The sequence below is a fragment of the Ranitomeya variabilis genome, chromosome 3 (assembly GCF_051348905.1).
Source record: "Ranitomeya variabilis isolate aRanVar5 chromosome 3, aRanVar5.hap1, whole genome shotgun sequence".
In the NCBI taxonomy this organism is placed as follows: Eukaryota; Metazoa; Chordata; class Amphibia; order Anura; family Dendrobatidae; genus Ranitomeya; species Ranitomeya variabilis.
In genome coordinates, this window is record NC_135234.1 from 648,030,562 (window position 1) to 648,174,740 (window position 144,179).

The 144,179-nt window shown below is 43.7% G+C and overlaps 1 long non-coding RNA gene across 3 annotated transcripts; it reads right to left on the reverse strand.

Moving 5' to 3' along the window:
- Window positions 1–7,149: 7,149 nt before the first annotated feature.
- Window positions 7,150–66,203, reverse strand: LOC143818454 (uncharacterized). 3 transcript variants are annotated; one of them, XR_013224554.1, is made up of 4 exons: window positions 66,018–66,203; window positions 14,258–14,346; window positions 10,511–10,572; window positions 7,150–7,912 (listed from the first exon to the last, which is right to left on the reverse strand). It is a non-coding gene; the product is annotated as an uncharacterized LOC143818454 (long non-coding RNA). The 3 variants fall into 3 exon arrangements; XR_013224555.1 differs by lacking the exon at window positions 66,018–66,203 and adding an exon at window positions 20,752–20,787; XR_013224556.1 differs by having other exon boundaries at window positions 7,754–7,912; window positions 10,476–10,572; window positions 66,018–66,143.
- Window positions 66,204–144,179: the final 77,976 nt, after the last annotated feature.

Below are 144,179 nucleotides of genomic sequence, written 5' to 3' on the forward strand. Positions count from 1 at the left end.
GCAGCATATATCAGCTGTCATGTTCCCTTAAATAATAACATCAAACATTCTGACATACAGATATAACAAACATGTGTGAACAGTAAAATGCATTATCATTCTATCATATTTATTGGAGATTTTTTTTGCATGTACTGGTAAAGTATATTTAATTTTTACACATTGGCAGCCTTCCAGCTTACTTCATTCAATATGTGTTCCATTACTGACAGCCCCCGGTATCTAAGCTCTGTTCTTTGGAAGGGTTCTGGTAAGAAGGGCCTTGCTTTCTCACATACAGTAGCATAGGTGTTGGTGAAACCCTAAATGAGTGAAAACTATAAAGCTATTCGGCCCTATAAAGACGTTTACTACTTGGCCTTAGGCAGATTACGCTTATTGTCAGGATAGACGGAAGGGTGGCGGTTGGGAAAAGAACAGGGCACCGAAATCCTATGTGTCAGATACTTATTCTCCCCCAAAGTTTGTAAAGTTTGTTATGGGAGACAAGCTGCCCTTAGAAAAATTATTTTGCCAATTAGACCACTAAGACCATTAAGGCTGCCGTCACACTAGCAGTATTTGGTCAGTGTTTTACATCAGTATTTGTAAGCCAAAACCAGGAGTGGAACAAATAGAGGAAAAGTATAATAGAAACATATGCACCACTTCTGCATTTATCACCCACTCCTGGTTTTGGCTTCCAAATACTGATGTAAAATACTGACCTAATACTGCTAGTGTGACAGCAGCCTAAAATTGGCAAATGTGTGTGACCAACTAGAAATTAGGAATTAGGTTAATAAACAGTGATGGACATGACAAATGGATGACCTCAGTAATTATGAGGGTGACTAATTATAGACAACAGATAAAATCCAACTACACAAGGTGTAATGTTTATGAGAAACGAGACGAGAACATAAGATCAGTGAGGCCTTCATCATCATAGTGATCATCAATCATCATCATTATCATAAAATACAAGAGACATGGTAAATCAAATTCATCTCCTGCCATGTCATAGATATACACTCACTGGCCACTTTATTAGGTACACCTGTCCAACTTCTTGTTAACACTTAATTTCTAATCAGCCAATCACATGGCGGCAACTCAGTGCATTTAGGCATGTAGACATGGTCAAGACAATCTCCTGCAGTTCAAACCGAGCATCAGTATGGGGAAGAAAGGTGATTTGAGTGCCTTTGAACGTGGCATGGTTGTTGGTGCCAGAAGGGCTGGTCTGAGTATTTCAGAAACTGCTGATCTACTGGGATTTTCACGCACAACCATCTCTAGGGTTTACTGAGAATGGTCCGAAAAAGAAAAAAAATCCAGTGAGCGGCAGTTCTGTGGGCGGAAATGCCTTGTTGATGCCAGAGGTCAGAGGAGAATGGGCAGACTGGTTCGAGCTGATAGAAAGGCAACAGTGACTCAAATCGCCACCCGTTACAACCAAGGTAGGCCTAAGAGCATCTCTGAACGCACAGTGCGTCGAACTTTGAGGCAGATGGGCTACAGCAGCAGAAGACCACACCGGGTACCACTCCTTTCAGCTAAGAACAGGAAACTGAGGCTACAATTTGTACAAGCTCATCGAAATTGGACAGTAGAAGATTGGAAAAACGTTGCTTGGTCTGATGAGTCTCGATTTCTGCTGCGACATTCGGATGGTAGGGTCAGAATTTGGCGTAAACAACATGAAAGCATGGATCCATCCTGCCTTGTATGGAGCATCTTTGGGATGTGCAGCCGACAAATCTGCGGCAACTGTGTGATGCCATCATGTCAATATGGACCAAAATCTCTGAGGAATGCTTCCAGCACCTTGTTGAATCTATGCCACGAAGAATTGAGGCAGTTCTGAAGGCAAAAGGGGTCCAACCCGTTACTAGCATGGTGTACCTAATAAAGTGGCCGGTGAGTGTATATTGTATTAGTGAAGCAGAGGTTGCACCGTGTACTATAGCACAGGCAGGCCCAAAATTTCACATTGGCCCATATGATAATCAATTTAATTTAAAGACCCTTAATGAATATTTTGCATTATTATATTTGCGAATTTACAACATTCTAGGAAAACAGAAGGTAGGATCTTAAGTCCAAAGTTACTAATACAGTTAGTGGTGCAGATGACACTTCTCCTGCTCTTCCTGTGCTATTCCCAGGATCTACTACAAAGCTCAGCTGTAATTCTACTAATTATACCACAACACTTGAAGCTCTTCTTACTGAGAATACTACAGTTAGAAGCTCTTAAAGCTCCTGGGTCCCAAAGCAAAATGTTTAATAATGCCCTTCACTATGTTCTATTTAAAGAATAATTTTCACCAATTGTTTCATGCTGAACACATGATGTATTTTTTTTATTTTGCCTCTCCCTTAGGCCGGAGACATACTGGTGCGAGATACGGCCGAGTCTCGCTGGTTAAAAGCAAGCTGTGGCACCTGTACTCCGGAGCGGAGCGTGCAGCTCCATATATTGCTATGCAGCTGCACGCTCCGCTCCGGAGTGCCGGTGCCACAGCTTGCTTTTAACCAGCGAGACTCGGCCGTATCTCGCACCAGTGTGTCTCCGGCCTTATAGAGATATTACCAATCAAAGTATTTAGCATCAAATTAATTAATTTGCATTATGTCCAAATGGGGGCTAACAGAGTTATTGCATCTCAGAAAGGAGCAACCTGTACTAAGATATGGTGGTAGAGTATTATTCTTTTCCCTTTGTGTTGCTGCCTGCTTATGATTGGTCAAAATCATACACAGGGAAGAAATACACACCCATAGTGAAAACTCTGCGATAATGCCTACTTGGACTGGATGAAAATTAACTCGTGATTAGCTGCCAAATACTTTGATTGGTAATATTTCTGCAAAGGAGAGGCGAAATAAAAAAACAACAAAAACACAGTGTGTCCAGTTGAACATGAGAAATTTGATGAGGGGTCCTCTTTAATACTGATGTATTATCTTATCGCAGAATTCCAATAAAACTTTCCAAACTAATCAACCAACTATACAACAAATTAACACTATAACACTAATATTAAAAGCTAGAGCACGACTCAAATTGCATTTAAAAGACAAATCACATAGAGGTGGGAGAAGCAGACAAGGTGGTTACCAGGGCTCTGAGTTCCTGGTAATGTGTTTTACTCTATCGTCTCCTTGGTTTTGTTATTTGAAGATGTTACCTCTTTTATTGACTGATATTTTTAGAATATGTTTTCAAGTTGGTACTGTACATTTTGTCCCCTCAGATCAGGTAGCTTCCATTTCTTGTTATCCATGTATGTTTCATTTTGTCATTTAATGTTTATATGGTTTTACAGACAACAGGCCTAATTAATCAAAGCTTTTACATCAGTATTCTGGAGTAATAAGCTTTAGAAATGTCACATAATGTTGGTGAAACTGGCAGCTATGATAAAATTATGTGACTTTTGGCATTGTCATGCCATTTTTACCCAGCTCTGACAAACTGGGTGGAGATGGGGAGGGGTAGGGCTGGGGCTAGTCAAATTCATGATAAATGGCAGTATTTGCAACTCCACAAACCTTACTCCAGTGGGAACTAGAGTGGGATTTGAGGCAAGGCACATACAGAGGTTCACGCCACTTGTTCTGCGCTATTGATTAATGAAAAGGTGTATGTCTCTTTATGAATCATGAGCGTCTGAATCCAGCTCATCTCCTCATCAAGACCGGCATGAACAGCAGTAGTTTTGGAATATCTTTTACGTACAGTTTGGGTCCGTAACAATCTTTAATATTGGTGTTATGGTGTCTTGTAAAGTAGCCAAGGTTGGGGTCCCAGAAGCCATTCCAACCTTGACATTCTCCTAAGCTATGCCCCGGTCATAGCTGAAATTCTTACTGACTATACAACAGCAAGCAGACTTAGATGACTACATCACTAAATCGCAATCAACTCTCTTCTATGTCTATTGCTAATTAAAAGAAACCATGTCCAACAACATTTTGATAATTCTTGTCTACTTTCCTTCAACAGAAAACTTTCAATTTCCTTCTTCAATTACTGTGACTTGCTGTGACTTATTATGTATACCCCTCCTTACATGTAAAGCGCCATGGAATAAATGGCGCTATAACAATAAATAATAATAATAATAATAACTTGCAGCTGTAATTGCTGCAAAAGGAGGCTCTACAAAGTACTGACTTTAGGAGGGTGAATATTTATGCACACTAAAGTTTTCAGTTATTTTGTCCTATTTGTTGTTTGCTTCTCAATAAAAAGAAAAACAAATATTCACTGTTGTAGACATGTTCTTTACATGAACTGATGAAAACCCTAAAAAAAAGTGAACTTCCAGGTTATGAGGTAGCAAAACATGAAAAATGCCAAAGGGCTCAATACTTTCGCAAGCCACTGTAATTAAAATACAGTATCACAAATTTCTGTATTAAATTATTTTTGTGAGTTTTCTCTGATTAAATATGTTATAAGCTACTGGAGTTGTACCCACAGAAGCTTTAATAGCCTGTTACTCATTATTTGGTTAATATTGGTCTGTTGCTCTCAATTCAATGTAGCTTTATAGCATGGTCAAAGTCTGACAACAGTAGGGTCATAAGTTTTCCTTGTCTCCCGTAGGTGCCATGCTGTGCAATTGGACATGAATTTTCTGGATTACAATCCATATTTCCAAATCACCAACTTCTGTGTTTTAGGCAGCCCCAACTCTAAGGCTTCTTTCACACTTCTGTCGGTATGGGGCCGTCACGAAGCGTCGGCGAGACGTACCGACAGAACTGTTTGCTTTCACATTTCCGTCTGTGTTGCCGAGCAAGAAAGATCGTGAGAGCGATATTTCCTGCTGGGCATGCGCAGTGTGAAACACTGGATGCGACGTGCGGAAAAACGTTCCCTTGAACGTTTTTCCGAGATGACGGTCCACCAAAACCCGACACATCCAGTGGACGACACATGCAACATATGGCCATATGTCGCAATTAGTGTTGAGCATTCCGATACCGCAAGTATAGGGTATCGGCCGATACTTGCGGTATCGGAATTCCGATACCGAGTTCCGATACTTTTGTGGTATCGGGAATCGGTATCGGAACCATATTCATGTGTAAAATAAAGAATTAAAATAAAAAATATGGATATACTCACCTCTCCGGTGGCCCCTGGATCTTACCGCTGTAACCGGGAGCCTCCGTTCCTAAGAATGAGCACGTGAAGGGCCTTCGATGACGTCGCGGCTTCTAATTGGTCACGTGACCGCTCATGTGACCGCTCACGCGACCAATCAGAAGCCGCGACGTCAGCCGCGACGTCATCGAAGGTCCTTCACGGGCTCATTCTTGGGAACGGAGGCTCCCGGTTACAGCGGTAAGGTCCAGGGGCCGCCGGAGAGGTGAGTATATCCATATATATCCATATACTCACCTCTCCAAAACGACGCATTGCGACATTGGCCAAATGACGGAAGTGTGAAAGTAGCCTAAGAAGCATCATTGTCAGAAGCTTCCTGTCCTCTCCAACAGCTACAAGAACCTTTCCCTGCAACCAGAATAAATGTAAAACCTGTCATTTATAATGACCACGGACAAGATAAAGATCCCCCCAACTCACTTCAGGACTACAAGATCCCAGGTACGTTCAGCTGCATCACATCTAATGTAGTGTACTTAATTATTTGTAGTAAATGTCCAACTGGGGGTCGGTATGTAGGGGAGACAGGGCAAAACTTAGAACAAGGATAAATTCTCATCATCATGCAATAAGAAAAAAAAAGAATAGAACTATTTGCTCCTCAGACCTTGTGGGCGCATCACAACACAGAACCAGACCCCAAACGGAAGACAATAAAACTTTCACACTCTTTATCTATGAACTGTTCCAATATTTACAGCCACCACCTATACTGATAGATGTGCTTCAGATACTTGTCTTATCTATTGCATTAGCTCTCTGCTGTGTTGTGTATAAATGTGATTCTTCAGATTTTGTATTAGTCCAAGCCTGATGAAGAGACCTGAGTAGTCTCGAAAGCTTGCAATTTGTTACCATCTTTTCAGTTAGCCATTAAAAAGGTATCAACCACTGAGGACTCTCAAATCTAAATATTTTTCTATCTATTGGCTAACACGTACAAAGATATATAGCTTTCCTGGCTACTAGTGAGTAATGGACAGATCTTGAAGGAGATAAGAAATGCTGTTAGTTAATTGGCCATAAGTGGGAAGTGTGCAGTAACTAGGAGTTAAAGATTAACGTTCAGAAGAGTGCTATAGAAGATGTTTACCATCCAAAGACCTGAGTGCAGAGACAGGAAAGGAAGTCACAGCGACACACCTTGACCCATGTGACTATCATACTAAGAAAGATTCTTCACGCTTATTGAGTACCCGCTGTAGCATAAATGGAGCTGATGGAGGTGTGATTCCTGTAGGCAGCCAGCAAGGAGTGGGCTACAGGGCAACATGTCAAACTGGTCCTGGAGAACTAAGAATAATCTTACTCTGACCAGGAGGGATCACAGGGTACTGCCCCACAGTGGAGGACATAGACAATGGGAGAAGTAAGATTATGTCACTACCATGAAACTCTGAACAGCATAACTGGCCTGATTTTCTCTAGCCTGATTCTGCTAGATTCTGTGGTGATATAGCTTCTGGTGAAGGTAGAAGGAAAACTGCAGTTGCCACAGGAGAGTTGCACAGTTCTAGTGATCAAGCAAAACAAGCAGCCTATATGAGCATAGATAAAAAATGGGTTTTGACACCAGTTCACTTTATTGGTTTTAGGCGTGCAAGAGCAGGGAAGCCATGTGACCACATGTATCAATGCAAGGGAAAAAGGAGGAAGATTGCAGCTCCAAAAAATTCCAAAATGTATTTCCAAAATTTAAAATATGAATCTACACAGGTGATTAAGGCAGTGCGTTTCAGACGTTTGCATTGCCTTAATCACCTGTGTGGATTCAGGTTTTAAATTTTGGAAATACATTTTTCCTCCTTCCTCCTTTTTCTCGTGCTTATATGAGCTCTCCACCTATTCACTAATCCAGAATACTACCATGTGTCCTCTAAGGAAAAGAGGTGTGCTTAGGTATTAGATTCTAGGTGCAACTTATACCCTTGCATTATCTATAGCTAGGTTTTTGAGATCAGTCATGATAATGGGTGAAAAAAGCAGATGCCAACAGATTACTATTGCTCTAATAAAATTTATTAGGGTCAAAACTAGTGCAGAAAAGCTGCATTTGATGCTCCTAAAAGAGATGTAGCCTTCATAAAGTATCACATTCCATAATTACCCGTATTCATAGACATTTACATAGACTGCTCTAGTTATGCTTCTTGGGTTTTTTTTATATAAAATCAGGAGCAGAAATCACCTGAATTCAACACAAATATAAAGAAAGATATAAGAAAGGATAGAGACATTATTTCCAGTAATTGAACAGTATGTATAGTATTAAATAGCATGGAAGCCGATATAGTTGTAGGCTGTTACAAGTCAGCAGTGCCATTGTGTACAATTGTGCCATGTTTTGGCATCCCGTATATTCCCAAATGGTTCTGCATATTTTAACAAGGAATAATCCAAAATAAAGCAATTTACTGAAAATTAACTATTGCTATACAGGGTCTAATGCAACCTATTTTGAAAAACATAAACAAACCCAAAAATTAAAATTTAATGCTTTTGCTCTTTTTCAGGCTGTGTGACTATTCGGTGAGAATAATGCTCGCTCTCTCTCTCTCTCTCTATATATATATATAAAAAATAATCACGTGAATAAATTGAAGTTGTTATTTCTGGAATGGCCAAATAACATAACGACCCCAGAATTAAGAGGATACAGTGATTTCTTGTAGAAACAAGTGCATTATTATTCTGTGTAGTTGTTTATCAGGGACCCATCATTTTCTTTAATGACGAAGTCTCATCCTAAAAAACAGAAACAAAATAATACAGTAAATATTACTCAGATGTATAAATGTAATGTACACACGTGGATTAATAACAGAAAAACCCACAATGGTCACAGAAATAACTTGAATCTGACAAAAGTACCGTAATAATAAATAAAAGATCTATCAAAATGAACAAATGAAAGTCAGACATTGCTTTTCAACCATGCTTCCACAGAATTAAAAAAAAAATAAAGCTCATGAAATAGGCCTGGACAGAAATGATGGTGCCCTTAACTTAATATTTTGTTGCACAACCTTTTGAGGCAATCACTGCAATCAAAATCATACTAATGACAGATTGACACTTGTAGAGAGGTGAGAATCATATAAAGGTTAAGAATAGTGTTATTCCTCATGCACACACATGATAGCTTATGTCACATAGGTGATAATTGTCCTTTGTGGGACAACCGCTTTCATTTTTAACAACTTCTGCATAGTATTCGAGTATTAGGAGATGGCGGACATACCATTGGTGCCGCCTATGCAGCCACATGTGGGCCCATGAGGAAAGAGGGCCACTACCACCTTCAGAGCAGCAAGGAGCTTCAATCATTGGAGAACTATTGGACTGTAAGGGGACCATATACTGTTCTTGCACAGGGGCCCTTTTTTGTCTGTGTTTGCCACTGATGTTAAATGAATATTAGAAATTTTGTGATTTTTCTTGCCTTTCTATTTTTTTTTTACATTATTTTCTCATTTATTTACACTGGTCTCCTATTACCTAAGCTTCAATATAACATGAATGCAGTGGCCAGACTTATCTTACTTACCATTTTACTATCACCCCTTGTCTCTGTCAAGGGCTTTATAGATTGCAATTCAGCTTCAGAATTCATGCTAAACGTCTCTGTACCTTCTGTAATTTCTCCTTAGGTGTCTAGCTGTGCTGTCCACTTGGCGAAGAACTCATAACTAATTATAACCACCTACCATTTCCATGTCCAAGATTTCTCCTGTGCTGCCCCTCTTCTTTGAAATGCTCACCACTATTCTATTAAACTAATGCATAATTATTTGAGAGAGAACTCCAGAAATCCACCTCTTCAAAGGGAGCCCACCATGACAACTATCATGTCAACTATACTACCGGTCCATCTCTTTCTGTTCTATTGCTGTGTACACTTCCTCCTTGTTTAATTTTAGATCACGGAGAACCACACTGGATGGATAGTCCACTCAACCAATTCTGTCTTTATAAATACGAAATATAATCAAAACTGGCGACAATCGAATTTGGGAAAATTTACAAAAAATGTTTTATGAAATTATTGGAACTTAGTAAGCTATAGGGGTCTTTCTAAATGCCAGAAACTCACTTCTCACCTGTCCGATCATCTCGCATGCATTCTCTTTGATCTATTTCATTCTGTCCCAGGGATTCTAACACCAAGTAGGCTTGTTTTTTCCACTGTGCACTATGCCACCAAGGTGCATGTTGTTACATCATGATGTCCATCGACCATGACCTAGTCAGCACCTTGGGGGACACAAGTTTTGATGTTGTTACCAGTACTGTGCATGAGAGGCCTACTTGGCACTAGAAGCCCTAGTGAAGGAGGCTGAAGAGGATGTGCAAGACAGGGTTAACAAAAAAAGCAAAGGTGCGGAAGAGTAGATGGCAGGTTGTGGGGTGACTGCACAGGAAATTAGTGAAATGAGTATTAATTTTTTTTCACCTTTTGTCGGCCCTTTATGGCTCATCAAAATGGCAGCCAATTTGCCTCTATTTCGTTGAATTCACATGGAGCAAATTGCAAAAGATCAGTATTCCGAATTCTTGTAATATTCGAGGAGATTCAATTCTACCTGAATAAGTTTGCTAGTCTGCATTGATCACATCATTATTTAAACTTGTTTGCTGATAATTACTGGTTGAATAGTGCAATAGATACAATCTACACGTAAAGACAATGACACAATAGGAACAAGCATAAGTTTGCCAACCGGACCCTCTCTCCTTATATTTTATTGTGAGATTGTATCTCACAGTAATTTCATGTCATTGTACCTTGTACATTTTGGTACTGTGCTGCACAAAATTATTATTATTATTATTATTATTATTATCTTTTAGCTTTATTGTAGTGACCAGTTATTTTTTAAAGTAAACGTATAACATTTTAAAGAAAGATTATAATGAAAATATAAGATACTGCTGTTAACACCTAAAGGTGAGCTGTGCTTCCTCATTGTAATTATTTGTTATGTGGAAGGAAATTTCTGTGTTCTTGAGCGTGATCTGAATATAATTTGGCCCCATAGTGAGATACAAGTCTTACTACTAGCCCTATGAAAACCACTGGTAGATTATTGCTGAACCTTGTGGTGAGATGAGAAAACTACGTGCAATGACAGCTTGTCTAATACCTTATTTTAGCTGGAGGTTTCAGAAGGATAAGTAAGGGAATTACTAGAGAGAATGACATGCTTTTAGGACATTGATGTGTGAGCCGCACATGCATCCGATCTGCTGAGTAATCTACCTCTACAATTCGTACAAGTACAGTCATTTAGATTTCAATCCATTCTACCTGTTTTCATTATAAAAACATTCTTAGGTCTTCACCTCACGTTCGAAGGTCTGGACCTCATTTATACCAAGGCTCAGGTTCTTCCTTCTTTACCCAACTAAAAAAACAGCAAGAACAGAAGATATAACACAAATGAAATTATTATTTTTCTCCCCAGCAATAGAACAGATAAAGGACATTAATGGACTGATCTTGCGAGATTTGGAACACTGATTGGGTTAAGATTGCCAGAGAAGTTTCTTTCACGGCAGTTCTTTGAAGCTGATAGAATCAAACCCAATAAGTATTACATAGCAGCTCATGCAGCAGATGGAGTCAGTGTGACCATGGTACAAAGTAGCAGAAATCCCCATCAATGCATAGGAAGTTCTGAGTGCTCACATTGACAAGTATCTGCATCCAATTCAGGACCGGACTAGGAATGAAAGTCCACCCTGTCTGTCATCTCACAGCAGTCCATGCATGTAATTAGTGAGTGCATACCCTCACAATATATTCATAAAGAAAACATATGAGCAGACACACAAACACATTATACACTTGTCCAATTGCAAATACTAAATATACACACACACTTGCACTTATCACATTAGGCTATGTTTACATGTTTGCTTCTTTTTTGTTTTTTGTTGTTGTTCTGCAACCAAAACATGATATCTTGGCAGTAACAAAGCTGCAGCCAAAACACAGATTTTGCTGCTTTTCTTGCTGTTTTGTGCTACATTTTTCAGGATCCCAAAGTGCAGCTTCGTTTCTACCTTGCAAGCATGAATAATACAAGGTCTTAGGTCACCAAAGCAAAACATATGTGAAACCATAAAAGATTTTTGGAAAAAAGAGCAATGTGCTCAAATTATTTAGTGGAAAAAGTTTTTTATGTCTGAAAAAAATAGTGGCTATTCTGAACAAAACAGCTGGATTCATATATGAAGCGCCATGGTAAACTAAGGCTACATGAGTTCATGAAAATTACACAATTGCAAATGTAAAAAGAGCAGGGGGAAGTTGCATTGATCGAGCATTGTCTACCTAACACATTGGTATGGCATTGAGTTGGTAGGGCATTGTTTCCTTTCATACATTGGTAGGGCATTGAGTTGGTAGGGCACTGCTTACTTTCACACATTGGTAGGGCACTGAATTGGAAGGGCGCTGTTTACTTAAACACATATGACTAATTTAATTAAACTTTACTAATACTAATATCCATGCTCATGTGAGAATACAAAAACATTATGGTATAAACTTGGGGGAATCACAAAAATAAATGGGTTTCACATCCTGCTGTACCTGCATTTTTTGTCACCAAAAACGCTGCAAAAACTGATGGTAGCATCTTTGCTGCAATTTTTTTCTGCTTTTTTGCATTTATTCATGACTTTCTATGGGTGAAAAAATGCTTCAAATATGCTGAAAGAAGTGTTGTGCTGCAGATTCCAAAAAGCTTCTCTGACCTCACAAGTGGATCTCAGTCAGGTAAGCTGCTATGACTTCACAATTGTATCTCAGTCAGGTAAGCTGCTGTGACCTCACAAGCGGATCTCAGGCAGATAAGCTGCTGTGACCTCACAAGTGGATCTCAGTCAGGTAAGCTGCTGTGGCCTCACAAGTAGATCTAAGTCAGGTAAGCTGCTGTGACCTTACAAGCAGATTTCAGTCAGGTAAGCTGCTGTGACCTTACAAGCAGATTTCAGTCAGGTAAGCTGCTGTGACCTTACAAGCAGATTTCAGTCAGGTAAGCTGCCATGACGTCAAAAGTGGATCTCGGTCAGGTAAGCTGCTGTGACTTCACAAGTGGATCTCGGTCAAGTAAGCTGCTGTGACCTCACAAGTGGATCTCAGTCAGATAAGATGCTGTGACCTCACAAGTGAATCTCAGGCAGATAAGCTGCTGTGACCTCACAAGTGGATCTCAGTCAGGTAAGCTGCTGTGACCTCACAAGTGGATCTCAGTCAGATAAGCTGCTGTGACCTCACAAGTGGATCTCAGTCAGGTAAGCTGCTGTGACCTCACAAGTGAATCCCAGTCAGGTAAGCTGCTGTGACCTCACAAAGGGATCTCAGGTAAGCTGCTGTGACCTAACATGTGGATCTCAGTCAGGTAAGCTGCTGGGACCTCAGAAGTGGATCTCAGTCAGATAAGATGCTGTGACCTCACAAGTGAATCTCAGGCAGATAAGCTGCTGTGACCTCACAAGTGGATCTCAGTCAGGTAAGCTGCTGTGACCTAACAAGTGGATCTCAGGCAAGATAAGCTGCTGTGACCTCACAAGCGGATCTCAGTCAGGTAAGTTGCTGTGTCCTCACAAGTGGATCTCAGTCAGGTAAGTTGCTGTGACCGCACAAGTGGATCTCAGGTAAGCTGCTGTGATCTTACAAGTGGATCTCAGTCTGCCAAATTGCTCTGATATAACAGAAAGTTGTCAGTCATGTAAGCTGATGTGATATCTCAACAGGATCTCAGACAAATCTGCTGGTGTAATATCACAAAGGGCTGCCAGTCATGTAAGCTTCTAGGACATTGCAATGGGTTTCCAATCATGTCAGCTGCTATGATATCACAGTTGGTGTTAAACTGTTTTCACTGGACAATCATCTTATCACTTATAAAGGTGCTAACTTACTGATCTGTGGGTGTCCGACCACTGGGACTAGCACTGATTGTCAGAATAGGACATTTGTATTCCTGATGGATAACTTTTATCTATGTTACAAAAGTTCCCTGTTATGACAATCGGTGCAGGTTCCATCAGTTGGTCACCGATCAATAAGTTATCATATGACCTGTGTTAGCCACTTTTACAAAACAAATTGCCCTCTGTCATGTAGACTTTGGTGGTATCACAAGAAGATCTCAGACCTTAAGCTCCTGTCTAATCACAAGTGGATGTCAGTCATATAAGTTATGTAGTGATGAGCGAGTGTACTCGTTGCTCGGGTGGTCTCCGAGTATTTATGACTGCTCGAAGATTAAGTTTTCATCGCCACAGCAGCATTATTTACAACTATTAGCCAGCTTGATTACATGTGGGGATTACCTAGCAACCAGGCAACCCCCACATGTACTCAGCCTGGCTAACAGCTGTAAATCATTCAGCTGCCGTGATGAAAACTAAATCTCCGAACACTAACAAACACTCGGAGGTCACCCAAGCGTGCTCGCTAAAACCCGACCAACGAGTACACTCGCTCATCACTAATAAGGTGGTGTGACATCACAAGGGGCTGTCAGTCATGTAAACTGCTGTGACATCAAAATTGGTTTTCAGTCATGTTAAAAGGGATTGTCAAGTGAAAGCAAGTTTTCACCTATCAACAGGAAAGGTGACAATTTGCTGATTGGTGGGTGTTCGACCACTAGGACTAGCACCGATTGGCAGAACAGGAAATGTGCATCCCTTAATGGATAACTTTCATCCCTGTTACAAATGGAGCAGCAGGTCAGATGCCATTCAATCTTTATAGTAAAAATGCCAAGCAAAATACTCAGCAGCCCAAGAATAAATGGGGCGGTAGTCAAAAAAGTGACCAGTTTTGCCAAACAGTGCAGGCCCCAGCGGTTGGATTCCACTGATCAAAAGTTATGACCTGAGCAATGGATAGGTGAGACTTTTTTATTTTCCCCGGATACCCCATTGAAGTCAAGAAAACTGCCATGACCACAGCATTTCAGTCTATCCAAATTATTTTATTTGAAATTACAAACTGCAGTGATTTCAATTCCCAAAGCTTACTTAATCAATGCAAAGTAATATCTAGTGGGTTTTTTGGCTTTACTGTACCTTATTTCTTGGTTGAAAAGGGCAGTCTTCATTAGGTAGATTGATGCATTAGTAATACCCAAAGCTGTGAATCCAAGCAAAGGCACCAACTGCAGAGAGCACAAGAAAGTAAAATTATTTTATCGTTTCAAACGATGTATCAAATACAATTTTTGGTTACATAAGATATAATATGAAGAGACATTATTATTTTTCCAAAATCAGAGTGTCTCATTATTTTATTAGTTGTATAGTACTGACATATTCTGTACTTTTGTATGGAGATTATCAATGCTGGGCTTCACAATCTAAATTCCCATATATCACACACACTTTTCACACATACTTGTACATACACCCCAATGCCAGTTTCAAAAGAAGCAATTCACCATTGAGTAATAATACAAGAACCAGAAATATTTGGGTATTACCCACCATTAGGCTCTATGGTATGTGGATAATAGGAAAGGTAATGTACACATAAGGGGTGGCACATGGGTTGGTGAGACATTAAAGGGAACTGGTCACCAGGTTAGGCCCATACGAGTTACGACCAACACCTTTCACGGCTTATATACAGCATTCTATATTGCTGTATATAAGGCCCCAATCCGACCTGGAAGAGAACAAAAATAACTTTTATTACACTCCCCTGCAGAGTGGTCCGGTCGGATGGGTGTCGCAGTCCGGCCCGAGGGGCGCTTCCCATCTTCTTGCGATGCCGCCCTCCTTCTTGGTTCAAGTGGATGACGCGTTCCTGCATCATCCACACAGTCTCCTCGGCACCACGCTCCAGCGCAGGCATACTTATCTGCCCTGGTGAGGGCAGAGCAAAGTACTGCAGTGCGCAGGAATCGGGAAAGGTCAGAGAGGCCCAGCGCCTGCGCACTGAAGGATGATAAAAATTATTTTTTTTCTCTTCCAGGTCAGGGACTTATATACAGCATTATAGAATGCTGTATATAAGCCCAGAAAGGCCTTGGCCATAACTCGTACCGGCCAAACCTGGTGACAGGTTCCCTTTAACATTAGGGACAATCCTGATTAGGTACACGTTGTCGTGGTGGGATGGTCTTTACACTTTTTTTTTCAAAATAGTGTGAACTACCGTAAGTACCCTATGTTATTTACATGTACTAATACTATTTATTTATTAACTGCAGGGTATTTGTTCTTTGGTTTTATACTAGATTTTGTATGTTAATGGCCACAGTGTGAATGTTCACTATACATTGCAATTATACCAACAGGTGTGCCAGCCCATTTTTTTCAGTTTTGCTTTAGTACCTTGTACTTTATACATATGATGCATAACCCCCCTTTTTGGGTTAGGCATCTTATCTATTTAGCTTCCCACAGCAGATGTAAAACAGTCAGTTCTGACAGTGTTGTAACATGGGCACAATTTAGTGTATATGTTGTAAAGAAGTGAGAAGTTGTCTGACTCCCCCTGAAGACTTTTAAATTGTAATGAACTTTTGATGTGCTGTTGATTGTGCAGTACAGTTATGGGAGTTAGTATTATTTTGCTGTTCTGAGCTATGGAGATTAAGCAACTGAGAAAGAAAGGGTTATCAGCTGACCAACCCAGATGGTAGGAGCAGTTGCAAATGAATGATGGAGCAGTTCCTTGCTGGGTTTAGCCCTTTGAAGTTAGTAATTAGGTAAAGAAGAAGGTGACACTGCTAGACCATAATTTGGTAGTGTGTGCTAAGGAGGAGATCTGGAAACACAGGTAGCCAGTCTTAAAAGTAGGGGCGTCGCTAGCGTCAAAGATCAGGGGCTCTAGCCCCAAATGTTATGAACAGAGCCCCAGATGTCCTGCGACTGCTGCGTTGAACTGTGTCGCGTGACCTGCTACTGTACATAAGTTCTACCTATTCATTCAGTAAATAACCCTTTATTTTTGTACCCCTGAGTTACTCCTCCTTTATGAGGTTACTGGGTCCTGATTTACTGTGTCATCCAGCAATAAGTGGTCAGAGAGTAGAATCAAGAAAAGAGACAACACACAAAGACAAACCTAGAGACCGGTTTAACTGGTGTTTAGGGTTGCAGAGCAACACCTCGACCCACGGAACCCTTACAATGTGGTGGCCACATTGCCTGCCCTTCCCATGTATCTTTAAAGGATTTTATAATAATTTAACCCTGCTACAGTAGAATCATAAGTCTGTACACTAAGATGGATCTGTACACTAAGATGGGTCTGTACTAGGGACCTGCAAATGCAAACTTACTCTATGGCATTTCAGTAATTCACAAAATAAGATCAGTGCAGTGTGTGGTTGACTATAACATAAAAGTAGACTGGATACTTCTAAATTACAGAGATAGGTCCAATGCTTTATTATTAAAGTAAAACTCCTTCTAAAAATGGAGTTTCCCACTGTACTTTCCATAGGGGACCTTTATTTTTTTACTGCACTGTTTGTCAAGCAGTGGCCAAATATGTTCAGGATAGTGCTAAGCTCAAAATGTTACCGCAATGACAGCCATCTTACAGATGTCGGGCATTGCTACTTACTATTTGGTGCAGTGAGCTGCCATGATGTGTCAACGCCACATTATGGTTCATAGTATGCCAAAATTCCAACATATTTAAGCATTTCTCCACAACTCTAAAGGGCAGAAAATTGTTTTCTGTGTGTAATATTTTCTTAAAAATTGCATTGTGAATGGATTGGTCAACACTCACCAATTCAAAATTGTGAATTGCATTTCTTTGAGAGTAGACATCCTGCTCAGAGTCAATCTTGAGACTAGTCTGGAGAAGTTAGCAATCTTAGTTATAGTGAATGGCACCAATATAAATGCTAGTGGTCATCAAAATGACCTGAATCATATAATCAGTAAAGATATAGCCGTTCTACGAATTTGGACTGAAAAGTCACACATATGGGGGAGGAGAGAGATCAAATTTTTTTCACATCACTTTGGGGTGCTGCCTATTTTTGATTCTTTGTATCTTGGGGAGTTGCATTTACACTGCATGATTATATGGAACGAGCGCTCCTACTCTTTTCCTGATAAACAGAGTAAACGGATTGCCAGTCACCCAATAAATGAGTTAATTTCAATGAGGTGAAATTATTTTGAACCTCTTCACGATGGGGCCAATTTCCTTTTTTCACATTTTTATTTTTAACTCTCCTTCTTCTCAGAGCCATAACTCTTTTATTTTTCTTTCCACATAGACATATGGAGGGTTTGTTTTTTAGCGGAACGTGTTGCATTTTTGAATGACACCATTTATTTCAGAGCATAGTGTACTGGAAAACGGAAAAAAAATTCTAAATGGTGAGAAACTGTGAAAAAAATGCAATTCGGACATTGCTTTTTGGGAATTGTTTTTACGGTGTACACTTTGTGGTAAAAATAACCTCGCAATATGATTCTGCTCATCAGTACAATTACAGCAATAACAAGCATGTTACTTTTTTTAAAAAATTTGAGTGGTTTCGTCTTCATTTTTTTTTATGGAGCTAGGTGATGGCTTATTTTTTTATGGAGAAAAACAATGTTTTTATTGATATTTTGGGATAGATTTGACATTTGCCACAGCATCGCTGCATATAGTCAAAATCATGGTCACAGCATCGCTGCATATAGTCAAAATCATGGTCACAGCATCGCTGCATATAGTCAAAATCATGGTCTCTTTTGAAGCTCGGCCACAGTCAGGGTTTCAAAAAAGGTCCACTCTGACTCTTCACCAGACCCCCTGTCGTCATTGCAACCATTTGGTGACCCAGGATCACGTCACGGGCGTGACAATGGGCCCCCCATGCAAGTGTCAGAGATTGACAACGGCATTTAATAGGTTACAATTGCAGTTGGAGCTCCACTTCACCCACGATTGTTAGAGGCAGGTCTTTGTGATAACATAAAGCCATGACCTGATGGGTATGGGGCGAGCTCATCTCTCCGAGCCCGCTCTATATACCTGCTCACGACTTGCGCAGTAAATGTACGGTGCATGTGGTGAAGAAGCTAAGTTCATTCTCAGCATTATATCATCCTGCATAAAGAGAACAAGTGCTGCTGAGACCAATGACGGCCTTCTGTTCACAAGATAGTCTCCCAACAATCGTTCTGTGCACATGGGCGGCACAGTTGGCCTGTCTAAGCACACTCTTAAATACTGCTGATCAGCATGCAATGTAAACGAGCACTCAGTTGTTTCCTGAGGTCTTCTTCACCCAATCACTGAAAACACAGTGCTGCTCTTTTTCTATATATACAGCATATGTGCGTCAGAATGAAGTTAACCTTGAGAAAACTTATTATATATGATATATTATTATATCAAAGAAACTTTCTTTTACAATTGAAAGAATGAAATTAATTTTCTTCCCACCATGTAATTGTGTTATTGAAGACTTTGACGTCACAGCTGTAAATAATTAAGTTACAGAACCATAGGTTTTATTATAAGCTCTCGGTGGATTCTGACTTTTTTATTACTTATTTTTAGCAGCAGCTTCTTTGCAACAGATTTGCAAGCAACTGTAAATAGTTGAGAGTTACAAAATGTTCATATGTCACATAACAAACTTACACCTATTGTGTTTTACTGCAGGGGGTTGTAATGGACTTCAATAAAAAGAAATATTTTATATAAACCATTCAAGTTACATTAATTTTTTGTCTTGCACAATAATACAATATATAGTGGCTTACGAAAGAATTCAGTCCCCTTCAAATTTTTCATATTTTGCTACTTCACAACCTGGAACTTGTAAAGAACATGCCTACAACTGCGAACATTTGGTTTTCTTTTTATTGTGAAGAAAATAGGACAAAATAACTAAAAACGTCAGTGTGCATAACTTTTCACCCTCTTAAAATCAGTACTTTGTAGAGTCTCCTTTTGCGGCAATTACAGCTGCAAGTCACTGGATAATTCTCGATGAGCTTCCCACATCTTGCAACAGGAATTTTTGTCCATTCCTCAAGGTAAAACTGCTCCAGCTCCTTCACGTTAGATGGTTTCCTCTGTTGAACAGCAATCTTTAAGTCTGGCCACAGATTCTCATTTGGATTATGATCTGAGCTTTGACTAGGCCACTCCAAAACATTTACACTTTTCCCCTTAAACCACTGTAGTGTTGCTTTAGCAGTATGCAGTATGGTCATTGTCTTGTTGGAAAGTGAACCTATGTCCCAGTCTAACTTCATTGACAGACTAAAACAGGTTTTTCTCAAGAATATTCTCATGTATTTCACACCATCTTCCCCTTGACTTTTCCCAGTGCCTGCTACCGAAAAACATCCCCACAGCATGATGCTGCCACCTCCATGTTTCACTGTGGGGACAGTGTTCTTCTGGTGATGAGCTGTATTGGTTTGGCACCAGACATGGCGTTTACGTTGGTGGCAAAAAAGTTCAATTTTGATGTCATCTGACCATACCACCTTCCTCCATACATTTGGGGAGTCTCCCAAATGTCTTTTGGCAACCTCAAAATGAGCCTTCCAGTTTTTGTGTGTAAGTAAAGGCTTTTTACTGCCCAATCTTCCATAAAGGCCATCTCTATAGAGTGTACGGCTTATTGTGTTTGTATGGACAGATACTCCAGCCTCTACTTGGGAACTCTGCACCTCCTTCAGGGTTACCTTTGGTCTCTTTGCTGCCTCTCTGATTAATGCCCTCCTTGCCTGGGCTGAGATTTTTGGTGAATGGCCCTCTCTTGTAAGATTTGTTGTGGTACCATGTTCTTTCCATTTAATGATAATGGATTTGATGGTGCTCGGTGGATCATCAGAGATTGAAAAAAAAGAAATAAGCAAAGAAAAAGATATGCACACTAGTGGGATCAACCAACTATAATATATTTTATTAAACACTTAATTACAAAGGGCAACAACAAAGACACATAATATAAAAACATTTAAAAGTCAAAAAAGACCAACCTAGGTCCCCCCAGGACAAGTTTAGATGTGAAAAACAGACCAGTATGAGAATATACAAAGATAATATAGGCAAAACATATACAAAAAAATATATATAATTAAGCTAGACAGCAAGTTAAGTACAAATAATCACCATCTTGTGCTGCCAGCTGACCTCAGCCAAATACTACCAGTCTGTATAAATAGCAATAAACCATCAAAGTTGACAGGAGCAGACCAAATATCAAAAATAGACGGCAATAATCCTATACTATATAATATGTCTGAAACCTGCCTCAATACTAATGCACTAAAAAATAGTATATAATATCAAAGTTACCCTAATCCCAACCCAAAAGGGATGTTATCAGAATAGCCAAAAAGGTGTAACAATCATCTCCATGAAAAATTCCCAAACAGTGGGCATACATGTAAATTGTGCAAATAGCAAAGCTAAAGTGCATTTGGAAGTTACCAAAAAGAGTCCATAGGGGGGGACCAAGGCCCCACGCGTATCGACGCTACTAGAGCATCTTCATCAGGGGTAGGTTGTGAGGGATATGTCCAAAGCGTGTCCCTTATATATACTGTACATAAATCATAAGTCAAATAAGAATCACCTGTAAGGAGGCTGTGGCGTGTGCGATCAGTCCACCATATGAAAAGCCGAGTGGACTTCCGGATATGCGCCAACATCACTACAGAATGCGCGGCTGCGCACACTGATACCAGACGGACCCGCAGCGAGTCAGTGCTCAAGCGTGGGGATTACCATGGAGATATGGACGCCTAGTGGTCTAGGATGCACCAACTGCGCATGCGTTTAAAGGAGCAATGCTAGTAAATCGGTTGCCTTTCATGTTACGACAATAAGAAGATATTCACTGCGCTCACATGCCCAGAGCACAGCATATCCAGGCGTAAGCAAGGCAGACGAAAATAAGGGATAGAGAAGACATGACATCCGAATATCATTTCGTAAACACAGAGCGCATGCGCTACTCAATAAATAATAAAGGCATTTATATTTTGATTGTCCCCACAAGGGTAAAAGGCAATTGATGCTGGCAAGGTCGTAAAACATCACACTTACGTGATATTTACATACAAACTGGATGATTATGCTAAGTATACCCGCAGCAAGTCTGCGCAAGCGCGGAGATTACCATGGAAATATGGGCGCCTCGCAATCTGAGATGCATCAAAAGCGCATGCACCAAATAAAGAATATTACTAATCGACCAGTTATCTTTTATGTTCTGATCGTAAGTAAAACATTCCCCATAAATACATATTCCGAGCACAGCGTATCCAGATATCAACAGGACAGCCGAGCTCTTGAGTCAATAGGAAATGGAATGAACATGGCGTCCGATAATATCCCATATGTACTAGGCACATAAGCTAGTCAATGAGCAAAATAGATGCTATTATTTGTACGACAAGAAGTGGCCTAGGTCATTGATATTGATATAAGTCCCAAAGTATCACGCTTTAGGTGGTGTTTAGAAACTGCATATAGAGGATGCGCATGTATCCACAATTCCCACCATGGTTCCCCGCCGCTTACAAGTGCTATAGATCGCCCTACCTATAGAGTCCATACATCACTTAATGCGCCTGTAAATACAGGCTTTTTTCCTTGGTATATACCCATAAACAAAAAACACGATCAAAAGCGTATGCACTAGCCAATAAGCACAAATATAGAAAAGAGCTAGTACTATTTGCATTATGAGGATGATCAAAGCCTTTGACCACAAATAAGAGGAACAACAGCCCAGGACCCATAAATGCAGATGTATTTCAGGCATATATTCATATGAATGTCCCCCTATATACCCAAGCAAATATACCTTAAAGGACACATATATTAGAGCTTAATCATAATGGTGAAAAATATACATCGAATGACTAAAGTGCATTACGTATTTTATTTAGAATAGAATGATCATGGATATAATATCCAGAAGAGACCCAAGTTAAAAATTCAGTTGTATGCAAGTCATGAATGACAATATCATTTAGAGCGCCAAATAATGCAATAAAGCCTGAATCAATAGATGATATAGAGGATAATAAAAAAGTGATGTACTAAAGATATCCAGATCCACTAAAAAGGGGGGGGCCCTAATAGGGATATAAAGGCCCATATCGTCATGGTAAACACATGTAAGATGTAGATGACCCCACACCATACAGGGAGAGTACGGGCAACGGCGAGCAATAGTCTCAAACAATCCAAAAGTAGAAGTGGAACGAGCCTCTTGGACCAAAGTTACAAAGAATATGGAATGCAAAAGCCGAACGCGTACATATCTATGGGGAAAGTTGTAGGCCCAAACTGAGGGAGTATATACTACGCAGGTCAAGCATATGCACATAAATAAGTGGGATTTGTCCATTAGTTATCAAACACATCCGCTCCCCAAGCCACCCCCTCTAACCAGCATTTAGCTAGAAAATGGAAAACACACAAATGAAACAGTCAAAATTCAGCTATTTCAAAAGAAGACTGGGTGCAGCTGGCAGCAAGGTACAAACAGGTGGACAAAGAATGCTTCATATTAGTTCATAGGTCCCCGGGGTCCTTATGTCGATCCAAACTGTCATTGTATGAGGTAGAGAATGGAGCCATCATATTTAGGATATTAGAATTTTTTTTTGCATAGATAAAGCAAACCTTACGTCTGTTTGTAGAAGCCTGTGAAAAGAAGCTCCTCATTGATACCCACCGGGGCCCGACTATTCAAATTATAGATCCACTTCAATTCTCTCCTCAGTAGATCTAAAGTAATATTGCCACCCCTAATATCCGGTTTAACCCCTTCTAAGCCCATAACCTTAATGCCCTCTATAGAGTCACTCTGATCATCAGAGATTGTCAACCGATGCTGATAAGCAATACACAGAATATAGCATACATATATCTGTGTCCACATACGGGGAAAATATCACAGAAAGAACATGAAAAATCCGTGCACCCATCAATATCAAAACCTATAAAGAAAATTATTGCACAAGAGAAGGATTCAAGTATCAATTATAAATCTTTATTGAATTATAAAATATAAAAAGAGAAAATCAAAAAAATCAAAAGAATGCTATGAAGGTGACGCTGCACCATAGCCGCAGGACAGAGGATATAGTAGAAAAGCTTAAATCATTACACCATAACAACCAGGAGCGTGAGTGCTTACATAACCCGAGATAATGAAGAGCTCGGCTGGGGCAAAATATCCAGATCAGCACAAACACATGAGATATGGAGAAATAACTCACAAAATTAAAGCATAAATACCTCCGACCTGCGGCGCCACCCCTACGCGCGTTTCGGCGTGCGTGCCTTCTCCCCCGGAAGAAGGCACGCACGCCGAAACGCGCGTAGGGGTGGCGCCGCAGGTCGGAGGTATTTATGCTTTAATTTTGTGAGTTATTTCTCCATATCTCATGTGTTTGTGCTGATCTGGATATTTTGCCCCAGCCGAGCTCTTCATTATCTCGGGTTATGTAAGCACTCACGCTCCTGGTTGTTATGGTGTAATGATTTAAGCTTTTCTACTATATCCTCTGTCCTGCGGCTATGGTGCAGCGTCACCTTCATAGCATTCTTTTGATTTTTTTGATTTTCTCTTTTTATATTTTATAATTCAATAAAGATTTATAATTGATACTTGAATCCTTCTCTTGTGCAATATTCATCAGAGATTGGTATCTTTTTTTATAACTCAACCCTGACTTGTACTTCTCAACAACTTTGTCACTGAATTGTTTGGAGATCTGTTTGGTCTTCATAGTGTTGCAGCCTCTGTGGCCTTTCAGAAAAGGTTTCTATATACTGACAGATCATGTGACATTGAGATTGCACACAGATGGACTTCCTTTCACTGCATGTGACTTATGAAGGTAATAGCTTGCACCAGAAATTTTTAGAGCTTCATACCAAAAATGTTGAATACATATGCACATGCCAATTTTCGATCCCATAAATTTAATTTCTGCTTATATTTTTCTTACTCCACTTCACCAACTTATACTATTTAGTGCTGGTACATCACACACAAAGCGGAATGCAAGAATATTTAAACACAGGTTGTAATGTAACAAAATATTTGAAAATCCAATGGCGGAGTGTTGAATAGGGTTGAGCGAAACGGGTCGGCCATTTTCAGAAGTCGCCGACTTTTGGCAAAGTCGGGTTTCATGAAACCCGACTCGACCCCTGTGTGGGGTCGGCCATGAGGTCGGCGATCTTCTGAATCTGGTATCGGAATTCCGATACCGAGTTTCGATATGTTTGCGATATCGGGAATCAGTATCGGAATCCATATTTAAGTGTAAAATAAAGAATCAAAATAAAAAATATTGATATACTCACCCTCGGACGCGCCCTGGTACTAACCGGCAGCCTTCCTTCCTAAGAATGAGTGCGTGAATGACCTGCGGTGACGTCGCAGCTTGTGATTGGTCGCGAGCGGTCACATGGGTGGTCACGCGACCAATCACAAGCCGCGACGTCATCTAAGGTCCTTCACGCGCTCATTCTTAGGAAGGAAGGCTGCCGGAAAGAAGCAGGGCGCGTCCGAGGGTGAGTATATACCTAATAGGAATATACTCACCCTCGGACGCACCCTGCTTCTTTCCGGCAGCCTTCCTTCCTAAGAATGAGCGCGTGAAGGACCTTAGATGACGTCGCGGCTTGTGATTGGTCGCGTGACCGCCCATGTGACCGCTTGCGACCAATCACAAGCCGCGACATCACCGCAGGTCATTCACGCGCTCATTCTTAGGAAGGAAGGCTGCCGGTTAGTACCAGGGCGCGTCCGAGGGTGAGTATATCAATATTTTTTATTTTGATTCTTTATTTTACACATTAATATGGATCCCAGGGCCTGAAGGAGAGTTTCTTCTCCTTCAGACCCTGGGAACCATAGTATCCCATTGCACTGCATTGGGTTTCGTGTTTCGGCCGACCCCGACCCTGACTTTTTTATAGGATCGGCCGATTTCACTCAACCCGACTTTTGAGAAAGTCGGGTTTCGTGAAACCCGACCCGATCCTATAAAAATAAAAGTCGCTCAACCCTAGTGTTGAATACTTTCGCAAGTCACTATATATTACAGTTGCATATGCATGTTCTCTGTTTAGTTTTCAATTTTTACAGTGTCATATCCCATCTAGTTAATACCTGAAATATAACAGCAATTATTACATAGATATTAACTGAGTGTGATATGTGGTCCATGGATGGAGGGAACACAAAACACAAGTTTATTTTCTCCTGCAAGTCACAGGTAGGAGCAAGCATCAGGAATGGGGTGGTGTATTTAGGCTATTTTCTTATGTGCTACTACTTGCTTATCTTTATGGCCTCTTTCCATTATAACACTAATTTATTGACATTTACTATAGACAACTCACACATGTAATCTGATTGAAAAATGCAGCAAAAATGCAGCTATTTGATGCATTTTATAGACAGTATTTTTACTGCAAAGAGTGAAGGTTTTGGCTGCTGAAAAAAAAGCTGCAAAAATGCCATATATGAACATACTCTGATTGGCAAATACTTCCAGTTACCAACAGAAGTGGTTGTCAGATGGAGAAATTCTGGATAGCTTAATGTAGCACTGCCGCTGCCCTGTTACCACACTACCACGCTCAATACAGCCTTCAGTTGTGGTCTATTACAGAACAGTAGAAACTAGGGAATGGCACCTTCAGGTAAATTAAACTTAGCGTCAAACAGATCTTTATAACTCTGGACATCAGCTGCATTTCGAGCTTTGCCCAAGGTTACGCTTTTCCTGAGCGTTTTACATTTACTTACTAGACTAACAGTAACAGATACATACCATGAAAGCAAATTTTTCCTTTATTTGCCATCGGGAACTTTATTTTTCTTTTTTTTCTACACTGATCAGTCACAATCAAAATTGTTAGCCCCAAGCAAGAATATTGTGTGAGGGGTTTTATTTTGATAATGTCATGAAGCTATTTGGAGAAGCCAGTGGCTACATAGAGGCATTGACACTGCCGAGTTGAAATAAATCATATTCCAGTAAGTGAAAAACCTAAACAGTGCGGTTTACTTAAAAGATCACTCTAAGAAAAGTGTTAATTATATCAAAAAGTCAAATAGAAGCTCAGATGACAAACTTGTGCCCAATTTCACTTTTAGGCCACTTTCACATGTTCAGTATTTAGTCAGTATTTTACATCAGTATTTGTAAGCCAAAACCAGGAGTGGAACAATCAGAGGAGAAGTATAATAGAAACACGTCACCACTTCATTATTTTTCACCCACTTCTGGTTATGAGGGAGCCAATGTTTAATTCATGCTGCCTGTGTATAGGTCAGCATTAGTGTTGAGCATTCCGATACCGCAAGTATCGGGTATCGGCCGATACTTGCGGGAATCGGAATTCCGATACCGAGATCCGATACTTTCGTGGTATCGGGAATCGGAATCGGAAGTTTCCAGTGTATGGTTCCCAGGGTCTGAAGGAGAGGAAACTCTCCTTCAGGCCCTGGGATCCATATAAATGTGTAAAATAAAGAATTAAAATAAAAAATATTGATATACTCACCTGTCCGGAGGCCCCTGGACTTTACCGCCGTAACCGGGAGCCTTCTTTGCTTAAAATGCGCACGTTTAATGGTTTCCGTGACGTCACGGCTTCTGATTGGTCGCGTGCCGCCCATGTGACCGCGACGCGACCAATCACAACAAGCCGTGACGTAATTTTCAGGTCCTGATGCCTAATTCTAGGCATTCAGGATTTGAAAATTACGTCACGGCTTGTGATTGGTCGCGTCGCGGTCACATGGGCGGCACGCGACCAATCAGAAGCCGTGACGTAATTTTAAAATGCGCGCGTTTACTGCCTCCCGTGACGTCACGGCTTGTGATTGGTCGCGTCGCCCATGTGACCGCGACGCGACCAATCACAAGCCGTGACGTAATTTTCAGGTCCTGATGCCTAATTCTAGGCATTCAGGACCTGAAAATTACGTCACGGCTTGTTGTGATTGGTCGCGTCGCGGTCACATGGGCGGCACGCGACCAATCAGAAGCCGTGACGTCACGGAAACCATTAAACGCGCGCATTTTAAGCAAAGAAGGCTCCCGGTTACGGCGGTAAAGTCCAGGCTGCGTCGGAGAGGTGAGTATATCAATATTTTTTATTTTAATTCTTTATTTTACACATTAATATGGTTCCCAGGGCCTGAAGGAGAGTTTCCTCTCCTTCAGACCCTGGGAACCATCAGGATACCTTCCGATACTTGAGTCCCATTGACTTGTATTGGTATCGGGTATCGGTATCGGATTAGATCCGATACTTTGCCGGTATCGGCCGATACTTTCCGATACCGATACTTTCAAGTATCGGATGGTATCGCTCAACACTAGTCAGCATGAATCATGAGATAGCTGCTCTTTAAGACCGCTGTTTGAACTTGTAGACACAGATGAAATGGTATATGAACACAAAAGAAGAGATATTTTTTTCTGTAGGTCCTATCCTTGGTTTTGACCTAGAAATAATGGTCCAAAATATTGACCAAAATACACAAGTGTTAATGAGGGCTTACAATGTTCCTATATAACTATGAATAAAGTCTATTGGCAGGCATGTTTTTGCTTGCTTCCTAATTCACACTTTAGTTTTTACCGTAGGTGTGCATGCAGCGCCCCAGAGTCCTGGTCGTTGCAGTACTGTGGCTCCGCCGCTAAGGGGGGCTATGGTACGTCTGATGGCACTGAAGGAGTTCATCTGACCAGGTATCACAGACACCAATACATTTCACAGTCTGGCCTCCAGGGGGAGCTAAGGGTACTATTCATTAGGCCACTCCTCACAGTCTGGTAAAACTGGGGGTTAGGCAGGAAGTTAGAGAGAACGCTGACTGGGTTGGAACCAGGCAACACCTTGTGGCAGAGGGTGTTGTAGGGGAAGATTCGGTAGGGTCCCTGTCAGGGGTGGGATCCTGACAGAGGCCTGGCAATCAGAGAGAAAGCTACGGGACCGCGCCTGCACTTCATAGCGGCGGTGCCCTAAGAAAGGACAAGAAGCGAGATTTATTGTGCTGAGTGAGAAACGAGATCAACGCAACATGGAGAAATACCAGTAGGAGTCGTGCAGTTAGACCGAGGCAACATCCTACTGAGGCGTAAATAACCGGTGGCCGGAACGCCGAGTGTTACGACCCCAATGGCGAGGGTCTCAGAGATATCAGCAAGTCTGCAAAGTACAAAAATCCAGCTCATAGGGCAGTGGTAACTGGGTTGACCATATATCTACTCCTAACGCCAACCCTAGAAGTAGCCGGGGAACATGCCTACGTTGGTCGCTAGATGTCTCGCGCCAGCTGGAGAGCTAACTACCCCTAGAAGAGGAAAACAAAGACCTCTCTTGCCTCCAGAGAAAGGACCCCAAAAGTAGGATACAAGCCCCCCACAAATAATAACGGTGAGGTAAGAGGAAATGACAAACACAGAGATGAACTAGGTTTAGCACAGAGAGGCCCACTTACTAATAGCAGAATATAGTAAGATAACTTATATGGTCAACAAAAACCCTATCAAAAATCCACGCTGGAGATTCAAGAACCCCCGAACCGTCTAACGGCCCGGGGGGAGAACACCAGCCGCCCTAGAGCTTCCAGCAAGGTCAGGATACAGATAATATACAAGCTGGACAAAAAATGCAAACAATAACGAATTGCAAAAAGCAAAAAAGCAGACTTAGCTTAATCAAGCAGGAACCAGGATCAGTAGACAAGAGCACTACAGATTAGCTCTGATATCAACGTTGCCACGCATTGAACTGAATGTCCAGGGAGCTTATATAGCAACACCCCTGACCTAACGACCCAGGTGAGCATAAAAGGAATGACTGACAAACCCAGAGTCAAATCACTAGTAGCCACTAGAGGGAGCCAAAGAGTAAATTCACAACAGTACCCCCCCCTTAGTGAGGGGTCACCGAACCCTCACCAAGACCACCAGGGCGATCAGGATGAGCGGCGAGAAAGGCACGAACTAAATCGGCCGCATGCACATCAGAGGCGACCACCCAGGAATTATCCTCCTGACCATAGCCCTTCCACTTGACCAGGTACTGAAGCCTCCGCCTGGAGAGACGAGAATCTAAGATCTTCTCCACCACGTACTCCAACTCGCCCTCAACCAACACCGGAGCAGGAGGCTCAGCAGAAGGAACCACAGGCACAACGTACCGCCGCAACAAGGACCTATGAAATACGTTGTGACTGGCAAACGACACCGGAAGATCCAGGCGAAAGGATACAGGATTAAGGATCTCCAATATCTTGTAAGGACCAATGAATCGAGGCTTAAATTTGGGAGAGGAGACCTTCATAGGAACAAATCGAGAAGACAGCCATACCAAATCCCCAACACGAAGTCGGGGACCCACACCGCGGCGGCGGTTGGCAAAACGCTGAGCCTTCTCCTGTGACAACTTCAAGTTGTCCACCACATGATTCCAGATCCGCTGCAACCTATCCACCACAGAATCCACCCCAGGACAGTCAGAAGGCTCCACATGTCCCGAGGAAAAACGAGGGTGGAAACCAGAGTTGCAGAAAAATGGCGAAACCAAGGTGGCAGAACTAGCCCGATTATTAAGGGCAAATTCAGCCAACGGCAAGAAGGTCACCCAATCATCCTGATCAGAAGAGACAAAACACCTCAAATACGCCTCCAGAGTCTGATTAGTTCGTTCCGTTTGTCCGTTAGTCTGTGGATGAAAAGCGGACGAAAACGACAAATCTATGCCCATCCTACCACAAAAGGATCGCCAGAACCTGGAAACAAACTGGGATCCTCTGTCCGACACAATATTCTCAGGAATGCCGTGCAAACGAACCACGTTCTGGAAGAACACAGGAACCAGATCAGAAGAGGAAGGCAGTTTGGGCAAAGGAACCAGATGGACCATCTTGGAGAAACGATCACATATCACCCAGATGACAGACATGCCCTGAGACACCGGAAGATCCGAAATGAAATCCATAGAGATGTGTGTCCAAGGTCTCTTCGGGACAGGCAAGGGCAAGAGCAACCCGCTGGCATGAGAACAGCAAGGCTTAGCTCGAGCACAAGTACCACAGGACTGCACAAATGACCGCTCATCTCTTGACAAGGAAGGCCACCAAAAGGACCTGGCCACCAGATCTCTGGAGCCAAAAATTCCCGGGTGCCCTGCCAACACTGAGGAATGAATCTCGGAAATGACTCTGCTGGTCCATTTAGCAGGCACAAACAATCTGTCAGGTGGACAAGAGTCAGGCCTACCAGCCTGAAATCTCTGCAACACACGTCGCAGATCTGGAGAAATAGCTGACAGGATAACTCCTTCCTTAAGAATACCCACAGGTTCAGCGACTCCAGGAGCATCAGGCACAAAGCTCCTAGACAGAGCATCGGCCTTCACATTCTTAGAACCTGGTAAATACGAAACCACAAAGTCAAAACGGGAGAAAAACAATGACCAGCGGGCCTGTCTAGGATTCAGGCGTTTAGCAGACTCGAGGTACATCAGATTTTTGTGATCAGTCAAGACCACCACACGATGCTTAGCACCCTCGAGCCAATGACGCCACTCCTCAAATGCCCACTTCATGGCCAACAACTCCCGATTGCCCACATCATAATTTCGCTCTGCCGGCGAAAACTTCCTAGAGAAAAAGGCACAAGGTCTCATTCATAGTAGAGCAACCAGGGCCTCTCTGCGACAAAACGGCCCCTGCCCCAATCTCCGAAGCATCCACTTCAACCTGAAAGGGAAGTGAGACATCAGGCTGGCACAAAACAGGCGCTGAAGTAAACCGGCGCTTCAACTCCTGGAAAGCCTCCACGGTAGCAGGAGCCCAGTTAGCCACATCAGAGCCTTTCTTGGTCATATCCGTCAACGGTTTAACAACGCTAGAAAAATTAGCGATAAAACGACGGTAGAAGTTAGCAAAACCCAAGAACTTCTGAAGACTCTTAACTGACGAGGGTTGAGTCCAATCATGAATAGCTCGAACCTTGACTGGGTCCATCTCCACAGCAGAAGGGGAAAAAATGAACCCTAAAAAGGGAACCTTCTGTACACCAAAGAGACACTTTGAGCCTTTAACAAACAAAGAATTTTCACGCAAAATCTTGAAAACCATCCTGACCTGTTCCACATGCGAGTCCCAATCATCAGAAAAAAACAGAATATCATCCAGATAAACGATCAAAAATCTATCCAGATACTTCCGGAAAATGTCATGCATAAAGGACTGAAAAACTGAAGGTGCATTAGAGAGCCCAAATGGCATCACCAAGTACTCAAAATGACCTTCGGGCGTATTGAATGCGGTTTTCCATTCATCTCCTTGCTTAGTGCGCACAAGGTTGTACGCACCACGAAGGTCTATCCTGGTGAACCACTTGGCACCTTTAATCCGGGCAAACAAGTCTGACAACAACGGCAAAGGATACTGAAATTTGACAGTGATCTTATTCAAAAGCCGATAGTCAATACAAGGCCTCAAAGATCCGTCCTTTTTAGCCACAAAAAAGAATCCCGCACCAAGAGGGGAAGAAGAAGGACGGATATGCCCCTTCTCCAGAGACTCCTTGATATATGAACGCATCGCGGCATGTTCAGGTACCGACAGATTAAACAGTCTTCCCTTAGGAAACTTACTGCCTGGAATCAAATCTATTGCACAGTCACATTCCCTATGAGGAGGCAATGCACTTGACCTAGACTCGCTGAAGACATCCTGATAATCAGACAAATACGCCGGAACTTCCGAAGGCGTAGAAGTAGCAATAGACACGGGCAGGGAATCTCCATGAATTCCATGACAGCCCCAACTTGACACTGACATTGCCTTCCAGTCCAAGACTGGATTATGGGTCTGTAACCATGGCAACCCCAAAACAACCAAATCATGCATCTTATGCAGAACAAGAAAACGTATCACCTCCCGATGTTCAGGAGTCATGCACATGGTAACCTGTGTCCAAAACTGCGGCTTATTTTCTGCCAATGGCGTAGCGTCAATACCCCTAAGAGGGATAGGATTTTCTAATGGCTCAAGAACAAAACCGCAACGCTTGGCAAATGACAGATCCATAAGACTCAGGGCAGCACCTGAATCCACAAACGCCACGACAGGATACGATGACAGTGAGTAAATCAAAGTCACAGATAGAATGAACTTAGGTTGCAAATTACCAATGGCGACAGGACTAATAACCTTAGTAAGACGCTTAGAGCATGCTGAGATAACATGTGCAGAATCACCACAGTAGTAACACAAGCCATTCTGGCGTCTATGAATTTTCCGCTCATTTCTAGTCAGGATTCTATCACATTGCATTAAATCAGGTGCCTGTTCAGATAACACCATGAGGGAATTTGCGGTTTTGCGCTCCCGCAACCGCCGGTCAATTTGAATCGCCAGGGCCATGGAATCATTCAGACCTGTGGGAATGGGAAAACCCACCATCACATTCTTAATGGCTTCAGAAAGGCCATTTCTAAAATTTGCAGCCAATGCACACTCGTTCCACTGGGTCAGCACGGACCATTTCCGAAATTTTTGGCAATACACCTCAGCCTCGTCCTGGCCCTGAGACATAGCCAGCAAGGCTTTTTCTGCCTGAATCTCAAGATTGGGTTCCTCATAAAGCAAACCGAGCGCCAGAAAAAACGCATCAATATCAGCCAATGCCGGATCTCCTGGCGCCAGCGAGAAAGCCCAATCCTGAGGGTCGCCCCGTAAAAAAGAAATAACAATTTTCACTTGCTGAGCGGAGTCTCCAGAGGAACAGGGTCTCAGGGACAAAAACAATTTACAATTATTCCTGAAATTTCTAAACTTAAATCGGTCTCCGGAAAACAGTTCAGGAATCGGTATCTTAGGTTCTGACATAGGATTTCTGGTAACATAATCTTGTATGCCCTGCACACGAGCAGCAAGCTGGTCCACACTTGTAATCAAGGTCTGGACATTCATGTCTGCAGCAATCACAAGCCACTCAAAGGTAAAGGGGAAAAGAAAAAAAAAAATGAGAGAGAGAAAAAAAACCTCAGAACTTTCTTTCTTATAATCCCACTTCTGCAATGCATTTAACATTTAGTACTGGCCTGGCAAACTGTTATGACCCCAATGGCGAGGGTCTCAGAGATATCAGCAAGTCTGCAAAGTACAAAAATCCAGCTCATAGGGCAGTGGTAACTGGGTTGACCATATATCTACTCCTAACGCCAACCCTAGAAGTAGCCGGGGAACATGCCTACGTTGGTCGCTAGATGTCTCGCGCCAGCCGGAGAGCTAACTACCCCTAGAAGAGGAAAACAAAGACCTCTCTTGCCTCCAGAGAAAGGACCCCAAAAGTAGGATACAAGCCCCCCACAAATAATAACGGTGAGGTAAGAGGAAATGACAAACACAGAGATGAACTAGGTTTAGCACAGAGAGGCCCACTTACTAATAGCAGAATATAGTAAGATAACTTATATGGTCAACAAAAACCCTATCAAAAATCCACGCTGGAGATTCAAGAACCCCCGAACCGTCTAACGGCCCGGGGGGAGAACACCAGCCGCCCTAGAGCTTCCAGCAAGGTCAGGATACAGATAATATACAAGCTGGACAAAAAATGCAAACAATAACGAATTGCAAAAAGCAAAAAAGCAGACTTAGCTTAATCAAGCAGGAACCAGGATCAGTAGACAAGAGCACTACAGATTAGCTCTGATATCAACGTTGCCAGGCATTGAACTGAAGGTCCAGGGAGCTTATATAGCAACACCCCTGACCTAACGACCCAGGTGAGCATAAAAGGAATGACTGACAAACCCAGAGTCAAATCACTAGTAGCCACTAGAGGGAGCCAAAAAGTAAATTCACAACAGCCGAGGAAGTACAGAGCTCTAGGCATTACTTCAAACCAACGGCAGGACAGAGAGCTATAGGCTGGCTGTCTCACCTACATCACCTACGCAGACATAGGGGGCAACCTTTGGAGAGGGGCGACTCTAGGGTCCCGGAAGAGCTCCGAGCCTTCCCGTCATACGGGTGCGTCCTACCATAAGATCTGGGGGACGAGATTAAGAAGAACATCAGAATCGAGTTGTTGTGAGGGAACACGAGGAACAGACACAACAGTTGTGGGGTACTATCCCGTAAGCACAGCAGGGGAGGACCACAACACACAAACGCTAGAAGGAAGGCACAGATTTCCACCTGCAACCGGAACTCTGGAGGTGCCATCGGACCGGCCGGACTTGCGCAGCCCGGTTAACCGTATTCCGGACTGAGGACCCAGAAGCCTTCAGTAAAGAGGTAAAGAGACTGCAACCTTGTGTCCTCGTTATTAACTGCGACCGGCACTACACCGCACCACTACCACCATCCACACCTTTCATTGGGCGCCCCTCAGCAGGGTCACGGACCGGGTCTAGCCACCGTGACAACCCCAGAGCAGAGACTCAGAGGCCCGGTACCGGGTACCCCTCGGCCCTGCGGCAGTGGGGGCGCTGCAAACTTGGCGTCACGAACAGGATCTACTTAAGCCTGAGGAATCGGGTCATGTGTGCCTTGGAACTGTGATTTATTATACTTGGACTGTGATTTATTGCAAAGACTGTGCTGTGCCACTTGCCGCCAAAATCCGCCGCCATTACAGCGCTGAGGAGAGCGCAGGAGAAGAAGAGGGGCGTGGAGTGGGCGTAGACAAGCTGGAGAGCGCAAACGACCATGGCCGCCCAGTCTAAATATTTCTGTGTCCTGAGGACGTGTCCGTCAGCAGCCGAGGTCCGCCTCCTCATTCTCTTTGGAGGATGGAGACCATGGAGACGGGGCTGCCCACGAAAGAGACCGCGAGAAGAGGACACCAGAGAAGAAGTGAAAATGGCGACGCCGGAAGCACCGCGTGCGAATGACCCAACTCAGCACGAGGTTGCACAACCCGACACAGCCCCGGACGCGCCATCGTTGCGGGAACTGACCCTTGCGGAGCTACTGATAGGCCAACCCCCATGGCCGATGTCCGAGGAGTGTGTGGCTGCAGCCGAGGCCCGGCAGGTAGCCTACCGCCTGGAAGCCGATGCCCATGTAGTCGCTCGGCTGGGCCAACCCACGGAGGTCCGCCTGTCTCCGGTGTCCCCCGCTTCTTTTATCCCGGCCGCGGCGGAGTGTGAGCTGCAGGCACAGGGCCTGAGGATCCTGCAGGAGGCAGAGCACCTGCAGCGCCTGATGACAGCGTGGCAGAACAGGCCCCAACCGGCAGCCCAGGTCGATCTGAGGAGCGTTGAGGAGGTTCCACCGTCACACTGGGGTGTAGTAATATCCTTTAACTCCCGGAAAGGAAGGGGAGTTATACAGGAGATCGGGGAGCCACTGCAGGTCCGTGTGGATCGGGAAGAAGTGGAGCCCTGCGGGGGAAGGTACGATTCCGATCTGGAGCCTGGCGATGCAGTGACCTACACCCGGTGGAGGAGGGAAGCTGGCGAAGCTGGCTGGATAGCTCAAGGCGTCCAGCGGTGCGTCACCCTCCAGGCTGCTGCCGGAACGCCGGAGGACGAGCCTTCTGCAGGGAAGGTGCCGGAGCCCGTCCCCGCGGAACCTCAGGAGGTCCGGGTCCACCGCGTGCCTCTGGGTCGCGCTCGCCCACAAGCAAGGAGGGCATCTCGGCGAGGGATCCTGTCGCTGCTGGAGCCAGGACCGGCCCTTGCTACACCAAGGTGACCCGTTGGCCAGGTGAGGCCTGGAAGAAGACCACCCCCTGCACAGCCACCATAAGAGTAAGCAAAAATGCTTTAATGATTGTAAATAGTTCATTGTTTTTCTCTGCTATTTTGCTGCTAAAACCCGTCTAGGGTTAACTCTTAAAGGGATGCCTTTGTTGACCCGGGATCCCTATTGTTTTTGTCTATTTTCTACTTTTTGCACCAGTTATCAAGAACTGCTGAATCATGAACAATGCATGATACAAACTCCTTGTATATAGTTTGCACCTTCTTAAAGGTGCTCTCTACTGGTTTTATATAAAAGACGGACTCTTTGCGAAGATACGGTTCTTGGAACTTGCACTGGAGTCCTTGCTGCATACGGACTTGCAGCTTGAGAGGTTGCACTACCTCATAGAGACTTGGTCCCCTCTTAAAGGGGATGTTCACATCTTGCACTTATATACAGTGTTGCCTTAAGATGGTTAGATGGCAATAATGTCTTGAAAGAAAAAGTAATGATGCTAATATGAAGAAGTTATATGTAGCCAACTAGTTGATTGTAAGAAATGTTTGATAATGTGTTAGAGAATGAGGACAGGAAGTGAACCCGTAGGGGTTAGTGGTGAGTCCTCCTAGGAGCCATATAGAGATGGCTCAGTGATCTTAAACTGAAAGAAAAATGATATGTTCTATACTGTGTATAGTAGTGGAAGGACAGTAGGCCCAGGCGGAAAGGGGCGGTCCTGTAACAGAAAGGAGAGGCAGTAGGTCTGGAGCAGTTAGGACAGGCGGTCCTGCAGACTTAAAGTAGGAGAATGTAAAAATGTTCAGTAACCTTATAATGTGATTATAAGAAGGTCTTTAGTGGATTCAGCAGGTACGTCCTTAAAGGCAAAGTTGGATTGGTGTTCAAAATTTTGCACTTAGTAGAATACCCGGTTGGGTAAGAAAAGTTATTTATAGTAAAGTTATTTAAAAGTATTTAACCATGTTTGTAACGTTCAAGTGTCCTCACCTCCCATAAAGGGAAGCTCTGTTAAAAAGTTGACTTGTACTTGCATTTTCAAAATTGTATGTCTTTTTGCTGACATGTATTGTTGTTTTCTTCCCAGTCCAGGAGTACTGGATTTAACCGGGGGGGAGTGCAGCGCCCCAGAGTCCTGGTCATTGCAGTACTGTGGCTCCGCCGCTAAGGGGGGCTATGGTACGTCTGATGGCACTGAAGGAGTTCATCTGACCAGGTATCACAGACACCAATACATTTCACAGTCTGGCCTCCAGGGGGAGCTAAGGGTACTATTCATTAGGCCACTCCTCACAGTCTGGTAAAACTGGGGGTTAGGCAGGAAGTTAGAGAGAACGCTGACTGGGTTGGAACCAGGCAACACCTTGTGGCAGAGGGTGTTGTAGGGGAAGATTCGGTAGGGTCCCTGTCAGGGGTGGGGTCCTGACAGAGGCCTGGCAATCAGAGAGAAAGCTACGGGACCGCGCCTGCACTTCATAGCGGCGGTGCCCTAAGAAAGGACAAGAAGCGAGATTTATTGTGCTGAGTGAGAAACGAGATCAACGCAACATGGAGAAATACCAGTAGGAGTCATGCTGTTAGACCGAGGCAACATCCTACTGAGGCGTAAATAACCGGTGGCCGGAACGCCGAGGAAGTACAGAGCTCTAGGCATTACTTCAAACCAACGGCAGGACAGAGAGCTATAGGCTGGCTGTCTCACCTACATCACCTACGCAGACATAGGGGGCAACCTTTGGAGAGGGGCGACTCTAGGGTCCCGGAAGAGCTCCGAGCCTTCCCATCATACGGGTGCGTCCTACCATAAGATCTGGGGGACGAGATTAAGAAGAACATCAGAATCGAGTTGTTGTGAGGGAACACGAGGAACAGACACAACAGTTGTGGGGTACTATCCCGTAAGCACAGCAGGGGAGGACCACAGCACACAAACGCTAGAAGGAAGGCACAGATTTCCACCTGCAACGGGAACTCTGGAGGTGCCATCGGACCGGCCGGACTTGCGCAGCCCGGTTAACCGTATTCCGGACTGAGGACCCAGAAGCCTTCAGTAAAGAGGTAAAGAGACTGCAACCTTGTGTCCTCGTTATTAACTGCGACCGGCACTACACCGCACCACTACCACCATCCACACCTTTCATTGGGCGCCCCTCAGCAGGGTCACGGACCGGGTCTAGCCACCGTGACTGTTATGACCCCAATGGCGAGGGTCTCAGAGGAACGTGGAAGTCTGCAGAATACAAAAATCCAGCTCATAGGGCAGTGGTAGCTGGGTTGACCATATATCTACTCCTAACGCCAACACTAGAAGTAGCCGGGGATCATTCCTACGTTGATTCTAGATGACACGCTCCAGCCGGAGAATCTAGCTACCCCTAGTAGAGGAAAACAAAAGACCTTTCTTGCCTCCAGAGAAGGGGACCCCAAAGCTGGATAGAAGCCCCCCACAAATAATAACGGTGAGGTAAGAGGAAATGACAAACACAGAAATGAACCAGGTTTAGCACAGAGAGGCCCGCTTACTGATAGCAGAATAAAGAAAGGTAACTTATATGGTCAACAAAAACCCTATCAAAATCCACACTGGAAATTCAAGAACCCCCGAACCGTCTAACGGTCCGGGGGGAGAACACCAGCCCCCTAGAGCTTCCAGCAAAGGTCAGGATATATATTTGGAACAAGCTGGACAAAAATACAAAACCAAAACAAAATAGCAAAAAGCAAAAAGCGGACTTAGCTGATATAACTGGAACCAGGATCAGTAGACAAGAGCACAGCAGACTAGCTCTGATAACTACGTTGCCAGGCATTGAACTGAAGGTCCAGGGAGCTTAAATAGCAACACCCTTAACTAACGACCCAGGTGCGGATAAAAGGAATGACAGAAAAACCAGAGTCAAAAAACTAGTAACCACTAGAGGGAGCAAAAAGTAAATTCACAACACGTGACAACCCCAGAGCAGAGACTCAGAGGCCCGGTACCGGGTACCTCTCGGCCCTGCGGCAGTGGGGGCGCTGCATGCACATTATAGTATATGGACAGTGGTAGAGCGGATCACTCAACTGCACACGGAGGTAGACATGGGTACACTGCGGCTTTAAGAACTTCCTTTGCTTTAGTGTAGGCAGCATAAACCAAGGTGTAGTAAAGAGAATACAGCCCTCTGGGCAAAACAGGAAAACAAAACAAAAATGATGGCAGAACAAACACAGTCCTTCTGTGAACGGGGTTCCTCCCGCTCACGGCTTACAGTACACACACTGTTCAGGTTCACTAGTCCATGCAGCACTCTCATGCAGTGCTCCTTCTCCAGGTGCACACACTGAACTCTGAAAGCTCTTTCCTTCAGCCTTTTAAGCACAGACCATGTGACTCCTCATCCATGTGACTGTGACCTCACCAAGGTCCTGTCAGCACATAGTGGTGCTAGCTCTGTAGGTGGAAATATAGAGGGACACTCTCCCACCCTCTTTATGAATGTCCCCCTGAATACCAGCCCATAGCATATGTTAACTTAACCATCACAACACTAACTGTGTGTTAGGGCTAGCGGAACGCACCAAGTAATAGAGAGATTGATACAAGGTGCATTCGCAGCTCGGGGTCCACCGTGCAGAGATACCTGCTGCAAAGTAATGGCGGATGGACACTGAGTTCACACATGGGTTAAACTTCACCCCATGTGAAATGAAAGCGACCTCTGTTGCTTCACAGAGTCGCGCTGTACACAGAAACTAATACCGTAACTAGGGTTGTGCTTGCTCTGGAACTCCTCTATGCTAACCGCACACATGAAGGAACCAGTTGCTAAGCCAAGGCTAATTGCCCCCACTGACGCTACAGCCCCAAAGCTAAACAGACTCGCACCATATATATACAGAGTGGTAGAGTATCCACTGCCAACAGCCAAACAAAAATGATACTAGCACATGGCCTTGTGGCCATGCGAACCTTTTATAGTTGTAGCTCTCCAGGACCCTCCTAGTGGACCAATAGGAGCCGCTACAGGACCTGAGCGTGTGATCCCCGACCTCCAATGAGAGGTCCTCCCCTGGGCATGCTCAGAAGGAGAAAAGCAGGACTTAGTCCCAGGAGCACCTGCTTGCCGCCGAACAGTACTGGTTATAATGGCTGAACCTGGAAGGGCAGCAGTAGCCAAATGTGCAGTATCTGTCTGAGCCAGGCGCTGGGACCGATGTCTCCGGTGAGCTGGTTCCACTGCGGCTGGAGAAGAATGGGAGACCACAGAGGACATGGTTCGAGATTCCCCCTGTGCAGTAGCAGGAACTCGACACTTAACACTGTGCTGGAGGAAATAAAACTCCAGATTTTATATCACTGATGCCATTAGGCATAGTGAAACATATCTCATCTCAATTACATTACCAGTGACTCTGTCATATATTCCCCCCTCTGCCCAAAGTCAGGGGTTTTGGCACCTTCACTCTCTAAGCAGAGGAGTCTGGACAGAGCATCTGTGTTCCCATGCAGCTTCCCTGGCCTGTGCTTCACATGAAAATTAAAGTCCTGTAGTGCTAAAAACCATGTAGTCACCCGGGCATTCTTTCCCTTCCTTTCCCTCCATCCATCTCAGGGGTGCATGATCTGATACTAGCCTGAACTTACTGCCTAGAAGGTAGTACCTCAGACTGTCAATCGCCCATTTGATGACCAAGCACTCTTTTTCAATGATGGCATTGTTCTTTTCACAGGAGGAGAGTTCTTACTCAGGTATAGGACTAGGTGTTCGTCGCCATCTACTACCTGGGACAGCACAGCTCCTTACCCAACTTTGGGGGCATCTGTCTGGAGTTCTGGAGTACAAACTCCTTATCGAAATCTGGTGTGACCAAGACTGGCTGTCTGCACAAGATGAGCTTCAACTCCTGGAATGCCATCAGGTTCAGAGGACCATTTGACCATCGGCGTTTTTGTCCCTTTAAGGTGGTCCGTCAGAGAGGCGGCTACCGTGGCGAAGTTTGGGATAAACCAGTGCTAATATCCCGCAATGCCCAGGAATGCTCTGACCTGCTTTTTGGAGATCGGCTGTCGCCATTTTTGGATTGCCTCCACTTTGTCTATTTGCGTCTTTATTTCACCTCTTCTTCTGACTATGTAGCCCAAGTATTTTGCCTCCTCTTTCCGAGGGTGCACTTCTTTGGGTTTATGGTAAACCCTGCCTTCCTCAGTGCATCCTGCACCACCTGGACATTTTACAGGTGACATCCCCACTCTGGGTTGAAAATAGTGATGTCATCCAAATAAGTGAAGTCGTATTTCTTGTGAGGCTAGGATCTGGTCCATAGCCCACTGGAAGGTAGCTGGGGCTCCTTGTAGACTGAATGGCATTCTGGTATAATTGAAGCATCTATCAGGTGTAGAGTGGGCCATCTTCATCTCAGCACTTGGGGACAGGAGAATCTGCCAGTACCCCTTCGTTAGGTCCAAGGTGGTGATATATCTGGCCGACCCTAGCCTCTCAATAAGCTCATCTACCTGGGCCATTGGATACACATCAAACTTAGACACCTCATTCAGCTTCCTGCAATCATTACAGAAGTGCCACTCTCCATCAGGCTTCGGCACAATGACAATAGGGCTGAACCACTCTTTGACTCCTCGATAATGCCCAGGCTCAACATTCTCCTCACCTCCTTGGAGATCACCTCGTGGCAGGCTTCAAGAATCAGAAACAGCTTCTGGTTCAACCTCACATGTGGTTCAGTCAGGATTTCATGCTCCACAACCTGCGTACAAACTGGTAGCTCTGTAAATAGGTCCCGGTTCCATTGAAGCAGCTCATGGCAATGTTGTTTCTGGGTCGGTGACAGTGTCTTTGTCACTGTGACTTCCTCAACCCTGGATTCAGGACTGGCCCCTAGGCATGGTGCTTCTACCGGATCCCTGTCTCACCACTGTTTTAACAGATTAATGTGGTTCATGGTACGGCTTCCTTCTCCCTGGTTGGTGGACCTTGTAGTTGACGTCACTCATCTTCTCAACCACCTCTTATGGCCCTTGCCACTTGGCCAGGAATTTTCTTTCCATAGTGGGAATCAGCACCAACACCCGGTCTCCAGGACTAAACTGTCTCAGCCTCACAGCTCAATTATAGACCCTCGCCTGGGCTTCTTGTGCTTGAAGAAGGTTCTCCTTCACAATCGGCATCACCCTTGTGATCTGGTCCTGCATTTGGGCCATATGCTCAATAATGCTCTGGTGGTGTGTAACTTCTGCCTCCCAGGTCTCTATTGCAACATCTAGAATCCCGTAGAGGATTGAGGAACCTTTCTGATAGAGAACAACAGGTACGGCAGTAGGCAATCTCAGTCTCGGTCATCTTTCCACGACCTACTTAAGCATGGACTTAAACATCTTGTTGAATCTCTCCACCATGTCATCCATCTGCAGATGGTACACTGACATGCGGAGTTGTGTAACCTGGAGAGCCTTACACAACACCCTCATCACTTTGGACACAAACGGTGTGCCTTGGTCCATCAGGATCTCTTTCGGTAGGCCCATCTGAGAAAAAATGTGGACTAAGTTGCGGGCTATGCTCCTGGCGGAGGAGTTTCTATGGGTACCACCTCGGGGCACTGTGTTGCATAGTCCATCACCACTAGAATGTATTGGAGCCCTCTGGTGAACTTAACCAGGGGCCCCACAAGGTCCACGGCAACCGTGTCAAATGGGACCTCTATAATTGGCAATAGCACTAGGGGACTTCGGAAATGGGACACGGGGGCTTTAAGCTGACAAGTAGGGCAGGAATGGCAATAGTTAATCTCCCAGTGACACCCAGGCCAGTAGAACCTCCTAATGACCCGTTCTTGTGTTTTGTCTACTTCCAGATGTCCACCCAATATATGGGAATGGGCCAGGTCTAAGACCCTTTGCCTATAGGGACCCGTTAGTAACAACTGCTCTACCACTTCATCTCTCAGCTTAGTGACCCAATACAGCAGCTGTCCATTTAATGCAAAATGTTGAAATCTGGTGTCAGCCCCCAGCTTTTGGGCAACCCCATTTATCATGGTCACATTTTCCAACTCCCCTTTTAAGGTAAGATTCCGCATTTGACCAGTCCCAATATTTCCACCAGAATCCTCCAGTTCAGGAATCTCGGCCTCACTGGTCACCGTCTCGTCATCAGCAAGGACACACAAGGGGAATTCATCCACTTCCAACTGCGATGGAGTTCCCTCAGGGTTGGACTGACTTCTGTCTGGGACACTTGGAATCCCTGACTTCCCCCACAAGTCCCAGAATAGGCTAAATAATAGCCCTATTATCACTGGATGTAGTAAGTCCTTAAACACCCTGACCTCATGCGACTCAACTCCACAGTTAGTTTTTATAGTCACTCTGGCAATGGGATAGTCCTTGGCGTCCTTATCAGGATCACCAAGCTCCCTGAGTCTAACAGCCCTGACACCAGCACTTCATTTATGGTCACATAACATGATTGCGGCCCCTCTCCAGGCTGATAGTCCACACTGCAGGTTGGATATGCATAGTAGGAGCAGCGCATCCTTAGGCTGCAGTCCATCTCTTCGGGGGACAAGGGACAACGGGCGGCTATATGTCTTGAACCGTGACATCTCCAGCAAAGCAAGTCTATCCCTGTGGCCTTTGACAGCCCCTCAGTGACCCCTTGGGATCTAGGACTCCCCCAAGTAGTGGCTCTACTTTGCCTCTTTTGGGCCTCAGGTTCCCACTGGGTATCCCAGCATGGGGATGCACCACCCCCTGGTTTCCTTAGGGACTTCTCTACCACCTGAAACCATTCCACTAGCCCCACCAGTTCATCTGCATTTTGGGGATCTCCCTGGGCAACCCAGGTCTGCACCAGTCTAGGAAGGCAGTGCACAAATCTGTCCATAACCACCCGAACAAACATCTGAGCTGGAGTAGAGGATTCTGGCTACAGCCATTTTTGCACCAGATGTAGTAGGTCAAACATTTGGGGCCAAGGCAGTTTATCCCCATAATATGCCCAGTGGTAAACCCTTTGTGCTCTCACTGACATAGTCACTCCCGTGTGTGCCAAAATTTCCATTTTTAACTTGGAATACTATTGCGCATCCTGTAAAGCCAGATCATAATAGGCCTTCTGGGGTTCACCAGTCAACTAGGGGGCCAGCACCTCTGACCACTGCATTTTCTGCATTGCTTATCTTACCATCATCCGGACATCACCTGGACTTGGGGTAGGGGCCGGCCTTACACGAACCGCCTCTGCAAGCAAGTGAATCTGCTTCTGGTACTGCTCGTGCTGCTGCTGTATCTGCTGTATAAGCATCTTCCTTGTCTCTTGCTGCGTCATCTGTTGCTGCTATAATTGTTGGTGCTGCAATTGCTGTTGCTGCTATGCTTATAGTAGTTGTTTTAGTAGGTTCCCCATCTTGCCTGATGTCGCATGCTGGCTTGTGGCTGACCCATGTGTTCACTGGAAAAGCTGCCTGCATTCTCCACCACCTGTGGTAGAGCGGCTCACACTGTTGCACATGGAGGTAGACATGGGTACACTTCGGCTTTAAGAAATTCCTTTGGTTTAGTGTAGGCAGCATAAACCAAGGTGTAATAAAGAAAATTCAGCCCTCTGGGCAAAACATAAAAAACAAAACAAAATGGTGGCAGAACAAACACAGTCCTTCTGTGAACGGGGAACCCCCTGCTCACGGCTGACAAACACACACTGTTCAGTTTCACTAGTCCATGCAGCACTCTCCTGCAGAGCTCCTTCTCCAGGTGTGCACAATGAACTCTGAAAGCTCTTTCCTTCAGCCATTTAAGCTCAGACCATATGACTCCTCAACCACATGACTGATCACATGTCAGAACATAGTGGTGCTAGCTCTGTAGGTGGTGATATGGGGGGACACTCTCCCACTCGCTCTTTGAATGCTCCCCTAAAAACCAGCCCATAACATACGTTAACTTAATCCTCGCAACACTTACTGTGCTGGAGGAAATAAAACTCTGGATTATATATCACTGACACCATTAGGCATAGTGAAACCTCTCTCCCCTCTTTTACATTACCAGCGACTCTGTCACAGGACTCAAGTCATCAAGCAGTTTATATCAAGTGACTTTTGGTGTTTTTTCACCATTCATGAGCCATATCCGCCAACATTTTAAAAAGTGGGAGGGGGTGTGGCCAAACACAGCTGAAAAATTAATCACAATTTATGCAAAAAACTGTGGAAATTGCAACTAAAATATATTGTGGTACTTGACCAGGGTCCATTTGTTGTGGTGCATAAACCTGCTGAAAATGCACCAAATAAATTAGGGGGCACACACCTATTGTTGAGTTTGATATATATTCTTCCAACACATGGTTCATCAACACTCATGTGTAAAATATCAGTTTTTGTGAATCTGGGTCCTGGTTGTTTTTTTTATCGTGGAGACATGTTACCTTTTTCCTATTTGAGGACTGAACTCATTCGTCCAATTGAATGGGTCTCTATTTCAAATGGGCAGCATGAATAGGTCATACATGTTGCATGTGTGCTCAGTGTGTGAATAAAGCCAATAACTACCTTATGTGAAAATATTTCTAATGGACCTCAGTTTAAACAACATCATTTTCATTTTCCCCTCTATATAGTCAAAATGCTATGATGCCCTATTCATATCAATGTAGCAGCACCTTACCTATGTGAAATCTGTAAAGTCTGCACGTACCCCTTAGGATTGTGTATTTTTTAAAAAACATTTTTGGAGCCAAAACCAAAAGTCAATTATTTATTTATTTTTACTTAGGAAATAGAGAAATCCCAACCATCTATCTATATATATAATTGTCTAAGGGTTTTTCTGTCTGTCTGTCTGTCTGTCTGTCCTGGAAATCCCGCGTCTCTGATTGGTCGAGGCCGCCAGGCCTCGACCAATCAGCGACGGGCACAGCATGGCCACGATGATGTCATAAAGGTTGCCTCGACCAATCAGCGATGGGCACAGTATCGACGTAGATGTCATAATGGTTGCCATGGCGACAATGATGTCATAAAGGTTGCCTCGACCAATCAGCGACGGGCACAGTCTGCCGCGAATTCTGGAATCATCATTGTCCATATACTACGGGGACATGCATATTCTAGAATACATAGTAACATAGTAACATAGTTAGTAAGGCCGAAAAAAGACATTTGTCCATCCAGTTCAGCCTATATTCCTATATTCCATCATAATAAATCCCCAGATCTACGTCATTCTACAGAACCTAATAATTGTATGATACAATATTGTTCTGCTCCAGGAAGACATCCAGGCCTCTCTTGAACCCCTCGACTGAGTTCGCCATCACCACCTCCTCAGGCAAGCAATTCCAGATTCTCACTGCCCTAACTGTAAAGAATCCTCTTCTATGTTGGTGGAAAAACCTTCTCTCCTCCAGACGCAAAGAATGCCCCCTTGTGCCCGTCACCTTCCTTGGTATAAACAGATCCTCAGCGAGATATTTGTATTGTCCCCTTATATACTTATACATGGTTATTAGATCGCCCCTCAGTCGTCTTTTTTCTAGACTAAATAATCCTAATTTCGCTAATCTATCTGGGTATTGTAGTTTTCCCATCCCCTTTATTAATTTTGTTGCCCTCCTTTGTACTCTCTCTAGTTCCATTATATCCTTCCTGAGCACCGGTGCCCAAAACTGGACACAGTACTCCATGTGCGGTCTAACTAGGGATTTGTACACAGGCAGTATAATGCTCTCATCATGTGTATCCAGACCTCTTTTAATGCACCCCATGATCCTGTTTGCCTTGGCAGCTGCTGCCTGGCACTGGCTGCTCCAGGTAAGTTTATCATTAACTAGGATCCCCAAGTCCTTCTCCATGTAAGATTTACCCAGTGGTTTCCCGTTCAGTGTGTAATGCATTAGAATCGGGCCACAGTCTAGTTTAAAATAATTCCTCAATTTTATTTTAGTATCATTAAAATTGCTTCAGGTACAATTCCATTAACTTTATAAAATGATTAAAGAGGTTGTCCACTACTAGGACAACCCCTTCTTGATTAAAATATTTGGCACCCATAAAATTATAAAGCCTATACTCACCTCCTGTGCTGGCACCATTCCGTGGTGTCAGCACTCATGTTCCCCTGGGGTTTCGAGCGGTGTTGTGACACGTGATGCCGGCATCCAATCATCAATGCCATCACTGTGTCCGCCTTCGGACAAATGGAACATAAAGAGGAAGTCTGGGCTACAGCTGATCTCAGACTTCCATATCTTGCTCAAATTAATATGAGGTGGAGACAGTGATGCCAGCGCTGATTGGGTGCCAGCATCACGTGTCATAACACCGCACGAGAGCCCCGGGGAGAGCCTGTGCCGACACCACAAGAACAGCGCCAGCACGGGAGGTGAGTATAAGCTTTATTATTTTATCTAGGCCAAGCGAGGGGTATGAGAAGTTGTCCAAGTAGTGGACAACTTCATTAAGGACAGAAACATATCTGAGACACATAGGTTATTACTATAATTATTTTGCTTGAATGGAACTGTACTTGGAATGATTCTAATGATGCTGAAATAAAATTGTGAATTATTTTATCCAAAACATTTCTCTACCACATTGAGGATTCTTAAAAGCCAACAATGGTTTAAGATGGACTTCTTTTTCTAGATTGATTCATGTTTCCCATTGCTTCTAACTCTTTTGGTTTTGGCTCCAGAAACTGCATGAAAAATATGCCCTGACATTGTTCAAATTGTGCGTAAAACCATCCTCAGGGCAGATGATCGTTTTCACTTCATCCAAGACAAACAGTCTGATTATGCTTATCAGACTGTGATCAGAGTTTGATCAGAGTGGAATCTGTTTTTCTTGATTGTGGAGATTTAATAAAAAACAAAAAAAACCGTTTATCCACCTTCTACATTCAGTCTGTCCATGAAAACCGGATCACACTCAGAAGTCATCCGAGTCTGGTCCAATGTTTTCTATGGACCCACATACATGAATGGGTGAATGCCATCCGATTATCAGAGGTAAATCGTTCATGCTGTGATTTTTTTCATCAGAACATGGGAAAAATTTGGACATGTGCAGGATGTGGAGATTCATGCTCAACAGTATGTGGTGTTCACACAGGCACTGGATTCTTGTGTCAAAACAATGTGACTTTTATTTTCACTGTTTGCACAGTACCAAAACAAAACCATAAACATAAATCCCTAGCCTTCTCCAGGTGCTAACTAAGTAATATAGACCCTGGCTACCTCAGACACCACTGAGCTAGTCCCAGTTCAGTCCTACCAATCAGGTATTGTAATATTTGCAGTTTGGTGCACACGGTCTGTGCAGTCTCTTCTCAGAGAGAGACACTGGCTTGTCTTTCTCTTCAGCTCCAACATAATCCAGTCTGCTCAGCTTCTCCCTCAGTCTGACTTAGGGTATGTGTCCACGTTCAGGTTTGCTTCAGGCTTTGGTCAGGATTTTATGCAGGTAAAATCCTGACCAAAAATGCACCTGAGGTCACTGGCAGGTCACCTGCGGTGTTCCTGCGTGTTTTGCTCATTGTAGCAACATGCTGCGTTCTTAAAAAACGCAACGCATGTGCGTTTTTGCGGGAAATCCACATGCGTTTTTTAATGCACAGTGGAGATGGGATTTCATTAAATCCCCTCCACTATGCTGTAACATCTGGACGCTGCGTTTTTGACGCTGCGGCTCAACGTGGACACATACCCTTAGGGTATTTGACGCAGCGTTGAGCAGCATGCATAAAAAATGCAGCGTCCAGATGTTACAGCATAGTGGAGGGGATTTAATGAAATCCTGTCTCCACTATGCAGTAAAAGACTCATGCGGCACACCCGAGAAAACTCACATGCGGCGCGTCTTTTAAGAACGCAGCATGTCCTTACATAGCAGAAAAAACTCAAGGACAACACAGGTGACCTGCCAGTGACCTCAGGTGCAGATTTGGTCAGGATTTTACCTACATAAAATCCTGACCAAATCCTGAAGCAATCCTGAACGTGGACACATACCCTAAGGCCGTGTGTCCACGGTCAGGATGGCCGGCGGTATCGCCGCTCGGCGCTAAGCCCCGCCCCCTTTCTGGGATGCGATGATGCCAGATGTGTTAACTGTACACATCCGGGATCATCGCACCCTCGCATAGCGCCCTATGATATTACTTGCGGCGACGCAGCGTCGCCGCAGGTAGCACGGACATGCTGCGATCTGAAAAGACGCGCAGCATGCCCGGAGTCGCAGGGATGTCGGATGCGTGTTTCCATGCATAGTGGACACGGGATTTCATAAAATCTCCTCCACTATGCTGGAACATCTGGACGCTGCGTGTTTGACGCTGCAGCTCTGCGCAGCGTCAAACAAGCAGCGTTTACTGACCGTGGACACATACCCTTAGGTGAATACCTAGCCTAGTGAATGATATGCAGAGCCAGCCAGGTACACCTAATCAGATCCTGTATAGCTAGGTCTTAACCCTAGCCTACCTGGCTTTGCTACAAGTGCCTCATTGAATAACATTGGTCTAATTGTGAGCTGATGTTTTGATGGCTCACAAGTGGACCAAAACAGTTGCCTGCACAAGTCCTTGGGATATGTGCAAGTAAGACCTTTTCCAAGCTGGTGAAACCACAGAGTTTTTCAAAAGGAGGACGCTTCAGGTAACATGGGTTTTTTTTTTTTATCTTGAAGCGTCTTTTCTTTAGTATCTTTTTTTTGTCATTTCCCAAGCGATTTTTATAATGTTTTTTAACTGAGACATATTTGTGACATTTTTTACTGGCATTTTCTGGATTTTTTTTAACTCCATTTAAATCAAAACTTCTAGAAAAACCCTCAAAAACACAACCAGTCGTCTTCTGGGTCTCTTTTGAGACTTCCAACTGACTTGTATTATAAAGTATAGAAAATGCCTGAAGAATGGCCTGCTCACTTTTTTAACTGCTTTGCATCTTTGGAGTTGTTAAGAAATGAAAAGACACTCTAAAGACTGAACAAATGAACAACAAGGTCATTTTTACCTAGAAATGCATATGTTCATTCTTATGACCATTATTTGGGCGCTTTTTCAGTTGGGTTTTGGAGCGAACCCGCCTGAAAAGATGTTGGGTGCACATTCCCTTTAAAGGCTCTTCATTTGTTTTATCGTTAATTAATTGTACATACTTACATCCCTTGAGAATAGGTATTGAAGGTCTCCAGGGAACTCTCACCCTGTTTGTTCTGAATTAATAAGGAATTTGTAATACATTGCGTGTGAGCAACAACTGTTTTTATTTCTACTAATTCTGTATTTAAAAGATGAATAATTTCTTTAAATAAAAAATACAACAAGAAATCTAGATCAAAAACATTTCCCTTCCTTCTAAGTTTTTGAGCCACATTATATGTTGTTAACAAAACAATTGTACAAAAATCTAGATGTATTTTTTAACATCTATTTCTAAACTTTTCTGAGATTAATTGCTTGCAAAATGAAACAAGACAAAAAATCGTATACTAATCTTAGTAGCAATACACGATCACAGCCGCATCCCCAGTCTGTCCAGCACATCATGGGTCAAACCCCTACCTCCTTACCGCACTAATAAGAGTTTTGTTTCTCCATTTCTCAGAATAATGGCTTTTGTTGCTGTCTTCAGGTCTACTTTGCCTGTGTTTGTCCCAGGGGAAAGAAAGCTTTGCCCTCAATCGGATACTATACACAAGCACTTGACCTTAACTAAGCTGGATTCCCCTGCCAGGCTATGTACTGCTGCTGATTGCCTCATTTAGAGTGGACCAATTGCACACATAATAGCTCTCACATACAAACTGTGGAAATAATAAAAATGTGGAGGGCGGTAAAAGATTTAGAACAAGTAGACTGGTCGGTATTTTTGGTGGACATATTTTTTGTGCATACAATTGTCTTATTGTCAAAAGCTATATGTTAAACATGTTGAAAATGCGTAGTGATTTTTTCGTCGTTCCAGTTTTGGGAAGTTCTAAAAGGGTAAAAAGTCATTAAAGGGTATTCGATACTCAAGCTGCACCAGTTAGGACCGGTGCAGAAGGTCGTAGATTCTCTCATCTGAGAGAATCAGGCCGATTATACAAATAACACTCTGATCTTACTTTGAGCAAAAGTATGATCAGTGTCATCATAGTGTGATTCGATTCTCTCAGTTGAGAGAATTTGAGTACACTTTGAGGAGAAGACAAAGAACAAAATATCTCCATCTTCTCTATTGTTTGATTCTGCGGAAATCAGACTGCACTCAGATGAAACCCAAATGAAGTCCGATGATGTTCCACACACTCATTGACTTATATTCGGAAATGTTGTTTTTGTTTTCTAGAACAGACCCTGTCAGAGAAAAAATTGGACATGCGCATGTCCCCATGAACTAGCATTGGTCTGGATGCGATCCGATGTTTTATGCAAGGATTTATTACCATTTTCACATATTTTTACAGTGTCTTCTTTATTGGCATTTTCCAATTTTTTTTCGTTCTTTTTATTATTCCATTCAATATTGCAGAAACCGCTCCCAGTTTTTCGAGCAAAAGCACTGGAAAAACGCTCAATTGACTGTCGGGTATCTTACTTTTTGAACCTTCCCATTGACTTCTATTATAAAATATAGAGCGTCTTCAGAGTGGAAAATGCCTGAATGGTTAGCTCTCTCCTTTTAATTGACTAGTGTATTTGGATACATGAACTGATTGAAAGACACTGAAAAGACTGAATATGTCAACAAGTTATTTTGACATAGAAATGCATATGTTGATCCTTTTGAGCATTCAGTTAGCATTTTTTCTGACATTATTCGGAGTGGAATCTGCTTAAAAAGACATTGTGTATCCTTCAAATTCCTGCCCATTAGCTGTATTTTGGAGCTTTGCCATGCAGGTGTATGTACATTTCCAAACAAAATGTGCATAAACCATGAGCCCATTATAACCTTTCCATACACTGTAAGTGGTATGATAGTCTAATATTAATTCAAAAGGTGCTGAGCTTGTAGCCAAGGAAGACCCAAAGGCCGATCTGTCGCCACAGGCAATAATAATGTTTATTATCTCTGCACTATGAAATCAATGTCTTCTATTGTAGTGCAGTTTCCAAGAGGATTTTGCTATTGCCCAAACCAAAAAAAGCACCCTCAAAATTCTGGCCTGTGCCACTAGTACTTCCCTTAACTTCACACAGGAATAAAGATTCAAGCGCAAGATGTTGGGTGAAGTATCGGCCACAGCTATTTATTAATCCTCGAACAGATTTAACCTTGGAAAAATATTCTGTTTAACTGATTTAACCTGACCATTTGAACAGTCTTTGTCTAAAACATGAGTGGAGAACCTTTTTTCTGCCAAGGGACATGTGGATATTTATACCATGATTCCGGCGCCACACAAAACTATCAACTTGAAAATGATTCTGCTATATTTGGTGAAACAATTACCGTATTTTTCGGATTACAAGATGCACTTTTGTTCCCCCAAATTTTTGGGGAAAGTGGGGGGTGCGTCTTATAATCCAAATCTGTGTGATGTGCTGTACTGTAGAGGAGGGATGCGGCTCTGAAGTGGTGTCAAGGTGGCTGGGGTGGGCTGGCTGTGGGCTGCAGAGACAGCAGGAGGTCCTGTGCTCCCGCTCATTAGCCTCATGTAATATTCACTGCACCCGCTGTCCATCAAGTGTTTGTTATTTTATCATGTGTCTCACAGCAGGGGGGGCATGTGTCTGCCAGCAGCACAGGGGTGGGCATGTGTCTGCCAGCAGCACAGGGGGGGCATGTGTCTGCCAGCAGCACAGGGGTGGGCATGTGTCTGCCAGCAGCACAGGGGGGCATGTGTCTGCCAGCAGCACATGGGGGGCATGTGTCTGCCAGCAGCACAGGGGGGCATGTGTCTGCCAGCAGCACGGGGGATAATGTGTCTGCCAGCAGCACGGGGGGCATGTGTCTGCCAGCAGCACAGGGGGGCATGTGTCTGCCAGCAGCACAGGGGAGGGCATGTGTCTTCCAGCAGCAGAGGGGGGCATAAGTCTTCCAGCAGCACAGGGGGGCATGTGTCTGCCAGCAGCACAGGGGGGCATGTGTCTGCCAGCAGCACAGAGGGGCATGTGTCTGCCAGCAGCACGGGGGGACATGTGTCTGCCAGCAGCACGGGGGATAATGTGTCTGCCAGCAGCATGGAGGGGCATGTGTCTGCCAGCAGCACAGGGGGGCATGTGTCTGCCAACAGCACAGGGGGGCATGTGTCTTCCAGCAGAACAGGAGGGCATATAGTGACCGGGGGGCCTGTACCTGCCAGCAGCACTGGGGGCATATAGTGACCGGGGGGCTGTACCTGTCAGCAGCACAGGGGGGCATATTGTGTCCAGGGGCGCAGGATGAGGGACATATGATTTATAAGACAAACACTGGTATTGCAAGACAGACCCCCATTTAACATAAAAAATTATTTTTTTCTCTTTTTCTTCACCAAATTTGGGGGTGCGTCTTATAATCAGGTACGTCTTATAAAGCGAAAAATACCTTAATTAATTCACCCCTAATGTGATGGCTGGAACTGCTTCTGTTTGGTGAGATGTGTGATGTCAGGTGGTATAGATCATGCTGTTACTCATAACTGCTTTTCCAGATTTGCGTCTGTCTGGCCCAAACTCAACTCTTTGTCATAATAAATGTGGTAAAGAACATGCAGCAGTAAGTTGTTCTAACCTCAGATGTACATTACACTGCAGGTCTCCTCAAAAGGGGAAATTCATCACTGCTGATGTTACATTTATAGAAGAACACGGGCATATACTTCACATAGGAGAAAAGGGAACTGAAACACATGCAGTACATCACGTAGGAGACTCTGGGGCTGGAACATATACATTACATAGAGGACACTGGAGCTGAAGCATATACAGTTAGGTCCATATATATTTGGACAGAGACAACATTTTTCTAATTTTGGTTATAGACATTACCACAATGAATTTTAAACAAAACAATTCAGATGCAGTTGAAGTTCAGACTTTCAGCTTTCATTTGAGGGTATCCACGTTAAAATTGGATGAAGGGTTTATGAGTTTCAGCTCCTTAACATGTGCCACCCTGTTTTTAAAGGGACCAAAAGTAATTGGACAGATTCAATAATTATAAATAAAATGTTACTTTTTAGTACTTGGTTGAAAACCCTTTGTTGGCAAAGACTGCCTGAAGTCTTGACCTCATGGACATCACCAGACACTGTGTTTCCTCCTTTTTGATGCTCTGCCAGGCCTTCACTGCGGTGGTTTTCAGTTGCTGTTTGTTTGTGGACCTTTCTGTCAGAAGTTTAGTCTTTAACAAGTGAAAAGCATGCTCAATTGGGTTGAGATCAGGTGACTGATTTGGCCATTCAAGAATATTCCACTTCTTTGCTTTAATAAACTCCTGGGTTTCTTTGGCTTTATATTTTGGGTCATTGTCCATCTGTAGTATGAAAGACGACCAACCAGTTTTGCTGCATTTGGCTGGATCTGAGCACATAGTATGTCTCTGAATACCTCAGAATTCATTTGGCCACTTCTGTCCTGTGTCACATCATCAATAAACACTAGTGACCCAGTGCCACTGGCAGCCATGGATGCCCAAGCCATCACACTGCCTCCGCCGTGTTTTACAGATGATGTGGCATGCTTTCGATCATGAGCTGTACCACGCCTTCGCCATACTTTTCTCTTTCCATCATTCTGGTAGAGGTTGATCTTGGTTTCATCTGTCCAAAGAATGTTCTTCCAGAACTGTGCTGGCTTTTTTAGATGTTTTTTAGCAAAGTCCAGTCTAGCCTTTTTATTCGTGATGCTTATGAGTGGCTTGCACCATGCAGTGAACCCTCTGTATTTACTTTCATGCAGTCTTCTCTTTATGGTAGATTTGGATATTGATACGCCTACCTCCTGGAGAGTGTTGTTCACTTGGTTGGCTGTTGTGAAGGGGTTTCTCTTCACCATGGGGATTATTCTACGATCATCCACCACTGTTGTCTTCCGTGGGCGCCCAGGTCTTTTTGCATTGATGAGTTCACCAGTGCTTTCTTTCTTTCTCAAGATGTACCAAACTAGATTTTGCCACTCTAAATATTGTAGCAATTTCTCGGATGGGTTTTTTCTGGTTTTGCAGCTTAAGGATGGCTTGTTTCACCTGCATGGAGAGCTCCTTTGACCGCATGTTTACTTCACAGCAAAACCTTCCAAATGCAAGCACCACACCTCAAATCAACTCCAGGCCTTTTATCTGCTTAATTGAGAATGACATAATGAAGGGATTGCCCACACCTGTCCATGAAATAGCTTTGGAGTCAATTGTCCAATTACTTTTGGTCCCTTTAAAAACTGGGTGGCACATGGAGTCGAAACTCCTAAACCCTTCATCCAATTTTAATGTGGATACCCTCAAATGAAAGCTGAAAGTCTGAACTTCAACTGTATCTGAATTATTTTGTTTAAAATTTATTGTGGTAATGTCTATAACCAAAATTAGAAAAATGTTGTCTCTGTCCAAGTATATATGGACCTAACTGTACATCACATAAGACACTTGAGGCTGTAGTAAATACATGACATAGTAGACACTGAGACTGCACACATACATCACATAGGAGATGCTGGGGCAAAACCATATACATAACATAGGAGATGCTGGGGCAAGAACATATACATCATGTAGTAGACACGGGCTGGAGCATATACATCACATAGGAGTTGCTGGTACAAGAACATAAACATCACATAAGAGATGCTGGGGTGGGAACATGAAAGTAACATAGGACACACTTGTGCAAAAATATAGACATCCCACAGAAGACACTAGTGCAGGAACATAAACATAAGACAGGAGATGCTAGGACAAGAACATATACATCACACAGTATAGACACTGTAGCTGGAGCAACTACACCACATAGGAGTCGCTGAGAAAGAACATATACATCAGATAGGAGACGCTGGGGCATGGGCATACACAGTGGGTACAGAAAGTATTCAGACCCCTTTACATTTTTCACTCTTTGTTTCATTGCAGCCATTTGGTAAATTCAAAAAAGTTCTTCAAAGTTCTTCAAAGTTTCTCGTTAATGTACACTCTGCACCCCATCTTGACTGGGAAAAAAACAGAAATGTAATTTTCACAAATTTATTAAATAAGAAAAACAGAAATATTACATGGTCATAAGTATTCAGACCCTTTGCTCAGTATTGAGTAGAAGCACCCTTTTGAGCTAGTGCAGCCATGCAACAAGTTTTTTCACACCTGGATTTGGGGATTCCCTGCTATTCTTCCTTGCAGATCCTCTCCAGTTCTGTCAGGCTGGATGGTGAACGTTGGTGGACAGCCATTTTCAGGTCTCTCCAGAGATGCTCAATTGGGTTTATAGTCAGGGCTCTGGCTGGGCCAGTCAAGAATGGTCACATAGTTGTTCTAAAGCCACTCCTTTGTTATTTTAGCTGTGTGCTTAGGGTCATTATTGGATGGTGAACCTTTGGCCAAGTCTGAGGTCCAGAGCACTCTGGAAGAGGATTTTATCCAGGATATCTCTGTACTTGGCCGTAGTCATGTTTCCTTCAATGACAACCAGTCGTCCTGTCTCTGCAGATGAAAAACATCCCCATAGCATGATGCTGCCACCACCATGTTTAACTGTTGGGATTGTATTGGGCAGGTGATGAGCAGTGCCTGGTTTTCTCCACACATACCGCTTAGAATTATCACCAAGAAGGTCTATCTTCATCCCATCACATCATAGAATCTTATTTCTCATAGTCTGGGAATCCTTCATGTGTTTTTCAGCAAACTCTATGCGGGCTTTCATATGTCTTGCACTGAGGAGAGGCTTCCGTTGGGCCACTCTGCCGTAAAGGCCTGACTGGTGGAGGGCTGCAGTGATAGTTGACATTGTGGAACTTTCTCCCATCTCCCTACTGCATTGCTGGAGCTCAGCCACAGTGATTTTGGGGTTCTTCTTTACCTCTCTCACAAAGGCTCTTTACCTGCGATTGCTCAGTTTGGCTGGACGGCGAAGTCTAGGAAGACTTCTGGTGGTCCCAAACGTCTTCCATTTAAGGATTACAGAAACCACTATGCTCTTAGGAACCTTGAGTACTGCAGAAATTCTGTTAGAATTGTGGCAAGGCACAGATCTGGCCATGGTTACGTCTCTGAGCTCCTTGGCCAGTTCCTTTGACCTCATGATTCTCATCTGGTCTGACATGCACTGTGAGCTGTGAGGTCTTATATAGACAGGTGTGTGCCTTTCCAAATCAAGTCCTATCAGTTTAATTAAACACAACTGGACTCCAATGAAGGAGTAGAATCATCTCAAGGATCACAAGGAAATGGACAGCATGTGACTTAAATGAGTGTCCGAGCAAAGGCTCTGAATACTTATCTTTAGTGATCAGCAAATATACTCGTTACTCAGGTTTCCCTGAGCATGCTCGAGTGGTCCCCGAGTATTTTGGCGTGCTTGGAGATTTAGTTTTCGTCGCCGCAGCTGCATGATTTGCGGCTGCTAGACAGGCTGAAGACATCTGGGAATTCCCTAACAAACAGGCAACATCCACATGTATTCAGGCTGTCTAGCAGTCACAAATCATGCAGCTGTGGCACTGAAAACCAAATCTCCAAGCATGCCAAAATACTCGGAGACCACATGAGCATGTTTGGGGAAACCTGAGTAACAAGTATACTCGCTCATCACTAAAGACCATGTGATATTTCAATTTTTCTTTTTTATTAAATTTGCACGTTTCTTTTTTTTCAGTCAAGATGGGTTGCAAAGTGTACATTAATGTGAAAAAATTAACGTTTTTATTTTACCAAATGTTTGCAATGAAACAAAGAGTGAAAAATGTAAAGGGGTCTGAATACATTTCATAACCACTGTACGTAACATAGGGCATGGTAGGGCAAGAATATATACACCACATAGTAGACACTAGGGCTGCAGCATATGCATCACATAGGAGATGCTGGGGCTGCAGAATATACATCATAAAAAAGATTCTGGAACTGCTGAAGATACATAACATAGGAGACACAGCTACTGCTGTATATAAGTCACAAAGGATACCCTGGGGCTGGAGCATATACATTACATAATATACACTGGGCATGTAGCATATACAGCAGATAGGAGACGCTGAGGCTGGAGCATATACATCACAAAGGAGAAAAAAAACACAAATTTTTTGAAGCACAAAGTGAGTGAAGAAAATTCAACTCTATTAATTACAAGAAATACATTAAAATAAGGTGTAAGTGGGAACAAATAACCAGGGAACAAATGGATGCAATACACAGGGGACAAGCTGAAATTACATACACCCACTGACGAATGCAGATGTCGAAACGTGTGTCGGGGTGGATGAATCAAGGGGACAGCTGATGACCCCCGCTTTCACTCCATAGCAGGTAATATTCAGGTTGGTATATACAGCAGCAAGTTGTTTCTCTACACTACTATAGTGACTACCTTGATACACACCAGACTGCCCTATTGCCTTAATATGGTATTACATGCACATGCCCTTTGAAAACCTTACTTGAATTATACCTTCTGACACATCTTCAATTGCCTCTTGGTTCTCTATTAACTTGCAGCAACCATTCATTACTATGCTTTATTAAGCATGCACATATGTACTTTTTATAATTTACCATTTATGATATTGTAATCCACCCTGCTGCTACTATTTAGCTCCAGCATGTGATCTCAGCTTGGCCCTTGTGTACTGCATCTGTTTCTTTCCTGGTTATTTGTTCCCACTTGCACCTTATTTTAATGTATTTCTTGTAATTAATAAAGTTGTATTTTCTTCACTCACTTTGGGCTTCAAATTTGTTTTCTCTTTTTACTATTTATCTTAGCCAATATGCCTCATTTTATGTACTGTGTACACATGTGGTGGTGAATATATACATTCTCTCTGATAAATCGGATTTTACCATCTATTATAAGTATATGTTAAGAGTCTACTCAATTCCTGTGTACTTTGTCTCTGAGATTCCTTATTGATCACATAGGAGAGACTGCGGTAAGATCATATATATCAAATAGGAGATGGTGGGGCAGGAGCTTATACATCACATAGGAGACACTGGGGCTTCAGATTATTCATCATAAAGGAAACTGCTGTATATTCATAACATAGGAGACACAGATACTGCTGTATATAAATCACAAAAGATACCCTGGGGCTGGACTATATACAGTGCCTTGCGAAAGTATTCGGCCCCCTGTAACTTTTCAACCTTTTCCCACATATCATGCTTCTAACATAAAGATGCCAAATGTAAATTTTTGGTGAAGAATCAACAACAAGTGGAACACAATTGTGAAGTTGAATGAAATATATTGGTTATTTTAAATTTTTGTGGAAATTCAAAAACTGAAAAGTGGGGCGTGCAATATTATTCAACCCCTTTAACTTAATACTTTGCTGCGCCACCTTTTGCTGCGATTACAGCTGCAAGTGTGATATGTGGGAAAAGGTTGAAAAGTTCCAGGGAGCCGAATACTTTCGCAAGGCACTGTACATCACATACTGTAGTAGGCACTGGGGCTGTAGCTTATATATCAGATAGGAGATGCTGGGGCATGAGCATATGTATCACATTATCACATTGATAGCCACTACGGAAGGAGCATATATATCACAAAGGAGATGCTGGAGCAGGAGCATATACATCACATAGAAGACACTGGGGCTGAAATATATACATCACATATGAGATACTGGCACTTGAATATGTCCAGTATCTGGGAAATGCTTGGGCTGGATTATATATAATGGAAGCCACTGGTGTTGGAATTTAGACATCACGGTAGACAGTGAGGCTGGAGCATATACATTACAGGAGACATGGGCTTGAACATATACATTATAGGAGACAATGAGGCTGCTGCTGTGTTCATCTGTGGGACAGGAGCACATTGTGAGCCAACTTCGTCCACAAAGTGTGCCCAGACACTGACACTGGCCAGAACTTAATCCTTCAATGCATGCACCGCAGCATTCAGTTGTGAACACAGCGAGTATGTGCCTGCAGTGCAAGAAGGAATTAAAGGGTTTGCACAACTGAGTTGCAGGCCTGAGCACTGGGGTCCCTGGGAATCTGCCCTGGTGCTGGAGGTTCCCCACTCCTGGTCTTAAAAGACTTCAAATTTACCATCATCTGTGACAACCATAGTAAATGCTCCGTCCTGTACAAACAATTTAAATAATCTAACATTTTTTTTTAATAATAATCGGATGGGAATGTATGCGTGGGTAACTTCTCTGTCCAAAAGGTAAGAGAACCCTTCCCTTTAAATACACCTCTTTCTTTTCTCATATTCAATAGGATGCAGTCGTTTTTTTCTCATCTTAACCACATCTTTCATTTAATCCCAGGTAGTTGTTAGTGGAGCGCCCCACCTGGGCCTAGGGGTTACTTGGTACCGGGTCCGGTGGTCATTAAAGGGGTGGTCACAGTGGCAGCGACCCGGTCTGTGGCCCTGGGCGTCCAAATAAAAGGGAAGTTCTTTAAAGGGGTTATTAGAAATAAGAATGTCTGTGACGCCACCTGTGGTATTTCATTCAGGGGTGACTGACACTGCTTAAAGGGGTCCTCTGGGGAGTGATGGTACTGTAGCAAGGATGGTATGGCTTCCCACAGGTGAAGCTGGGTCCCCAGGGCCCCCGGTGCATTTGGCAGGGATAGTGTGGTGTCAGAAATAATTAGATGACACAAGGTTGAAGTCTCTTTACCTGTTTACTGGTGATTCACGGCCACAGTCCAGGGTACTGGTAACAGGTGTTGGTGAGGTCTGGTCAGCCTGGAAGGGATTATGGAACCCCCTTTCAGGTGAAGTTGTAAGCCTTCCTTCTTGCGCTGTAAGGTAAGTCCCTTGCTGCTTATGGCTCCACACAAGGTCCTCTCTTTCCCTGTCTTAAGACAGTACCCGCATGGTAGGCAACGCGAACCTTATTACAGGGTCTCTATCATGACTCCGGGCTCTGTATGTTGCTGTATCTTTGGGGGTGGATGTGGACTGACGACCTGAAGTCTTCTGCCCTCCGATTCTGCTATGGCACATACAGTTCCACACAGCCTCTTGCTCCTGGTGCCCGATTCCTGCGCTTCAGCGTGGAAGGAGATCAGTCGAAGCGTCCTTCCTGTTCCTTAATTCTCCTGTGCTTCTTCCTTCTGGCATGTTCTACAGATGCAATGCTGTCTGCTTCTCCTCTCTCTGTCCTGAAGCTGCAGCACCACGTGGCTGCACGGCTCCAGCTTTTTCTCCCACTCTCCTCCAACTGTCTCTCTCACTGTCTGCTACAGACTGCCTAACTCCTCCTCCAAGCCAGAACATATATCTAGGGAAGCTCCCCTGAAACCGGGTTCAGAGCTCCCCCTTCTGGCCTGGAATCAGAACATGTTGCATGTATGTGCCACCTGTTAAAGGGATCCTCCTCGCTTCCAGGCATGGCAGTACCCTCCCCGAAAGGAAGGCAACTGTAACAACTGGCTTTCTGGGGTGTTACAGTAGCCCTTCCCTGACACAGTTCAGAGCCTGCAAGACATCACTATGGTGCACTCTCAGGTATTAGCTATGACAGCACTAAGTTTCTTATCCCTACTTCTTGTCATCACTGTGTGCATCTCATGGTGGCTCAGTGGTTAGCACCAAGAACAATATGATGTATGGAAGTGTTTTGGATGTTCTCCCCGTTTTTGCGAGGGTTTCCTCCTGGTGTTCCTCTTTCCTCCCACACTCCAAAGACATACTGATACAGAATTTAGATTGTGAGCCCCATCGGGGACAGTGATGATGATGTCTGTAATGTGATGCAGAATATGTGGCACTATATACTTAAGTAAAATAAATGCATAAATTATGGCAGTATCTAATTAATTCAAGTAGCAATCATTGTACCAAGCTGCATACTCAGCATAATGAACACTATTTTAAAGCGCCGGAGAACTGAGATCATAGGATCCCCTTTTTGCAGCACTTCAGTTACGGTGTAATGCCTCCCTGGATGAGAATTGATGAATTATGCTACTAAGTTCCACACACCGAGACAATCACAAAATGCAAGAGGTAGTTACGGTATTCAGTAAAAGCTCTTGAAGAGATTAGTTGGAATACTCAGGGATGTATCCAGGGGGAAAAGGGGTCCTGGGAAGTGTACTTTTCTTTTGGATATCTTCCAAATTATGGACCTTTCACCCTGTGGTGTTAAACATAAGCAATCCCAAGCACATGAGAGCACATACAAAGGCTTGCTTTCATCTATAAGGAAGATATACACATACTCAATAATGATGTACATGGAAAACTAGCAATGCACTACACCATGGGATGTAAATGAAAGATTGTTTGGAATTATTCCTTTATCTAGTCATCATTATATTGGTCATTTACAATCCCATTAAACATTATTTTTAGACTGGAACAATCAGTCTTTGTATTGAAAATTCTATAAAAATTACTATTTTCTGTATATCACTGAAAAATGTTAAGGTGAAATGGAGTAAAAAGTATTTTTCACCTAACATTTTAATAGATGTTGAAAAATAACTTAAAGGGAACCTGTCACCCCCCAAGACGTTTTTAAGTAAAAGAGCCACCTTCAGCAGCACTAAGGCTGCATTCTGTGAAGGTGGCTCTTATGCTTAGTATTCCTAGGAATTCTGAAATAATTATTTTTATAAATTGCCCGCCATACCTCTATTGTGTAGTGGCGGGATGTCTTCTCCCCCGGAGTCAGCCGCCTCCGAGACGTCAATCATCTCCCTCTTGCCTCTGTGCGCTGCCTCCTGTGTTTTTGTTACATGCCCGGCGCCTGCGTTCTGCCAACATTTCTTGGGCATGCGCCGAGCGCTCTGCCCTTTAACTTACATCAGGCGAGAAGTGTTGGCAGAGCGTAGGCACCGGGCATGCAACAGAAACACAGGAGGCAGCGCACAGACGCAAGAAGGAGATGATCGATGTTTCAGCGGCGGTTGACATCGGGAGAGAAGACATACCTCTGGGACACAATAGAGGCATGGCGGGCAATTTATAACAGTGATTATTTCAGCATTCGTAGGGATACTAAACATAAGAGCCACTTTCACAGAATGCAGCCTTAGTGCTGCTGAAGGAGGCTCTTTTACTGAAAAACGCCCTGGGGAGGTGACAGGTTTCCTTTAACACAGTAGGTGCTCTATTACATGTATGCTAAATGAATGCATGACATACTACAGGTATCTCCCTATCCCCTATAGACTTGAATGGAGTGAGCTATGCACATCTATAACCAGCTCTTTATTCAGTCTAAGGCCACATTCACATGTTCAGTATTTGGAGAGATTTTTACCTCAGAATTTGTAAGCCAAAACCAGGAGTGGGTGAAAAATGCAGAAGTGGTGCATGAGTCTTTATTATACTTTTCCTCTGATTATTCCTCTCCTGATTTTCTCTCACTCAGCCAAGCCAGATTTCACACTTTGCACTGACGAGAGGCAGTACCCTGAAACACAGTGCCTGCAAATTTAGATTTTGCTTTTGGCTTTTATCCTAAGTCATGTGACAAGGATCATTAGAGGGTCGATATTGAGTTTTAGGATCGCTACTTCCAATAGGTGGCACTAGAGTTCTAGTTCTCTCTGAAGAGACAATTTGCATATTTCCCAGAGAAGCTTTGCCTAGTCTCCTCATCTTGGCATGTCAAGCTTGACATGTCACTCTCCACAGAGAAACATTACCCCTTGGATTACGCCTCTCACTCAGCCAAACCAAATCTTAGACTGCACTGACAAGAGGCAGTACCCCGAAATACAGTGTCTGCAAATGAAGATTTTGGTTTAGGCTTTTATCCTAAGTCATGTGACCAGGCTCGTTAGAGGGTCGATATCGACTTTTAGGATTGCTACTTCCAATAGCTAGCACTAGAGTTCTAGTTCTCTTCCTCTCTGAACAGACAACTTGCACTACTGATTTTGGCTTACAAATACCGAGCTAAAATACTGATGAAATACTGAATGTGTGAACTTGACCTATGGCTATTGGGTGCCCATTCTCCTGATTACCGTATTTTCTGGCGTATAAGACGACTTTTTAACCCCTAAAAATTGTCCCAAAAGTCAGGGGTCGTCTTATATGCCGGGTACGGGTGCACAGAGCGATCCTGGATGGTTCCCAGGGTCTGAAGGAGAGGATACTCTCCTTCAGGCCCTGGGATCCATATTTATGTAAAAAATAAAGAATAAAAATAAAAAATATGGATATACTCACCCCTCCGACGGACCCTGGACCTCAGCGGTGCAAGCGTCTGCCTCCGTTCCTAAGAATGCAGTGAGTGAAGGACCTTCGATGACGTCACGGTCACATGAGCGGTCGGAGGGGTGAGTATATCCATATTTTTTTTTTTTTATTCTTTATTTTTTACATGAATATGGATCCCAGGGCCTGAAGGAGAGTCTCCTCTCCTCCAGACCCTGGGAACCACACGCTGTATAAGATGACTGGGCGTATAAGATGACCCCCGTCTTATACGGCGGGTATATCCCAAATTCCATATTTTATATGGAAAAGTTGGGGGTCGTCTTATACGCCCAGTCATCTTATACACCAGAAAATACGGTAATTGGAGTCGCAGAGGGACCTTGGCTATTCATCAGTATTTCAGATAAGAATGCCCCTTTTGAAGAACTGTTTTAAAGCAATTAAAAAAAAAATCTTTGTTAGAACTACATGACTAGGATCCCCTAATCTTAATATAGTGCTTCAAGGAATTCCCATTCTCTGCCACTTCCACCACACTCTGCAGGCACTGGCTATCATTACCTATTAAATCTGCAGGTCATTTTACTGGATTGTCTTGTTTGTAACAGAGGAATCCAATTATGGAAACAGCACACAAGAGAAGCATTATTTGTGTAGTTCTCTAATATAGATATATGGCTTTAAAGTGGGTGAACATATAGTTTGTTTCTGATTGTCAGGCTGCACTTCAGGTTATTGCATGTTAATTTCTATTCATTATGGGCAGGTGCAGACATCCGTCGTCTCCACATCTGAGGAAATCAGTCCGATTGTGCTAATTACACTCTGATCAAGAGTTTGATCTCAATGTGATTCGATTTTCTCAGAGGTGGAGAAAAAACACATTTTGTCCAGCTAATCTATAATGTCAGTTCATGAAAATCGTACCACACTCGAATGTCATCTGAGTGCAGTCTGATTTTTTTTTTCCATTGACCCATGACCCAGAGGCAAATAGCGCATGCTGACTTTTTCCCTGAACTAACTCAGTCCAAGGAAAAAATAGGACCTGTGAATGACCCCATAGAATAACAGGGAGATGAGTGCTACCAGTCAAAATGATGGCTAGCACTCGACCGAGTTACACGGTCGTCTGCACGAGACCTAACACCTAGATCCTTGAAACAAGAGTATGCACAGGATTACGAAACACAAGCCAGAAAAATCTTTATTACTAAGCTATTTTTCATTGGGGATTACATCTGTACATTGAAGCCTTCAGCAAAAACCTTGGGTCATACCACCATAATCATGTGGCATCCCTTGTTCAAGAGATATGGCTCATAGCATCACATCACTAGATATTTCTCCATCTGGTTCATAGTGGTCTCATCAAAATGATTACTGTTCATATTATTCATCCTATCAATCTGGTGGTGCAAGAGATTTGAGGTTCACCAGTTGAACTGAGTCATGATCAATGTCGGATAAGACCATTTGGCAATTCATCTTGTGTACAGTGTTTTTACATCTACTACATAAAGCAAAATTTCCTGTGAAATTGGGTTACTATGTGACCACTGCATGGTATCTGCTAAATGACATTGAAATATGTAAAGAACATGTATCATGTAGGCGGTATAACGAGATAGTGGGCCACCTATTGAAATGGGACACCTGTTGAAAAGGACAGTTACAATCTTCCATACAAGTGCAAGAAAACTCAGCAGCTGCATTTGCTGTAATATACTGCGAATCAATAACAAGTACTTAGAATTGTCACTATGTACAGATATTCCAAAAACCTTCTCTACTAACTAACAAGGTAAAGGTACGAAAAGTGCAGGACTTACTCCTGGATGCTTCTTCATCTGCTTTGAGAATGCTGAAAACCTGGACCACATTCTGTCCCAGTAAGTTTCCTGTCTTGTTTGCAAACTTCTGCACGTCCCAGCATATGTCTTTGCTCAAGAGAGTCCTATTTAAGGAGGGGGTGACAATTGAGGGTGGGTGTACTCAGTATATCTGCAGCTTGCCTCTCTGTAAAACCCACTCCTACACCTCTTAACATAATTTTGTGTAATGAGGCTGTAGAGGATGTAATTGAATTATTTCTCTCATTTCCATCATGGTGCATAGCGTACATTGCCCCTGGTATTCCTGTTTCTATTGATCTCTTCTTTTTTTAGTGACCATTATTTATTTTAGTGTAGTTTCTTTACATGATTGAATGAGTGATGTAGTAAATGACATTACGTTTTCTCAGGGCATATGTTTGTGACACTTCATTCAATGATTTAAACAAGACAATTAGCAGTGGAAAAATAATGGAAATAAATTAAAATGCAGCCTTCAATTAATCATGCCTAATTATGAGTGTTGCATCTTACTGAGCCTTTTTATTCTTTAGAAAAACTAAGGGTCCGATTCATTATTGCCATTTCTGTCTAGTATTTGATTTTTACAATATTACAGTATTGGAAAACAGGGAAAAAAATACTGGTGCAGTGAAATTGCAAAAATAAGTGCAATTCAACAATTGTTTTTTATTTATTTTTTTAATTTACCATTTTCACTATATGGTAAAACTGACCTGGCAATATGATTCTCCAGGTCAGTACGAGTACGCAGATACAAAACATGCACATTTTATTTTTTCATTTGAGTGGTGAAAAAAATTCCTAAATTTGTATGAAAAAAAGTTTATGCGTTTGTTGCCATTTTCCGAGACTATTTTTTGATCTGGAGCAGGGTGATGGCTTATTTTTTGTGCTCTGTACTGAAATTTTTATTGATACTAATTTGGGGTAGATATGATATTTTTATCGCCTTTCATTGCAATGTTGCGGCGGCCAAAAAATTCTCGCCTTTTGATTTTTTTCTCGTTACGCCGTTTACTGATTGAATTAACCCCTTAGGGACAGAGCCAATTTGGTACTTAATGACAAGCCAATTTTTACAATTCTGACCACTGTCACTTTACGAGGTTATAACTCTGAAACGCCTTAACGGATCCTGCTAATTCTGAGAATGTTTTTTCGTGACATATTGTACTTCATGTTAGTGGTAACATTTCTTCAATATTATTTGCGTTTATTTATGAAAAAAATTGAAAAATTTAACTTTTTTTTTACAAACATTTTACTTCAGAACCAATTTTTTTTAGTCTCACAAGTGAGAAAAGAGAAAATGAACCACCAAATTTGTTGTGCAATTTCTCCTGAATACGTAGATACCCCATTTGTGGGGGTAAACCACTGTTTGGGCACACGGCAGATCTTGGAAGAGAAGGAGTGCCGTTTGACTTTTTAAACTCAGAATTGGCTGGAATTGAGATCGGATGCCATGTTGTGTTTAAGATGCCCCTAATGTGCCTAATCAGTGGAAACCCCCCCAAGTGACACCATTTTGGAAAGTAGACCCCTTAAGGAACTTATCAAGATGTGTGGTGTGCACTTTGAACCCCCATGTGCCTCACAGAAGTGTATAACGTAGAGCCGTGAAAATAAAAAATCTTTTTTTTTCCTCAAAAATTATTTTTTAGCCCGCAATTATTTACTTTCACAGGGGTAACAGGAGAAATTAGACCCCAAAAGTTGTTGTCCAGTTTGTCCTGAGTACGCCAATACCCCATATGTGGGGGACCACTGTTTGGGCACACAGTGGGGCTTGGAAGGGACGTAGTGACGTTTTAAAATGCAAACTTTGATGGAATGGTCTGCGGGTGTCATGTTGCGTTTGCAGAGCCCCTGATGTACCTAACGATAAAACCTCCCCCATTTTGGAAAATAGACCCCCAAGGACCTTATCTAGATGTGTGGTGAGCACTATGAACCCCAAAGTGCTTCACAGAAGTTTATAACGTAGAGCCGTGGAAATAAAAAAATCATATTTTTTCCACAAAAATGATCTTTTCGCATTCAAATTTTTACTTTCATAAGGGTAATAGGAAACATTGGACCATGAAGACTGTTGAGAAATTTGTCCTGAGTACGCTGATAACCCATATGTGGGGGAGTACCTCTGTTTGGGTGCTTGACAGAGCTCGGAAGGGAAGGAGCACCATTTTGGACTGCAGACTTTGATAGAATGGTCTGCGGGCGTCATGTTGCCTTTGCAGAGCCCCTGATGTGCTTAAACAGTAGAAACCCCCCACAAGTGACACCATTTTGGAAACTAGACCCCCCAAGGAACTTATCTAGATGTGTGGTGAGCACTTTGAATGCCCAAGTGCTTCACAGAAGTTTATAACGCAGAGCCGTGGAAAGAAAAAATCTTTTTTTTTCACATAAATTATTTTTTAGACCCCAATTTTTTTATTTTCCCAAGGGTAGCTGGAGAAACTGGACCCCAAAACTTGTTGTCCAATTAGTTCTGAGTACGCTGATACCCCATGTGTGGGGATAAACCACTGTTTAGGTGCACAGCGGAGCTCAGAAGGGAGGGAGCACCATTTGACTTTTTCAACGCAAAATTGGCTGGAATCAATGGTGGAGCCATGTCGCGTTTGGAGACCCCCTGATGTACCTAAACAGTGGAAACCCCCAATTTAACTCCAACCCTAACCCCAACACACCCCTAACTCTAATCCCAACCCTAACTACAAACCTAATCCTCATCCCAACACACCCATAACCCTAATCCCGAACCTAACCCTAACCCTAATCCCAAGCCTAACCCTAATCCCAAACCTAAGGCTTCTTTTACACTTACCAGGTATTTTGCGGCCCGGTATTGTGGGCTTTTTTTGCAGGCTGTATTGCCACAATTTTCAAAGTCTGCCGCAATAATGGACCTCAAAAAACCTGCGGATTGCCGTTTTTAGGGTTTGCAATACTATGGCAAAAGTTTTGGAAAAAAAAACGCCGGTCAACAAAACCGGAAGTCACAGTGCACTGCAAAAACAACCTTCCATTGTTTTTGCGGCCCCATTGAATTACAATGGGGGCCGTGTCCGTTAGCTGTGAAAAATATCGAGCAGGCTCGATATTTTTTCACAGCCGTAAATTTGGCCCTCATGGGCCATGGCCATTGGGCGTATGGCGCTCCGTAGAATTATTGCGGCCCATTTTTGCGGCCCCATAGAAATCTATTGGGACTGCAAAAACGGGATGCAAAACCATGGTAAGTGTAAAAGAAGCCTTACCCTAACCCTAATTTTAGCCCCAACCCTAGCCCTAATCCTAACCCTAATTTTAGCCCCAACCCTAATCCTAACCCTAATTTTAGCCCCAACCCTAACCCTAATTTTAGCCCCAACCCTGACCCTAACCCTAATTTTAGCCCCAACCCTAACCCTAATTTTAGCCTCAACCCTAACCCTAATTTTAGCCCCGACCCTAACCCTAATTTTAGCCCCAACCCTAACCCTAACCCTAATTTTAGCCTCAACCCTAACCCTAATTTTAGCCCCAACCCTAACCCTAACGGAAAAATGGAAATACATTTTCTTTGTTTTATTATTTTTCCCTAACTAAGGGGGTGATAAGGGGGGGGGGGGGTTATTTACTATTTTATTTTGATCACTGTGATAGTGTTTATTACAGTGATCAAAATGAACCAATAGGAAAAATCTTCCTAGTGTTGCTGGGTTCCTGAGGGCAGATCTCAGCGGGTGCACTACACATGCGCCTGCCATTTTTTCCCTGATAAAGATGGCAGCGCCCACCAGAGGAAGCAGGAGGGCCGAGGAGCACCTGGAGACACTGTTAAGTATGGAGGGGGCGATTGGGGACCCTATTTCTCTCTCCTCTGATGTGCGATCACATCAGAGGAGAGAGAAATTACATGGCACATCGGACTTTTTTCTTTTTTTTTGCGGCCACCGCTACACTGTTAGTAGCGGCGATTGCAAAACCTAAGAAACAACCTGAATTATGTTCTTTGGAGTCTCGGCTACCCCGGCAGCCAAGACCCCGAGATCTTCTGAGTACCGCATGCACCCACCATTTTTTTTGGCTAAAGATAGCGGCACCCATGGGGGGAGGAAGCGGGAGGACCCACGGACACCGGGAGACACCGGTAAGTGTTGGGGGGGATCGGAGACCCTATATAGAAATTAAATAACGAATCGCAATTTTTTTTTGCGGACACTGGTAATTGGTTAATTACCGGCGATCGCAACCCGGGGGTCGGTAAAAACCGACCTGAATCATGTTCTCTGGGGTCTTGGATGCCCCCGGCAGCCAAGACCCCGGGAAAAAATGCGACTCTGGGGGGCGCTATACTCTTTTTCCACAGCGCCGTTAATTAACGGCGCTGTGGTTTAAGTACCCTTAACTACCGCCATTAAAAGGCATATCGGCGGTCATCAAGGGGTTAATTTATTTTATATTTTGATAGAGTACACATTTATGAACTCAACAATACCAGATATGTGATTTTTTTAATTGTTTTATTTGCAGTGGGGCAAAAGGGGGGTGATTTGAACCAATCGGTGGCCCCAGATCATGTGAAAAGGGTGCAGATGAGCAAGATTTCCGGCGCATGTTAATTCCCTTTGTCAGAGCTTGACAGCAGTATTTAACTGGTTAACATCCAAAGGTGGAACTCCGATTATTAAAGCGGCTTTTAAAGGCACGTGACAGCTGATTAAAGATGCAAGCTCTGGCGAATTACTGATGTCTGCATGAGGCATTAAAATGCAGTGGAACCCACCAATTTTTCATATGACTGACTGAATTTATTATAGATGGAGATCTACTGACTAGTGTTGAGCATTCCGATACCGCAAGTATCGGGTATCGGCCGATATTTGCGGTATCGGAATTCCCATACCGAGTTCCGATACTTTCAGTATATCGGATACCGGAATCGGAAGTTCCCATAATTAAAAGAGCCAGAATTCAGCCAATGAGGAATCATTAGAAGTGTGGGCACATCCTGTTCTGCATGTTAGGCATGCAACTACTGGCATGGTTTTGATTGGCTGCTGAAATGATGTCATGATGCAGTATAAAAGTCGCCGCCGCCATTTTGGGTTCACTCTGCTGTGAATTCAGTTATGGACAGGACGCTGTGTTCTGACTGAGGGCCAGTTTTGAGATAGTGATTTGCTTCATTGTCCTTTACCCAGGCTAATTTAGCAACCGCTGTGTGAGAACCTTGTTTTTGCCTTGCAGTGCTGTTCACGGCTGTCTGCAAGGTCTGCGTGTGAGTGCAGCTCACTCTGTAGTCTGGTCTGCAGCCACCGCAGGTTGTAGTCAGCTCAGGGTGCGTCACTGCCTCATACCGTTCCATTGTCCTTTTTTCAATTAGTGCAGCCTGCTGCACATTTTTTCAAATCTATCCTATTAGTGGCTTTCCATCCGTATCCTGCTAGATTGTGGAAAAACACTATATAGGATTACATAGAGGAGCTTTTTTTGGCCTTGCAGCGCCGTTCACGGCTGTCTGCACGGTCTTTGTGTCTCTGTATGCCTTTAATGTCTCCTCCACCTCCCCCAATACATCCTACATTATTCTTAGTTGTTTTCCTTCACGTAGAATTAACCTACAAGGAACGAAAGGGTTTATTTTAAATCCGATATTTTTGTCCTATTGACTTGCATTGGTATCGGGTATCGGTATCGGCGATATCCGATATTTTTTGAATATCGGCCAATCCAATCCAATACTGATACTTCTGGATATCGGAAGGTATCGCTCAACACTACTACCAACACTATTACTGACTCTTTTCCCGGCAGCAGACGTTTGAGGGCAAAAAGATTAGCCACGTTGAATTTCAACATATCTGATATTCTGCTCTCATAGGAGATAAGCAATCATTGAAATCTGGAACTGGATTCTTGTTTTCTCCTGAATCAAGTGTCGGGAAAAACAAGTGACCCATCAATCTCTATTAAAGGTGTATGGACAACATAGGTGGGTGGGCTTTTTTATTATAGATCCTTTGCACTACAATTGAATTAGAGTGGGCCAATCTACAAGTCTCTCTAGGAACCTCATTTTGGCATGGCTCGCCAATTTATACTAAATGCAGACGTTCCAATTATGCCCGTACAGCGGATAATGAGGAACAAAAAATGGTCCAGTATGTTGGACTTTATCACTCCTGATCCTTTTTTCCATGAAAGATATGCCACTGCATACAATAAGCCACTGACTCTAACATATTTCTTAAGGCCCTAATGTTTGTCTATCTCGTTGATATCGACACACACTCATTGTTGGGAAAGAAGTTTGACATGTCCGATTTCAAACTGCCGACTGTCTTGTTCACCTGGAGATAAGCCACCAGAAGACATACGGTATTTGTTGGCTGCTTTCTCATAAAGTACACAAGAGTGGTTGGCCGAGTGAGCACTCCTGTGTATGGGTGAAGTGGCCAGGATGGCTGCTGACTAAACAATCATCCGAACCAATGTTCGACCCACAGCAGAAATCCTATTGTTTTAAAGCTATTAGTCAAGAGAAGGGTGCAAATATTTTTTCAAGGCATTAGATACACCATGGAACACTGTGAGGACAGTCACCTATAAGAGGTTTAAATTTGCCACAACAGTTACAATTCTTAGAACTGGACGGTGTTGTTTTTGAGCAACTGGAATTTGGCTTTAGTGAAGGTGGAGGGAATTATGAATCATTCCAAATATTAGTCAATTTTACAAAAAAAAACCTCCAGAACTCTGCTGCAGAGCTGCAGATGAAAAGAATCTTCACCCTAAGCATACCTCCAAATTAATGAAAGAATGGCTTCACCAGAAGAAGATCAAAGTTTTGGAATGGCCCAGCCAGATCTCAGACTTAAATCAAATTGAAAATATGTGGGTAGACCTGAAGAGGGCGCTGTACACAGGAGACACTTTCGCAATCTGACAGACTTGGAGCATAACTGCAAGGAAAAGTGGGCAAAGATTGCCAATTCTAGATGCGCTATGCTGATAGACGTATACCCAAAAAGACTGAATGCTGTCAAAAATTCAAAGAGTACTTCAGCAAAATAATAGTTTAAGGGAATAGAAAAGAAGATACAGCAAAAGTGAGCAGTATTGTTTGGTCACGTACGGTTATTAAATTGGACTAGTAAAGCTTTTATGTAAAATGTTAACCTTTTATGGTATTTTTATATGTACACTTTCTCCCACCCCCCTTGACAAAAATTATCTGACCCTAAAAAGCTACAGTACCTTACTAAATATAAGGGTATGTGCAGATGATCAGTAAATGCTGCGTACTTGAGCAGCATCCAACCTGCAGCGTCCACATGTTACATCATAGTGAATGGGATTTAAACAAATCCCATGCCCACTATGCGTCCAGAGACGCATAAGGGCTCACCCGCAGAGACGAACATGTGGCACGCTTTTCCAGACCGCAGCATGGCAATTTGTCTTGTTCCTCTGCAAGACAAATTTCACCCATATAATGTACTGGACGCAGTGAATCCGCACAGTTCAGTGAACACATACAGATTCACCTACATTCAATAGATGGCAGCGCTTTGGACGCTGCCACTTCCGGATCATGGGCACATAGCCTAACGGAATGGGAGATGTGGCAGTAACTTGCAGTGTTGTTGTGAGATGTACAGTTGTTAAATTGGACTAGCATACAGTTATTCAAAATGATAATTTTTTGTATTTTTTTATATATGCTTTGTTTAATTTCTTTCCCACTTTGATAAAAATTATTTCACTTTTAAACGCAACATTGCTTGGTAGGTACACTGATGGATGGGGAGGTGTGGCAACAAATAGAAAAAAATACTTTGGCACACAAATGATGAAAATATACTCTTGATATTTTATTCTTAAATTCAACCTGTGCAAAACAGAAATAAAGACCAACATTTCGGCCATGAAAAGCTTTTATTAAGGTTTATCTAGGTACAGAGAGATAGAAAAAAAACTAGCATAGTAGTTTCCAGATGGTAGAACCAGAAATAAAGTATTAACAATACATGTATATCACATACAGCACGTAATATAGACAATTACAATAATCGCCATGGATAAGCATTGAAATCATTTATATGGAGAGTACATCCAAAGCAAAACTGATAGTCATGGATAAAAGCTATGAAATCTGTATTCATGTAAGAGCAGTATTTTCTATGGTATGGTCACATGCATATCCAGTACTATGTAGCAACTTCTCCTCCTCTCTCCTTCTGTAGCAGTCACTGACTTGTATTGTTTAACCCCTTAGTAACCGAGCCAATTTGACCTTAATGACCAAGCCAATTTTTACAATATTGAAAACCCTCAATTTATGTGGTAATAACTCTGGAGCGTTTCAATGTATCCCACTGATTCTGAGATGGTTTTAGTGACATATTGTATTTCATGATCATTGCAAAATTTCTTCGATATGGCTTGCTTTTATTTAAGAAAAAAATGGAAATTTGGCAAAACGTTTGAAAATTTTGCAATTTTCAAATTTTTTATTTTTGTGCCCTTAAATCAGCTAGTAATATCAAATAAAATAGTGCCTAAATAATATTTCCCACATATCTACTTTACATCAGCACAATTTTGGAAACATAATTTTTTTTGTTAAGATGTTATAAAGGTTAAAGATGTATAAAAGGTATAAGATGCTATAAACAAAATTTACAAAACCATTTTTTTTAGGGACCACATTATTATCATTATTATTTATTTATATAGCACCATTGATTCCATGGTGCTGTACATGAGAAGGGGTTACATACAAATTATAGATATTGCTTACAGTAAACAAACTAACAATGACAGACTGATACAGAGGGGCGAGGACCCTGCCCTTGCGGGCTTACATTCTACAGGATGGTAGGGAAGGAGACAGTAGGTTGAGTGACTTTTGAGTGACTTTGAAGGGTGTATATGATAGAAAATATCCAAAAATAACACCATTCTAAAAACTGCACCCCTCAAGGTGCTCAAAACCACATTCCAGAAGTTTATTAAGCCTTCAGGTGCTTCACAAGAACTGAAGCAATATGGAAGCAAAAAATTAACATTTAAATTTTTTCACGAAAAATGTACCCTATTTTTCAGATTATAAGACGCACTTTTCCCCCCCATATTTGGAGGGAAAAAGAGGGTGCGTCTTATAATGCGGATATATGTTACCGGCCGCGGTAGAGCAGGGTCCCAGAGTCGCTGCCGGAGGAGGCAAGAGTGGGGCGTTGCTGCAGACAGCAGGCTGGGATGAGGGGGTGTTCAGATGTACGACGCTGCGGGTGTTTGGTGGTGTGGGGGCTCTGCTGACATTTTGTGAAAGCCCAGAGCCCCTGCACTTACATGGTTTACTATATGGTGGACTCTGGGAAAATAGCTGCCGGGGCAGCGCCCGCACAGATGGAGATCTCAGCACCAAGATCTAGACAGATGAGATCTCAGCGCTGAGATCTTATCTCCTGAGATCTTGGTGCCGAGAGTCAGCATTGCTCACTGTATCAGTATCAATGCTATCAAAGAATTAAACATACAACACACCTTTTCTCAAGAACAAAAGAACTTTTGCATTGACACATTGTGTCTTATCCTTACAAGAAACATCTTCGTATTTGAAGATCAGTTCTTCCTACAAGAGAAGGGTACAGCAATGGGTTCCAATGTAGCACCAATATTTTCATGGCACATTTTGAAGATTCCTTCATCTATAACCATCTTGCTTTTTAGGAACATGTAGTCATTTAAAAGATATATATTGATTGCATTTTCCTTATCTGGCATGCTGTATAGAGAATCTAGTTGCATGCATTGCTCAGATATGATTTTGGGCCATTCTTCCACACAAACACTCTGCAAATTCTGAAGGTTCTGCGGGCTCCTTCTATGAACTCTGAGCTTAAGTTCCTTCCATATATTTTATTTTTGAATCAGGTCAGGTGATTGGCTAGACCAATCTAACAGCTTCATTTTCTTTCTAAGAAACCTATTGAGATTTTTCTTGGCTGTGTGTTTGCGATCATTGACTTGCTGAAATGTGTACACGTTTTTTCATCTTCATCATCCTGGTAGATGGAAGCAATTTTTTTTTTTATCAAGAATGACTTGGTACATTTGTCCATTCATCCCTCCTTCAATTAAATGAAGTTTTCCAGTGCCATATGCTGAAAAACAGCCTCAAATCATGATGTTTCCACCTCCAAACTTCACTGTTGATATAGTGTTTTAACATGGCATCCCAAGCGTTAAATTTTGGTCTCTTCTGACCAGACTATATTCTCCCTGTATTTCACAGGCTTGTCTAAATGTTGCTAAGCAAAGTTTAAATGCACTTGAACATGCTTTTTGTTCAGCAGTGGAGTTTTGTGTGGTGAGCCTATATATAAGCCAATGACATTGAGTGCATTACTTATTGTTTTCTTTGAAATATTTGTAACTGCTAATTCCAGGTTTTTCTGTAGCTCTCCACAGGTGGTCAATAGCTCTTGGACAACTCTTCTGATAATCTTTTCACTCATCTGACATTTTATAAGGCAGCAGAGGGAAAGCAGACATCTGGGGCAGATGTTTTTAGCCTGGGAAGGGTGTAATACCCATGGAGCTATCCAGGCTATTAATATCAGCTCACAGCTCTTTTCTTAGCCTTTACTGGTTATTACAATGTGGAACCACTCTAAAAAATGACATAGGGTCCCCCTATAATTAATAACCAGTAAAGGCTATGCACACAGCTGTGGACTGATATTAATTGCCTACGAAGGGTCCATGGATATTGGCCCCCTCCCAAACTAAAAACCATCAGCTTTCAGCCACCCCAGAAAAGGTGTATCCAAATTAAACCATACTCACCTCATCACCCAGTCCACTGAAGCCAATATCCATTGTAACAAAAATAAAATAATAAAGCAACCTAATCCTCAACTCTCCGACTAGAATATAATCCAATTGTCCGATGATGCTTCTAGCTCATCCAGCAGACACTTAGCAGCATGAACTAGCGCTGCTCGGTAGCTCGTGGTAATAAACTCCTTTGATCTGACTGACGTCACCACAAGTGTGAGAAAGTTCAGATGCTCGCAGTTTTGTCAGAAAGGTGCTCTGAGTTCACAGCCAATGAACTCAGCTCAACTCGCTGACGTCAGCGCATACACTGATAGAACTTTTCCCACCACGTTCATGCTGATGTCACTGAGTTGAATTGAGTTCATTGGTTGTGAACTTGCAGAACCTTTTTGAAGACACTGTGCAGTGACATCAGTTAAAGGAGTTCACCGCAAGGCATTGAGCTGAGGAAGCATGCATAGCCTAGTGTCTCTGCTGGATGGTAGGCTGTATATTAACGTCATGCAATAATGCTGCCTGCCATCTAGATGTAGCAAAACTAGATGCATCGCAGGACAAATTTTGGATTGTTATCTTCTCCGCAGACAGGTGAGGAATATTGTTGTTTATTAATTTAATTCTGTTACAAGAGACATTGGCTTCAGTGGACTGGGTGATGACAGAAGTATGGTTTAATCTAGATTCATTAAAGGAGTCTGTGTCATTAATTCAACTAAAGGACTTAGGGTGTGTGTGTTTTTTTAATACAATATCACTATAGCGTTAGTACTGGGGGTGTCTTAGGATGCCTCTCCATTACTAACCTCTGAGCTTGATGTCTCCTGACAATACAAAGGTGACATCAACCCCCCGATATTATCACCGCACCAGGGCAAGTGAGAAGAGCAAAGCTAAGTGCCAGATTTGGAGCATTTTATGGATGCGCCATTTTTTCATCGGATGAGAGCTGATATTTTGAGTCTGAGAGGGGAGCAATATCCATAGCCCAGCTGTAAAAATTATAGGGGATAACTCAGGAGACTCTTTGCATGGAACAAGACAACTACAGGACACAGTTTTATAAGTGGTAAAGCCTATATTATCACACGGTGATTCAAACAGGTGCAGAGAGAAACTCAAGTCCACAACACTTGGTGTAAATATTAAACGCAGCTTGGCAGTCTATAGTGAACTTCAGAGGAAAATGCAATCACGCAGAAAGTCTATGAAGCACAATTATTCTTGAGGATACTTGACACTAATAAGTCCTTGTTTTAGTCCAAACACAGATAGCTATGCTTATAAGGCAGTTCAAATAATATCTTAGCACAACCAGGGAGGCCTCGGTAATAGTCTCAGATTTTTGCAGAGCAGCAACAGCTTACATGTCCAGCAAATGCAGATGAAAGTAAACACGAGCAGCAGATGAAGGAAGATTACTGGAAACCAGTGTATGCAGCAGGAACTCAGAGCAGAGTAGCAGGATCACCACACAGGTTCACAGGAGCAGGTATATAGCTAGGGAGTCAACAGGGTCAGGAGCTGGATGCAAGGCAGAATACTCTAGCACAGACTGAATGTTGGGGTGGAGTCTTATAGCAGGAAGACACAGTGCACATGAGACCAAAGACCCCATCTTGGAAAAGGGCAGTAATGCACAAAAGGTAATAAAAAAGTTCAGAGTCCTGACACCAGCTGTCTGCTTTCCTTCTGCTACTTTAGAAAGTGTCGGGGGATCCCACTCCATTTTTTTCAAAAAGTAATTTATTATGTAAAAAAATACATGTACAGTAAGCTACACAAGAACTGTACTAATTATATATGTGACTGACATCTTTATATCTACAGTGGGTATGGAAAGTATTCAGGCCCCTTTATGTTTTTCACTCTTTGTTTCATTGCAGCCATTTCATAAATTCAAGAAAGTTCATTTTTTTCACATTAATGTACACTCTGCACCCCATCTTGACTGAAAAAAAACAGAAATGTAGAAATGTTTGCAAATTTAGTAAAAAAGAAAAACTGAAATATCACATAGTTATAACTATTCAGACCCTTTGCTCAGACACTCATATTTAAGTCACATGCTGTCCATTTCCTTGTGATCCTCCTCAAGATGGTTCTACTCCTTCATTGGAGTCAAGCTGTGTTTAATTAAACTGATAGGACTTGATTTGGAAAGGCACACACCTGTCTATATAAGATCTCACAGCTCACAGTGCATGTCAGACCAAATGAGAATCATGACATCAAAGGAACTGGCCAAGGAGCTCAGAGACAGAATTGTGGCAAGGCTCAGATCTGGCCTAGGTTACAAAAGAATTTCTGCAGTACTCATGGTTCATGAGAGCACAGTGGCCTCCATAATCCTTAAATGCAAGAATTTTGGGACCACCTGAAGTCTTCCTAGACATGGCCGTCCAGTCAAGCTGAGCAATCGTGGGAGAGGAGCCTTGGTGAGAGAGGTAAAGAAGAACCCCAAGATCACTGTGGCTGAGCTCCAGAGATGCAGAAGTGAGATGGGAGAAAGTTCCACAAAGTCAACTATCACTGCAGTCATCCACCAATTGGGCCTTTATGGCAGAGGGGCCAACGGAAGCCTCTCCTCAGTGCAAGACATATGAAAGCCTGCATAGAGTTTGCTAAAAAAAACACATGAAGGACTCCCAGACTATGAGAAATAAGATTCTCTGGTCTGATGAGATAAAGATAGACCCTTTTGGTGATAATTCTAAGCAGTATGTGTGGAGAAAACCAGGCACTGCTCATCACCTGCCCAATACAATCCCAACAGTGAAACATGGTGTAATGACACAGATAGTGTCACTGTGGAAAGCCCAGATGGCGCAAACTGTGGGCACGAGACTGAGAGCCAGAAGTGAAAGGAGCAGGGCAGGCTGTGCACACAGTATCTGAGGCTAAGGCACAAAGTAAGCATAGGACCTGAGACTAGACAGTCACAAGGGGCGGAGCTACCACACGTGAGGACGGGGAATCAGCCGAGAGTGCGGAGCACCGGGCACCAAACAATAATGTAGTGAGAGGGGAGCCAGGGGTCAAAAGCCCGACTAGAGAGAGGTACCAGGGACAAGACAGAAGAGTGAACCGAGATGAGCTAGGGGATCAAGGAACCAGGAAGGACAGACCAGTACCGAGCAGAAAACAGAGGCAGAAGTCAGGGGGCAAAACCGTATCATACACAACAAAGCTCACTTGCACAGAGGCACAACGATTACAGATCAGTTACCTGGGTCAGCAACCACTAACCGGGAACACACAAGTATCACCGACACCAGAATTAAATAGCCGTCCCGAAACCAGAAAGAGGCAGCTCACATTAACCCTGACCATTCGTCCGTATGAGTATGAGACCTTACAATAGTAGTCTATGAAGCTGTTATTTGTGGCATCTGAGTGTGGCTGAGTAGAAAAGCAGTTTGAGCTGTTGCATGAGGTTTCAGGGCTCCCAACACAGCAGGCTTACACTGGTCCCTCACCCACCTCATCTTAATTTAAACTTAAATTCAAAACTGTAAATGCTGGCCCAGACCCTGATACCTCATGCATGGCACATGGCTCACTGCTGCTGTGCTATTATCAAATTTCTACTGTGGGTCAATTGATGCCACTTTTCCTTGGTGTCGGCCCCTCATTTTTGGAAATGTTTGGACTCCAAGTTGGGTCTCCTTAATCTGTGTGGCCTGAATTTGGCAGGGCTCTCAGAGCACCAGGCCTACACCTCTTACTCTTCTAATTGTTACTGATCAATGTTTAAGTTAGAAATACTGATCCAAGCCCTAGCCCATACATCCATGCTGCGCAATTATACTCTTTGTACTCTGGGCCAATTGATTCCACTTTTCCTGGCATGTTCCCCTCATTTGAGCTGTTTTGGTAGTTTTTTGCCCCCCCTGAATGTGTTATCTATGCGTTTGGTTTTGCCTCCTATTGAATTCAGTAGGGTTTGGATATGTTCACCGAACTTTCCGGTGAATATGTTCAGAAAACATTGGGACATTCAGCCATCCAAACAGAACCAAACCTTGAAAGGTGCTCTCATCTTTATCTGGGACCAAGTTGCGGATGCAATCTCACTGAAATCGAGATAAATAATCAGCAATGGAATTCTATATTCCCGGAACATTGACCGCCACAATTAAAGAATTCTGTTCCAGGCAACACAAGACTAGTTCATTAAGCAATCTTATCACAGGAGGAGATGAGGTGAGATTATCAATAATAGCTACCAACATCATGTTATTGCAATCAACCCTAATCCTTCAGTTCTTAAATTCTTCTCCCCAAATGGAGACCGCTACTACAAGTGATATTATCTCCCATAACATCAAATTCTTTAAGAAACCTTTCTCTTTCCACTCATCAGGCCACTCGTCTGCTCACCATTGCTCCCTACCATTGCCCCCAAACCTGAGCTACCCGCAGCATCGTTGTAGAACTCAAAATCTAATTTATCCTGCACCTCATTTTGAATTATGGATTGACCATTATAATTTCTCAAAATAGTACCCCAAATAGCTAAGTCATCCCTGTGTTTCTTTTTAAATCGCACATAATGGTGCGGAGTTTATACCTCCGCTCTTGCTGCTGCTGACCTCTGACAAAAAATCCTGCCCATAGGCACAGATCTACAGGCAAAATGACTTTCCCCAATAATGACTGCAAGTCCCTCAATGTCAACTTATGCAAATATTGTGCCCTATCTACCTCCTGCTTCAATGGCATCAAAATGCCTAAATAACTTGACTGCGTTGTATGCCCGTCTACTATTTCCCCAGTTAAAGGCACACCAAAGCGCTTTACAATCCAATCCCGGATCGCTGGCAGGGCCTGCTAGGGTTGGCGGATTGCACTAAATAAAATTGCACTAAATAAAATCTACTATATAATTGTCTAAAGGTCACTTCCGTCTTTCTGTCTGTCCTTCTGTCTGAGTGAGTAAATAACTATTTTTTTTTTAATTCTTTTTTTAACAGGGATATGATGCCCACATTGCAATATACTACGTGGGCTGTGCAATATACTATGTGGGGTGTGCAATATACTACATGGGCTGTGCAATATACTATGTGGCTGTGCAATATACTACGTGGCTGTGCAATATACTACGTGGGCTGTGCTATATACTACATGAGCTGTGCAATATACTACATGGCTGTGCAATATACTACGTGGCTGTGCTATATACTACGTGGCTGTTCTATATACTACGTGGCTGTGCAATATACTACGTGGCTGTGCAATATACTACGTGGGCTGTGCAATATACTACATGGGCTGTGCAATATACTACATGGCTGTGCTATATACTACGTGGCTATTCTATATACTACGTGGCTGTGCAATATACTACGTGGCTGTGCAATATAATACGTGGCTGTGCTATATACTATGTGGGCTGTGGTATATACTACATGGCTGTGCGATATACTTTGTGGGGTGTGCTATATACTCTGTGGGCTGTGCAATATACTACGTGGCTGTGCTATGTACTACGTGGCTGTGCTATTTACTATGTGGGCTGTTATATACTACGTGGCTGTGCTATATACTACGTGGCCGGCCGTGAACAATCACCAACAGGTGCAGTCCGGCCGCGAATTGGCACGGGATTTGAACCACACTTCGCTAATTGGTCGCGGTTTGCCGAATCTTGTGTATTCAATGTATTATTCTAAAATCTTCATAAATAAACTACATACATATTCTAGAATACCCAATGCGTTAGAATCGGGCTACCATCTAGTTAAATAATAAAGTGCAATCGCAACCCACCATGCAGAGATGTAAAACTAGCGAATGTTCCTCCTTAACCCCTTCACCCCCGGAGCTTTTTCCGTTTTTAAGTTTTCGTTTTCGTTTTTTGCTCCCCTTCTTCCCAGAGCCATAACTTTTTTATTTTTCCGTCAATATGGCCATATGAGGGCTTATTTTTGGCGGGACAAGATGTACTTTTGAACGATACCATTGGTTTTACCATGCCCTGTAAAAGAAAACGGGAAAAAAATTCCAAGTGTGATGAAATTGCAAAAAAAGTGCAATCTCACACTTGTTTTTTGTTTGGATTTTTGCTAGGTTCACCAAACGCTAAAACTGACCAATCATTATGAGTTCATAGACACCTAACATGTCTAGGTTCTTTTTTATCTAAGTGGTGAAAAAAAAATCCAAAGTTTGCTAAAAAAAAAAAAAAAAAATTGCGCGATTTTCCGATACCCGTAGCGTCTCCAATTTTCGTGATCTGGGGTCAGGTGAGGGCTTATTTTTTGCGTGCCAAGCTGGCGTTTTTCATGATACCATTTTGGTGTAGATACGTTCTTTGATCACCCGTTATTGCATTTTAATGCAATGTTGCAGCGACCAAAAAAACATAATTTTGGTGTTTTGATTTTTTTCTCGCTACGCCATTTAGCGGTCAGGTTAATCCTTTGTTTTTATTGATAGATCAGGCGATTCTGAATGCGGTGATACCAAATATGTGTAGGTTTGATTTTTTTTTATTGTTTTATTTTGATTGGGGCGAAAGGGGGGTGATTTGAACTTTTATATATTTTTTATTTTTTTTATATTTTTAAATACTTTTTTAAAATTTTTTTGGCATGCTTCAATAGCCTCCATAGGAGGCTAGAAGCATGCACAACTCGATCTCCTCTGCTACATAGAGGTGAAGCACAGATCACCTCTATGTAGCAGATATGCAGGTGTACTTTGAATGCCGACCACAGGGTGGCGCTCAAAGCAATCGGCCATCAACAACCATAGAGGTCTCAAGGAGACCTCTGGTTGTTATGGCAATGCACCGATGACCCCCGATCATGTGACGGGGGTCAGCGGTGCGAGGACTTCCGGCCGCGAGCGCTAGTTAAATGCCGCTGTCAGCGCTTGACGGCAGCATTTAACTAGTTAATGGGCGCGGGCGGATCGCGATTCCGCTCGCGCTCATTGCGTGCACATGTCAGCTGTACAAAACAGCTGACATGTCGCGGCTTTGAGGTGGGCTCACCGCCGGAGCCCACCTCAAAGCAGGGGATCTGCCAACTGACGTACTATTCCGTCAGCTGAATAGTATTGAAGCAAGCATATTTTAATAAAGTGATTATGAATGACCAATATATCATCCCAAAACTGGGAATAAACAGAGACAGGCAGTATGGCACAGGAAAATAGGGCACACATGTAAACACGGCCAAGCAAAACCGGGCCAGAACACCAACCCATAGTCAGATCACTAACAGAGGTACGAAATATTGAAGTAGATGCCCATGCTAGTTAGGGATCAGCTTACCCATAGCCATTATGTTGGCCAGCCAGTGACTACATTCCTCAGCAGTGCTGCTGCGCGGAGTGGATGTACCCCTTGTGGCAAATGTGTTGCCTGCCCGAATATTGAGCGGTGCTCCTCATTTTCTAACTCAGATGGCACTAAGAATTACATCATTAAAAAATATATATCATGACTGTTGTGTTTGAAACTGTTAAACTGTAAAGCGCTGCGGAATATGTTGGCGCTATATAAATAAAGATTATTATTATTATTATTATTATTATGTACCTCTAGGTACGCGATATATTATGCCACTTGTCCTTGTGGTCTAATTTATGTTGGTTTGACCACAAGGCAGCTTAAAGTTAGAGTGAGGGAGCATGTTCTGGGTATATTGGCAGCGGTTGAATGTAAGGATGTTACTACTCTTAAAACATTGCCCAGGCATTTTAGGGACTTCCACTCCTGCGATGCAGCACTGCTGAGGGTAAGGGGTATTGATCTCCTCAACATCAATATTAGGGGGGGTGCATTGTCCAAACACCTTGCCCAATTGGAGACAAGGTGGATATGGACTCTACGCACCATCCATCCGTATGGGCTGAATGAGAACATTTCATTCGCCCCATTCTTGTGATCCGCTCTTTGCTGTGTGTCATGTGGGTATCGTGATTCACGGCCTGGTTTTTATTTTTATTTTTAATTTTTATTGCTATTATCTACATTGTGTGTGTTTTCTGTGTGTGCATTTCATTTTATTTGTATTATTTAGCACTTGAATATCTTGAATATTGAAGTAGTTATGGATTCGTGAGAATTCTTCTATCAAGTGCGTCTACGTGTCAACATCCTCCATCGGCTGTTTTACATTCTTATGTGCTGAACATAATGTTGGTATTTCTATGTACCGTATATACTCGAGTATAAGCCGACCCGAGTATAAGCCGACCCCCCTAATTTTGCCACAAAAAACTGGGAAAACTTATTGACTCGAGTATAAGCCTAGGGTGGAAAATGCAGCAGCTACCAGTGAATTTCAAAAATAAAAATAGATACTCCATACCGTTCATTATGGCCCCATAGATGCTCCACATAAAGCTGTGCCATATATACAATGCTCTGCACCGTTGCCCCATAGCTGTGCCATATATATAGTGCTCTGCACCGTTGCCCCATAGCTGTGCCATATATATAGTGCTCTGCACCGTTGCCCCATAGCTGTGCCATATAGTGCTCTGCACCGTTGCCCCATAGCTGTGCCATATAGTGCTCTGCACCGTTATTGCCCCATAGCTGTGCCATATAGTGCTCTGCACCGTTGCCCCATAGCTGTGCCATATAGTGCTCTGCACCGTTATTGCCCCATAGCTGTGCCATATAGTGCTCTGCACCGTTGCCCCATAGCTGTGCCATATAGTGCTCTGCACCGTTATTGCCCCATAGCTGTGCCATATAGTGCTCTGCACCTTTGCCCCATAGCTGTGCCATATAGTGCTCTGCACCGTTATTGCCCCATAGCTATACCATATAGTGCTCTGCACCGTTGCCCCATAGCTGTGCCATATATATAGTGCTCTGCACCGTTGCCCCATAGCTGTGCCATATATATAGTGCTCTGCACCGTTGCCCCATAGCTGTGCCATATATATAGTGCTCTGCACCGTTGCCCCATAGCTGTGCCATATAGTGCTCTGCACTGTTGCCCCATAGCTGTGCCATATAGTGCTCTGCACCGTTATTGCCCCATAGCTGTGCCATATAGTGCTCTGCACCGTTCATTATTGCCCCATAGCTGTGCCATACAGTGCTCTGCACCGTTCATTATTGCCCCATAGCTGTGCCATATAGCGCTCTGCACCGTTATTGCCCCATAGCTGTGCCATATAGTGCTCTGCACCGTTGCCCCATAGCTGTGCCATACAGTGCTCTGCATCGTTCATTATTGCCCCATAGCTGTGCCATATAGTGCTCTGCACCATTGCCCCATAGCTGTGCCATATAGTGCTCTGCACCATTGCCCCATAGCTGTGCCATATAGTGCTCTGCACCGTTATTGCCCCATAGCTATACCATATAGTGCTCTGCACCGTTGCCCCATAGCTGTGCCATATATATAGTGCTCTGCACCGTTGCCCCATAGCTGTGCCATATATATAGTGCTCTGCACCGTTGCCCCATAGCTGTGCCATATAGTGCTCTGCACTGTTGCCCCATAGCTGTGCCATATAGTGCTCTGCACCGTTATTGCCCCATAGCTGTGCCATATAGTGCTCTGCACCGTTCATTATTGCCCCATAGCTGTGCCATACAGTGCTCTGCACCGTTCATTATTGCCCCATAGCTGTGCCATATAGCGCTCTGCACCGTTATTGCCCCATAGCTGTGCCATATAGTGCTCTGCACCGTTGCCCCATAGCTGTGCCATATAGTGCTCTGCACCATTATTGCCCCATAGCTGTGCCATATAGTGCTCTGCACCGTTGCCCCATAGCTGTGCCATATAGTGCTCTGCACCGTTATTGCCCCATAGCTGTGCCATATAGTGCTCTGCACCGTTGGCCCATAGCTGTGCCATATATATAGTGCTCTGCACTGTTGCCCCATAGCTGTGCCATATATATAGTGCTCTGCACCGTTGACCCATAGCTGTGCCATATAGTGCTCTGCACCGTTGCCCCATAGCTGTGCCATATAGTGCTCTGCACCGTTATTGCCCCATAGCTGTGCCATATAGTGCTCTGCACCATTCATTATTGCCCCATAGCTGTGCCATACAGTGCTCTGCATCGTTCATTATTGCCCCATAGCTGTGCCATATAGTGCTCTGCACCATTGCCCCATAGCTGTGCCATATAGTGCTCTGCACCGTCCATTATTGCCCCATAGCTGTGCTGCTGCAATAAAATAATAAAACACATACTCACCTCTCTTGCTTGCAGCTCCTCAGCGTCCCGTCCCGGCGTCTCTCTGCACTGACTGATCAGGCAGAGGGCGCCACGCACACTATATGCGTCATCGCGCCCTCTGACCTGCACAGTCAGTGCAGAGAGAGAGAGACGCCGGGAAGATGGCGCGACGCCTGGCGTGTGGAACGAGGACAGGTGAATATGCGATACTTACCTGCTCCCGGCGTCCCGCTCCTTCCCCCGGACAGCTGGTCTTCGGTGCCGCAGCCTCTTCCTCTATCAGAGGTCACCGGCACCGCTGATTAGAGAAATGAATTATGCGGCTCCGCCCCTATGGGAGGTGGAGCAGCCTATTCATTTCTCTAATGAGCGGTCCCACGTGACCGCTCAGGGGAAGAGGCTGTGGCACCCGGAGACCGTGGGACAGGCAGGGGGAGCGACAGGATCGCCGGGACTAGGTAAGTATGCCTCAGCACCCTCTCCCCCTCACCCGCCGACCCCACCACCGATCATGACTCGAGTATAAGCCGAAAGGGGCACTTTCAGCCCAAAAATTTGGGCTGAAAATCTCGGCTTATACTCGAGTATATACGGTATATGTCATATCTGTATAATTAGTGGTATTTCTATTAGGGGTTTAATATAGTGTATATGGGTTATTATGTAATGTCTATTTTGTGGTATCTGTCTTCAATGTTTAAATGCTTCATTATTGTAGACATTGTCTCAATTTTGTTCAATCACTTTGTGATTAATATCAATATTGGAGTCATGCATTGGTGATTGTGACATGTTGGCATTATTGTACCCCATTTCACGGCATTTTTTGTTGTGTTTTCCCTCTTTACACCTCTTCCTATTTTCCCTTACCTTTGCCCCATTCCAATATGGCATTAATACTGCTTTTTAGCCGTGTGCGCATGCGCCTGGTTGCTCGGCGGTGTGAGCGCTCCTTCTTGCCGTCCGGCATGCGATCACGTGGGGCCCTGCGTGTTTCCGGTGCTGGCGGCCATGTTGGATGTCGCTCGTGCTGCCCGGCATTCAGGTGCGGCGGTTTGATAGTTCACACACTTCCGCTTATAGCGGTATATAAAGCACACTATTTGGATGGTATACTTACCCCCTGATGAAGGAGCAGTCTGCTCCGAAACGCGCGTCGGGGTCGGGTCCAGCCGCTCTCCCCATTTGCCGGTCCTGCAGGTGCTAGGTACGTAAAAACGCTGATATGGCAATGATATGGTAATGTTACTTAATGGCCCCATGTTTAAGCATTGATCTATTTGCACTGTTTCTAACTAGCATGGGCATCTACTTCAATATTTCGTACCTCTGTTAGTGATCTGGCTATGGGTTGGTGTTCTGGCCCGGTTTTGCTTGGCCGTGTTTACATGTGTGCCCTATTTTCCTGTGCCATACTGCCTGTCTCTGTCTGGTGTTTTTACCATTTGTATGAATAAAATTATGTTTTATTGGACCTCCATGGCTGTTAGTTCTTTGTTTCTTATTCCGTCAGCTGGCAGAAAGGGGTTAAACACACTAAGTTAACTCCACACAGTGTGAATGGAACACAGAAAACCAAACCCAGGTACTGCTCAGAGATGTACAGGGAGAGGAGTGAACTTGCTCTGTGGTGCAATACCCTGTTAACCCCACAGGGAAGTATAGCATACACACGGGATGGAAACAGATAGCAAAAGCTCACAGTCAGCATGACCCTGGTAATGTCGAGCAGTTGGGGTATAAAACGGCACAACCCTTTACCTTTTATAACACCTCCCCCGTAACCCATACCCTCTTACCCTTAAATAAAGACTCCAACTACGTATTCTTTTGGAATAATGTCGGCCACAGCAGCCTTTTTATTTAAATTCAAACAAAAACATCATAAATAATAACATCCAATAACTTATTAAGCTAGGAGGGGTCCTTGGAGCTCCCATGGATCTGGTGATCAAAACACAACACAGCGTGAACGTTACCAAAACCAAATTACTCCCAGCCGATACCGCCTGGCTCAGGAGCACCAAAACCCCGGAGGGTTACCTGTTCACGTTACAATTCCCGGGGAACCGACTACCCCCGCCGGAACCCCCCAAGTCACCAGATCCAAAACCAGTTTTAACAAAAGATACCGGGGAGCCATAAGCCAATGACTCCCCCAACCCAATTTCCATCAACTCCAAGGACTCCCCCCAGCCACCACGGCCACAATGACCCATATTACCTAAAATACCACCCCCAAAAGGTGAAACAAAAAACCCACCTAAAAACAAACAATTAGGGCGGGAGGGCGGGACACTTGCTGTCTGGAGAGCGGGAACTAACAAGCCCCACCCCCCCACTGCCTAGTTAAACTAACAGTTTCCTCTATCCCCACCTCTTACTCATTAACCCCTCCCTCCATCCCATGGTCATGATGTGCCTACCCTTACGCCGCGGGGGGAGGGGCGGCTCCAGCTCCGGCCATTACTTGACCCTGGTAATGTCGAGCAGTTGAGGTATAAAACGGCACAACCCTTTACCTTTTATAACACCTCCCCCGTAACCCGTACCCTCTTACCCTTAAATAAAGACTCCAACTACGTATTCTTTTGGAATAATGTCGGCCACAGCAGCCTTTTTATTTAAATACAAACAAAAACATCATAAATAATAACATCCAATAACTTATTAAGCTAGGAGGGGTCCTTGGAGCTCCCATGGATCTGGTGATCAAAACACAACACAACGTGAACGTTACCAAAACCAAATTACTCCCAGCCGATACCGCCTGGCTCAGGAGCACCAAAACCCCGGAGGGTTACCTGTTCACGTTACAATTCCCGGGGAACCGTCTACCCCCGCCGGAACCCCCCAAGTCACCAGATCCAAAACCAGTTTTAACACAAGATACCGGGGAGCCATAAGCCAATGACTCCCCCAACCCAATTTCCATCAACTCCAAGGACTCCCCCCAGCCACCACAACGAGGGACTTTGAGACCTTAAAGACCCGAGACCCCACCACTCCGAAACGCTATGGCCTTCTCCACACCTTCTTGCAGTCCAAGTGCCCAAAAATCAATTCCGACGGCATTCAGATGCACACCGTCTCCAAGCCAGAATGCCCCGTCACCTTTCTCCAACTCAAAATGCCTTACGGCTACTCCACCATTCCTGGCCACAAACGCGGACACCGCTCTGTTAACCTTAATTCTGGCCTTATTAAGTTTATCCAATGACCGCATGTTCCTCCACCGTACAATCTCCGACCAGACTACTGATATCCCCGGATATAACCGCCACAACCGCAACAAGTCCTGCTTGATGTCTTTAATTAGTTCTCTGAATGGGCGCGAACCCAAGTCATTTCCTCCCGCATGCAGCACCAAGATATCCGGAGACCTGTCCAAAACTACTGCAGAATTGATCTCCTTCAGCACCCTGTTCCAGGCCAAACCTCTAAAACCGATCCACCGGACCACTGCTACCGATCGATCGAAACCGAGCTGTCTACCCTCCGGCCGAACATCAGCGCGACGGGCTCCCCAATGCACATAGGAATGGCCGAAAATCCACACCAAAAACGGTAAGGCACCTAAAAACACAAAACACAAAAGTCAATCAACCAATAAAGAAACCGCCAGCTTCCTAAACACACCCCTTCAGGATGAGAAACGCACACTACCCCTAACACCGAACATAACTGCGATATCTATTCAACTTCCATCTCCCAATACGCTTGATAGCCTCCGCATCCAAACCACCAGCGGCCGCATCCGTAGCAGCCCCAATCCGAAACGAATGAGGAGTGAAACGCGAATCATCCAACCCCAACAAATCAACCGCTCTCTTAAAAATCGTCTGAAACTGATATCTACACAAAGCCGAACCGTCCTCATGACAAAGTAAAGATCCTTCCTTGCGAAGCCCTAGCCCCCAAAAACCTTTTAAACAACTAACTGGGCACATCAGTGAACCAGCTACTGCACCCAACTCAATTTTCTTACCGCGCCCCACCTGATCCGTCTTGGATCGACACAACCAAAACTTCACATGTCCTTCGGCCAAGAGCACATCCCTTGCCAAAACTCCCCCAGCTATATGCTTATTAGGAGACACCAATTCACTAATTCTCATTGCACCAAAATATGCCCACGAGAAAGCTAAGCAGAAAAGACGTTGTTCAAACAGTGACCCACAACAGCCACCCAAAATCTCACCCAATCGCTCCAACATCGCGAAAGACACAGGACGCCGAGAATCCAACCTTCCATGCTGTCTCCTGAAACCTTTAACCGCTTGCCTAACTAGGAAGGCTTTAGTCAAATCACACTGCCCCCTTAGCTTGAAACCAAAAGCTAAAGCAGACAGTAAACGCGACACCTTCGCCCACGACCAACCTTCATCAAAACCATGGCTAATCCAGGACAACAAAAACCCTACCTGATCATCGGCATTGTCACCACCAAGGCACGATGCCAATACCCCTTCCCAAGAAGACCAAACCAACTGATAAGTCTCCCATGTTCTTGGAGCCAACGACGATCTTATCAGGTCACTCGCGTCCCCGATGCCACGAGCCAAAGGTCCGCTGGGCAATCCAGACCGATGGTTTCTGCTTCAGGAGCCAAAGACCGGAAACGCTCGAACTGAAAACGAGAAAGGGAATCAGCTATTGAATTCCTCGCCCCAGGCACATGCGTCGCAGTGACCTGCGAATTCAACTCCAAACAAGATAGGACCAATCGCCTGAGGACCCGAACCACAGGCGGTGATGAAGCAGTAAGTCCATTCACCGCACACACCACCCCCATGTTATCACAGTTAAAGCGAATGCGCCTGTTGCGAAATTCCTGCTTCCACAACTGAACCGCCACCAAGATCGGAAAAATTTCCAATAGCGCTATGTTACGAACCAGCCCTGATGAAACCCACTCCGCCGGCCAGGGTGCAGCACACCATTGCCCTTTGAAGTAAGCCCCAAAACCACTGCCACCTGCCGCGTCCGTAAACAAATCCAACGAATCATTGTCCACCGCTTCCTCCATAAACAAGGAACGACAGTTGTAAGATCCCAAAAAGGAACTCCAAACCGCCAAATCTTCTTTTAACTCCGCTGACAAACGAATGAAATGGTGCGGCGCACGGACTCCGGCCATAGCCCCCGCCAACCTTCTGGAAAAAACTCTCCCCATTGGCATCACCCGACACGCGAAGTTGAGTTTTCCCAGCAACGACTGCAATTCACGCAAAGTCAATTTCTTTACACGCCTCGCCCGAGCCAAATCTTCCTTCAATCCTTCAATCTTGTCAACGGGAAGCCTAAACTCCCACGCGACCATATCAATGACAATCCCTAAAAAACTCAGGCACGTACACGGCCCTTCCATCTTCCCGGGGGCCAATGGAACCCCGAAACGTTCACACACCCATTCGACAGCCCGTAAAAGGCGCGAACAACGATCTGACCCAGCCGGGCCCACACATAGGAAATCATCCAGATAATGTATCACCGAATCACAATCGGAAACATCCTTAACCGCCCACTCCAAAAACGAACTAAACAACTCAAACAAAGCGCAAGAAAGGGAACAACCCATAGGTAGACACCTATCTACGAAAAACCCCCCTTCCCAAAAACAACCCAAAAGCTTAACACTATCAGGATGAACTGGCAACAGCCTGAACGCAGCTTCAATATCCGTCTTGGCCAACAAGGCCCCACGACCAAACTTGCCAACCCACGCAACAGCTTCATCAAAAGACGCGTACACCACCGAGCAAAGCTCGGGCGCAATACCGTCGTTAACGGACAACCCCCACGGGTAAGACAAGTGGTGAATCAGACGAAATTTACCAGCTTCCTTCTTAGGAACCACACCTAGAGGTGACACAACCAAATCCTCAAACGGAGGAGACAGAAAGGGGCCCGCCATCCTCCCCAACGCAACCTCCTTCCTCAACTTCTCTGAAACCACCTCCCCATGTAACACCGCCGACCTCAAATTCTTAAGCGTCTGAGGCACCACAAACGAAGGGGCCGGAATAACGAAACCGTCCCGAAAACCTCGATGTAACACCCCCGCCGCCTCCTTCAGAGGGTACCTATTTAGAAAGGGGGCCATCTTTTCCAGACTCACTGGCATCACCCCCTTGAGAATTCCCTGACCCTGGCTTGGACTTAGCTTTTTAAAAACATTTTGAGGCCCCATGGGAAGAGCCACTGCAGTGTGAACACAAGTGCTTGAATTTGCAGTTAACCCCGAACTTACATTGCCCGTCGTTAAACTGCCAACACAAGCCCGCTTTATGACCCCCCGCCTGATTGGACTGTCCGGCCGATCCCGCCGAACCGGATTGACCACTCTGGCCGGAACTACCGGCCCCCCCTTGAAAGGAATGGCCAAATTTGTACTGCGCCATCACCCGCAGCCAAAGCCCAATATCCTTCTGATCCCAACGAAGCGTTGGACGTATAGCTTTCCTCTGCCGGAATTGCTCATCGTACCTCAACCAAGACTGTCCGCCATAAACCCTATGCGCCTCACCAATGGAGTCCATGTAACAAAAAAGGCCCGAACAATTCTCAGGCGCCTTCTCCCCAATCACACTCGCCAAAATAGCAAACGCCTGCAGCCAATTTATAAAAGTTTGAGGAATCAAACGCCACCTGCGTTTTTCCTCCTCCTCCTTTTTACTATCCTCCTTTTTCCCTTTGTCTAAATTGAATTTTTCTAACGGGAGCAGCGAAAAAATTTCGACATACTCATCCTTCATGATCTTTTCTTTTACCTCCTTCTTAAGATGCGCCCCCAAAGGGCCCTCAAAACAAACATGTACCTCCCCATGAGTCCTATCATCCAAATGAACCCGACACTCCTTCTCTTTCTCCGTTTGTATCGAAACCGACACCGGCGCCCAGGAGCCCGACGCCACTTGATTCGAACCTGCAACCCTCTGTGACCCCATCCACGCCGCCAAATGCCATTGGTCACTCATTCCCCTCTCCAACCGCACCAACAATTCCCTCACATTTTCCAAAACCGCCCCGACACCCCCTACATCAGCCCCGACAACGCCACTATCACCAAAACCCGTAGCCAAACCCCCTTGTGCCTCCACACGCACCGGGGACGGCAAACACTGTACAGGTAGCAAAGACATAGACAAACACTCACCAGGCTGCGGGGGAGCTGTGATCCCCCCAGCCGGAGTCCCAAGATCCAAACGCCGCTGTCCGTGGAGATCTGGTGCCCCAGAAGGCAACTGCCGCATGGGAGACTGCGTTGCATCGTGCTGTGAAGATCCAGCCTGAGGTGAAGAAAGCGCATCCTGTACCGTCCCTGCTTGCTGGCGCCGGTCTGTCATCCAAACGGCCGAGCCCCCATCCCCACTGTGTGAGGCCGCCGCTGTGTCCATCAATCCAGCTGCAGGGGCAAACCCTGCCGATGCTGCCGGGGCCAGCCCCACACCCGGAACTGCAGGGCTACCCGCCGTCGCTCCTCTCCCTCGTCTTGCTGCAGGTGAGCCAGAGGCAGGCCGCGCGGAAGGAGCATCCCCGACGCAGCCCCCCGATGTACTAGGCCTCAGACGCTGCCCGGCTCGCGCTGGCCCCACCCCCGCAATGCCGCGAGGTGAAGGCCTTGCAGCTGCCGCCGGACCCCGCCTGGCAGTAGGATTCCTCCCAGGCCGGGGCCTACTGGCGCTGCTGTTTAAAGGCGCCTGGCCTGGAGGGTCCCTGGAGGGGCTCCTGCGCCGACGGGGGGCCCGAGGAGCTGAGTCGGGCGACAGCCGGTCCGGAGGCCTTGACCGACGCGCGCGCCTCACCGGAGACACCGCCGTCGTCGCTGCTGCCGCCAACCCTCCGCTCCCAATGATTCCCACGACCTGCCTTTCCAGCCAGCCTGGAGGGTGCCCTGCTGCCGCGGCCCTCAGGCTCTCCAGAATGCTGTCCACAGTGGCCATGGTAGGTGCACACTTGCTGTCTGGAGAGCGGGAACTAACAAGCCCCACCCCCCCACTGCCTAGTTAAACTAACAGTTTCCTCTATCCCCACCTCTTACTCATTAACCCCTCCCTCCATCCCATGGTCATGATGTGCCTACCCTTACGCCGCGGGGGGAGGGGCGGCTCCAGCTCCGGCCATTACTAGAACATGCAGCAAACCTCCTCTCTGGAGGAGCCGGAACTCTAATGGCTTGATGCCAGCCCTGAAATCACACAGACAATCTCCTCTCCGGAGCTGCTAAAATTCTAATGGCACAGGGCCAACCCTGAACACTTGCTGACACAGATCAATGATATCCCATGGTAGCTGATAAGGTACAAAACACACAAAACGCACAGACAGAGCAGTAGCGTATCCACCCACACATACACCAAACACAAGTGATGCTAGCATGCCTGCATGCTTAGCTGAAAGCCCTTTATGCACCAGGCTCCACACCAAACACTCACGCCCAGTCAGACGGGGCGTCGCACGTGGGCCAGTCCGGAGCTGTCACATCACCAGAGCAGAAAGTATCACCAATGACAAGGTGCCAAATCACAGACATGCTCAGTAAGGTGATTTCTGGACATAGACTCCAGAAAGTGCGGCTGCCTCTGTATACCACTGGTTACCATAGACTTTAGCTGGAGAACCAGCAGTAACCACATGTATAACAGGAGCCTGAGCAAGATGCTGGGACCAACATCTGTGCTAAGCAGAAGATCCAGTGGCTGGTCCTGAATGGGAGACGAGAGCAAGAAACAGTGCCTGCAATACATCCCACATGGTAGGGAAGTCCTGGCCTCTAACAGGGCCTACCACTGTACCATGCACTTCTGGTTTCCCAGGAGAGGCAGGCTATGTGTTGCTACCTGCTTTATCCCACAGCCCCTAGCTGCTTACAAGGATTACTCTCAGGCCATGGGTGACTTCTAGATGGGGGCTCAGGTGCCTGCTGCTCGGGCGATCCCAGGAGGGGTTCCAGAGCCGACGCCTGGAGTGAGGGGACATGTAAGGGCTCATCTTCCTTGGCTGCCGACTGGACTCCTCAGTAAGAGGCAGTGGCACTACATCTCCCAGCAGTCTGGACAACTACGCCTCACCTGCAGCAGCCCACACCAGGCCCAGGAGGGCTTCCAAGTTAGCCATGTTATTCTGATAAATGAGGTGAGGAAGGGGTTGTGGGGATACCCTCTTGTCTCTGGGATCCCCTGGAATCGCCCCTTTCCCACAGGTTTTCGTTTTATACTCCCCCTTTTAACTGCACCTACCCCCTAATGATCGAATCCCATAACCACAATTCAAAATTCCTTTGTCCTCCTGGCCCAATCACATTCATGGGGGCCTCTGCCTAATAAGTACAGTTCCGGCCCTTTCTTAACTTTCCATGGCTTTTTGCACCTCTCTTGCTTCATGTGTTTAATACCTTATTCCTGGGTCATTTCTCATAATTATACATAATTTGATTTATGGACAGCTATGGTTTGATTTCAGCTATGGTTTGATTTTTTTGCTTGTGTGGATTGGATGGGTTGTTAGTTGTTACAGACATCTGGTGAGAATTTCATGTCAAGAGCACTTTTAGAAATATATTTACTTATAGGTACTCTTTGTACTTGGTAAAACCACTGAAATAGCTACAAAGTTGCTGCATAGTATTGGATATAGACGTGGCCATACCAAAGAATATGCCAATATGGATACAAATTTTGTAGCTTTTATCCATGCCTATCTGTTTTGCTTTGAATGTACTCCTGATTTCTATGCTTATTCATGGTGATTATTGTAATTGTCTATATTATATTTTCTATGCAATTTTCCCATACATATATGGTGGGGCCGAGCAAAGTACGTCTGAGCAAGAGTGCAATTGAGCACACTTTGGCTCACATATGATGTGTCATCCACATGAAGCAGGGCAGGAGGAGAGCGAGTGCGAGAAGAAAGGAGAAGCGAAAGCAATGTCCATTTGTCCAGACCGTGCTGTATTGGGGATAATAAAAAGTATTTTTGGGCTATGCAAAAGTACGTTTGGGACTTGTAGACAGCTTGCTAGACTGCTGTAAAAGAGACATTCAAAGTGTTGGCCATAATTGACATTGGGAAAACCTGGTGACAGGTTCTCTTTAAACTAACCTGTTATGTTCTACTCTAAAGCGAATTTCAGGTTGAGCAAGATGCAACAAATTAATTAAAAGATGCACAGCCCTTACTGACAATGGTGTATATTTGACTAAACTATAGTAAATCTGTCTGACCTTGGTTGGCCATGCCCCTCACACTGAAACCCTCTGAAGGGTAAAAAAAAATCCACATTTTTGTGCAAAAATGGCTTATTACAAAATATGTAAATTTTTAAGTATAAAAGTGCTATAAAATCCTTAAACAATTTTTACCTAAACTTCATTTTCATGCCCCTTGCCAAGGCTGAGCATGAACTAAATGAGCTTGGCTAAAATGTAAGAGCTGCTAACTGACCGCAGTGCTTCAGTTTATCCCAGCAGATTGGTTGAGGATGTAGTACTGATTACAGAGGGACTTTTTTTTCATAAATTAATATAGAGTTATCCATATTGAATAACCCCTTTTATCTACAGTTGTGCTCAAAAGTTTACATACCTCGGCAGAATCTTTGCTTTCTCGGCCTTTGTTCCTTTCATCATAGACCTTGCTGACCTCTCTCCAAATGTAACGTTTATGGTTGTAGCCAAAAAGTTCAATTTTGGTCTCATCACTCCAAATTACCTTGTTCCAGAAGTTTTGAGGCTTGTCTCTGTGCTGTTTTGCATACTGTAGGTGAGATATTTTGTAGCATTTGCACAGTAATCACTTTCTTCTGGTGACTCGACCATGCAGGCCAGTTTTCTTCAAGTGCCTCCTTATTGTGCATCTTGAAACAGCTACTCTGTTAGTTTTCAGAGAGTCCAGTATTTCAGCTGATATTATTTGTGGGTTTTTCTTTGCATCCCAAACAATTTTCCTGGCAGTTGTTGATGACATTTTTGTTGGTCTACCTGACCATGATTTTCTTTTCACAGAGTCCCTGATTTTCCATATGTTAATCACAGTTTGAACGCTGCTGACTGGCATTATCAATTCCTTTCATATCTTTTTGTATTCCTTTCCTGTTTTATACAGTTCAACTGCCTTTCTTAGGTTCATAATCTGGGTCAATTCTTTTGCTCTCCCCATGACTCACAATCCAGAAACGTCAGCGGCTGGATGAAAGATGCAAGAGTCTGTCTGGATCCCAGAAAATCACTCAGCTTTTATACACACACTGATTACAAGCAAACAGATCACAGGTGAGGATGCTACCTTTAGTAGCCATTCAAACCCATTTGTATCAACTTCTGTGCATGTTATCAGACCAAAATCACCAGGGTATGTGAACTTTTGATCAGGATCATTTGGATGTTTTGGGTTGTCATTATGATTTAAAAAGAGAAATCAGAGTAGTTTGACAATAAATCGCTTCACCCAACCACTAACCATGAGTGGAGAAAAAAGTTTTGGTGTTATCATTCAATATTCTGTTCAAAAAGGGCAGGAAAGCAAAAATTCTGCCAGGGTATGTAAACTTTTGAGCACAACTGTGCTCGTATATGTGCATGTAACTACAAACTCAAAGAATAATTGTACACATTCATATGTGTAAAAGAAACATAGGAGCTTTATCCCCTTTAAAAATATATACTAGAAAAATGTACGGTATATACATTTTTTACTTTTGCTAAACCTCAGACTAGAACCAAGTATTTTCTTTTAATTTTTCAACTCTTTGCTATCCTCCAATAATTTTCCTTAAAAAAATTAACCCAAAAAGCACATTTTAAAACTACACAGTGTGAACAAAGCTTTAATTTGTGTGATTTTGAAGTTGCTTCAATGAAAATATTGCAATCAAAATGTGATAAATCATATGAATTTTATTTCACTTTTTTTATCCAAACCAGGAACAGGTCTTAAAGAAAGGAGAAGATTGAAGGAAAAATGAAAACTTTTGCCAAGATTTACATTTAATTCCAAAATTTGACAAGTAATTGTGCAGAAAGGTTCATTGTTGATAATAACATTACGTTTTCTTTCTGTGGTTTTGATTAATTGCATGCTGCAATTTTATTTTGATATTCAAGGATATCACATTGCGATAGTGCTAGAAACTTTTGGTCTGCCTTTGTAAAAAAAAAAAGTACACAAAGATATATATGTTTTTAAACATATTGATAAATCTAATTTTAAATGGTATTAGCAGAAAACAATGTTTGTGAAATGAGCCTGCAGTAATATTCCCTGGTCAATACAGAACAAGCAGTGCGTTCTCTCTGGGGAGAGACAGCAGTAATCCAGTTACTAAAAAATGCTGATCTGAGCAGGTTCTGTACCCTGGAAATGAAAAATAACTTGATGAAAATATAACGTTGTGGCAAAAAGATGTGACTGAAAATAATGTAGTCTTTTAGATTAACCCTTCTTTACACCTCTCCATGAAATGGCAGAGAGAAAATCTTCTCACTAAGTTATGTTTAGGGGTATAGTCCTAGCTATGTACCATATTGAAGTGTTTTGCACTCAACGGAAGGTATTCTGCATCATGAGGATCATACGGATCCAAAAATTTGAGGAGATTAAGAGCTCATTCAGGCGTCCATTTTTCATGTATGAATTCTATCCGTGTTTTTCACAGATACAACTCGTACCTAAGATAGTCTGTTCACATGTCTAATTTTTTTCGCAGACCAAAGAAATGTCCAATATTGAGCTAAGTTTCTACCAGAAATCTGCAATGCAAGTCTATGAGTCAGGGGAAAACAATCGGACAGTGCTCGGATGCTGCCAGAGTGCTGTGTTTTTCACAGACTTTTAGATTAGATAAGGTAGAAAAACATTTTTTTCCTCATCCAAGAAAAACTGACCAGATGACACTGATTAAAATCTGATCAATCTGTGAACAAAATCTCTGATGAAACTAGGACCTTTTTACTCATCACTGAAAAAAATGAGCCATACATGAAAACAATCATTAAACCCTATGGGATCCTCTTTTTTGTAATTTACATATTTTTTTCATAGTTAATATTAGTAAAAGCACATTAACACCGATAATTGGTAACTTTTGGGACTGTTATGGGGTACATTCTGGTTGGCACTATTTATGGACACAATCTAGTTTTGTTAATGGTTGTCTTCTGGTTCTGGAAAGCATGACTTTTTAAGAATTTTGCATAGGAAACAACGTACAATACCATCATACAATATGAAATAAAAATATGTATAAAACCTATTAAATAATATTTAGATATGGCAATTGCATTGTATTATGGACATCGCACACATATATCTACTGTATATAAGGGAAGGCAAACCTAGCAAATCTAAAAGGAGACTTGGAGTAGAGAACACACTTTGTGGAGGTGTCACATATTTTAGAACGTATCTGATATAATTCTTTCATGGGCTTTCCAGCCGAGATCAATGATACCAACTAGTCTGGAAATTCTTGTTGGAGGCACACTGCTGTCAGGACTGGAGTCTAAGGGGATATCCCTGCCATCTTATCACATATTGGAGCCGATTCCCGCGAATCCTGGAATCAATAATTTCCTCCACCACAAATTGTTCTTGCCCATCAATCACCACAGGCTGCAGAGGTGGCACAACACATCCCTGGAAGGTATTAGGAGATACAGGCTTTAGTAAAGATACATGAAAAACTGGGTGTACCTTCATAGTCCTAGGCAGCTTCAGCCGGCAGGCCACAGAGCTCACAATACCGTTGATCTTGAAAGGCCAATGAATTTCTGTCCAAATTTTTGTGAAGGAACGTTTAGATTCAGATTCTTAGTTGCTAACCACATGGAATCTCCTACCTTGAACATGGGTGCAGGTTTACGGAACCGGAGAATTAATTGGAGACCAAGGTAAAATACACGGATGATAACCCAGATTGGCAAAGAAAGGTGTAAATTTAGTGGAGGCGCTCTGAGAATTATTATATGAAAATTCGGCTAACAGCAGCAACTCCAACCAATCATCCTGGAGATGGCTGACATAGCATCTTAGATATTGTTCCAGCGTCTGGTTGGTACGCTCAGTCTGACCATTTGTCTGGGGATGGTAAGCGGAAGAGAGACAGACATTAATATTGAGTGCAGAGCAAAACCCCTTCCAGAATCTTGAAGTGAACTGTACTCCACGGTCAGAGATGATCTTATCCGGAACCCCATGCAACCGAAAGACATTCTGCATAACCAAGTTCACTGTATCTTTGGCTGAGGGGATGCCGGTGCACGGAACAAAATGAGCAGCTTTAGTCAGGCGATCAACTACCACCATGATTGTATTCATGCCCCCCGATGTAGACAGCTCCACAATAAAGTCCATTGATATAGACCCCCAAGGGCAGGATGGAACAGGTAATGGTTGTAGAAGACCCGTAGGTGCCACATGAGGAGTCTTGTAACGGGCACATACCTCGCAAGAGAGAACATAGTCCTTGGTATCCTTCAGGCAAGTTGGCCACCAGAAGAATCGGCTCAGGAACTCTTGTGTCTTCTGTACCCCCCTGTGACCAGACAACTTGGAGTCATGTACCAACTTGAGGATCTGCAGACGGACAACCTCAGGGACGTAGATACATCGATCTCTGAACCACATGCCACCCTTAAAGACAAGATTAATATCCACAGGTGGGTTGGCCAGAAATACATCACCGTCATAGGCCTCCCTGCACTCTTTCCATAAGTCCTGATCGTGGATAACTCCGATGAAATTGGCATCAGATAGAATGGTCTTGGACGGGGCTCCAGGTACGGAATCAGCAGCATGGATTCGGGATAAAGCATCAGCCTTCCCATTACGAGAACCTGGACGGTACGAGATAACAAAGTTAAATTGATTTAAAAATAAGTTCCAACGAGCCAGACGAGGAGAAAGACATCTAGCGGATCTAAGGAACTCTAAATTGCGATGGTCAGTTAGCACTATGATCTGTTGTGCAGCTCCTTGCAGATGATGCCTCCATTCTTTGAAAGCCGCAATAATAGCCAACAATTCCTTGTCTCCCACATCGTAATTCTTCTCTGCTGAGGTTATTCTACGGGAAAAGAAAGCACAAAGATGTAGCAGACCCTTCTCTCCAGTTCTTTGGGAGAGAATAGCCCCCAAAGCATTATCAGAAGCATCCACCTCCACAATGAAAGAAAGTGTTGGATCTGGGTGTATCAACAGCGGTGCTGATGTGAAACAGATCTTAAGCTGATCAAAAGCTTCTTGAGCCTATGATGACCACTTAAAGGGCTTTTCCTTCTTTGTCAAGGAAGTAATGGGACGGACAATATCAGAAAAATTTAGAATGAAGCGTTTGTAGAAATTTGCAAAACCAATAAAACGTTGGACCTCCTTAACGTTCTCGGGTACCGGCCAGTCAAGGATAGCCTGAATCTTACCAGATTCAATGTTCAGCCCCTGGGGGGAGATGATATAACCTAATAACTGTATCTCAGAATGATGGAACTCGCATTTCTCCGGCTTAATATAGAGATGGTTCTCTTTCAGACGTCATAAATCAGTTTTGACATGTTCTTCATGTTTCTGTAAAGAGTCAGAAAAGATTAGTATATCATCCAAATAGATCACCACAAACTAGTCCAACAAATCTCTGAAAATGTCATTAGCAAGGTGTTGAAATGTTGAAGGGGCATTACAAGGCCCGAAGGGCATCACAAGATATTCAAAGTGTCCATACCGGCATCTGAATGCTGTCTTCCACTCATCCCCTGGACGAATACGCACCAAATTATGAGCCCCACGAAGATCCAGTTTAGAGAACACCTTAGCATGGCGGACTCTTTCCAGTAATTTGGGAATCAGAGGCAAAGGGTAACGGTTACCTTATTGAGTTCCCGATAGTCAACACAGGGTCTCAGGATCCAATCCTTCTTTTTTATAAAAAATATAGGTGCCCCTGCTGGTGAGGAAGAAGGACGTATGAAGCCTTTGGCCAGATTTTCACCAATATACTCCTTTAAGGCTTGAAGCTCAGGTGCCGCCAAAGGGTATACGTTACCAAAAGGAATAGCTGCCCCAGGAAGCAGCTCAATGGGACAGTCATAATGCCTGTGTGGAGGAAGCTGATCTGCATTCTTCTTGTCACAGATGTCAGAGAACTCTTTATATGCTGGAGGTAAAGAAAATACCTGTACATGTGGTTCCGTAGCCGTGGACTCAGGGACAGCTTCTGGTAATGCTGAGTTGCTCCTTGTTGGAAAGGTAATCTCTTTGGTCTCCCAGTGTTATGATCCGGTGACCTTGGAGCCGCATGAGACTTTCTCTGGAGTAGGTGGAACCTGTACTGACCGCAAACCCTAAACTGACACTGCAACTAGAAGTAGCCGTGGGGTGTACCTAACACATCCTAGACACCTCGACACAGCCGGAGAACTAAATACCCCTATAGATGGAAATGGGAATTCTATCTTGCCTCAGAGCAGAACCCCAAAGGATAGGTAGCCCCCCACAAATATTGACTGTGTGTATTAGAGGAAAGACACACGCAGGCAGAAAACAGGATTTAGCAAAAGAGGCCACTCTAGCTAAATAGAAAAGGATAGGATAGAATACTAAGTGGTCAGTATTAAAACCCTAAAAATATCCACAGCAGATAATACAAAAATTCTACATCTAACTAAAGACATGGAATGTATATCTGCATCTCCTGAGAATCCAACATGACTGAAAAAATCCAAACACAGTCTAAGCTGGACAAGAAAAAACAATGAATAGTACTGAATAGGGTTGAGTGACCTTTACATTTATAGGATCGGGTCGGGTTTCACGAAACGCGACTTTTTCAAAAGTCGGGTCGAGTGAAATCGGCCGATCCTATAAAAAAGTCGGGGTCGGGGTCGGCCGAAACTCGAAACCCAATGCAGTGCATTGGGTTTCCAATGGTTCCCAGGGTCTGAAGGAGCGGAAACTCTCCTTCAGGCCCTGGGATCCATATTTAAGTGTAAAATAAAGAATTAAAATAAAAAATATTGCCATACTTACGCTCTGATGCGCCCTGGTACTAAGCGGGAACCTTCCTTCCTTAGAATCAGCCTTCCAGGACCTTGCGGTGACGTCGCGGTGACGTCGCGGCTTGTGATTGGTCGCGCGGCCGCCCATGTGACCGCTCGCGCGACCAATCACAAGCCGCGACGTCACTGTGATGTCACCGAAGGTCCTGGAAGGGCTGATTCTTAGGAAGGAAGGCTGCCGGAAAGAAGCCGAGGGTGAGTATATTCCTATTAGGTATATACTCACCCTCGGACGCGCCCTGCTTCTTTCCGGCAGCCTTCCTTCCTAAGAATCAGCCCTTCCAGGACCTTCGGTGACGTCACGGTGACGTCGCGGCTTGTGATTGGTCGCGCGAGTGGTCACATGGGCGGCCGCGCGACCAATCACAAGCTGCGACGTCACCGCGACGTCACCGCAAGGTCCTGGAAGGCTGATTCTAAGGAAGGAAGGTTCCCGCTTAGTACCAGGGCGCATCAGAGGGTAAGTATAGCGATATTTTTTATTTTAATTCTTTATTTTACACTTAAATCTGAATTCCGATACCAATTCCCGATATCTTAAACATATCGGGAATCGGTATCGGAATTCCGATTCCAGATTCAGAAGATCGCCGACTTCATGGCCGACCCCACACAGGGGTCGGGTCGGGTTTCATGAAACCCGACTTTGCCAAAAGTCGGCGACTTCTGAAAATTGCCGACCCGTTTCGCTCAACCCTAGTACTGAATAGTAAAGCACACAGCATGTGTGCTGCAGAAACAAAACCCCGACACTGATCTTGGCTGATTTGGCAGCAGGGCAGGAGGAACCAGACAGAGATGTAAGACCTCCAAGAACAATGGACAACTGTATTACCGCCAACAACCACCGGAGGGAACCCAAGAGCAGAATTCACAACACCCAGTTGATAATTGGGTTCTGAGAACGCAGCCAAGGAATGCCTAAAATCACAGGAAAATGAGGAGAAGAAATTAGCAAGAAAGAAAGTTGCTCCTGATGATTAGGCTCCAACAAAATTTCAAGGGGTACGGTCTCCTGATCCACAGGCCCAGAGATTAAAGGTGACCCATCCACTGTTTCCATGGTAATTGGAGAGGGTCTTTGCTGAATTTCAATACCATGTTCCTTGGCAAATGCGATATCCATGAAATTGCCACCTGCACCAGAGTCAATCATAGCTGCACTGGAAATCCACTGTCCTGAACACAGGATCTTAATAGGGAGAGAACAATGAGAGTTCTTTTCCTTCAGCTCTTCTGGGGGAGACGTCATAGAAAGTGAATGGAATACAGCTTTTAAAGGCAGGCTACATTCAGAGATGTCAGATTCATCATCACAGTTGTCATACTCCCCTACTGCTGCTAGCACCTTGTTAGGCCGTCTAGGAAGCTTAGGACAATTGATCAAGAAGTGGTCAGATTGGCCGCAGTAGAAACATAGACTTTCACGAAGGCGATGCTCCCGGCGCTCATTGATCTCGCGCCTCTGAACGGAATCAATTTGCATGGGCACCGCCTCCTCCTCTCGAGATGTTTTACCTGCAGGCTCTTTGGAAGGAAGGGAAAAGTTAGAAATACGGTTATATGCAGCAAACCTCTCCTGCCTACGCTCAGTAAGGCGAATGTCTGCGCACACAATGCTGTATAAATGTCTTTAGCTCTTGTGGTGACTCAGAGTGAGCTAGTTCATCTTTTACAATACTAGACAGACCCCTTTTAAAAATAGGCAATTGTGCATAACTGTCCCAATTGGTATCTACCGCTAATCTCCTGAATTCAGTAGCATACTCAATAACAGAACGTTTAGCCTGGTATAAAGACAATTAAGCAGATTCAGCTGTTGCACAGCGATTAGGGTCATCAAACATTAATGCCATAGCGGCCAAGAAATCATCCAAGTTATTTAACCGTGGGTCACGAGACTCAATCATCGGATTCGCCCAGGCGAACGCTCGTGCGGTCAGCAGCATTATTACACACAATACTTTGGATCTATCATTAGGAAAACGGTCAGCATGCACATCAAAATATAGCATACATTGATTCACAAAGCCATGAAATTTGTCGCGATCACCATTAAATCTGAATGGGGGCAACTTAGGTGGGCTAGCTGGTGGCCGTTGCCCAGAGGGTAAAGTCGCTTGTGCAGCTATTTGCGTGCTTATGTCCTGAAAAGCCCGTCCATACTGGGACTCTATGCCAGCAAGTTTGTTTTCCTGGGCTGCCATGCGGGTGCTTAAGTCCTGCAAAGTCTGTCCAAACACTTGTTGATTGCGTTCAAAGCTTCCAAACTTCTTTTGCAGACCTTCCACATATTTCTGCAGTGATCTAATTATGGAAAACACCTGCTCTAATCTGCTCTCTGCAGTCATTGTTCCAGCAGTCTCCTTTTTTTGTGGCTAGAGTATCCTGTAATAATTATAGGGGATAACTCAGGAGACTCTTTACGTGGAACAAGACAACTACAGGACACAGTTTTATAAGTGGTAAAGTCTATATTATCACACGGTGATTCAAACAGGTGCAGAGAGAAACTCAAGTCCAAACACTTGGTGTAAATATAAAATGCAGCTTAGCAGTCTATAGGAAACTTCAGAGGAAAATGCAATCACGCAGAAAGTCTATGAAGCACAATTATTCTTGAGGATACTTGACACGAATAAGTCCTTGTCGTAGTCCCAACACAGATAGATATGCTTATAAGGCAGTTCAAATAATATCTTAGCTCAACCATGGAGGCCTGGGTAATAGTCTCAGGTTATTGCAGAGCAGCAGCAGCTTACATGTCCAGCAAATGCAGATGGAAGTAAACGCAGCAGATGAAGGAGGATTACTGAACACTGGTGTATGCAGCAGGAACTCAGAGCAGAGTAGCAGGATCTCCACACAGGTTCACAGGAGCAGGTATATAGCCAGGAAGTCACCAGAGGTCAGCAGCTGGATGCAAGGCAGAATACTCTAGCACAGACTGAAGGCTGGGGTGGAGTTTTATAGCAGGAAGACACAGTGCACATGAAACCAAAGACGCCATCTTGGAAAAGGGCAGTAATACACAAAAGGTAAAAAATGTTCAGAGTCCTGACATTTATACTCTGGACTGTATGTGCACTCTTGAAGCAGCTGCGCTCCTGAGATGTGCACCTCTTGAGGATGAGGAAATGCTTTGAGCGACCAGTTAGGGTCTCTGGACCCAGACCCTACCACTTTGTTCATGATTATAAGAGCAATGAAATATCAAAAGACATCAGGTTTAGTTAGCTTAACAATTTTGAGCTTATTTTTACTGATGGAAATATTGTTGATGCTCCTGTTCAGAAGAATTTTTTTCTTTCCATATGCCCACCTTCATAGCCATTACATTTTTATTTTTACGCAAGCATGAGTATGTGAGGTCTTTTTTGTGAGAAAAGCTGTAGTATTTTAGGTGCCATTTTAATATAATCATTTCATTTATATCAATATTTATTATGAGTTAAATGCAGAAAAGAAATAACAATTACGGTGTCCATTTTTATGGACGAAAATTGCAGCCCGTTGCTCACTGCTAGAGTTTCTTGCTTTCATCTTCTGTACCACAGGTACTGAGCTGAGATTGAATTCCAGCAATAAGGAAAAGATGAGAATAATGAATGATATGGAAGCAGACAGAGATCCCTTCCCACAATGTCCTTCCTTGGTAGCAACGTGTGCCCAGTAATCGGACGGAGCAGAGATAAGCAGGGCAGGCAAATGCTGGTTAGATTGGCATCCTTACTGTCCACCCTCCTCACATGGACCTCTGTGGGCACCAGAAGTGGCTGCACAGATGGTATTAACTCATCCTCTTAGTCTATATTTGAGATATAATCTCCCACTCATCCCACAACCTCTCCCATGGAGGCATAGTTGTTTATCTAGGGCTCTATTCAAGGTAAATGCTGTTGTTTTGTACTCAGAGAACCTAATACACACTGTACAGAGGCCAGTAAAATGTGATAATTAGATCTGCCAAATAAAAGATTGAATCTAATTGAACCGTGTAACCATAGTGATAATCTGTAATTTCTTGCTTTGGACTAAAGTTTATTTTTGTGATAGAGAAAGAGTCATACATTTTTTTCTGATACCGGAATACAACTTATTTCCATTGGATTTGCCTGTAAAAAATAATCAGCTGTATCAGGCCAAGCTAGCTGAAATGCATCGCTGACGTGAATGTATATTCTAAGCATTATTGCTGGCAGTACTGTATCGAGGAACTACAGAGGAGAGAAGAATTACCATATTCCTGTGTTATACATTTGGGGATATGTGACACTGACAAATACATGCATAGATTACAGTGTGGAGTGAGATGGATTTATTACTGGAAATCTATATGTTGAGCTGAGGGTAAAATACATAAGATAAATTACGATTTTCAGCGCAGGACAGAAGACATATTCTGTTTACTAGAGCTCAGTGACTGCTAAGAAATGTAGTTTTAATGCAAAAGCGAGAAGATATGGCTAAATGCTGATAATAGGTCCATCAGCAATCAGCGGGGTGCGTGGCACTAACTGGATAAATGTAGTCGAGCTTGAAGTGTTGATCTCCTGAGGCACGACTGTCGTAGATGAATTTATTAACTGCTGTATATCGAACAATCATAGCTGTGCCCTGCTGTTTGCTAAGATATAGGCCACTCCATCTGTATGTTCAGTACACTGAGGTAGACGGTGCACAGAAAGCCCTGAGATTACAGATGAGCAGATCTTTTACAATTATAATTTCGCCGAATTTTCCCCCAAAATTTTATTTGCTGCTAATAAATTCATGCAAATGATAGGACTGGAAAGCCTGTAATTGTTTGGAGAATACATGTGGGGAAAAAGAGAAAGAGAGAAAGAAATAATCTCGTTGATCATAAGAGCCTACACTTAAGGCCGGCGTCACACTAGGCGGAAGACAATACGGTCCATTTTTTATGGCCGTAATACGCAGTAATTGTCCCAAAACACTGTTCTGTATTCAATGCGAGGATGCGATTTTTACGTACAAATTTATCCGTGTGTCATCCGTATGGCATCGGTATGCCTCCGTACGGCGATTTTTTTTGCGCAGGCTTGCAAAATGGACATATCATGGATCCATCGGCCCAAATATTCTTAAAAACATATATACAGTCTATATATATATATATATATATATATATATATATATATATATATATATATATATCAGTGAGACACACACATATATATATATACATATATATATATATATATATATATATTTATGTTTAATACAGCGCTAGATAGCAGAAAAGCCAGTAATTCAATTATCGTCTTTTCCTATCTCCTTCACAAACCCGACAGGATATGAGACATGGTTTACATACAGTAAACCATCTTATATCCCTTCTTTAATTACATATTCCTCTTTACTTATGTAACAAGTGTCTGTGTGTCAAATTTGGGGTCTCTAGCTATTAAATTAAAGGGTTAAATCCCGGAAAAAAATTGGTGTGGGCTCCCGCGCAATTTTCTCCGCCACAGTGGGAAAGCCAGTGACTGAGGGCAGATATTAATAGCCTAGGGAGGTACCATGGTTATAGGACCCCCCCTGGCTAAAAATATCTGCCCCCAGCCACCCCAGAAAAGGCACATCTGTAAGATGCGCCTATTCTGGCACTTAGCCTCTCTCTTCCCACTCCCCTGTAGCGGTGGGATATGGGGTAATGAAGGGTTAATGTCACCTTGCTAATGTAAGGTGACATTAAGCCAGGTTAATACTGGAGAGGTGTCATTTATGACACTTATCCATTATTAATCCAATAGTATGAAATGGTTAATAAAACACACACACATTATTACAAAAGTATTTTAATGAAATAAAGACACATGGTGTTTTAATATTTTATTATACTCTTAATCCACCTGAAGACCCTTGTCACCTGAAATAAAGTTAAACAAAACAAACAATATTCCATACCTTCCGTCATTCAGTCTTGTCCCATGCTGTAAATCCATCTGAAGGGGTTAAATCATTTTACACCCAGGAGCTCTGCTAATGCAGCTGTGCTCCTGTCTGTAAAACTTTGTGAATTAATGGAATGCAGGGGAATCTCCTGTAGTTACCTCGAGTCGCGGTGATGCGCCCCCTGCTGGATGAACTCATATGAACTTGAGCCTGGGAACTTTTCAGAATGTTTTCCCAAGCTTGAGTTCATATGAGTTCATCCAGCAGAGGGCACAGCACCGTGTAATAAGTAATAATATGTAATAAAAGAAGGGATATGAGATGGTTTACTGTATGTAAACCATGTCCCATATCCTGTCGGGTTTGTGAAGGAGAGAGCAAAAGCCGGCAATTTGAATTACCGTCTTTTCTGCTATCTAGCGCTGAATGAAATATATATATATACTAGCTGTACTACCCGGCTTCGCCTGGGTTAATGACTGCTGTTAGCAAAATAGAATGTGTTAACAAAAATGTATTCTGCACACAAAAAACAAAAAACAAATAGATAGAAATGTAATTATTAAAAGGCAAAAACTAAGCTAATAGAAGCATTTCTTAACATATATTAGCTTTGTTATACTGAGAATGTCTTTGTTGCCTATATTAACCAATCAGAGCTCAGATTAATTAACTGTAGCAAAATAGAAGCTGAGCTGTGATTGGTTGCTATTGGCAGCCTGATAAATCCCCAGCCAACAGGAAGCCCACCCCCTGGCAGTATATATTAGCTCACACATACACATAATAGACAGGTCATGTGACTGACAGCTGCCGTATTTCCTATATGGTACAATTGTTGCTCTTGTAGTTTGTCTGCTTATTAATCAGATTTTTATTTTTGAAGGATAATACCAGACTTCTGTGTGTTTTAGGGCGAGTTTCATGTGTCAAGTTGTGTGTGTTGAGTTGCGTGTGGCGACATGCGTGTAGCGACTTTTGTGAGATGAGTTTTGTGTGGTGACATGCGTGTAGCAACTTTTTGTGTGTCGAGTTGCATGTGACAGGTTAGTGTAGCAAGTTGTGTGCAGCAAGATTTGTGCATGGCGAGTTTTGCGTGTGGCGAGTTTTATGTGTGGTGCATTTTGAGTATGTGCAAGTTTTGTGCGAGGCAACTTTTGCATGTGGTGCAACTTTTGTACATGTGGCAATTTTTCTGTGTGTGCAAGTTTTGCATGAGGTGAGTTTTCCATGAGGTGAGTTTTCCATGAGGTGAGTTTTGCACGTGTGGCGAGTTTTGTGTGAGCCTAGTTTTGCATATGGCGAGTTTTGCATGTAGCGAGTTTTGCGCGTGGCGAGTTTTGAGTGGTGACTTTTGTGTTTCGACTTTTATGTGGCGAGGTTGGTGTGTGTGTGGTGAAATGTGTGCTGAGGGTGGTATATGTGTTCAAGCACGTGGTAGTGTGTGGCGCATTTTGTGTGTGTGTTCATATCCCCGTGTGTGGTGAGTATCCCATGTCGGGGCCCCACCTTAGCAACTGTACGGTATATACTCTTTGGCGCCATCGCTCTCATTCTTTAAGTCCCCATTGTTCACATCTGGCAGCTGTCAATTTTCCTCCAACACTTTTCCCTTCACTTTTTCCCCATTATGTAGATAGGGGCAAAATTGTTTGGTGAATTGGAACGCGCGGGGTTAAAATTTCACCTCACAACATAGCCTATGACGCTCTCGGGGTCCAGACGTGTGACTGTGCAAAATTTTGTGGCTGTAGCTGTGACGGTGCAGATGCCAATCCCGGACATACACACATACATACATACACACATTTAGCTTTATATATTAGATATACCTGTATGTAATCTCCTGTATATAGTATATACCTGTGTGTCATCTCACCTATATATAGTATATATCTGTGTGTCATCTCCTCCTGTATATAGTATATACCTGTATGTCATCTCCTCCTGTATATACTTTATACCTGTGTGTCATCTCTCCTGTATATAGTATATGCCTGTGTGTCATCTCCCCTGTATATAGTATATACCTGTGTGTCATCTCTCCTGTATATAGTATATATCTGTGTGTCATCTCCTCCTGTATATAGTATATACCTGTGTGTCATCTCCTCCTGTATATAGTATATACCTGTATGTCATCTCCTCCTGTATTAGACCTCGTTCACACGTTATTTGGTCAGTATTTTTACCTCAGTATTTGTAAGCTAAATTGGCAGCCTGATAAATCCCCAGCCTACAGGAAGCCCACCCCCTGGCAGTATATATTAGCTCACACATACACATAATAGACTGGTCATGTGACTGACAGCTGCCGGATTCCTATATGGTACATTTGTTGCTCTTGTAGTTTGTCTGCTTATTAATCAGATTTTTATTTTTGAAGGATAATACCAGACTTGTGTGTGTTTTAGGGCGAGTTTCGTGTGTCAAGTTGTGTTTGTTGAGTTGCGTGTGGCGACATGCATGTAGCGACTTTTGTGAGATGAGTTTTGTGTGGCGACATGCGTGTAGCAACTTTTTGTGTGTCGAGTTGCATGTGACAGGTTAGTGTAGCAAGTTGTGTGCAGCAAGTTTTGCGCATGGCGAGTTTTATGTGTGGTGCCTTTTGAGTATGTGCAAGTTTTGTGTGAGGCAACTTTTGCATGTGTTGCAACTTTTGTGCATGTGGCAATTTTTCCGCGTGTGCAAGTTTTGTGTGTGGCGAGTTTTCCATGTGGAGAGTTTTGTGTTTCGACTTTTATGTGGCGAGGTTGGTGTATGTGTGGTGAAATGTGCGCTGAGAGTGGTATATGTGTTCGAGCACGTGGTAGTGTGTGGCACATGTGTGTGTGTGTTCATATCCCCATGGTGGTGTGGTGATTATCCCATGTTGGGGCCCCACCTTAGCAACTGTACAGTATATACTCTTTGGCGCCATCGCTCTCATTCTTTAAGTCCCCCTTGTTCACATCTGGCAGCTGTTAATTTGCCTCCAACACTTTTCCTTTCATTTTTTCCCCATTATGTAGATAGGGGCAAAATTGTTTGGTGAATTGGAAAGCGTGGGGTTAAAATTTCACCTCACAACATAGCTTTGACGCTCTCGGGGTTCAGACGTGTGACTGTGTAAAATTTTGTGCCTGTAGCTGCGACTCCTCCAACACTTTTCCTTTCACTTTTTCCCCATTATGTAGATAGGGGCAAAATTGTTTGGTGAATTGGAAAGCGCGGGGTTAAAATTTCACCTCACAACATAGCCTATGACGCTCTCGGGGTCCAGACGTGTGACTGTGCAAAATTTTGTGGCTGTAGCTGCGACGGTTCAGATGCCAATCCCGGACATACATACATACATACATACACACACACATACACACATTCAGCTTTATATATTAGATATATATATATATATGTATGTATATATATATATATATATATATATATATATATATATGTGTCTCACTGACATATATATATATATATATATATATATATATATATATATATATATATATATACCTTTTCTATGTGTGCACATTTATTCTACCTATTCTATTCTGTCAGTGTGATTTTACTGTACACCGCACTGAATTGCCGGCTTTTCTATAGAACACCGGTGCGTATCTCTCGCAAGTCACACGCATGGTCCGTGTGTAATCCGTAATTTTCTCGCTGCCATAGACTTTCATTGGTGTATTTTTTGCGCAATACGCTGACAAACGCAGCATGCTGCGATTTTCTATGCCCGTAACATACCGTATATTACGGATGCGTAATATACGGCAGATAGGAGCTGCCCCATAGAGAATCATTGGGCCTTGTGTAATGCGTATTTTATGGATGTATTTTCTGTGCTCATACGTCCGTAAAACTCGCTAGTGTGACGCTGGCCTTAGAGGGAAGAGTAAGTCAGGACCCCTCTGAGCATAAGAGTATAGACTTAAAATGCAAGAGAGGGAGGACTCTGCTAACCTTAAGAGCTTAGAGTCTACAGGAGAGAGGACCCTGCTGACCATAAGATCTTACACACTACAGGAGAGAAAGAGGGAGAGGACCCCGCTAACCTTAAGAGCTTACACTCTACAGGAGAAAGGACCCTGCTGACCATAAGAGCTTACATGCTACAGGAGAGAAAGAGGGAGAGGACCCCACTAACATTCAGAGCTTATACTCTTCAGGAGAGAGGACCCTACTGACCATAAGAGCTTACACGCTACAGGAGAGAAAGAGGGAGAGGACCCCACTAACCTTAAGAGCTTACACTCTAAAGGAGAGAAAGGACTCTTCTGATCATAAAAGCTTATCCTCTACAGGGGAAAGGACCCTGCTGACCATAAGAGCTTACATGCTACAGGAGAGAAAGAGGGAGAGGACCCCGCTAACATTAAGAGCTTACACTCTACAGGAGAGAAAGGACTCTTCTGATCATAAAAGCTTACAATCTACAGGGGAAAGGACCCTGCTGACCATAAGAGCTTGCATGCTACAGGAGAGAAAGAGGGAGAGGACCCCACTAACCTTAAGAGCTTACACTCTACAGTAGAAAGGACCCTGCTGACCATAAGAGCTTGCATGCTACAGGAGAGAAAGAGGGAGGGGACCCCACTAACCTTAAGTACTTACACTCTACAGGAGAGAGAGGACTCTGCTGATCATAATAGCTTACACGCTATAGGAGAGAGAGAGGGAGAGGACCCCGCTAACCTTAAAGTGAACCTGTCAGCCAGATGTATGACATCAGCCAGATATGTTTGACTGCGGTGTTTCAGAGAAAAACATACTTTAGAAGCAGGTCTCCACTTTGTTTTTTTTAGGGCAGTGAAAATGCAGACAAGCACATGGAGCTATACACGGACACAGTCATGCTGGCAATTAAAAGATGTGACCAACCTGAGATCTCACATATTTGGGTGGACTAAGTCTTTGGGTCTGTGTAGAGTTTTTGCCTAAGGCTACTTTCACACATCAGGTTTTTGCCGTCAGGCTAAATCCTGCGAATTTTGAAAAAAACTGATCAGTTGTAAATTGTGAAAAACTGATGAGATGGATCCGTTTTTTCTCCGGATCCAAGTTTGTGGATCTGACGGCTATTTTGGAAGAGAGAGAGAGAGAACTGTGTGTTTGTGGAACATGTAAAAAAAGATGTAACAATAATTTATATATTATTTTCCCATGTGCTAAAAAGCTGCTTGAAAAGATTTCCAAAACCTGTCATCTATAAAGACAACAATATAAAGTGCAGTATAATGTGGAGCATCCTCTGGGCCTGGCACAGCAGACGTCAACCTCAGTGATTTATCTGCTTCCCATATGTGCCAGATATATACTGCATCAAGCTGGCATATATACAGGCTTTGTGAGGAAGTCTCCTCGGTGACTTATAAACCTTACAGGGGCATAGAACATGAAGTCAGAGACACTGTATTCTTACAGAAAATGTGCTGGTGTGGGCAGAGATTCAGAATTGTGTAGTAATTACAGTAAAAACATGATAAAACATAGTGTACTATATAAGAAATGAAAAAATACAAATAGTTGTGCAAAACTCATGTAATTCTTGTGTGTAAAACGTAAAATATTAGACTTAAAATTCTCAGTTGTTGATGCGCTTTAAAGGCTCATTTGAAGGATAGGTTCACAAAAATGTATAAAAAAATGAGTTTCTGCTAAAAAAGTAGGATGATTTTAATCTGTATGGTAGTCTGTTATGATCCGGTGACCTTGGAGCCGCATGAAACTTTCTCTGGAGTAGGTGGAAACTATACTGACCGCAGATCCTGAACTAACACCGCAACTAGAAGTAGCCGTGGGGTGTGCCTAACAAACCCTAGACACCTCGACACAGCCGGAGGACTAAATACCCCTATAGATGGAAATAGGAATACTACCTTGCCTCAGAGCAGAACCCCAAAGGATAGGCAGCCCCCACGAATATTGACTGTGAGTAGGAGAAGAAAAGACACACGCAGGCAGAGAACAAGATTTAGCAAAAGAGGCCACTGTTAAGATCCTGGTGGCAAGGATCGCAAACTGACCTGCTAAGTCACAGAAATCCTTAGGACAAGCTCTGGGGATGTGGGAGCTTTACTGACCGCAACCCTGATTCTATCAATACACACTATAGGCAGCCGTGGAGCGTTACCTAAAATCCTAGACGCCTCATCACAGCCTGAGAAACTAGCTACCCCTAGAGAGAAAGCAAGCCTCACTTGCCTCAGAGAAATCACCCCAAAGTTTTAGACAGCCCCCCACAAATAATAACGGTGAGTTAAGGGGAAAACACAAACGTAGAAATGAAAACAGGTTTTTTAGCAAATGAGGCCCGCTAACACTAAATAGACAGAAGACAGCAAGGGATCTGTGCGGTCAGTATAAAATGCTATCAAAAATAATCCACGCAGAGATTACAAGAACCCCCTTACACCGACTCACGATGTGAGGGGCGCAACTCTGCACCCCAGAACTTCCAGCAAGCGAGAATATTACATATAAGCAAGCTGGACAGAACTCATCATATACAGAGAAACATTTTCAAGGAAATAATGAGCAAACATGAACTAGCAAGACTTAGCTTCTCAGGAGGAGACAGGTCACAAGGAAAGTCCAGAGAGATCAGAACCAGTACTGAATACAACGACAGCAGGCAAAAAGTGAAGGTCCAGGTGGAGTTAAATAGAGGCCAGACCAGCAGAAAACGAGGCAGCTGGATTCCAGCTACAGACCCGCAGTAAGCACTAAAGGCCACCAGAGGGAGCCCAAGAACAGAACTCACACAATACCACTCATGACCACAGGAGGGAGCCCGAGAACGGAATTCACAACAGTACCCCCCCTTGAGGAGGGGTCACCGAACCCTCACCAGAGCCCCCAGGCCGATCCAGACAAGCCAGATGAAAGGCACAAACCAAATCAGCCGCATGGACATCAGAGGCAACAACCCAGGAATTATCCTCTTGACCATAGCCCTTCCACTTAACCAAGTACTGAAGCTTCCGTCTCGAAATACGAGAATCCAAGATCTTCTCCACCACATACTCCAATTCTGCCTCAACCAACACCGGAGCAGGAGGATCAACAGAAGGAACCACAGGCACCACATACCTCCGCAATAATGACCTATGGAACACATTATGAATGGCAAACGATGCTGGGAGGTCCAAACGAAATGACACAGGGTTAAGGATTTCTAAAATTTTATAAGGACCGATGAAACGAGGCTTGAACTTAGGAGAGGAAACCTTCATAGGAACGTAACGAGATGACAACCATACCAAATCCCCCACACGAAGTCGGGGACCCACACAGCGACGGCGATTAGCAAAGCGCTGAGCCTTCTCTTGTGACAACGTCAAATTATCCACTACGTGGTTCCAAATCTGTTGCAACCTATCCACCACAAAATCCACCCCAGGACAGTCAGAAGACTCAACCTGACCTGAGGAAAAACGAGGATGAAAACCAGAATTGCAAAAAAAAGGTGAAACCGAAGTAGCAGAACTAGCCCGATTATTGAGAGCGAACTCAGCCAATGGCAAAAAGGACACCCAATCATCCTGATCAGCCGAAACAAAACATCTCAGATAAGTTTCCAAGGTCTGATTAGTTCGTTCAGTTTGGCCATTCGTCTGAGGATGGAAGGCCGACGAAAACGAAAAATCAATGCCCATCTTAGCACAAAAGGACCGCCAAAATCTGGACACAAACTGGGATCCTCTGTCAGACACAATGTTCTCCGGAATCCCATGCAAACGAACCACATTCTGAAAAAACAGCGGCACCAAATCGGAGGAGGAAGGCAGCTTAGGCAAGGGCACCAAATGGACCATTTTAGAAAAACGATCACAAACCACTCAGATGACAGACATCCTCTGAGAGACTGGAAGATCCGAAATAAAATCCATGGAAATATGCGTCCAAGGCCTCTTTGGGACAGGCAAAGGCAAAAGCAAACCACTGGCACGAGAACAGCAAGGCTTGGCCCGAGCACAAATCCCACAGGACTGCACAAAGGAACGCACATCCCGTGACAAGGACGGCCACCAAAAGGACCTAGCCACCAAATCCCTGGTACCAAAAATTCCAGGGTGACCCGCCAACACCGAAGAATGAACCTCGGAAATAACTTTATTGGTCCATCTATCCGGGACAAACAGTCTCTCCGGTGGACAACGGTCAGGTTTATTGGCCTGAAATTCCTGCAGCACCCGCCGCAAATCAGGGGAGATGGCAGACAGAATCACCCCCTCTCTGAGGATACCAGCCGGTTCAGAAATTCCCGGAGAGTCAGGCACAAAACTCCTAGAAAGGGCATCAGCCTTCACGTTCTTTGAACCCGGAAGGTATGAAACCACGAAATTGAAACGGGAGAAAAACAGCGACCATCAAGCCTGTCTAGGATTTAACCGCTTGGCAGACTCGAGATAAGTCAAATTCTTGTGATCCGTCAAGACCACCACACGATGCTTGGCTCCCTCAAGCCAATGTCACCACTCCTCAAATGCCCACTTCATTGCCAACAACTCCCGATTACCAACATCATAATTCCGCTCGGCAGGCGAAAACTTTCTTGAAAAGAAAGCACATGGCCTCATCATAGAGCCATCAGAGTTTTTCTGCGACAAGACAGCCCCTGCTCCTATCTCAGAGGCATCAACCTCAACCTGGAAAGGGAGAGAGACATCCGGCTGACGCAAGACAGGAGCCGAAGAAAACCGACGTTTCAGCTCCTGAAAGGCCTCCACGGCCGCAGGAGACCAATTGGTCACATCAGAACCCTTCTTGGTCAAATCCGTCAAAGGCTTAACCACACTAGAGAAATTAGTGATGAAGCGACAGTAAAAATTAGCAAAGCCCAAGAACTTCTGAAGACTCTTCACTGATGTAGGTTGAGTCCAGTCATAAATAGCCTGGACCTTAACTGGATCCATCTCAATAGTGGAAGGAGAAAAAATAAAGCCCAAAAAGGAAACCTTCTGGACTCCGAAGAGACATTTAGAGCCCTTCACAAATAAGGCATTGGCACGCAGGACCTGAAATACCATCCTGACCTGCTTCACATGGGATTCCCAATCGTCAGAAAATACCAAAATATCATCCAGGTACACAATCATAAATCTATCCAGATACTCTCGGAAGATGTCGTGCATGAAGGACTGAAACACGGAAGGTGCATTAGAGAGCCCAAAAGGCATCACCAAGTACTCAAAATGGCCTTCGGGCGTATTAAATGCCGTTTTCCATTCATCGCCCTGTTTAATACGCACGAGATTATATGCTCCTCGAAGATCTATCTTGGTGAACCAACTAGCCCCCTTAATCCGAGCAAACAGATCGGACAGCAGAGGCAAAGGGTACTGAGATTTGACCGTGATGTTATTTAGAAGGCGATAATCTATACAAGGTCTCAGAGAACCATCCTTCTTGGCCACAAAAAAGAACCCCGCACCCAAAGGGGACGAGGACGGGTGAATATGCCCCTTCTCCAGAGACTCCTTTATATAACTCCGCATAGCGGTATGTTCTGGTACAGATAAATTGAAAAGTCATCCCTTAGGGAACTTACTACCAGGAATCAAATTTATAGCACAATCACAATCCCTATGAGGAGGTAGGGCACTGGATTTGGGCTCATCAAATACATCCTGGTAGTCCGACAGAAATTCAGGGACTTCAGAAGGAGTAGAAGCAGCAATTGACACCAAAGGAGCATCGCCATGAATCCCCTGGCAACCCCAACTTGACACAGACATTGCTTTCCAATCCAGGACTGGATTATGAGCCTGCAGCCATGGCAGACCCAACACGACAACATCATGCAAATTATGTAACACAAGAAAACGAATCACCTCCTGATGTGCAGGAGTCATGCACATAGTCACTTGAGTCCAGTACTGAGGTTCAAGTTCAGGGCAGCACCTGAATCCACAAAAGCCATAACTGAGTAGGATGACAGGGAGCAAATCAAAGTAACAGACAAAATGAATTTGGGCTGTCCAGTACCAATGGTGACAGATTTAGTGAACCTATTTGTGCGCTTAGAACAATCAGAGATAACATGAGTAGAATCACCACAGTAAAAGCACAACCCATTCTGACGTCTGTGATTCTGCCGTTCAATTCTGGTCAGAATCCTGTCACATTGCATAGACTCAGGCTTCTGCTCAGAAAATACCGCCAGATGGTGCACAGGTTTGCGCTCCCGCAAACGCCGATCAATCTGAATGGCCAACGACATAGACTCATTCAGACCCGCAGGCGTGGGGAACCCCACCATAACATCCTTAACGGTTTCAGAAAGACCTTTTCTGAAAATTGCTGCCAGGGCACACTCATTCCACTGAGTGAGCACAGACCATTTCCTAAACTTCTGACAGTAAACCTCTGCTTCATCCTGACCCTGAGAGAGAGCCAGAAAAACCTTTTCTGCCTGGTCTATTAGATTAGGTTCCTCATAAAGCAATCCAAGCGCCAGAAAAAACGCATCCACATTTAGTAATGCAGGATCTCCTGGCGGCAGGGAGAATGCCCAATCTTGAGGGTCACCACATAACAAAGAAATAATAATTTTAACTTGCTGAACAGGGTCACCAGAGGAACGAGGTCTCAGAGAAAGGAATCATTTACAATTATTTTTGAAATTCAAAAACCTAGATCTATCTCCAGAGAATAACTCAGGAATTGGTATTTTAGGCTCTGACATAGGACTGTGAACTACATAATCCTGGATACCTTGTACCCTTGCAGTGAGATGATCCAGACTAGAGGACAGACTCTGAATGTCCATGTCTGCAGCTGAATTCTGAACCACCCAGAGATTAAGGGGAGGAGAGAGGCTAGCCACACTGCAGAGGAAAAAAAAAATGAACTCAGGATCTCTCTTATCCCTCTTTTGCGATGCATTAACTCTTTTTTGGGTCTGCTGTACTGCTATGATCCTGGTGGCAAGGATCGCAAACTGACCTGCTAAGTCACAGAAATCCTTAGGACAAGCTCTGGGGATGTGGGAGCTATACTGACCGCAACCCTGATTCTATCAATACACACTATAGGCAGCCGTGGAGCGTTACCTAAAATCCTAGACGCCTCGTCACAGCCTGAGAAACTAGCTACCCCTAGAGAGAAAGCAAGCCTCACTTGCCTCAGAGAAATCACCCCAAAGTTTTAGACAGCCCCCCACAAATAATAACGGTGAGTTAAGGGGAAAACACAAACGTAGAAATGAAAACAGGTTTTTTAGCAAATGAGGCCCGCTAACACTAAATAGACAGAAGACAGCAAGGGATCTGTGCGGTCAGTATAAAATGCTATCAAAAATAATCCACGCAGAGATTACAAGAACCCCCTTACACCGACTCACGATGTGAGGGGCGCAACTCTGCACCCCAGAACTTCCAGCAAGCGAGAATATTACATATAAGCAAGCTGGACAGAACTCATCATATACAGAGAAACATTTTCAAGGAAATAATGAGCAAACATGAACTAGCAAGACTTAGCTTCTCAGGAGGAGACAGGTCACAAGGAAAGTCCAGAGAGATCAGAACCAGTACTGAATACAACGACAGCAGGCAAAAAGTGAAGGTCCAGTGTCATGATTCCCAATGGCAGGGACATAGGCAAAAACGGGACTAGCTCTAGGAAGATGGAATCTAAGCTGACCGCGATGCTGAACCTCACGCACAACTACCAGTGGCCGGGGAACGTACCTGCGTTTTATCCCTAGACGTCTCGCACCAGCCGGAGATCTAGCTACCCCTAATAGAGGAAACACAGACCTGGCTTGCCTCCAGAGAAAACCCCAAAGTGATAGTAGCCCCCAACATATAATGACGGTTAGTCAAGAAGAAAACACATACGCAGTATGAATACAGGTTCAGCAAAGAGAGGCCCACTAACTAGATAGCAGAAAATACAAAAGTGGACTACGCGGTCAACTCAAAACCCTACAAAATACCATCCTGAAATGACTTTAAACTCCGGTATCAACTCATGACACCGGAGTGGTCTTTTCAGTTCACTAGAGCTTCCAGCAGCAAGGTTCATATAAATGCACGCTGGACAAAAAGATACAGATGATCCAACTTATCTGAATCAGCAGACTTGGAGCAGGTAGCAAGTAACAGAGGAGCTCTGGTAACATTGATAGCCGGACAGTAAATGACTGAGAAGCCAGACTATATAGGAAACTCCCATTTCCAGATGGAAACAGGTGCACTGGAGATGGAAGACAGAAGTCAACCAGTACCACCAGTAGCCACCAGAGGGAGCCCACAAACAGAATTCACAACAGTACCCCCCCCTTGAGGAGGGGGCACCGAACCCTCATGAGAACCACCAGGGCGATCTGGACGAGCCCTATGAAAGGCGCGAACCAAATCAGAGGCATGAACATCAGAGGCAGTTACCCAAGAATTATCCTCCTGACCGTATCCCTTCCATTTAACCAAATATTGAAGTCTCCGTCTGGAAATGCGAGAGTCCAAAATCTTCTCCACAACATACTCCAATTCACCCTGCACCAGCACAGGAGCAGGAGGCTCAACAGAAGGAACAACCGGTATCTCGTACTTCCGCAACAAAGACCGATGGAAGACATTATGAATAGTGAAAGATGCTGGTAGGTCCAAACGAAATGACACAGGATTAAGAATCTCCAAAATCTTATAAGGACCTATGAACCAAGGTTTAAACTTAGGAGAAGAGACCTTCATAGGGACAAAACGAGAAGATAACCACACCAAGTCCCCAACGCGAAGACAATTACCAGCACGGCGACGACGATTAGCAAATTGCTGAGTCTTCTCCTGGGACAACTTCAAGTTGTCCACCACCTGACTCCAAATCTGGTGCAATCTATCCACCATAGTGTCCACTCCAGGACAATCCGAAGATTCCACCTGACCAGATGAAAAACGAGGGTGAAACCCCGAATTGCAAAAGAAAGGAGAAACCAGAGTGGCAGAACTAGCCCGATTATTAAGGGCAAATTCCGCCAACGGCAAAAAGGCGACCCAGTCATCCTGATCAGCAGACACAAAACACCTCAAATAAGTCTCCAAGGTCTGATTAGTTCGCTCTGTCTGGCCATTCGTCTGAGGATGGAAAGCAGACGAAAAAGACAAATCAATGCCCATCCTGGCACAGAACGCCCGCCAAAATCTAGACACAAATTGGGATCCCCTGTCAGAAACGATGTTTTCCGGGATACCATGTAGACGAACCACATTCTGAAAAAATAGAGGAACCAACTCCGATGAAGAAGGCAACTTGGGCAAGGGTACCAAATGAACCATTTTAGAAAAACGGTCACACACCACCCAGATGACGGTCATTTTCTGAGAAACCGGGAGATCCGAAATAAAGTCCATCAGAAGGACCTGGCCACCAAATCTCTGGTACCAAAGATTCCAGGGTGACCTGCCAACACAGAAGAATGAACCTCCAAGATGACTCTACTGGTCCACTCATCTGGAACAAACAGTCTCCCAGGCGGACAACGATCAGGCCTATCCACCTGAAACTCCTGCAAAGCACGTCGCAAGTCTGGAGAGACAGCAGACAATATCACCCCATCCTTAAGGATACCCGCAGGCTCAGAATCACCAGGGGAGTCAGGCTCAAAACTCCTAGAAAGGGCATCTGCCTTCACATTTTTTGAACCTGGTAGATATGAGACCACAAAATTAAACCGGGAGAAAAATAACGACCAGCGCGCCTGTCTAGGATTCAGACGCCTGGCTGACTCAAGGTAAATCAGATTCTTGTGATCAGTCAAGACCACCACCTGATGCCTAGCACCCTCAAGCCAATGACGCCACTCTTCAAAGGCCCACTTCATAGCCAAGAGTTCCCGATTACCAACATCATAGTTTCGCTCGGCGGGCGAAAATTTTCGAGAAAAGAACGCACATGGTCTCATCACCGAGCAATCGGAACTTCTCTGCGACAAAACCGCCCCCGCTCCGATCTCTGAAGCATCAACTTCGACCTGAAAAGGAAGTGACACATCAGGTTGGCGCAACACAGGAGCAGAAGAAAAGCGGTGCTTAAGCTCCCGAAAGGCCTCCACAGCCGCCGAGGACCAATTGGAAACATCAGCACCCTTCTTAGTCAAATCCGTTAGAGGCTTAACAACACTTGAAAAACCAGTTATAAATCGACGATAGAAATTAGCAAAGCCCAAGAATTTCTGAAGGCTCTTAAGGGAAGTCGGTTGCGTCCAATCACAAATAGCCCGAACCTTGACAGGATCCATCTCAATAGAAGAAGGGGAAAAAATGTACCCCAAAAAAGAGATCTTCTGAACCCCAAAAATACACTTTGAGCCCTTTACAAACAAAGAATTGGCCCGCAAAACCTGAAAAACCTTCCTGACCTGTTGAACATGCGACTCCCAGTCATCGGAAAAAATCAAAATATCATCCAAATACACAATCATAAATTTATCCAGATATTCACGGAAAATATTGTGCATAAAAGACTGAAAGACTGAAGGGGCATTAGAAAGACCAAAAGGCATTACCAGATACTCAAAATGGCCCTCGGGCGTATTAAATGCAGTTTTCCACTCATCTCCCTGCTTAATCCGCACCAAATTATACGCACCCCGAAGGTCAATCTTAGAGAACCCCCTTGCCCCCTTAATACGAGAAAACAAATCAGTCAACAGTGGCAAAGGATACTGATATTTGACTGTAATCTTATTCAACAGCCGATAATCAATACAAGGCCTCAGGGAACTATCCTTTTTACCCACGAAAAAAAAACCTGCTCCTAAAGGGGATGAGGATGGACGGATATGTCCCTTTTCCAAGGACTCTTTAATATACTCTCGCATAGCGGCATGCTCTGGCACAGACAGATTGAACAAACGACCTTTAGGAAATTTGCTGCCAGGAATCAAATCTATAGCACAATCGCAATCCCTATGAGGAGGGAGCGAACTAAGTTTAGGCTCCTCAAAAACATCACAATAGTCAGACAAAAATGCCGGAACCTCAGAACCTTCATCTACTCCAGATGAAGCAATGGAAACCAAAGGTACTTCCCCATGAACCCCCTGACATCCCCAGTTTAATACGGACATTGTTTTCCAGTCAAGAACTGGGTTGTGAGTTTGTAACCATGGCAATCCAAGCACTAAGACATCATGCAAGTTGTGCAACACAAGGAATCGAATCACCTCCTGATGGTCTGGAGTCATACACATAGTCACTTGTGTCCAGTATTGAGGTTTATTCCTAGCCAATGGTGTGGAGTCGATACCCTTCAAAGGAATAGGGACTTCCAGAGACTCTAGACTAAACCCACAGTGCCTGGCAAAGGACCAATCCATAAGACTCAGGGCGGCGCCAGAGTCCACATAGGCATTCACATTAATAGATGATAATGAACAAATCAAAGTTACAGACAAAAGAAACTTAGACTGCAAGTTGCTAACTGCAAAAGACTTATCAACCCTTTTTGTGCGTTTAGAGCATGCTGATATAACATGAGCAGAATCGCCACAATAGAAGCACAACCCATTTTTACGCCTATAATTCTGCCGTTCACTTCTGGACAGAATTCTATCACATTGCATATTCTCCGGTGCCTGCTCAGAAGACACCGCCAAATGGTGCACAGGTTTGCGCTCCCGTAAACGCCGGTCAATCTGAATAGCCATTGTCATGGACTCATTCAGACCTGTGGGCGTAGGAAACCCCACCATGACATCTTTAACGGCGTCAGAGAGACCCTCTATGAAATTCGCCGCCAGGGCGCACTCATTCCACTGAGTAAGCACAGACCATCTACGAAACTTTTGACAATATATTTCAGCTTCATCATGCCCTTGAGAGAGGGCCATCAAGGCCTTTTCAGCCTGAATCTCCAAATTCAGTTCCTCATAGAGCAACCCCAGCGCCAGAAAAAACGCATCCACATTGAGCAGCGCAGGATCCCCTGGCGCCAATGCAAATGCCCAATTCTGGGGGTCACCCCGCAGCAAGGAAATAACAATCTTAACCTGCTGAGCAGGGTTTCCAGCAGAGTGAGGTCTCAGAGAAAGATACAATTTACAATTGTGCTTAAAATTCAAAAAACGAGATCTATCTCCAGAAAAAAACTCTGGTATAGGAATTTTAGGTTCGGACATAGGAGCATGTATAACGAAATCTTGTATATTTTGAACCTTAGAGGCAAGATTATTCAGATTTGAAGCTAAACTCTGGATATCCATTTCTCAGCAGCTGAGATCTGAGCCATTCAGGGATTAAGAGGAGGGGAAAGAAGCAGACTACAATTATGGCTAGACAGACTTCAGAGTAAAAAAAAAAAAAAAAAAAAAAAAAGGTGTCAGAGACTTCTTTTCTCTCCTTCTTCAGCCAATACTTAACACAGTAAGGCCGGCTATACTGTCATGATTCCCAATGGCAGGGACATAGGCAAAAACGGGACTAGCTCTAGGAAGATGGAATCTAAGCTGACCGCGATGCTGAACCTCACGCACAACTACCAGTGGCCGGGGAACGTACCTGCGTTTTATCCCTAGACGTCTCGCACCAGCCGGAGATCTAGCTACCCCTAATAGAGGAAACACAGACCTGGCTTGCCTCCAGAGAAAACCCCAAAGTGATAGTAGCCCCCAACATATAATGACGGTTAGTCAAGAAGAAAACACATACGCAGTATGAATACAGGTTCAGCAAAGAGAGGCCCACTAACTAGATAGCAGAAAATACAAAAGTGGACTACGCGGTCAACTCAAAACCCTACAAAATACCATCCTGAAATGACTTTAAACTCCGGTATCAACTCATGACACCGGAGTGGTCTTTTCAGTTCACTAGAGCTTCCAGCAGCAAGGTTCATATAAATGCACGCTGGACAAAAAGATACAGATGATCCAACTTATCTGAATCAGCAGACTTGGAGCAGGTAGCAAGTAACAGAGGAGCTCTGGTAACATTGATAGCCGGACAGTAAATGACTGAGAAGCCAGACTATATAGGAAACTCCCATTTCCAGATGGAAACAGGTGCACTGGAGATGGAAGACAGAAGTCAACCAGTACCACCAGTAGCCACCAGAGGGAGCCCACAAACAGAATTCACAACAGTCCAGGTGGAGTTAAATAGAGGCCAGACCAGCAGAAAACGAGGCAGCTGGATTCCAGCTACAGACCCGCAGTAAGCACTAAAGGCCACCAGAGGGAGCCCAAGAACAGAACTCACACAATACCACTCATGACCACAGGAGGGAGCCCGAGAACGGAATTCACAACAGGCCACTCTAGCTAAATAGGAAAGGATAGGACAGAATACTAGGCGGTCAGTATTAAAACCCTTCAAAAAATATCCACAGCAGATAATACAAAAAATTCCACAATCTAACTAAAGACGTGGAATGAATATCTGCAACCCCAGAGAATCCAACAAGACTGAGAAAATACTGACACAATCTAAGCTGGACAAGAAAACACAAAAGAATAGCACTGAATCATGAAGCACACAGCATGTATGCCACAGAAACAAAACCAGACACTTATCTTTGCTGATTTGGCAGAAAGGCAGGAGGAACCAGGCAGAGGTCCAACACCTCCCAACAACAATTCACAACTGGCAAGGACTAATGAATCCTGCACACCTAAATACCCCAGTCAGAACTGCAATCAGCAGAAACACCTGACCAGGACTGCAACTCAGGGACAACTGCATTAACACCTACCACCACCGGAGGGAACCCAAAAGCAGAATTCACAACAGTAGTCCGTATGTAATCCGTACATGCGATTGTGCCATCCATATGCAATCTATTTTTCTCATCCATTTTTTTTAACTATATATTAATTTAAGGCCCTTTGTGATCCCAACCCTATAACAACAACCCCCAAAAATTCATTTGGCTGGACCACCTCCATTTTGTTGGTAATATACCAAACAGATGTGTGCTTGTTGGTCTGATTTAATGAGAAAACTTGTAATATGCCTAATTTGACATTAACCCCTGATGAACATGTGCTTTTGTCCAGGGTGGCCTCAAGGAGATTTGGTGTGCATCGCAGACTCATACTGGATTTCAGGAAGCGTATTAAACTATGGGTTCTTCATCTAGTCAGTCAACATGCCTCTAAGGCCTGTTTCACACGTCAGTGGCTCCGGTACGTGTGGTGACAGTTTTCTCACGTACCGGAGACACTGACTCACGTAGACACATTAAAATCAATGTGTCTCTGCACATGTCAGCATGTTTTCACGGACCGTGTGTCCGTTTGAAAAACACGGCGACATGTCAGTGTTCGTGGGAGCGCATGGATCACACGGACCCATAAAAGTCAATGGGTCTGTGTAAACACGTACAGCACACGGATGCTGTCCGTGTGCCGTCCGTGTGCCAACTGAGTACCACACGGACCATGCAAGAGACAGCGCTACAGTAAGCGCTGTCCTCCCAGCGTGTGGTGCTGAAGCCGCCATTCATTCCTTCTCCCCAGCAGCGTTCGCTGGAGAGAAGGAATGAAAAATCAATGTTTTTTAAATATTTTTGTGTTTAAAATAAAGATCCTTGTCACCTGCCACCTCCCACCCCCTGAGCGCCCGCCCGCTGGCATTAAAATACTCACCCAGCTCCCTCGATGCTTCCTCTTAGTGCCGCAGCTTGTCCTGTATGAGCGGTCACACTCATTACAGTGATGAGTATGCGGCTCCATCTCCCATAGGGGTGGAGCTGAATATTCATCCCTGTAATGAGCGGCACCCGTGACCGCTCATACAGGACAAGCTGCAGCGCTGAGAGGAAGCATCGAGGGAGCTGGGTGAGTATTTTAATGCCAGCGGGCCACCGGGTGATGTATTGCTGATTTTCTTATCTGCATGACATATGCTTACTCTGTCTTAGATGTGTTTAGGCTCCTTCTTGGAGCTGGGACAGTATTCATTCCCATGTAACCTAAAACGATTTGTATATGGATGAATTTTACATGTGGTTTAATGCATTTTTGTACCCGGTAATGTGTACATTTGTTACACTGTATATATTTTTATGGCACGTATGGGCAGTGCTCCTTCTTTTTCATGTCTGGTGATTATCCGTTGCTGTCACCATCTCTATGCCTTGCACAATAAAGCATAATTTTTATAGACCATTGGTTATCTGTTGGATTTTTTCCTCCCCCCTTTTGTTCAAATTTTTGTCTGTGCATTTTTCCTGCCAAGACATGCCAATTTCTGGACTAAATACTTACCATGTGCACATACCCTAAGGACACTTCCACCGCTTGTATGAAGCGTTACACCAACACCCTGATAATTTAACTTTCTTTTTGCCACATGCAGATTGCTGCATTCGCTTGGCTGTTGCATGATCTGCGTCATGAGCTTACTCTCCAAAATGCTAATATGACACATTGCATTTCGGTTGAGGAACGTCTTGTCACCTTGAGATGTTTTTAATACCACATTCTCATTAATTAGACCAGTCAGTTTTGCTTGGTATTCTTGTGGGGGTCCATTTTATAACAGAGGTTTCTGCAGCCCTTCCTTTGCGGAGTGCTATGGTTCCTCACAATCTTGCCTTGGCTGATAGCACTTACTGTAGTTCCTGTAACAAAACACAGAAGGGTTGCACACAATCAGCTCTGTTGGGCCCGAAATTTAAGTAGTATGATGTGCCTTCACTTTTGTTTCTATCTTATTGTTTCTGGTGACCATGTATGTATGGGTCTACATATAATAATGTTGTTTGTTATGTAATTTGACAATACTTTGAGATACATTATTCTATGGCTGCCTTCTTTCCTAAATTATAAATTGAGCTTACCGGGCGCCATATAATTCCCTTTTATACGTATACCAATTGCTGATTTTCGAACTGTTATGCATTTTTTGCATAAAATTAATGTGAGACTTGAGAATTCAGAGTTTTTTCCCTAGATTGTTCTTTAAAACACAAGTTCACACGCATCATCCACAATTGCGAAAAACCTTACATTTATCTAAATAAATCATTCATGGATCAGTGAGGATTTTCAGTAAGGCACTACTGCCTGTTCAACGTGTTTTATGCTGTGATGTTGATGCTACTGCTCTGACAACAGACAGTCACACATCTCTTGCATGAAACTGGTCCCAAAAAGGCAGAATTTTTGGATGGCTTTCTTAAAAAGCCATTGCTTCTTAACTTTCCAAACAGCAAACCTTTTGCTAATTTAAAAAAAAAATGAACATTTTTGGTTAGAATGTTAAAAGTCATTGCTTTTTCAGAGGCAATACTTGGTTTTAGGTGCAGTGGACTTGCAATTTTACAATTTTTCAAATAAAAAATTCTTATTGCTGTTAAAAAAAAGTTTAATTTTGTTGTCTCAACTGAAATAAGCCATGGCTTCTTCTTTCTTCTGTTTGTCAAACTGAATCACAATTTCTCTTTCACTATTTTTTATGATCCTTAGGCCGGCGTCACACTCAGCGTAAGACAATACGGTCCGTTTTTTACAGCCGTAATACGGCCGTAATACGGAGAAATGTTCCCAAAATAGTGATCCATATGTCATCCCTGCAGGGTGTGGCAGCGTATTTTGCACGTCATCCTCCGTATGTAATCCGTATGGCATCCGTACTGCAATATTTTCTCGCAGGCTTGCAAAACCGACATCTAATGGATTTTTGGGCTCAAATGTTCGTTAAAACATATATACAGTATCTATATATATATATATATGTCATTGAGACACATATATATATATATACTGTATTTATATTTAATTCAGCGCAAGATATGTGAAAAGCCGGTAATTCAATTGCCGGCTTTTCATTTCTCCTTCCCAAACCCGACAGGATATGAGACATGGTTTACATACAGTTTTTTGCATATTCCACACTACTAATGTTAGTAGTGTGTATGTGCAAAATTTGTGTGCTGTAGCTTGTAAAATAAGGATTAAGAGTCTAATAAAATATTACAACAACCTGTGTCTTTATTTCATTAAAGGACTTTGTAATTATGTGTGTGTGTTTTATTAACCATTTCATACTATTGCATTTATAATGGATAGGTGTCATAATTGACGCCTCTCCATTATTAATCTGGCTTAATGTCACCTTACAATAGCAAGGTGACATTAACCCTTCATTACCCCATATCCCACCGCTACACGGGAGTGGGAAGAGAGTGGCCAAGTGCCAGAATAGGCGCATCTTCCAGATGTGCCTTTTCTGGGGTGGCTGGGGGCAGATGTTTGTAGCCAGGGGGGGGGGCAATAACCATGGACCCTCTCTAGGCTATTAATATCTGCCCTCAGTCACTGGCTTTACCACTCTGGCGGAGAAAATTGCGCGGGAGCCCACGCCAATTTTTTCCGCGATTTAACCCTTTATTTTACAAGCTACAGCGCCCAAATTTTGCAGATACACACTACTAACATTAGTAGTGTGGAATATGCAAAAAAAATGGATATGAGATGGTTTACTGTATGTAAACCATGTCTCATATCCTGTCGGGTTTGTGAAGGAGAGAGGAAAAGCCGGCAATTGAATTACCGGCTTTTCACTAACACCGCTGCGTATTTCTCGCAAGTCACACTGCTGGTCCGTGTGGAATCCGTATTTTTCTCGCCTCCATAGACTTTCATTGGCGATTTTTTGCGCAATACGGTGACAAACGCAGCATGCTGAGATTTTCGACGGCCGTACAAGACCGTATATTACGGATGCGTAATATACGGCAGATAGGAGCTGGGCCATAGAGATTCATTGGGCCGTGTGTTATGCATATTTTACGGACGTAGTTTATGCACTCATACGTCCGTAAAACTCGCTAGTGTGACGCCGGCCTTAATGCTGCAAAGAAAAAAAATTCTCAAAGGCTGGCTAAAATTAGCTATATGCTGTCGGGGATCTTTACTGGTCCATCCCATTGCTTCCTCATTAGCTATCCTGTATGGGCCCTGGTTCTTACCCATTACTTATCCACCTTGGATAATTCACAATGGACAATTATTATTTTTGGATGGCTAAAAGAATCCAAGCCATCGCTTCTTCAGTTTGCAAACACCAAACCTGTTGCTACTCCCCAAAAGTGGATAATTTTTGGACTATCACTTTTCAAAAAGCCATGGCTTCTTCCAGATAGACAGCATGTATATAAACGCTGGCACTGCATGCATCTGCCTCAACCCCACCACCCCTCCCTTCCCCCCCAAAAAACCTTCAAAAGTTCAACATTGTATTATTAAAAGTACCGTGTCACCATTTTTTTTAATTAAACAAAGTTTACATTTTTTAAATTTACCTTTAAAAAAAAACAACTTACAGTTGTGGTTTTTATTATTTTTTTTATACTGCCACTGGGGGCTGCTATTTACTTTTACTTGTCTGTAATGTATCAGTGCATAATACTTTCAGACAGAAAATATGACATACAATGGCCATAGGAGACTAAAGTTGGTCTGCGACACTATCTCCTTTGCTATGGCCATATAAGGTCTATACTGCGTATGCCCCTTGGTTAGCACAGTCCACATTTGGGGAAAGGGCTTGGTGAAATGTTTTTCAATTCTAGCACTATGAGCTGAGCTTGATTTAACCCTTGGTGCTCAGTATCTGTAATTGGAACCCTGGAAGCCTAGAACTGTGCATTTTCACAGCAATGGGTTTATACTTGCCATGGTATGTAGTGGTGAACACATCCAATGCTCTGAAAGTAGATTTTAGGGCTTTAGCACCAGTTCTGTATCTGCAGGCTGTACTTTCAGAGTGCTCGATGTACTCACCCACAGATATTAAAAGCACAATGCTCTGTCAAGTCACCACCATAGGACTGCTAAAACAGTTCATCGCAATGCTCTGTGAACATCACCTCAAGTAACTATTGCAGTAACCAACAAACTAGTACTGCATTGATTCAAAATGTTATCCTGTCTCCTCTTTTTGTTAACACCCAAAAGGAATTAACGTCACGTCAGTGGATACCGTTTCTGCACACCATTACAGCTGACTTAATGCTACATACTGTAGCATTACAATTACTTTTCTTGGCGAAGGTGAATAGCTGTTTCCTCTAGTGTCAAACAGTAGAAAATGTAAAAAATAAAAAAATACGATTTTTTTCAACAAACACCCCAAAAAATAACACAGATAAGATTGTTGCAAATGATATATACCGTATATACTCGAGTATAAGCCGAGATTTTCAGCCCATTTTTGGGGGCTGAAAGTCCCTCTCTCGGCTTATACTCAAGTCATACCCAGGGGTCGGCAAGGGAGGGGGAGCGGGGGCTGTCTAATAATACTCACCTGCTCCTGGCACGGTCCCTGCAGGTCCCTGGTTCTCCCGGCGCCTCAGCTTCTTCCTGTACTGAGCGGTCACATGGTACCACTCATTACAGTAACGAATATGCGGCTCCACCTCCCATAGGGGTGGAGCCGCATATATATTACTGTAATGAGTGGTACCATGTGACCGATCAATACAGGAAGAAGCTGCAGCGCCGTGGAACCAGGGACTGCACCGTGCCAGGAGCCGGTGAGTATAATGGGGAGGGGAAGCGCAGCGCTGCATGATATTCACCTCTCCTTGTTCCAGCCGCCGCTCCATCTTCAGCATCTTCTGCAGTGACGCTTAGGTCAGAGGGCGCGGTGACATGGTTAGTGCGTGCCTTCTACCTGAACATCAGTGCAGGAGACGCTGAAGATAGAGCGGTGGCCGGAAAGAGGAAAAGTGAATATCTAAAGTGCCGGGGGCCTGAGCGATGAGAGGTGAGTATGTGATTTTTTTTTTATCGCAGCAACAGCAAATGGGACAAGTGTCTGTATAGAGCATCTTATGGGGCCATTATCAACGTTTGTGCAGCACTATATGGGGCAAATATCTTTATGGAGCATCTTATGGGGCCATAATTAACATTTGTGCAGCACTATATGGGGCAAATATCTTTATGGAGCATCTTATGGGGCCATAATTAACATTTGTGCAGCACTATATGGGGCAAATATCTTTATGGAGCATCTTATGGGGCCATAATTAACATTTGTGCAGCACTATATGGGGTATGTGTCTGTATGGAGCATCTTATGGGGCCATAATTAACATTTGTGCAGCACTATATGGGGCAAGTGTCTGTATGGAGCATCTTATGGGGCCATAATCAACATTTGTAAAGCATTATTTTGGGCAAATGTGTCTATGGAGCATCTTATGGGGCCATTATTAACCTTTATGCAGGATTATATGGGGCATATTTTAATATGGAGCATCTTATGAGGCCCATCATAAACTTTATGGAGCATTATATGGGGCGTATTTTGTATGGAGCATCTTATGGGGCCCATCATGAACTGTATGGAGCATTATATGGGGCTCCTGATTCAATATGGATATTCAAAAACACTTAACCTACTGATGTCTCAATTAATTTTACTTTTACTGGTATCTATTTTTACTTTTGAAATTTACCGGTAGCTGCTGCATTTCCCACCCTAGGCTTATACTCGAGTCATTAAGTTTTCCCAGTTTTTTCTGGCAAAATTAGGTGGGTCGGCTTATACTCTGGTCAGCTTATACTCGAGTATATACGGTATATATATATACACTGCTCAAAAAAATTAAGGGAACACTAAAATCCCACATCCTAGATGTCACTGAATGAAATATTCCAGTTGTAAGTTTTTATTCATTACATAGTGGATTGTGTTGAGAACATTAAAACCTAAAAATGATCAAAGTAAATCACAACTAATATCCCTCTCAGGTCTGAAGTTGGAATGATGCTCAAAATCAAAGTGGAAAATGAAGTTACAGGCTGATCCAACTTCAGTGGAATTGCCTCAAGTGCAAGGAAATGTAGTGTGTGTGGCCTCCATGTGCCTGTATGATCTCCCTGCAATGCCTGGGCATGTTCCTGATGAGGCGGCGGATGGTTTCCTCAGGGATCTCCTCCCAGACCAGGACTAAAGCATCCGTCAACTCCTGGACAGTCTGTAGTGCAACGTGACGTTGGTGGATGGTGCGAGACATGATGTCCCAGATGTGTTCAATCGGATTCAGGTCTGGGGAACAGGTGGGCCAGTCTATAGCGTCAATGCCTTCTTCTTGCAGGAACTGCTGACACACTTCAGCCACATGAGGTCTGGCATTGTCCTGCATTAGGAGGAACCCAGGGCCAACCGCACCAGCATATGATCTCACAAGGGGTCTGAGGATCTCCTCTCAGTACCTAATGGCAGTCAGGCTACCTCTGGCGAGCACATTGAGGGTTGTACGGCCCTCCAAAGAAATGCCACCCCACACCATTACTGACCCACTGCCAAACCGTTCATGCTGAAGGATGTTGCAGCCAGCAGATCGCCCTCCACGGCGTCTCCAGACTCTGTCACGTCTGTCACATGTGCTCAGTGTGAACCTGCTTTCATCTGTGAAGAGAACAGGGCGCCAGTGGTGAATTGGCCAATCCTGGTGTTCTGTGGCAAATGCCAAACGTCCTGCATGGTGTTGAGCTGTCAGCACAACCACTATCTGTGGATGTCAGGCACTCAGACCATCCTTATGGAGTCAGTTTCTAACCGTTTGTGCAGACACATGTACAATTGTGGCCTGCTGGAGGACATTTTGCAGGGCTCTGGCAGTGCTCCTCCTGATCTTCCTTGCACAAAGGCTGAGGTAGCAGTCCTGCTGCTGGGTGGTTGCCCTCCTACAGCCCCCTCCACGTCTCCTGGTGTACTGGCCTTTCTCGTGGAGCAATTAAAGGATGGCTAAAATGGAAGCCCGATGTCGCTAATGGCATACAGCATTTATGAAAAGATGAGGAATCCAGCTCAACGAGGTAGTGAAAAAAAACCCCTTTCTTTATTCACTTCAAATCATGTTCAGTGGAGGATAAAACATCAGCAGCAACAAAGAATAAAATGCGATATCAACGCGTTTCTGGTGAACAAGCACCCTTGATCATGATTAAGGGTGCTTGTTCACCAGAAACGCGTTGATACCACATTTTATTCCTTGTTGCTGCAGATGTTTTATCCTCCACTGAACATGATTTGAAGTGAATAAAGAAAGGGGTTTTTTTTCACTACCTCGTTGAGCTGGATTCCTCATCTTTTCTTCAATTCCTCCACGCCCTGACACAGCGGTTCCGTGCTCCGAGTTCCTAAGGATACCGATTATGGTGAGCTGGACTTTGTTTTATTTTGCATACAGTATTTATGCATTGTTTAGAATTGAGAAATTAATTACATGGAGGGTAAAGAGGTATAGCTAAATTAAAAAAATTAACCCATAAATGTCTCCTCTCACTGGAATGGTGCCAGTCATGATGTGTCTCCTAGCACAAACTTTCATTAGAGTCCAGATGCATGATCACATTTGTCACATGAATGACTACTACTCCATTGAAATAGGGGAAACAGGTAACCCCAATGTCATGATGAGTGTGGGTTCCAGCAATCCTACATTCATCCCTAGTCCTTTGGACGCCAAACAAATAGTGTTCCTAAATCAACCCTTGAACAGAAGCCTAGTCCCTCTAGAACAATGCAGATTTATTAAGAGGTGTAACAAGGTAAGTGAAGATTCTAAATTAAAGTAAACAAAATACTATTATTAAGCTTGTAGCAAGTTTCTGAGAAAGAAAAAGGACAGCGAAGCATGGGAAAAAGAAAGCAGTTAGTTCAAGGTCATAGCATAATGTTACAGAATGAATTAACAGTGCCATGCTGAAAACGGGATTGCCAACTATCCAGAGATTCAAGGACAATATGAACATAAAGGGTTTCAGGACAGTGTGAGTAATATTTATGGACGCTGAAGATATTTTACTACTAAGAAAATAATATATGCCACAGCAGATGTCTGTCTGCCCTGCTGTGTCTGCAATGAGTGCTGTGTGCCAGACTGATAGCATGCAGCTATGTTTTGTGATTCTAATTTTGCTGGTTGAATATGACACCTCATGACCTCAACAATCTGGAACAGCATTACAACATGATGCCAAGAAAGGTGATATATCTCTTTATTAATTGCTTTTTAAGGGAATCTGACATCATCAAAATTTACTTGCCGATATGGGGTTAATTTGCAGGTAAATATTCTTAAAAGCCTGTCACTAAAAGTGAAGGGAATGATTACATCTATGCTCCCAGTATACTGATCAAGTGATGTCACGGTGATTACACTATGATTAAAACTTCACTTTCTTGGAATAGCCGCACTTCAAATTAAATAGCTACCTAGGATTTAATGATTTTTACCTGCAGATTACCCCTGTCTAATGAGAAAGGCTGGCAAAAAAGCTCACTGTCAGTATGCATTGTAAGGAGATAACCCGGTGAGCAGGAAAAGCAGAGACCAGTCTTGCCCCGAAACCGACTTACTTTTGGGTGTAGGACTGGTCTTTGTTCTCTCTGCTCATTGGGCAATCTTCTTACAATGTACTCTGACAATGCGCTTGTTCTCATGCCGGCTTAAAATTTCTCGTCAGTGCTGCAGAGAGAGCGCACTGTCACTGTGCATTTAAAAGAATATTACACAGTGACAAGATCTTACTAAGCATACATCAGAATTGACAACCGACACATGCTCAGTAGAGCAGGGACTAGCCCAGCCCCTGAAACGGACGTCATTGATGATGCTTCATTTTCCGGGTGAGTGACAGTGAGTATGCAATGGGATTCTCAAACAAAATGTTATCATACAGGAAGTTGGTAGAAAAAATTAGTTAGTGAAAGTAGAAGGAGAACGATAAGGATTTTTTAAAATTAATTATATTAGAAAAGCAATTAGATTATTACATTAAATAAAAAGACATTTAGGATTTAGAGTTTGTTCTGCACCACCCCTTTAAGGTTGTGTTGTTCCATATTAAAAAAAGCACTGATATGTTTACTGTAAGATAATGTATAGGTTGCTTATATAATAAAATTAAATAAAAATAGCACTAAAATAATGGTGAGCACTAGTTTCTTAAAATCTCAAAAGTGTTATGCATCACCGGGTTAACCTCTTCTTCGAGCTCATAGCATTTCAGATAGGTGGCACTAGAGTTTCAGTGCTTTCTCTCTCGGGCTTTTTGTATTTTTATGAATTCTGGTATACCTCTTATTAATTTCCTTTTATCACCATTTATCAATGTAACATAATTCATTTTATATAATTTGTGAGCACAATGATCATACAAGGATAGCATAGTGTTTTAATTCACTAAAATATCCTTTCACTATATATTTTTCCTTTTTGTTATTTTTATAATGCAAGGAGTTTGTATGTTCTCCCCATGTTTGCGTGGGTTTCCTCCGGGTTCTCCGGTTTCCTCCCACATTCTAAAGACATACTGATAGGGAATTTAGATTGTGAGTCCCATCAGGGACAGTGATGATAATGTGTACAAACCGTAAAGTGCTGCATAATAGGTAAATATTAAGAGTAAATAAAAGATTATTATTATATTATATTTATAGTTTATTTTATTATCTAGTATTCTACTTTTCTTTTTTATAGATTTAATATTTTGGGTTATTCAATTAGTAATGGTTAATTAGTAATAATACTCCAGATATTATGTTTATAGGCCCTATTCATATCTGAATCAGATTTCCATATATCTAACTTAACTGTATTTACCATATATGGATTTCATAGATGCCTTTCAATAAGAAATTATCATAGCCATGTAATATAACCCTGCAATACCTTATTAATTATTTATTTATATTTACTAAATATACGGTCACCATAGTATTATGTAAGTTAATCCTAATCCCCTTATAGCACATGCATGATTTAGTCATTTAATCTGTATATAAAGCATGGATATCATACATGTCACTTTATAATAAGTCTGTATAGCCGCATTGTTGATGAGACCCAAAACAATCATGTGCTCGAGTAGAAGGCAAGTGCAGCTTCAAGTGGCCTCTCCTCCTCTTCCTCCACCTCAGCATCACACCCAGTACAGTCCACAGAGATGGCACTCAAATTACCCTTGCTTCTCCCTGCGTCCCAACTCTTCAACCATACAACTGACTGTATGGAACCACAGATGGGTGAGTCTGAAGAACTGATCACACATTCTAAACCATGGTCATCAGAGGTGTACTCAAAAGCTTCACAGAGTCAAGAGGAGTAAATCTGCACCAATGCACAATTTTTTTTAGCTTGGATCCGGGGCAGCACAAAGTACGGTCTGAACAGCATCCTGACCCTCATCATCAGATGTTATTCCCCAGAGGGAGGTGGTCCTGATGAGACTCAGATATCTGAGGCTAACGTGGACTGTACTGTGCTGTCAGGGCAGGAAAAGGAGGAGGGCGACTCCAAGGGCGAGGAATTTGATAACACAGAGGATGATGATGAGGTGTTAGATCCCAGTTGGTATGAACATAGAGGCACACAGGTGATTAGGTCATCTGAGGAGGAAGATGAGGAGGTTACGTTGTGCCGTACGTCTCAGACACATAGTGATGCAGCCACAATGAGCAATGCATCCTCACTCATAATTGTAGCTGTGACTAGCAGCATCCTTGGGTCTGCAACTCACAGGGGTGGCAAGGGTTGCCTAGCCTGGGCCTTTTTGACACTGCAAAGCATGAGCCAACTCATATAATTTGCCAACTTTGCAAAAAAAACTGAGTAGAGGTAAAAAGTGCAATCATTTGACTACTACGTGTATGAACCTTCACATGTGCATTCAACATGCTCACTCTGGGAATCTCACTATGCTAGATGCGGACCTCAACAACCATCAGCCACCCCATCTATCGCATCTGCTGCTTCTTCCTCCTCCTCTGTTACCGTGCCAACTATTGAGATGCAAGTCTTTGACCGCAGAACCTCGGGTTCTTTACCTGCTCCAGTCACGCTGACTGAGAGACCGCCGTCAACTGTAACGGAAGTGGACATGCTTGCTGTTTTTGACCGATCTCAGAGAACGAGCACACCACTACTTTCTCAATCCACTGTAACATCTCTGCCTGCACCTCTCTCAAGGTCCAGCAGTTTGTCCGGTTCACCATACTCCACCTTCTCTCAGCACTGCAGCCAGTCCACGGTACCGCAGTTGTGGTCACGTAATGTAACTGAGCATGACAAAGCTAAGAGGTTGAACTCCACCATCTCAAATCTGTTGGCCACGGAAATGCTGCCTTTCCACCTATTGGATACAGACGGTTTCCAAAAGCTGATGGCCGTCGCAGTTCCCCAGTACCAATTGCCCAGTCGCCATTACTTTTCTAAGAAAGCTGTGCTTGCGCTACACCAGCGTGTCACAGAAAACATTACACATTCCTTGACTTAATCTGTTTGCCAGGGTGCATTTCACCTCAGACACTTGGACGAGTAAGCATGGCCAAGGGCGTTACATCTCGCTGACTGGGCACTGGGTGACTCTGGTGACTGTGGGAGCAGGCGCTGCTCCACAAGTCTTGGAATCAACAAGGCTTGTAGGACAAATCTCTACATTTTACACTTACTCCACTGCTTTTGCCTCCACCTCTATCTCCACTATGGCCTTCACCTGCGCCCTCAACCTCTGCCTTAATGAGACCCGCATTCCCTTTGCAGAGTGAATCCCCACCACCTCTGTACTGCGCAGCCAGGGCTCACCGCAATCAGGCAGCGTTAAAATTGATATGCCTTGGATATCGCAGTTATACAGCTGAAGACTTGTGGACAGCTCTCCAGGCTGAGTTTGATCAATGGCTGTCTCCGTTAAACCTGCATCTAGGGAAGGCCGTGTCAAATAACACTGCAAACCTGATGGCGGCCCTACGGCGAGGCAAGCTCACGCACGTGCCTTGCCTGGCTCACGTTCTCAAACTGGTGGCACAGCGTTTTCTCTGCCACTATCCTGGCCTGGGTGAGCTGCTCCAGAACGCACGTAAGCTGTCTGCTCATTTCCACCATTCGCACCCCTCTGGTCATTGACTTGCATTGATACAGAGGTATTTGTCCATGCCAGTTAACAGGTTGATATGTGATATGCCAACATGGTGGAATTTTACTCTGCACATGTTGCAGCGACTGTGGCAGCAACAAAGAGTCCTGACGCAGTGTGTCATGTCGTATAGCCTGTGCCAACACAGTACAGACATGGCGCATTTCATGTGTAAGGACCTCTGCTCCCTTCTGCACAGTTTCGAAATGGCTACTAAGATGGTTAGCGCTGACGCCGCCGTCATCAGCATCACTTTCCCATTCATCTGCTGACTTTGAATAGCCTGTGAGAGGAGATGGTGGTCCCAGAAGAAGAGGAGGAATAAGAGGAGGATGGGGAAGGGATAACATTGTCTCTAAATTCCAGACTGTTGTCACACAGGCGGGTGCCAAGGGAGGGTGGATTACTGCGATCCAGGGGGGCTAGTGATGTCAGAAGATGAAGAAGATAGTTCTCCCCCCTCTGTTGTTCATGGTTGGCGGGAGGGGACAAAGGAAACGAGCATCAGTGTATCCCAGCCACCAACACAGCATGGACCTCATGGTAGTACCTGACATATGAGTGCCTTCTTGCTGCACTATCTGCAACATGATCCCCATATAGTTATGATTATAAATAGTGCTGACTACTGGGTTGACACTCTGTTAGATCTATGTTAGAAAACAAAATTTTGCCAAATGCTTCCTGCCCTGGAAAGGTATCCGCGAATCCTGGAGTATCGAAACACGCTTTTACACAACCTTAAGAGAGTTTTTTACCAAGACTGCAGTGAAATACACAGTTCACATCACAGCTCTAGACATCCAATCTCCAGCACATCAATTCGTTAACGCCAAAACATTAGCAGCAGCAGTAGTGTAAGTGGAAGAAGCAATTTCTGTGAGTCCTTTGACACTTTTTTTTAGACCAGCTCGCTTTCACATTTTGGTCTTCCAAAATGGATGAGTGGACTGAGCTCGTTTCACACGAGTTGGAGGTTTTATCATGTCCGGCAGCCAGCGCTCTCTCAGAACGTGTCTTCAGCACTGCTGGTGGTTTCCTGATGGATAAGCACAGCCATCTGTCCCCTGAAATTGATGCCACTTTATTGGTGTCTGCTACTAATTTTTGGAAATGTGAACACTCCTGGTTGGGTGTCCATCTGCTAGATTGGGTGTAGTGGAAGACCTGTGGGTCCATATTATGCTATCTATTCTGTGGTGAAATTGATGCCACTTTGTTGGTGTCTGCCACTAATTCTTGTAAATGTGTAGACTCCTGGTTGGGTCTCCTTCATGTGTATTGCCTGTAACAGTAGGCCTCTGAGACCATCAGGCCTCCACTTCCTTGGAAACAACTACACGTGTTACTATTCTTAGATTTTTCTGACTATAGCAGTCTACGAAATTTTTATCATATTTGTGCAACCTGAGTGTGGCTCAGCATGACAGCATGTTGAACTGTTGCATGTGGTATCAGGGCTACAGCACAGGAGGCCTACACCAATCCCTCACCCACCTGGTCTTATTGTGACGTTCAATTGAAAGCTGTAAATGCCGGCCCAGACCCCGATAGCTACAATTTGCACTGTGGGTGAATTGAGGCCACTTTCCTGATTTCTCCCCATAATTTGATGTGTTTTGGCAGCTCTTGGGGCTGTTATAAGGTGTTGTACATGCATTTGTTTTTGCCTCCCATTGCCATGAATGGCGTTCGGTTATGTTCGTCGAATATTCAACAAATAAATCGGCGAATATTGCAATATTGCAAATTCGGCTATTGTAATCTGAACAGATCATTGAAATATTCACTCATCTCTAATAGTGAACATGGATGTAATTAGCCTGAATGCTTTGAAGTCAATATATATATTCTCTATACCTATATAGCGATATCTAAATTAATAATAAAGTGCATAGTGCAAAAAAAGATTATAAATAAAATTACAATTCCATACAAAGCTTCTAGACTTTTAAAGGGCAATCATGTTCTGGTGTAATGTTGCCATCTAGTAATCCATGTATATATCATAAAAGAAAAAATAGTAAATCCACAGAAATTGCTTCTTGGTAGAAATATAAATAATTCACCACAAATATCATGTCTATCCACACAACTAATATCTAAAAAAAATCCATAATTTCAACAAATAGAATAGTAAAGTTCCTAGTGCAACATGCATGTACCCCCACTATAAATGGATTAAATGATATAAAGTGTTGTATAAAGGATAATGAAAAATACAAATTATTAGGGGTTAAGGCCACGGTCACACATTTAATATTTGGTCAGTATTTTACCTCAGTATTTGTAAGCCAAATCCAGGAGTGGGTGATAACTACAGAAGTGATGACATGTTTCTATTATACTTTTCCTCTGATTGTTTCACTCCAGGATTTTGGAATACAAATACAGATGTAAAATACTAACCAGATACTGAACATGTGAACGTGGCCTAATAGTTGCTTTAACATATAAAGTGCTAAGTGCATAAAAAATTTTTGCAAGTGTTTATAAGTATACATAGCAAAAATCCACTTACAGTGTTGGAAATAAGTATTCGATCCCTTGCTGATTTTGCAAGTTTGCCCACTGACAAAGATATGAACAGTCTATAATTTTAAGGGTAGGTTAATTTTAGCATTGAGAGATGAAATATCAAAAATGAAATCCAGAAAATCACATTGTATAAATTATATACATTTATTTGCCTTTTGCAGTGAGAAATAAGTATTTGATCTCTCTGGCAAGCAAGACTTAATACTTGGTGGCAAAACCCTTGCTGGCAAGCAGAGCAGTCGGACGTTTTTTGTAGTTGGTGATGAGGTTTGCGCCCATGTCAGGAGGAAATTTAATCCACTCTTTGCAGATTATCTCTAAATCATTAAGATTTTGAGGCTTTCGCTTGGCAACTTGGAGCTTCAACTCCCTCCATAAATTTTCTATGGGATTAAGGTTTGGAGACTGGCTAGGTCACTCCATGACCTTAATGTGCTTCTTTTATTGCCACTCTTTTGTTGCCTTGGCTGTATGTTTTGGGTCAATTTGTTAGCTGGAAGACTCAGCCATGACCTATTTTTAATGTCCTGGTGGAGGGAAGGAGGTTGTCACTCAGGATTTTATGGTACATGGCTCCATCCATTCTCCCATTGATATGTTGAAGTAGTCCAGTGCCCTTAGCAGAGAAACACCCCAAAACATAATGTTTCCACCTCCATGCTTGACAGTGGGGACGGTGTTCTTTGGGTCATAAGCAGCATTTCTATTCCTCCAAACATGGTGAGTTGATTTAATGCCAAA